This window comes from Panthera tigris, chromosome D3, assembly GCF_018350195.1.
Source record: "Panthera tigris isolate Pti1 chromosome D3, P.tigris_Pti1_mat1.1, whole genome shotgun sequence".
In the NCBI taxonomy this organism is placed as follows: domain Eukaryota; kingdom Metazoa; phylum Chordata; class Mammalia; order Carnivora; family Felidae; genus Panthera; species Panthera tigris.
In genome coordinates this window covers 77,045,896-77,188,703 of record NC_056671.1, presented here as the reverse complement: position 1 = coordinate 77,188,703, position 142,808 = coordinate 77,045,896, and the positions used below count along the sequence as shown (strand labels likewise).

The 142,808-nt window shown below is 48.5% G+C and overlaps 2 protein-coding genes and 1 long non-coding RNA gene across 5 annotated transcripts; all 3 read right to left on the bottom strand.

The window, feature by feature from the left end:
* Positions 1 to 10,743: 10,743 nt before the first annotated feature.
* On the bottom strand, positions 10,744 to 12,055 carry LOC122232601. The gene is made up of 3 exons (XR_006209957.1): positions 11,901 to 12,055; positions 11,073 to 11,191; positions 10,744 to 10,981 (listed from the first exon to the last, which is right to left on the bottom strand). It is a non-coding gene; the product is annotated as an uncharacterized LOC122232601 (long non-coding RNA).
* A 12,845-nt stretch (positions 12,056 to 24,900) lies between these two features.
* On the bottom strand, positions 24,901 to 65,897 carry SEC11C (SEC11 homolog C, signal peptidase complex subunit). Of its 3 annotated transcripts, none has more exons than XM_042962367.1 (7): positions 65,843 to 65,897; positions 50,929 to 51,050; positions 32,728 to 32,837; positions 29,604 to 29,753; positions 27,498 to 27,617; positions 25,737 to 25,794; positions 24,901 to 25,098 (listed from the first exon to the last, which is right to left on the bottom strand). In XM_042962367.1, the coding sequence occupies exons 3-7, from the start codon at positions 32,808 to 32,810 to the stop codon at positions 25,045 to 25,047; spliced, it is 465 nt and encodes a 154-aa protein (XP_042818301.1). In that variant the 5' UTR covers positions 32,811 to 32,837; positions 50,929 to 51,050; positions 65,843 to 65,897; the 3' UTR covers positions 24,901 to 25,044. The 3 variants fall into 3 exon arrangements, with proteins under 3 accessions (XP_042818301.1, XP_042818302.1, XP_007080526.2); XM_042962368.1 differs by lacking the exon at positions 65,843 to 65,897 and adding an exon at positions 52,384 to 52,479; XM_007080464.3 differs by lacking the exons at positions 50,929 to 51,050; positions 65,843 to 65,897 and adding an exon at positions 39,738 to 39,933.
* Positions 65,898 to 74,633: 8,736 nt separating this feature from the next.
* On the bottom strand, positions 74,634 to 137,113 carry LOC102960341 (O-acyltransferase like protein-like). The gene is made up of 15 exons (XM_042961576.1): positions 136,957 to 137,113; positions 118,831 to 118,970; positions 117,415 to 117,493; positions 109,514 to 109,655; positions 108,322 to 108,539; positions 104,318 to 104,497; positions 103,235 to 103,337; positions 99,144 to 99,245; positions 92,686 to 92,851; positions 91,195 to 91,274; positions 86,077 to 86,190; positions 84,407 to 84,539; positions 81,259 to 81,445; positions 75,356 to 75,498; positions 74,634 to 74,822 (listed from the first exon to the last, which is right to left on the bottom strand). Exons 1-15 carry the CDS (start codon positions 137,111 to 137,113, stop codon positions 74,697 to 74,699), a joined length of 2,070 nt encoding a protein of 689 aa, XP_042817510.1. The 3' UTR covers positions 74,634 to 74,696.
* Positions 137,114 to 142,808: the final 5,695 nt, after the last annotated feature.

The following is a 142,808-nucleotide window of genomic DNA, read 5'->3' as shown; positions in this document are numbered from 1 at the left end:
TTTTTAAAAATATAAACCAACTTTTTTTTTAACTTTGAGAGAGAGAGAGAGCACATGAGTGGGGGAAGGGGGCAGAGGGAGACAGAGAGAATATCTTAAGCAGTCTCCATGCTAAGCAAGAACCCAGAGGCGGGGCTCAATCCCAAGACGCTAGGACCATGACCTGAGCCGAAATCAAGAGTCAGACCCTCAACAAACTGAGCCACCCAGGTGCCCCTAGACCAACTTTACTGACGTATCATTGACATATTAAAAGGCACCTGTTTTAAGGATACACTTTGTTGAGTTTTGACAAGTGTGTACAACCACCCCGATCAAGAACTTTTCGGTCCCCTCCAAGCGTACCCCCAGCATCAGTAAATCACTGTTGCAGTTTCTGTTACCACAGATCAGTTTGTCTTCTCTAGAATTTCGAATCAATGGCATTCTACAGTCGATAATCTTTTGCATCTGGTATCTTTCATTTACCGTAATGCTTTTGAGATTTAGACACACGGTTGCATGTATTGGATGTTCGTCTCTCCTGATAAATAGTCTTTCATTTGTGGCTGTCTTTCCATTTGTTTCCTTATTCCTCAGCTGACGGATATTTGGATTGTTTCCAACGGGGCGGGGTGGGGGGTTGTTTTGTTTTGTTTTGCTCTGTTCTTTGTTTGTTTTTTTAACTATAATTAACAAAGCTGCTGTGAACACTTATATCTTTGTGTAGCAGGCATGTGTTCTCATGTCTCTGGGGTAAGTACCTGGGAGTGGAATTGCTTGGTCGTATGGTAACTAGGTAAGCATGTGTTTAAGGTTCTAAAAAACCGCCCACCATCATCTCCTGGTACAGAAGCCAATCCTCCCCGTTTAAGTGATCCGTCAAGTTATTCCTCTATGTTTGGAGGGCCTCTAATTCTATTTTATTTACTGCCCAGAAATAAATGCCTGCCAGACCTTTATTCCCGTGAACATTCAGACTTCTTCATGGATGTTTACCCCTGCAAAGGGATGGCTTTCCAGAAGCCATTTCTACAGATTTGTGACTTAAGTTCCTTCGAAAAACTCTACTGAAAGTGAACTATTGTGAACAGGCACGTCTTAGCTCCCTACTGACTCCCATTTTAGCTACAGCACGTCAGCTACTCAGATCAAGGCACTGCAGGAATCCGGTTGTTTGGCTGAAGGGAAGAGAGGAGACGAGGAGGCTGTTGTAGATCCATTGAGTCGCTTCCCAATGGCCATTTCCTTCTGTCTTGCTATCCCCAGCCTCCCGTGATGGAGCGTGGCCGCTTCAACTCAATCATGGCAGTCCTGCTTCCTACTTTCCTAGTCTCTCCGGGGGCAGGAATGGCTGTGTAACCGATTTTGGCCACTGGGACTTACGTGGAAGTCAGCTTGTGGCTGTAGGAAGTCTTCTGCCATCACGAGAAAGGGAATGGATACAGATAGCACCAACCTTCCACCTTCTTCCTGCCTCGTTCTACCCAGTTCTACCAGCCATCTTGCAACCACGGCAGAAAGGCCCAGAAAGAAACAGAGATGTCAGCCCCGACATGGCTGAAATGGGACATCATAACTAGCATCTGTCCACCTCCGTTTCCTTGTCACGTGTGACGAATAAACCCCTATCTGTTTAAGCCACTGTTAATAAGGTTTTTCCGGCCGCCAAACAAATCCCTCGGCAATACAGCCAGATTCTGAAAAACAAGATAGGAGCATATCAAAGGCAAATGTCATGTCTCTTTGACCACAGCCAACAAATAGAATTTACCTACAACTAGGATCACATTCTTTTCTCAAATTTACTGGGAATCTTCTAGCTTCTCTCACTGATTCCCTCCTGGTGCAGTTTGTTCCCCAAGGAATATGGGTTGTTAATCCTTTCTTCCCCATTTACATGTGACTTTGGCCAAAGCACTTATCTGCTCAGCATCTGTTTGCTCTTTCTTAAGGGTTGTTGTGAGCATTAAAAAAACAAAAACAAAAACAAAAACAAGCCAACTAAAAAAAAAAACCGACTTAAGCATTTTATTTTATTTTATTTTATTTTATTTTATGAAGCTTAATTAACATGCAGTGTTACAGGTGTACAACAGGTTCAGGGGTACAATACAATGATTGAACAATTCTATACATTTCTCCGTGCTCATCAAGATAAGTGTCCTCTACGACTTAAGTATTTTATTTTATTTTATTTTATTTTATTTTATAAAGCTTAATTAACATGCAGTGTTACAGGTGTACAACAGGTTCAGGGGTACAATACAATGATTGAACAATTCTATACATTTCTTCGTGCTCATCAAGATAAGTGTCCTCTACGACTTAAGCATTTTATTTTATTTTATTTTATTTTATTTTATTTTATTTTATAAAGCTTAATTAACATGCAGTGTTACAGGTGTACAACAGGTTCAGGGGTACAATATAATGATTGAACAATTCTATACATTTCTCCGTGGTCATCAAGATAAGTGTCCTCTATGACTTAAGCATTTTAAAGTGCCTTTTAGATTATTCAGCTATCAGGAAAAGAGAAATCTTTTCCATTATGCCAATCTTTAGCTTCCTGTCTCGTATGTTCTCTTGAGTGCTCTTTTCTTCAGTATGCCTGTGTTAAAGCACGTGTCAGAGTAGCAAATAGATGTTCACCAGCCTTTGTTACAGATTTTTGTAAAGCTAAATAAAGCTCTTCCAACGGAGTCTGGGCTGTCTGTAGGGACTCAGGAGGTGGTAGAATTGATGATGGTGATGATGGAGACAGAATGATGGTTTGCGGATCACCTTGTAGCCAGATGAGGGTCTGGACCTCACCAGAGTTCCATTTGCCTTTAGGAAAACTCTGCACCCCTGAGTGTGGATTGCGGGGATAGCAGGTTTGTATCTGCCATTCCCACGTCCTCTGCTGCAAAATCTCCTTAAATCACGATACACTAGGGGTGCCCGGGTGGCTCAGTAGGTTAAGCGTCCAACTTCTGCTCAGGTCATGATCTCGCGGTTTGTGAGTTCAAGCCCCGCGTCCGGGTCTGTGCTGACAGCTCGGAGCCTGGAGCCTGCTTCGGATTCTGTGTCTCCCTCTCTCTCTACCCCTCCCCCATCTGTCTCTCTCTGTCTCTCAAAACACAAACAAACCACAATATGCTGTTATGAAGCCAGCCTTCCAAGGTACCTTGGAGGAAAGCCAAGTGTCCCTTCAGCTTGTCCAGCATCGCCCCGACCCCTCCCTCGCGGGCGCTGATTACTCAGACCGTCAAATGTAATCAGGCCCCGCGGTGACATGCTTTCCCTTTTCTCATGCGCCGCCGTCTTATTTAGCTCTGACCAGCGTTCTCAAATGTCCAGTTCCTCTGGTAATTTTGACTTGAATGTATCTTTTGTACTTGCCATGACTGTCACTCATTTTGCATTATCTGCAAATTTAATCTAAATTGAAAGTCAGATTTCCTTTCTCCTCCTGGTTGTTAATGAGCCCGGTGTATTGGATAATACAGCTTCCTGTACGGAGGCGAATGGGACCCTTGACTCTTCAGTCACATTCAGATCTAATTTAAGATGCCACTGATTGTTACTTGCCCTGACCATTTGTCAGCAGGACTCAAGACCACGTTCCGTCAAAACTTCCAGGCTCTCCTTCTTTAATTGCTCGATGAATTGCCTGGGTCAGAGGTTTCCTATCAAATAAATATTTAAATGATTTCCACTGAATTCCCCTGCGGGGTTTCAAGGCCGTAATTGTGTTCAGAAATGGCTGTGCCGGTATTAGAATGATTTGAGGCTTTTGAATCCGCCTAGCTTGTTGCTCGTTCGATTCTCTTTCACCATGTGTGGACACATCAATTTTCTTATTAAATGTCTTAAATTCTTACTTGGAACAGCAAGCAGTGCATGAGAACATTCATTTCCTGAGTCATCATGTTGACGAATCTTCCTCTGCTTCTGGAGTTTGGAACCCTACCAGGTGCCAAGATCCCTGTTCTCCTCACAGTGGGTGCAATGGCTTTGAGTGCCCCCCAAAAGCCTGAAGTGTCCCCCACTTCCGTTTAAGCACCGGAGTTTAATTACCCCCTCTTTACCTGCTTAGTAGCCAGGCGTTACGTCATCTTCTAAGCCAGTGGTTCCGGACCTTGGCCAATTTTGCCCCCCACCCCCATCTCCAGCTTCCATCCCCCCCACCCCGAGATATTTGGCAATGTCTAGAGACTCTTTTAGTTGTCACAACTCAGAGGTAGGGGGCGGGGGGGGGGCAGTGCTACCATCATCACCTCCTATCGGAGGCCAGGGGTGTGGCTAATTATCTGAAATGCATAGAAAAGTCCACAGCAAAGAATTTTCTGGCCCCAAATGTCAATGGTGCTGAAGCTGAGAAACCTTGTGCTATCTAGGCTATTCTCAAAGTTGGCCCTCTCTTTCACCATCACCACCACCCACCTGACTGAGGAGTAAAGAGACCTCCTCCCCACTGGCTAGTCCCTTACCTGACTGGACCACGGCCCCTCGTCGTTCAGTTTAGGTGAGGGTGGGGATTAAATTAGAGATAGTGTATTTCTAAATCCCATTTCAGATTCCTTCCTTTATTCCTCCTTCCCTCCCCCCTCCTTCCTTTCTTCCTTTAAAAAAAATTTTTTTTAACATTTATTTATTTTCGAGAAACAGAGAGACACAGAGCATGAGCAGGGGAGGGGCAGAGAGAGAGAGGGAGACATAGAATCCAAAGCGGGCTCCAGGCTCTGAGCCATCAGCACAGAGCCTGATGCAGGGCTCGAACCCACATACTGTGAGATCATGACCTGAGCTGAAGTCGGACGCTTAACCGACTGAGCCACCCAGGCGCCCCTCCTTTCTTCCTTTTGTGAACAAATATTTACTGGGTGCCATCCATGGGCCCAGAGCTTTCTTAGACACTGTAGACAGATAGTTAACAAAAGAGACAAAACCCCTGTCCATTGGGAGCTGATGTTCTAGCTGGAGAGTCAGATCCTAGAGGTGACACTTCAGAGACCAGTAGGTTCTATGGAGAAAAGAAGGGAGGGTTCTGTGCTCTGTTCAATGGCCACCCCTGTTTCAGGGGCCTGAAACCCAGTTTTGGGGGAATAAGGCTGAACATTTTACTACAGAGATGTGTGTTGTTGCTCTCATTGTAGTAAGGCCATTTTTCGATGACGTGTACTAAGACCACCTTCCATGGAGAGAAGACTGTCTAGAATGAACAGGGAATTTAAGCTGTACCTCACATGCGTGCTCTCATGCTTTTTGTCTTAGCTGTGCAAAAGCTTACCGAGACAGGGGACACTGAGTTTGACAGCCGGGTTTGCTACTCGCCAGCTGTGTGACCTTGATCAAATTTCATAATCTTCCTGAGGGTTCGATTCCAAGAGAATAATGGCACCTACCTCATAAGGATTGCTCTGAGGGTTTCGCGAGATGCAGTATATTGAGAGCGGAGCACATTTCCTAGTACTTTGCAAAGTACTCAGGAAAGGAGCTTTTCAAATGTTCACACGGGGGGAGGAAAACTTTTGCACATTTCAGTTGGCTTTTGCATAGTGAGCCCTCACTACCTTCTTCTTCCTCCACGGTTTACTGGGAGGCAGAGATTCAGTAGATACCATTTGGGTAATTCCCAAGGCCTCCTTCCTCTGTGGTCGTGGCTTCCTGTTGGACCGTTCCCCCCCACCACCAGTGGTGTCAAAGAGACACAGAGGCAGACAGCTGCCAAAGGGAGTGCAGTAGGGGAGAGCCCTCGGTATAGAACTGAAATAGAAGGTGGGAGAATGTTTACGCTTGATCTTAGCCAAAAGCCCGAGAAACAAGCGGGAGAGTTTTTCAACACTGGGTTGTGCTAAAGGAAAAGTACTGAAGGACGTGCTCGCGGGGGTCAGTGTGCTCAGGCCATCTGTTTGCTATTGGGTGTTTATCCAGTGGAGAAACATGCTTTTCGCTTCTCGTATCTTTATGACCGGAGATAGTTTGCAAGTTGGAAGGCACCCACCAAAGTTGGGCTCCTACTCTCCCGCAAGACTGGGAGTCAAGGAAGGGGTATGGACGCCTGCATTTCGTGGAGGTGACTCCCAGATCCTTGAGGACACATTTCCGGGTGGCAGAAGACTTATATCTCAAAGGGGCAGAGAAGGGATTTATAATTGCAATGTTTCTAAAGTAACTGCTCCCAGAAAAGAAATGCCGGGGACCTATGGTCATGTTTTAGAGGGAACAAATAGTAAATTCTTTTGACAGCGTTGAGCTTTCTTAGATTGGCATTTTAAGAGAACTAGGGTCATCCTAGGGACATGGTTAGGGGCTGATAGAAATCTCCCAGAGTTTGGTCACTCCTCGAAGTGGGGGGAGGGGAGCAGGGGCTGGAGAGAGTCCTTTGTGCTGCGAATTTTGCGCTTTTCAATGGGCTTGGCTTCCCCCCCCCCCCCCCCACCCCGAGGACCAAGGCCTCTGTCACCTAGGAGCAGCTCAGAGTGTCTCCAGGTCCCGGATAAACATCTTCACCCTTTGTTAATCCTCAGTCAACTGAGTCTGTGGCAGGAGCTGTTGTCTGTTAATAGATGGCCTCTAGTTCAGAGGAAATGTTTTTAAAAGCCTGTTTAAGTGAAACATTTTAAAAAAAAAAAGGGGGAAGGGGGAGCGCCTGGGTGGCTCAGTCAGTTAAGCGTTTGACTTCAGCTCAGGTCATGATCTCGCGGTCCGTGAGTTCGGGCCCCACGTCGGGCTCTGTGCTGACAGCTCGGAGCCTGGAGCCCGCTTCAGATTGTGTCTCCCTCTCTCTATGCCCCTCCCCCGTTCATGCTCTGTCTCTGTCTCAAAAATAAACAAACATTAAAAAAAAATGAAAAGTCTGATTAAGCATTCTTACAAAGAATGTAAAACAGTCTGGAAGCTCACATAGTAACCATTTCAATCCCCCTTTTTTCCAAGTCTAGCTGCCCGGGGTTGCTCGTTACTAACAGTGTGATACTTTGAAAGCCTGTTGTGTGTTTAGGAAGCTGGCACTTTCATTATCCCCATTTTGCAGATGAGGAGACCAAGACCTCCTTCTCACGCTCGGGGTGACCGGCTGGTAAATAATGGAGCTGGGATTCGAGCCCGGGCAGTCTGCCTGCAGAGTGTATACTCTTACCCACCATGGTACACGTCAACGTATTCTCCTTTCTCGGGGATCACATTCTATTCTGAAGCTTGCTTTATTCACTAGTCACTCTGCCGAAGGTTTTTTTTCCCTGTCACTGCACAGAAACCTGCCTTCTCCTTTTGCAGGACTATTGCCCCTGCGTGTGAACGGACTGTCGCTTATTTAACCTACTGCCACTTGGTGGTTATTTACGTTACTGCCTTGGTGTCACCAACACCACTGTGATAAACATCCGAGAGCATGATCTTCGTCGGCATTGATGAACATTTCTGCGGGGCCCCGTCCTGACAGTGGAATTGCTGTATCTGAATATGTGCACATTGAGGATTTTCTGGTCATTTCCCAAATCCCAGAACCCGCCTGTATATAGTGCTGTGTCACTGGGACCTGGGACTGCCTCATCTGCTTAGCTTCTACCTGAAATATTGGGCCTCTCACCATTTAAGGACTTCTCAGGGACAACAGCTCGTTGCCGACTGTCAGGAAATTAGCGTGCTGGGTCCAGGGTGCCTGGGGAGGCTCTCTGGAATGCCTGCTTGTCCTGATTTTGAATTGAAATTAACCGTTAATCCTGATGAATGGAGGGGGGGGTTATAGACCCAGCTTCAGCTTGGCTGGAGGGGCTCCCAGGCACCTTCTATAATTTTTGAATCGAGGCACAAATGTAATCACAGCTCAGACTCTAAGTCTCCTTGGTGTTGAGCTTTCATTCTTCATCTGAGGCTTACATATCCTAAAGAAGCAGGTTGAATTAACAGTCGAGTTGGTTCATGAGGAAATTCTTTAATTGGAGCCAAAAAAATTCACGACCTCTTAACTTTCCTATAGTCTGAATAAACCAGATAAACCAGTTTCAGTTCAATTAAGAGTATGAATATCAAGGAATATCCACCCCCCCCCTCCCAGGTTGAAGGAAGATGCTTTACCGGTTTTGTTTTTGTTTTTTCCAACCTCAGGCAAAATGATCCAGGAGTGAGCTTGGGGACATCAATGGCTTTCATGCTGGCAATTTCATTGCTTTGCCATTAAAGTGGTATGTAGGGAGATGACAAAAACAAAAGATGAAAACTGCCACGTGTTTGTCATCATTCAACTTACAACATCGTAGCTACAGTGACTTCCAAAGGACGGGGATGATAGGAACTGAATATGGGTTAACGGACACAGTTGTCTATACCCGCTTGATTCAATGGAGGGAAAGAGCCACAAAATAGAGTCAGACAACATACCAGGTCAAAGTCTTTTTTTTTTCCTTGTGTAGACTTATTGTCTGATTTCCCAGAAGTTCGTGATCTTTATGGAGAGTTGATTGATGTATATATTAACATATAAATATGTATTATATATATATATTAAGTTTATTTACTTATTTTGAGAGACACTGCAAGTGGGGAAGAGGCAGAGATAGAGAGGGAGAGAGAGAATCCCAAGCATTCTCTGCACTGTCAGCGCAGAGCCCAACGTGGGGCTCAATCTCACGAACTGTGAGATCAGGACCTGAGCCGAAATCAAGAGTCAGATGCTTAACCGACTGAGCCACCCAGGTGCCTCCTTATCGTTGTTATTAGCTGTAGAATTTGTTCTCACTTTAAAGAGCAATCAGGAAACCTTCCACTGCACCTGGCCCTTCCCCACCTCCACCTTCCTTGACTCAAGTGCCACCTTTTCACCTGACAAGACCCCTGCCCCATCCTGCGTGCTCCCTAAGCGTGTCCTGTCCTTGTGTTTTCTGAGGTGGTACCTCGGCCCAGGGGGAACCCTGCTTTGATCTTCCTGTCCCTTCTATTCTCTCAGCTCCTTCCCCGCCCCTCAGGAAACCAGTGCGTCTCCCCCATACCCCCAGGAACCTGACTCTGAGCTGCCCCGTGCCAGAATCTTCGCTAGGTTCAGCTGGGACGGACGTGTCCCCAGCACCCTGAGACACAAGCAACTTCATCCGGGGGCAGGTCTCCCCACCATTGTTCAGACTCCCCCTTATTCTTGCTGTTCTGCCCGCAGGAATGCTCTTTCCATGTGCTCCGGTGGTACTGACCCTACTCTCCAAGGCTCAGCCAGAAATGCCACTCATCCTGGTGGCCTCCCGCTGTCCCAGCCACAGGGCCCCTGCTCCCAACGCAGGGGGCGAGAGTCCACTGCACCTTCCCAGTTCAACCTGCTGGTCTCCGTGTTCGGCTGGTACTTGACTTCCCCACTCTGACTGCATATGGCTTGAGGCCAGAGATCAAGTCTCAACCTGGGCTCTATTTAATTAGCAGTTGGCCTGGGAGTGAGTTTCCTTTACCCAAGTGAAAGATCCACGGAAAAGACTGGAAGCCGAGCCACCTGCTTCTGTGACTGACAACACGAAGATCCCTCACTGAGTGGCTCATGGGATCCAGACGTACCTCTGGGCAGGGCGGGGAACCCCACGCATCTCTGCCCTCTGTTGTCAGCCGTGGTCGTCTTTGCTAACTTCCCCTTCTTCTCCTCCCCCTTTGAGCCCCTCGGTGTTTTCTCACGCTCTCTTTGCTTGTCCTCTTATATAAATAGAGATCCTGTCATGTACCTGTCGATCAACGAACCTTTGCCAGTCAGTGGCATGGGCCAGCTGCCAACAATTGCCATGTGTCGGTGGCTGACCAATACGACCGCACCAAAAAGCACATTGGCTCCTTTAACCCCTACAGGAATCCCGTAAGGAAGGTGTACATTGGGGTCCCCCATCGGAGAAGATGAGGCTCAGGGAGTGACAGCAGTCACCTAGGAAGCGAACGGCCGAGCTGGGATGGATTCCAGGCCTCGCTGCAACCCAAAGCCTGTGCTTCTAAACCCCACGTGGGCTGTCCCTGCCGTGGCACCTGCTGTGTCTCAGGCCTTCTCGCAAATTATAGTGTAAAGATGTTTATCTTTGCCGCAGACATTTGAGGCGGTGACCAAAAGAGACATTGCCTTTGCACGGGGAAGGAGAGGGGGGCATCGAGGGGTTTCTGAAATTGTTACGGGGTGGGGGGGGCGCCTCAAACTCCCACGCGTTGCCAGGCCCTCTTACAGACAGGCCCCTGACCCACCAGGAAGCCTGTCTGCAGCTAGTAACGCCTCGTCCTGGGGTTATGGGGGGGCCTGTGTCCTTTTCCATGGTCTCTCAGCACCTGTGGCCCCCATGCCACCTCTACTCCCTACTCACTGCCACACCCCTCCGTTCAAACTCCCCCAGCAGCCGGTTCCGAAATCTCATCTCCGACCCAAACCTCCCTCCCAACCGCCCCCAAGACCCCCGGGTGGCGGAGGCGCCCCTGCACGTGTGTGTGATCCCACATCTACCGGCTATTCCTGTGGTTCCCAGCAGACGAACACAAACGCGCTGCCCGCCCCGCTCCCTCTCTGCCTCCCATCCTATTTCTTCCTTCGCCCAGGGCATCTCTCAGAGGGCAGGTCGCCCCGACAGCACAGCCGGCTCATCAGCCAAAGCTCGCTGGCCTTCCTCCTGGATCCCACAGCGACACGCAGAGACTACGGCTCAATAAATGCCTCCTCGCGGCGGGATGAACCACAGCTCAGGGCAAAGCCGGTCTCTGTTCGCTACTGGCTGCGAGGATATAAAACCTGCACACACACAGCCCTGAAGGCCAAAGAAGAGAAACCCGCAAGAAACACATGTGTTTACGCCCTTAGCCAGCTACAAACACAATAGGTTGTCATCGCGTCCCCCATGCATCCCGTCCCAGGCTTGGTGGGGGCTGGCGTCAGCCCTGAGCTCTTTTGGCGGCCACATCTGTGAAAGCCCCTCCTCTGGCGGCCACCTCCAGAGGGAGGGTTTCTGGGTATTGATTGCCAGCCTTGCAGCTGAAGAACTCCCATTCTTTCCCTGTCTATAAACACCATCTGTTGGGGAGAAATGGTACCAGGAAAAGGAGAGTGGGCTAAGCAGTTAGAGAAAGGCAGCTGTGGGTATGAGGGGGTCTACTGCCCTTACCAGGAGCCTCCAATGGGAGGGGCCCGGGGTGGGATTTTTCTAGACCAGAATCCCACAATGGGGCGAAGGTGGAGGAAAGCAGTGACATTGAATGACCTTCACTGGGACGTTGAGCAGGTCTGCAATAAATCAGAATGATTTCATGTTAGGATGAGACGGGGGGGGGGGTGTCTCCACCTGTGTCTGCTTCCCCCAAACCCATCAGTTTCGCCCCTCCCCCACTGCATAGAGGGACTATGTCCCCAGGGGACTGGTCTACCTTCCACCACACACCCGAAGCTGGCACCAGTGATGGTGTCACGGTGGCCTCCGAACACACATTGGTTTCCCTCTTCTGCAATCATGTTTCCTCCGGGCGCTGTGCTTGGAACCCACACCCTCGGGCTCAGTCCTTAGCCTTGTGTTTTCCCCCGTGGCCTCAACCAGTCTATGACCAAAACAGGTGCTTCTCAAGGGTGCTTGTCCCCTGGTGCTACCAGGAGTCGCTACTGCACCGGATGACACGGTGATCGTTCCAAAGGCCCTCCCAGGCTGGAGCTCAGGGTTGGGCTCAGTGGGGCGGAAGAGAGCGGGAGGTTCGCTAGGAGCGACGTAAACTCAATTGTCACAGTAGTATCTGTAAAACAGACAGAGATTTGGGGGACCGCTTGCTAACAGAACCACGCTCTCTCCTACCGTCACGTCGCTGCTAGAGAAGCGGAGACCATTTTGGGCCGTGTATGGACAGTTGTAATACTTGAATCCAGATTAACTAGGGTGGGACCAGTTCTTAATGCTGCTGAGATCCTGGATCATGGAGACGCATCTTGGCACCACGCAAAAACTCACCTTGAATGTGAAGATGTGGGTTTGCAATCCTAAATTTGCTACTCAAGTGTTGGTCGATGTCTTTGTGCCACCCATCTTGCTGAGCCTGTTTCCTGACCCACAGTTTTGATGCCTTTCTTGCATATTCAAAGGGCTGGAGAGACCACCGAGTAAGCTAAAACATCACAAAGGGCTATGAGCTCATTGTGTCGTATCTGGTTCTTGGTATCACATCTCAGGAGCTGCATGTTAGAGCAGGAGAAGGCGGGGAGGGCTGCAGTGTCCTCTGAGGGCCCCACGTCTCACAAACAGCCTGGTTAGTGAGCTTTGCTCCTTTTTTTTTTTTTTTTTTGCCTTGTGGTCTTAGGCCAACTTACTTAAATTCCCTGAGCCTCCGTTTCCCTATCTGTGATGTGGATAATCACGGGGAATTTGAAGAGTCTATAAAACCCTGGATATAAACCACTTGGCATATAAAACAGGTATTCAAGAATTGCCAGATTCTTTGCTTTCTGAAGGAATTGAGGGTGCATTACCAGGAGGAGGGAAATCTGAAGAGGGACCAGATTGTTGTTTTCAAACATTTGAAGGGTTGTCATGAGGACGCGAGTAAACTTTTTATGTGTTGTTTTTGAGGCTAAAGCAGTGGCTGAGAGTCACACGGGCTTCTGTTCAATAGGAGTTGAGCACTTTCTATGCTGTTCCACGGAACACTCTGCTTCAGGAAACAGTATCAGTCACCATTAGGTATAAAAGTAAGGCTTGATTCACTACCTGTCAGGGACGTTGTAAAACACCCCGCTGCCGTGGGAGAGAGGGGATGAACGGGAGTTTCCTTCCTACCTTAAAGTTCTATGATCCATAACATTATGTTCCTGTAATTCCCTCATATATGTTTTCACTCACAGAGATAAAACTTATAAAAGCCATCCCTTAGAGGGTTATGAACAGCTACCTCCACGTACATGTGGCTTTAGAAAACAAACTCCCTCAGCTCTACGTATAGGAGGATTGCCAGAGTCATCGGGGGACCTTCTTCTGTCACCTTCTCTATGGCAAGAATAACAGCCCTGATGTCTCTGATGAAAATCTGAAGAGCAGACCAAGAGCCAATGGCCAAAATCAGACTCTGCCATTAAAAATCTGGAGTAAGCTCAACCTGGGCAAACCGTGATCTAGGCAAAAGTATGTTTTAGCCCTCTCACCCTCAGTGTTTTAATTTACTTTTTTTAAACACATAGAAATGTACAGAATAATATAAAACACACTTTATGTATATATCATGCAGATTTACCATAACTTATGCCATATTTGCTTTGGATCATTTAAAAAAAAATAGCACTGATCCCTCTGAAGATTACTTTGGACTCCTTTCCAGCCCCATCTCCTTTTTTCTATCCCTAGAAGTATCGACTATCCTAAAATAGAAACCACAGGCATGCATGTTTCCCTCCGTTTTCATTACATATGTATGTATCTATAAGCAATGCGTATGCATTCCTTTTCCACTTCTGTGTAAGAAAGTGCCCTAAAACATAGAGGCTTAAAAGGACAATAGTCACTTATTTTCTCAAAATAAATTCCACAGGTTGGGAATTCAAGAAGAGCTTGATTTGGCCATTCTGGTTTGGGGTCTCTCTTAAGGTTGTAATCAGATGTTGGCTGGGGCTGCGATCATTTGGGGGCCGGAGGCTGAGGCTACAGGGTCCACTCCCCAGGTGGCTCGCTCACAGAATGAGAACGTTGTTAGTCATTGGCAGAAAACTTCAGTTCGTCTTTATAGGACCTCTCCACATGGCTACTTGAGTGTCTTTATGGCATGGGAGCTGGCTTCCCCAGACCAAGTGATGAAAGAGAGAGAGAGAGATGAAGGGACAGAGAGGGAGAGAGAGAAATTATATTCATTTTTCCCTTAAAGTCTAATAACATTATTTCCATTGTACTCCGTTGGCCAGGGCAGCTCCATGATTCAAGGGAGGAAACAGAGACCCCAACGCTTGATGAGATTAGTTCTGTTGCAGTGTGCTTAGGTGGGAATGTTGGACTGGATTTATCATGTGAAATCTGCACCCCCACTCACCCCCAACTACTTTCCACAGGAATGTCCAGAAGACCCTCTCAGCTGAGGCTTTGAGAAATACATAAGTGAGGGAAGAATCTGAACCCTTGAAAAGTATGTGGTTAGTCTCCTTGTAGAATAGGTATGGAAGCACTGGAAAACACCATTGAGTTGGGTTCTGTGACCTCAAGGGCGATAAAGGAACCCTAGAGTAGCAGCAAGGAGGTGGCTGCCTTTAACTACCAAAGTCAAAGTGGGCACATCTGTAAAGGGCAGCAGGGATGTACCAGTGATAAGAATGCCTTGGACTTCAAAGATCTTTAGTGGTGGTGAATTGATCCTGGTATCTCTAGGAAGACAATAGACAGCCCACTAGGGTATTGTCCTGGTTTATGTAACAAGAAAAACATAAACAAAAACAAATAACCCTCTAGGTCTGGTAGCCCAAAACCTGACTTGAGTAGCCAGTCATGATCATTCACAAAATTTCCAGATGATTTATAAATCAACGACCAGACCCAGAGTCCTTAGCTGTAGGGAAGCTGTGTCTCCTTGAGGAAGTACATAAATATACACATTATAAATGTACATAAAAGTACCTATTATAAATGTACAAATAATTGATATACATGTTAAAAATCTTCCTTAAAGCTTTCTGCAAAAGGATCTGAAACCATTTACTAGAGAGACGGTGCACTGGGGAAATGGAAGTATCTAGACTTAGATATTTTGGACCTTACTAGACCCTGGCTCTGAATTGACCTTGATGCCTGGAGACCTAAAGGTGACTGTTCTCACACATCAAAGTGAGGGCTTATAGTGGTCAAGTGAATGATTGGGTCTTAGCCCAAGTCTAAGCCCAATTCCACTCACAGTGGAATTAATTGGTCTACAGACTCAGGTTATTTCCCCAGTTCTTAGATGTATATTTAGAATGGATGTACTTGGCCCCTTCAGAATCTCCAACTACTCTCTGACATGTAGAGTAAGGGTCATTATGGTAGGAAGGGCTAGGTAGAGGCCTATAAACTCTCCCCTCCCTACCAAGATAGGGGAAGCATAGAGAGCAAGGCCATCATCAAAAGATTGAAAGAAATGGTGTGTGGGGGGGTGATATTTATCACCATTTAACTCACCTGTTTGGCCTGTGCAGAAGTTGGGTAGGTCTTGGAGAAAGTCTATAGACTATTGTAAGTTAAAGCAGGTGGTAATTCCAATTACAGCCCCTCGCCCAGATGTAGTATCTTTACTTGAACAAATCAACAGAGCCCTGGGACTTGGCACACATCTGTTGACCTAGATAATGCCTTTTCCTCCTTACCAACGTGCAAGGACCATCGAAAGCAATTTGCTTCTACCTGGCAGAGCGAACAGCACACTCTTACGGTCTTGCTTCAGGGCTTTGTCCATTGCCCCCCGCCATAATATGGTCCAGACAGATCTTGGTCATTTTGACAGTCCACACAGTGTCCCTGGGATACCCACATTGACATGCTGATTGAATCTGATGAGGAAGAAGTAGGGAGTGGCTTTAGATGCCCTTACTAAAGGCCCACGCACATCAGAGGGTGAGGATAAATCTCACGTGATTCAGGTGTCCCCCACTTAATTGATGATTCTGGGGGTTCGATGGCCTGGGACATGTCAAGCTTTTCCCTCTCTAGTAAGAGATTAATTGCTACACCTTGCATCTACTAGGAAAAAGGAGGCACGGTGTTTGATTAGCCTTTTGGATTTCAGAAGCAACATATACCACATATGAGTGTGTTACTTTGATCAACCCACAGAGTCTCCAGTTAGGCTGCTAGTTTTGAGTGGAGACCAGAGAAAAACTAACATTTTACAGCCTATTTGACTGTAATGCAGGCTCCCCTACCATATATATATATATATATATATATATATATATTGACCATATATATAATATGTTGACCTATCAATAATCCAAGAATTCTGAAACAGCCAACTGAAGCCTATCACACTGTTGCAAATTCCAAGGGACAAAGTTAACGGAGTTTCAAGCAGGCTTCAAATATGATTTCATAATCTGCAATTTACTGCTATGCTCTGGCCTCTAATACTTTTTATTAACGTGCCATTTTCCTCCTGGTACAGGAATTTCACTCTCGTTCTTAATTATTTCTGCTTTAGTTGGGGCTGTCAGGAGTTATTTCCTTGTGATTAGAGATGCAAATAGCCTCAGCCTTCCTCAGAAGTGGAATCGCCCCGGGGATCTCGCTGCCTTCCTGCTAATTCCTCTGCCCGGACGGGCTTACAGAAGAGACTCAGAACTCCCGGCTACATAAGCCAGTGTTTGGGGAAGAAATGACATCAAAGATACCCCCTTAGTGGCAGCTATCCTGGAGACGTGTGCGACAGGGGACCCTGCTTATTACTTCCTGTTAAATGACACCGCTGTGTCCCCGGTTCTTCTGAGATGTTGAGCGGAATATTCAAGCGAATTCATGTATTCACATTCCCCCAACAAATGTATTTATTGAGCAGCCACTCTCAGCTCAAGATTTTTATATACTTGTTTCCTCCCATCTCTCCTGGAGCGCTAAGGAAACACATAGGAACTGGCACTTGGGGGAAAGACAGGTGATGATGGCAGGTGATCACAGCACAAGCAGGTCAACGTGAGCTCAGACGGTAGTCTTACGTGGACAATCGCAGAGGGCACGGACAGGAGAGGGACTGTCCTTTCATGCTGCCTCGAGGTCATGGTTGGTTTTCTGTGGATAAGCCTCCCAGCCCGGCTACCTGGCTAGGAGAGGACACCCCCCCCACACCTGGGCTTTGGTCTCCGTGTAGCCTCAAGACCTTGCCTGAGTCAAATCAGTACAGTCACATCCTACCCTGCCCAAGCAAGGATCCCAGGTCCCCCTCGGGCCCGCTTCCCTCACCTCTGAAGCCACATAACAAAGTTGGCTCAAATTTAAACTCCAGAAACTTCCAAGGAAGGGGTGGGAGGGAAGTAGCTTCCTATGGCCTTGCTCTGCCAAGAGGCCCAATGACCAGCACCAGCAGCCGGTGTGTGTGTGTTAGGAATGCACGATCTCAGGCCCCACCCCAGTCCTCTGACTCAGAATCCATGTTCTTTTTTTTTCCTTCAATATAATTTATTGTCAGATTGGTTTCCACACAACACCCAGTGCTCATCCCAACAGGTGCCCTCTTCAATGCCCATCACCCACTTTCCCCTCTCCCCCTCCCCCATCAACCCTCGGTTTGTTCTCTGTATTTGAGAGTCTCTTATGGTTTGGCTCCTTCCCTCTCTGTAACTTCCCCCCCCCCTTTTCTCCTCCCCCCTGGTCTTCTGTTGAGTTTCTCAAGATCCACGTATGAGTGAAAACATATGGTATCTGTCTTTCTCTGCCTGACTTACTTCACTTAGCCTAACACTCTCCAGTTCCATCCGCATTGCTACAAATGGCCGGATTTCATTCTTTCTCATTGCCAAGTACTATTCCATTATATCTAGAACACACGCCTCTGCACTGCAAAGGAAACAATCAACAAAACTAAAGGGCAACCGACGGATTGGGAAAAGGTATTTGCAAGTGACATATCGGACAAAGGGCGAGTAACCAGAATCTATAAAGAACTCACCACACTCCACACTTGAAAAACAAATAATCCAGTGAAGAGATGGGCAGAAGACATGAATAGACACTTTTCCACTGAATCCGCAGCCTGACAAGACCCCCAGGTGATTCCTATGCACAGTCAAGGTTTGAAAGCTCCGACTTTGGGCCACCCATGCAGGCGGGGAGCGAAGTGCCCACCCCCTCTCCTCCCCAAGTCCCTTGTATACACACACCCCTTCTCAGATGCTGAACTACTGTGGATCTAGAGGGAGTTGGTCATAGTGCCCAAGGAGGCGAGTGAAGAAGCAGTTCTCCGGGAAAGGCATTTGCGCCATGGTAAAGGCCAGGTGGGTGGATCAGGTTCCAGAAATTCTGGTGAATTGAGAGGATGCAGGGCTCCCTTGGCCTGGAAATCCCTTCTGGAAGAGGAATTCCTGAGCTGCTTAATGGACACGCTTCCCACACAGGGGTGAGAAAGCTGCTCTCACGTCCGTGAGGAACAGCCCTGCCCGCCCGGTTACAGTCATCTGGGCGCTTCACAAAATGCAATGTCTGGTCCCGCCTGCAAAAATGGGTGGGAAGGTTCGGGGAGGGTGTCACATGTCAGGAGGGGATGGGCAGAAACTCGGTGTGCCCAGGAGATTCGAATGGGTGGCCGGGCCTGAAAACCGCTGATGATGGGAAACTTAGAAAATGAAATACAGAAACTCGAGTTTCTAGACCTACCCCAGCGGCCTCCTCCCCGCCACTGGCCTCTTGCCTCCTCTAACTCCCCACGTGGCCAAAGCTGGAAATGGCAAGAGATGGGGAGGGAGAGGAGGGGGTTCCACAGCGCGATGGGGGCTCGAAGACTTGGGTCCTAGTAGCCTAGTCCTGGTTGCAAGTGAGAGGCATTCTGATGGGAAAACCCATCACGGCCCTGGGGAGAGGATGGGGACAGTGTGGCTCTCCCTCCCAGACCTCCTTCCCAGACTGGAGCTGGGAAGAATTACAGGTGCTGTCTGGAGCTCCATTCCCAAACTGGTTCTTAACTTCTTTTTTTATCTGAGACTATTTGTTTTTCAAATTTCCCCTTAAAGCCCTTGATCTCCACTTTATATCTTACCTGTCAGAGTGCCCATTGGGATTCTTACTTTGCAAGCTCCTATCAGTTGCTTGAATGAGACAAATCTGTTATTTTAAAAAAATTATTATTATTATTATTATTATTATTATCTTACCAATTTTGACCACAGCTTTACACTGGCCAACCCATCAAAAACCACTTACAAGAGCACATGTTGTGAGGCGGGAGGTGGGGGAGGTGGGATGGCCTTTGCCAGTTGGGTCTACACCCACCGAAGGAGAAGTTGTGGGTGGGATCTTGGTGCAGGGCACTGGATAACAATCCCTGCTGCTTAATCAAAGCAAATGTGATTCCACAGCCCTAGGGAATTCACACTCCTCAACACCCCCAATTTTTCTACCTCACCTATCAAGGCATCTGCAGTGACCCCATTTGTATTAACTCTCTGGATATAGAAGGCTCTCTCGTCTAAAAGTTCTACCTCCAGGATCTCAGTCTGGGAGGTAGTCTAGAAATGTCTAGGAGAGACCTTCCTCATGGGAAGAATACGGTCACACCCATCATCTATGAAGCATGGAGTCAAGAGATTCTTTGAACATAAAATTCAAAACTACAGAGGAGAACATTTTCCATGGGAATATTTATTCCACTTAGTTTCTGAACAGGCAAGACTACTTACAAGGACCTTTAAGGTAGCAGCTGACCTCACTCCTGACTTGCCAGAGGGCAAGTGACAAGTAAGCACTTGGAGAACCCCAACTTTCTACACTCATGTAAGGAAGCTCTTTTATGGGTCTTTGCTTGGCTTTAAAATGTTTCACCGTGGTTCATTCACTTTGCCATTAAACATTGGAAAGTAGGAAATACAACACTGCAAGTATAAAAATGTGAAAAATGATCTTTTAATGCTATTTTCCATTTTGGGTTCCCATGTTTACTTGAAAAGGCATCTGGCTTATGTACAATGCGTGACGCGGGACCATGAAGCATAGCTTTGCACTCATAGGAATTAAATTACCCAGCTTAAGGATGATTTGTTAACTTCGAGAGTGAATCACCAGGCTCCCTTTGGGTCTCTCATCCACTACGGAGCTCCAGTCGAATGCCCCCAGTGCTACCAGGTAGGAGCTCTAAATGGCAGCCTGATTCCGTTAGGATGCGTTTTTTCCTTAGTGAGAAGTCAGAGTCAATCCATCTGCCTTTAAATCCACTGATCTAATCAAGAGCTCTTGAAATTGATAACCAAGAGGGAGGGGGAATATGTATGCAGCCACGGCAGATAAACCAGATGCTACGGAGGATATTAGGCATGTCACAGCAAAACAGAAAAATAACAAAGGAAGCTCCCAGCATATCTCGGGGGGAAGAAGAGGCTCAGATATTTCTATACCAATGCACAGATCGGGACAAAAATTAACTTGAGATTTAAAAGAAGGGAGGAATTCTTCATCGAGGGGGATGAGGAATGGAACTGACAAAGGAATACAGCAATGGAAGATTCTATGTTTTTTCCAAATATAAAATCCTGCAGTGTGGGTATTGACAAACTGATTCCCAACTTTCTTTTTTTTTTTTTTTTGATTTTTTTTTAATGTGTTTTTTTTTTTTTTTTTTTTTTTTGAGACAGAGAGAGAGCATGAACAGGGGAGGAGCAGAGAGAGAGGGAGACACAGAATCCGAAACAGGCTCCAGGCTCTGAGCTGTCAGCACAGAGCCCGACTCAGGGCTCGAACTCACAGACCGTGAGATCATGACCTGAGCCGAAGTCGGACGCTTAACCGACCGAGCCACCCAGGCGCCCCATGAATCCACTTAACGATCATCAGAATGGCCCAGCTCTGGAACACTGACAACACCGAATGGTGGCAGGGATGGGGAACAACGGGGACTTCATGTATCGCTGGTGAGAATGCAAAATTCTTCCCAAACTAAACACACTCTTAGTGTAAGACCCAGCAATCACACTGCTTGGTATTTACCCAGACCTGAAAACTTATGTCCACACAAAACCTGTATATGCTTGTTTACAACAACTTTGCTTATTGCCAAAACTTGGAGGCAAGCAAGATATTCTTTGGTAGGTAAATAAATACACCATACATCACTATATGGTGGTACATCCATACAATGAGATATTACTCTGTGATAAAAATAAATGAGTCATCAAGACAGATAAAGATACGGAGGAAACTTAAAAGCAAATGATTAAGTGAAAGAAACCAATCTGAAAAGGCTACATGTTGTGTGATTCCAACCACATGACATTCTGGAAAAGGCAAAATCATGGAAGCAATAAAAAAGATCAGTGGTGTGTGTGTGTGTGTGTGTGTGTGTGTGTGTGCCTGGGTGGCTCAATTCGTTAAACATCAGACTCTTGATTTGAGCTCAGGTCATGATCTCATGGTCATGGGACTGAGCTCCGAATTGGGCTCTGTGCTGGGTGTGGAGCCCGCTTAAGATTCTCTCTCTCCCTCTCCTTCTGCCCCTCCCTCACTTGTTGGCACACGCTCTCTTTCAAAAAAAAAAATCAGTGGTTTCTAGGGGTTGGGGGGGGAACGATGAAGAGGCAGAGCACAGGGGATTTTTGGCAGTGAACTTAATCCATATGGTATTATCATGACGGATGCATGTCATTATACATTTGTCCAAGCTCTTGAAACATACAACGCCGAGAGTAAACCCTGATGTAAACTATAGGCTTCGAGTGACAATGACGTGTTACTGTAGGCTCATCCATCGTTGACAAACGCCCTACTGTGCTGTAGATGTCCACGGCGGGAGGCTATGCGTTTGAGGGACAGGGACTATATGGGAACTCTGTACTTTCCACTCAAATTGCTGTAAACCTAACACTGCTCTAAAAAATGAAGTCCGTTAAAAGAAATTCCCGCTGTGTAGCGAAAGCTACACCCTGTGGGGAAAGCACGAAACCTGCCAAGAGGCTGCCGGTAGATGGCCTTGGGTGAGGACTGAGGGAAGCCTAGAGGAGACCCAACAGAGGCTGTGCCACAGAGGGCACGCGGAGGAGGCGTTCACGCCCACACTGTGTGGAACTGGCACAGAACGGGCACGGGGGTGAGATCAAAGGGGTTTCTGCTCTCCTCTTCTTCTGCTGCAAGTTCCCATGGCTAAAGCTGACGCTCCGAGGGAAAATATCCCTGCCGTGGGGTCCGTTTGCAACAACATAGGGACGCAAATGAAAAATTCAGAGAAACCGTAGCGAGAGTTCATGGCCAAAGATGAATGTTTGGAAAGAATGTTCCAGAAGGATCGGGAGGCAATCGATCAATTCTCGGTATTCAAACTCCAGCGATCTTGGAAAAGAGGGTAAAGTTCTATTGGACTAAGACGAGCGTCTAATAAGTGCTTGCCCTGCCTTGACAGTCATTCTCAAGAGGAGGAAGTGGAGTCTGGGTTCGTTACAGACTACATATCTAGAAAGTGGAGGCAGGGCTTAACCCTCCATGTGATTGCAAATCCCTCCTCTCACCGCACCCCGCCTCACCCCACACCAAGCCTCTTACTGGAAAGCCAGGGAACCTGCTGAATCCAGGATGCAGTGGCTGGATCGCTGCCCTGAATTTCTGGGTGACATCTGTCCGTAGCCCCGGGGCCGGGAGGCTGCTTCGTAAGAAGAGGTGCCTGAGCAGAAACCCAGAAACTGATGACCATTGCCGGCGGCGTTAGCATCAGACTGGGAAAGGGGGGCCGGAGGGTGGCCCATCCGTACGCTGCGTTTCTGGATTTTTCCATCATGCTATCTGAAAATGACTCCACGAAGGAAGACACGAACGATCACGCATCGTCATCACATTGCCTCCCAACCGATTTGTACCGATGCTTCTTCCCAGCGGTTCTCCACCCCGGCCGCATACACATCACCTGGGGAGTTTTTTAAAGCGGAGACATCCAGGATCACTTCCCCTAACTTGAAGGTTCTCATACCCCGCTCCCTTAAAACGGTCAGACTTCCTCCACCTCAGTGCGAGGCTTCGTTTGCTCAGCCTTGCTGGGGACGGTGGCAGGCCCCGAATTTTTATAGAGCGGTTTAAGGCCCCCAGTCTGGTTGCTGTGTGTGCGTGCGTGGCATCTGGGTAAGACTGGCGCATTCATCGTCAAAGGAGAAAGAGCTGGGCTGAGGCCCACGGGCTGGGAAACCAGAGGTTCTCCCGCTAACTTTTTAAAAAACCCGAAGCCTGCTCCCATAGCGGACACTTCCCAGTTTTTGATGGAAACATCGAGTGCTTTACACACAGTAGAGCAAACACCATTTAACTTCGGAAGTCCTCTCGGAGCTGAGACCCGCGGCTCAAGGAACTTCAGTCCAACACGAACTCACATCACTCGTGCTTCGTAAAGGCACCAACGGCATCGAAGGGGCCCCAAGGGCTGGTGCCTGCTAACGAACCACAACTGAATGGCACCGGTTGAGCCGCGGTAGGGTTCTCGGCTGTCTTTGTAAAGTTTACTTCAGGATCAGGTACGTGCAAAGAATTAGCGATAGGCTTAGCCATGTCAAGACTTTTTTCAAGCTTATACGAACCAGCAACAGAACCCCGGGAAGATGATAAAATAATAAAGCTTTGACCCAACATTTTTATATTTCATTCTTAGTTAAGGGAACAAAAATCTTTGAGAAAAGAATTTATTAATGGGCACAAGAGAATAATGGTTTCAGAAAGTATCCTGTAAACGTTTTTTCTTTCACTTTGTTGATTTCGACAGGACGAGAGGGCCATTGTTGCCACAGCCTATTTCCGCAGAGATAAAGGATTCCAGGGCGAGCTGCTCCCCCGGGGATCACTCCTGCTGGTCTTTCCCAGATCAGGAGCTCACTCAGAGAAGAGCAGGTGTGTGACGAGGCCCAGGTTGACGCTGAAAAGGACTTACGTAACAACGGGTACCGTTTATTGAGCGCGCACTATGCACATGTCGAGCACCCGTGCTGAGCATCCGGTGAGTTATGGGCACCTGTTCCTGGGGATGGCGGGGGGGGAGGGGGTGGGGGGTCAGGGGGGCAGAGAGTGGGGGGGGGCGGGGGGGGTGGGGGTAAGTGCAGCAGCTGCTGTCCTCCATCTGATGCTGTGCGAACTGAGCCTGTTCAAGGCCTATAGGTGGTTAAGTGGCTTTTAGGGATGCTCAACGCTTACCCCAGGTTTGGGCCGACCTCAAAGGAGGCAGACTTGTAAGTTCTCACTGAAAGGACGTCACCATCGCATTGTCCAGTGAAAAGGGAACATTTGTGTCAAAGTGAAGAGTGTACTTGAAAATGCCACTGGCCTCCTTTCTACTCCTCTAACACTGCTACGCGGGCCGTGGTCCGGGCACCAGCAGCTTCGCCAGCCCCGCGGAGCGGGAGCGAGTTAGGAATGCAGAGTCTCAGGCCCCGGCCCTCCCGGGTCAGAATCTGCATGTAACAACAGCCAGGTGCTCTGCGTGCTCGCGAAAGCTTGAGAACATCCTTCCCCTCTCCGGGGCCCCACGCTGGGCGGGAATGCTTTTCCCCAGGATTCCCCTGCCTCGTTTCTTAATTCTGCTCCGGGCCCTCTCCCCAGAGGCCTTCTCCGACCTCTACATGGAAACCCAGAATTCTCTCTCGCTATCAGCTTACCTTGTTTAATCTTCCCCAGGGCAACTGTCACTCCTGAAATCACTGTCAGTTTCTTATCTGTTCCTTCCCCACGCGGCAAACGCCATCCAGGCTAGGACTTCATGTCCCCGGCACGTAAGGCGGTGGCTGGGATAGAAGTGGCTGATAAATGTTTTAGCGAAGGGGCCACCTTATATGCCGGACTCTATGGGGCGCACATGTCACTCAAACAGCAGAGACCCCCTGAGAGGCCGCAGAAAGGGATGAGATCCTTTTACACGTCTGTACCTTTTGTAAGTTTTCAAAGGAGTCCGCACTGTTTTCATAATTTACGAAAAGCACCGTTCCAATAATTTATCCAACCATCTCAAGATAGATCGCACCACAAAACAAAGCAGGTCACCTCTTTCCTCTTAAAAAGGTTTTAGACTTTATTCCCTGATCGGAATATACTTTAGTAAACGAGAAATCACTTGCTTTTGAGGGCCTGTGTGTGTTTCCCTCGGAAATGTTACGTGATGTGAAGAATTTTACTTCCGAAACCCAGACATTACAACTACACCATGTGGCTTGTGCGCTGTCCCCACCAGCAGGTCCAGCAATGGCCCGCCTGACTCCTGAAGTGGCACAGACCCCCGTGCTTGGTTTAGAGTGACTACGACGAGGGCCACAGAGACTGGGCAGATTCAGACCAGAGCCCACAAAAGAAAACAGTCTTTCCTGATGAATCATTTATTTGGACAAGACAAAAATGTCTCCACATTGTTTCCTTTTATACAGAAAGTGGAACATTTCAAATATATTAGTTTTTCTCTTTTGCGACAGAATTCATTTCAATCTGGTGCCAGGAACTTCTCATCTTAGGATTCGCGTTTTAGTAACACGTATGCACCCATTACAGCCAAGAGAGCGTACTGGAAAGAAAACACAGGGGAAAATTACTGGGAGGTCTACAAGTAAGTTTGCTCTATAACTGTATTCAGCTGAAGTCCGCTCAATACTAGGCTGGGGACGGAATCAAAAGGTGACCTCTTCTCTCATGCCTGCCCTGCTATGGTTTAAAAAGCCCCCAGTATATTGATGGACCAAGGATCAAGCACCCAACAAACACAGCTAATCCACTGCTCACTCTTGCGCCCATGTCCTATTGTTCTTCGAGTGGCTGTTAAAAAAAAAACGTCGACACCATTTTTATTGAAGTAGGGAGATCAGCGTTACTGAGTCTATTGTATCGCTTTTTTTTTTTTTTTTTGGTATGTTTAAAGGTTTTCATGATAAAAAGCAATGAATATATAGGTGCCATTTTAGAATACACCACGAACATAAAAGATGAAAGTAATTATTTTAAATAACTAATTTAAATGTTGATAATTTAAATGGTTATGTCAATTTGTAGTTCAATACAAATACTCTGCAAAACACAATAACAAGGAAAACATTTTAAACAGACTGCATCTTTACAACTGCACGTGTAAAAGCGCCTATATACGTATATGTATATATATGTATATATACATATATATTTAATTCAGACATACACACAAATTCCTACCTTGAATTTTGGATAGTCATTCATTATTATGGTGACCATACCAACGTACGGTAAAAACCTAAATTGTGGGATGAAAAGCCAGAAATATAAAAACTGCTTGCAATACGATGACAGCAACATTTAAAAATACTCTAAATCAGCCTTAGGAAACAAATCTTCCTTGGAAATAGCACTGATTGGGGCTGTAAGATTAATAGTCACTCCTGCCTCAAAAGGCTTTATTAATCAAAAGCAACACAACTAACAGCCAGGACCATTTTTTAAGCAGGCACATGATTTCAACTAGAGATGCCACTTGTCTGTGCTTGCTACATTCACCGTAACAGAATTAAAATAATTAGTTAAGCTGCTTGTACAAATGGAACTGACAACTTTCATCAAGCTGGTTCTTAATTTTTTCAGGGGAGAAGTAACATTCAGATAGCCTATATAAAGACCGCTGTTAGAGAAAGCTTTCAAAGTACACGGAGAATCAGTCTGCAACGGAAAGAACATCATCATTTTCATTTCACAGGGCTTTTCAAATATAACAAACACGTTCGCTGGGCAGTGAACACAGATGTGAATCCCATAATTGATACCCACATGTGACTATGCTCCCAGACACCGAAGGTCCGGGGCATAAGCCAGCCAATGACTCTGCTGACAAAATTAATGTCAATATGTAATCAGTGTGACCCAAGTCTCCCCTCACTCATGGGATACGCGGTTAACACATGGGTACCCTCCAATCTTATGCAAGTCAGCAGCTCCAACCTCCCCTTTATACACAGCCTGTCCCCAGGACAGGACAAGTCGAGGACTGACCAGCTGGAAGTCACTCCCATCTCCCCACAGATACTCAAGGTGCAACGCAGCGGTGTAAGATAGTTAAAAGGTGAGCCGAGGGAGAAAAGGAGCAGAAAGAGACCTCAAATCACAATCTGATTAGTAGAGCTGAATCTTAGAAAAGGGGAACCAGTGTTCTCCAGCCTCCGACAGCTCATGGGATTTAGAGAAGATTAACAACAACAACAAAAAAAAGACACTTCTAACAAGGGTTAAACATAGAAAAGGGTCACCAAGAGAGGGGAAAAATTGCCTTTTTTGTTTTTTTAATAAGAGGATACACGCTCTGCTGTGTCAGAAGCAGAACTCACTGCTGGCGCAATTATGCAAGGATGAATATTACAAGATTTATCACCTAACTGTTTTGGGCAGTGAAAAACAGGAAATAACCTAAACGTGTCGCCCCAGGAAAGGACTGGGTACGTAAGCTGTGATTTTGTGATTCTCAGGGGAACAACGGTACGTAGCCATTTAAAACTACCTGGATGTAGATTTGACACAGCAACCAATTTCTAACTTCATGTTGGGTAAAGAAACATAATAAAATCCTCCTATGTAAAGTCACGTATTATATACGCACACGCATCTGTACGAGGTGCAGGGAACAGTGTTCCACAGTGGTTATCTCTGGGAGGGTCTCTTGTAGTTGCTATTTAAAACCACAAATACCTAACCTCTACGGGGCGATTGCTTTCAAAAACAGGATTAAACCGATGATGCAGACAATATACTTGAACTCAGTTTTAGATTTTCGGTCCTTAGTTCTGAGCTGTATTTACACCGTGGACCCCATACACGGAGCACAGCTCAGACTACTCCCAACTCTCCCGACAGACTGTTTGTAACGAGTGATTCTCTTTAGCCCGTACATTTAGTTTGTTTCTATTTTTCTGGTTCCCGAAGCCTTTATGTAACTTAAAGGTTAATGCTCACCCTCTGGCTCTTCCCACCACATCCTTCTTTTCGAGCCAGTTTTGGCCCTCTTTGTACAGGCCTCTGTCGTCAACTTCGTTATTATCTCCTTTAGTCAAAAATTTGATGTCTCCGTTATCTCTAGAAAGCAAAATAATGACTTTTCAAAAACGATTTTCAGCACGGCATCGTTAGAAAGCACTTAGTTTACCCGGCACTTGACGGTCTGCTGCAGGCATTCGGACGAGCATTCCGCGAGAACTTGATCTCTCTTGGTCTGAGGGGATGGCTTACAGAGAACCATCCGACTACAACCATCCGACTAAAGCACGAATCTACTGGCGTTTCTGCAGCCTCGAGTTCCAAAACGCCCAAGCTTTCCTGCCAACCAAAAAGCATGGCAAAGCGCAAGGGCCCCGGCAGGGCAACGATGAGCTTCCAGCAACTGCTTTCACTTTCTTAGTCCGCAAAGACCAGCGTGTCACCGCGGATTATATTCCGCTTCACTCTGGACACGAACTTGGTCCCGGATCACAGAGATTTGAGCGCAAGGTAATTCAAACCCCAGTGTGCCCTTACCCCTCCTCAAACTTACTTTTCCTCGCCAAATGTAGAATGTTAATGCATTATCTCCTTCACCACTGAGCAAAGTGGTATAAAATCTGGTTTGCAGAGAAACAGGAATCACAAATGGCATAAAACCAGCGTGTTAAAGAGACATGTGGGAATCATTTTAAACACTCCAAACCGATGCTTACACGGCCCTGTCACTAGAAACACAACATTATAGCATTACAGAGCTCTAAAGAGGGTCTTCTTCCAATAAAACAAATGAAAAAAATGCCCCATTATAATTAGATAAAATACTGAAAGCCCACAAAGATTTGAAGCCATGCCAAAGGCAGCAAGCTGATTTGCAGCTGTGGTGATAAAGGAAATCAAGAGGATAAAAATCCACGCGGCCTCTCTCACAACTCATGCAAATTCTAGAAAATCATCATTATTTCCTCCACTTTGAATAAGTTCTCTTTCAACTTCTTTATCAAGGTCTTCGGGGAACGCCTGGAAGCAGGGAGTGGCATAGGAACCTAATACCGGAAGCGTTCGGATAGTTGCACTAGCCGTGTGCACGTCCCCCCACATCCACGCGCGACGAGAAGATGAGAAAGGCTCTGTTCTTTTAAAACCACAAGCACACACATCTAAGTGCAATTCCATAACTCAGGCAGGTGGAAATGCTACACTAAGCTGCGTAAAGGTAAATGAGTAGCCGAGTATATAAAATGTAACGTTTCCACTAATACTCTCTATTCCCCTGATACTGTACTCTCCCGTGAGAACTTAGTACATTTGAGATAGAAGCTTCTAGTTTCCCAAGCGTGTCTTCAGAGGCCACCGCTGGCATGTCAAGGAAAGGAAGCGCATCCGTCGGGGGAGAACCGGCACAGGACACGCACTGCCCGCGCCACGGGATGAGCCGGAAAAGGCGTCTGCGTCCATCCAGGGCTAGGGTGACCGCTGAGAGAGTGCCACTCGGTCCAAAGTGGCACAGGGAAACAGGCGGCTCTCTGCGTGTCAGAAGACAGTCCTGTCAAGATCATCCTCGGCTGCGCTGGGATTGGATCCTCTCTGAGCCTCCTTCAAATAAGTGTTAGGCTACAGTAGGTTCACCTTACGTCACACAGCAGTTTAAGTTTCCGAGGCCTCAGGAGACACCTGTTCGTCTGGTTCTCATAATCCTCCCGTGAGTCACGGTGGGAAATGGTAATGTTATCAGCCCCATCCTACAGGCTGGGCGAGGTAGCAGGTCCAAAGTCACCCAATTAGTGAACGGCGGGTCTAGGAACATAATCCAGAGTTTCTGCCACTTCTAATCAGCCATTAAACCGGCTGCCAAAACTGAATTACTAAATTCTACACCTGAAACTAATATTACACTGTATGTTAACTAACAGGAATTTAAATAAAGACCTGGGGGGGGGGAACAAATGAAAAAACAAATAAATAAAAGTTTGATAACAATCAGTGCTAATGAAAAAATAAATAAAGATATATAAAAAAGAAAACAAATAAAACCGGCTACCAAAATTCACCAAACAACAGCAAAAAGAAGGAAAGCCTCCTTACTTTTCATGAACTTTGATTACTCTGTGAACTATTGGAATGTCTCGTCCTTCGACTTTAAAGACCACGATTTCACCAGCTCTAATAGGGTCTTCTCGGAAGTTTGTCAGGAATAGAAGGTCGCCCCTGTGAAAGGCTGGCTCCATGCTGCCACTGGGAAGAGACACAAAATCACGTCCAAATTAGCCTGGGCTCCCAAGGGGAACGTTTCAATTCACGAAGAATACAATAATAAACATAATCGGTGAGAGTCTCAACTTCCGTCGTCACGTATCTAGGACCTGTGAAACAAGTCACTGTGGTTTCCTTCTGACTGCTCGCGGTGATGACACGGAGTGAGAAAGGAAAGGATTTCTTCTTAGATTTAAGTATGAAAAGGATAGTAGCAGGCCCCTCTGTACTTTGTATTAGGTAGAGAAAAGAACCAAGTGTAATGTGAACTCTTTGAAGTAAAAGCTGCCAAGTTTTAGCCTTAAAAAACAGTCCTACATCCACAAAGACATTACTATTTTCATTCGGAACTGCAGACCCTGAAAGCTCGTTGATACTCTAGGGCGATTCTTGCATTTTGTGGTTCATCCGCAGCACCTAGGACATGGCATTGCCATTCAAGGAAGAGAAACCAACAAACGAATGTCTTAGGAGGGCGATCTATCCGAAAACCAAGCTGAGGGTTGGGACAGAATTCGAACCCAAGTCTTTGGGCTCCTGCAGGATCATCGTTTAGACCATACTCTATAGGGAGCCCAATTCTAACAAATGTTGACTGTTTCTGATGTGGAGGTCAATAAATAATCCCACATGGTACCGGTTTAAACCCATGCCAAAAATCGTCGATGGAGTCAAAGTAAATTGTAATCTAGCAGAAGCTGAAATCATCAAAACACAATTCATTTTACATATGCTCATGCTTTGTCTTCACACATGAGAAAATAAATAAGACATATTTATGTATGTAAATGGCCCAACATAGGGGCCATACAATCAAAAACCAGCGAGTCTGCTGAGGGCAGGATGGGACAGGAAGAGCCAGACTGGTGAAGAAATGGGGTGCTTTAAAGGAAAACGTGGGTTCATAACAGGTGCAGCTCAAGAAGTTGACCCTCCTGTCCCTCCCTGCACTGGAACACCTTAAGCTTGTCAATGAATGCAGATCAGCAAGGAGAGATGCAGCAGGGACCGGCCTGTCACTAAGTACCTGCTGATGTATTTATTTTTAAGTTAAACCAATGACAGCTGAGTATGGTAACAGATCTAACAGGAAATGAATAAAAAAACAGAGAGAGTGCTAGAAATATAAATGACTGAGAGGGAGAGAAAGAGAAAACAATTAAGAACTACAGCTAGAAAAACCTTCCGGACGAGTCTCAGAGGCAGCAAGAGTACCATTTGCCACCAAAAGCCGTTATCACGGCCCATGAGGAAAGCACTTCTTTGAAATGTTTCACTATTATCAACTACACTTGCTTTCCTCATGGGCCAGGGATTCGCCAAAGGTCAATGTTCCCCAAGGTCACACATTTCTCATGATGTCAGTAGTTTATGCTGACAAACCAGAGTGCTTTAGTACTATAAAGGAGGCTTTAAAAAGAAAAAAAAGTCCCCAGATACTGCAATGTTACAACAATTTCTTTGTACGACTGTGTCTGTGTGATTTAAGGAAAACCAGAACACCTGGGATCTAATTTTGGCTCTGCCAAGAGTAACTGTAAGACACAAGTGGCTTGGCCTCTGGTGGGCCTCAGGCTCTTTATCTGTTAAGTGAGAAGGCCCATCTAAATCTGAGGTTTTTTCATTTCTATTTAGGAAAAAAAAAAAAAAAAAAAAAAAAAGCCTTAAAACCCTTCCCTCAAACGAAATCTTACGAGGAAGCATCACCACCTACAATACATAAAAACGGAGCTGTCATGACTAAAGCAAGGCTGAGGTGTCTAGAATCCACACACTTGATCCCATTCTCCCTCCTAACCTATCCACTGGCCCCCCGGGGCAGTCCTAGAGCGCAGTGTGAAAACCAGTGAATTGGGATCCCGTTTGCTATCCGAAGACTCCTACATTTATGGAAGCAGTGTACCTCTAGAAGTAGGCCCCTTGGCCGGCCACACAGGGGCAGCCTGCTGAAGCCAGGGCCATGGCCGAAGCCCCACGACGTGGTAGCAGGTAGCAGGGGAGGGAAAGGGCGCTGGTCTGGAAGCCAAGAACCCTGTGTGCTGACCTTGGCTCTTGCACTGGCCGGTGGTGACCCCACTCATAAAACAAACGGGCTCCAGGGGCGCCTGGGTGGCTCAGTCGGTTAAGCGTCCGACTTCGGCTCAGGTCACGATCTCACGGTTCACGAGTCTGAGCCCCGTGTCAGGCTCTGTGATGACAGCTCAGAGCTTGGAGCCTGCCTTGGATTCTATGTCTCCCTCTCTCACTCGAGCTCTCTCTCTCTCAAACATAAATAAAACATTTACAAAAATTTTTAAAAAAATAACAGCCTCCATTTCCACCCACAGTAAGGCTCAATGGTCTAAGACACACGGACAGAGAGCATCTTGAGGTACCTAAGGACTCCCAAATATGGTTATTTAATTTCAAACTGATTAAATTTTCCCCCTTGCCTGACTTTACGGCTATACGAAGTGAATTAAAGTATTAACTTTTCTAAATTTAACCTCCTGGGCTTTATAAGAGTAATAGTCTCAAGAGAGTAGGCACCTACACCAGTATTGCAGAAGAGGCTTGAAAAAATACAGCATACTCCGCTAGGCACCGGGGATATACACTTCCCTGTCTGCTTGGTACAAAGAAAACCAAGTAATGGCTTTAAATTACTTATGTTTCAAAATCAATTAATGCATTAATATCATATGATTGTTATTTTAGGCAGATTAAAGCATTAAAATACAAAAGCAAATATATTGCACTGGAGCATTAGTATCAACACGATAAAAGCTCTAAAATGTCTGTTGAGAAAGACAAGATTTGTCACCAAAAGAGAGAAACAATGAAAAGAGGTATCAGCGGAAAATTCTAACACTTTATCCAACCAAAACCCCCAGTCTTGGTTGCCTTGCAGGCTTTCACTCAAGGCGACGCTGCTCCTCTGTGACAAGGCGGCAGCGTGACAGCCTGCAGAACCTACCTCAGCACCACCACGATCGGGCTCTCGCTGCCGGTGAGGACGATCAAGCCTTTCCAGATCATGAGCGCAGAAGACACGATCATGGCGAAGTTTAATACCTGGTAATAGAGCTGGAACGAAAAAGGCCAAACCCGAAGTGAAAACCAATGGAATTATATTCACTAGCCCTAAGCTGGGGATGAGCTGGTTTTTAAACAAACAAACAAACAAACGAAGCTGTGTTTATTTTAGGACATTAAACTAAGTCACGCAAACTACAAACTTAGGTAGCATTTCAACTTTTGTCCGTGGAATTAGCCTTCCATTTATTGTTTCTCTTTCAATGAGAGAAAAGAGAGAAAACAACAACAACAACAAACCAGAGCAATCCACGGGACCTACTTTGTTAAAGCCTCGGTAAGACTCAACTTACCTCTCTGGGATTTCCCAGAACCCTCAACCTTGAAGAGTCCCTTACTCAAATTCGCAACTACTTGGATGGAACTAGAGGGTATTATGCTAAGCGAAATTAAAGAAGGACAAATATCATATGACTTCACTCATAGGAGGACTTTAAGATACAAAACAGATGAACACAAGGGAAGGGAAGCAAAAATAATATAAAAACAGGGGGCGGAACAAAAACATAAGAGACTCTTAAATACGGAGAACAAACAGAGGGTTACTGGAGGGATTGTGGGTGGGGGGATGGGCTAAATGAGTGAGGGGCACTAAGGAATCTACTCCTGAAATCACTGATGCACTATATGCTACCTAACTTGGATGCAAATTAAAAAAAAAAAAGAGTCTGTTACTCAAGTTCTACCCCGAGGGCCTACCGCTCTGGCAGAGAGAGGGCACGTCTGATGTGAGAGCCTGGCACAGAGCCTAGAACCACCCCTTGGCGCCCTGGCCAAGGAGGCCCCACATGAGGCTTCAGAGTCCTCTAGCACTTAGCAATGAGGCTGTTCTGCATCTGAAATTACATTTCAAAGTGAACAAAAACTTTAAACACCTGGAAGTTTACATTTTCCATAAACGTTTTAAAAAGTAAATGATATCTGGTTAAGAACAGAGGCAGAAAGCCACTCAAGACAATACCGAGTTCGAAGCTGGCCTCGTCCCACCTTAGACCACTGAGTTAATATCCGCCCGGCTAGTCCTGCTGAAGCTCAAGGCTCTTCCTTGCTGACAGCCGCCTGCCACACCCACCAGCCCCTGGCGACGACAGGGGAAAAGCAACACCTGCCCACATCCCAACACCCTTCCGGCCGTAGCTGAATTGTTGGGCCAGACTTCTCCGGTCTTCCAAGAGGCTTTAAGGACAGAAGTCACTGTGCCTACTACTACTCCAAATGTAAGTCCTTCAGGGCATTTCCCTTCGGGGCCTCCAGGCTGGCTCCTTACTCCAGTGCCTGCCTCTATCTTCCTCCTCACGACCCCTGTCTTGGGTGACCCGACGAGCCACGTGGACGGCCTACCCAATACTCTAGGGTCTCAGTCCCTAGACATCCTCATTTCTAAAGACCTCCTTCCCCCACCTGAACCGACCACTTTTGGCAACACACGTGGAACTGAAACTGCTCAATCCCCACGTCTCTGATTCAATGACCACCCCCCCCCCCCACCTGCCCGCATACACCTGTGGAGTCACCTACGTGGCAGGACTCTTGTTCTTTCAGGGGCCACCCCCCACCGACCCACCCGTTCGCTCTACACATTCTACTTTCTAAATACTTCTGGACCCTGTTCCAATCTCTCGATTCCCACTGGCTGCGCTCTCATCCAAGTCACCAACGCCGCCCCCTGGGCAACTGCAAGAGCCTGCTGACCAGCCTCCCGACGTCCACGCACACCTCTTCCGGTGCCTTCTCCCTGTTACGGCCCGTACTCATTTTCAGAGGCGCCTCTGGCCATCTGGTCATCTCTATGCCCTGCTCCGACCGCATCCCTTGAACTGTGTGCCACTGCTCTGAGGATAAATACGGTCTCTTACGCCCTGTCTGGTACATCCCCGAATCCCTAGCTCCGGCTGGTGAAGCTCCCTGCACTGCGGGTGCTCTAGTGGCACCTGTCCGCGCTTCGGAGAGCACACGCTCCTATCCACTCCAGGACCTCACCTGGCTACTTCCTCTGGCCAGAGGCTCTCTCCCCAGACTCGTCAGCACACCTAATGCCTGCTCATCTTAAATCCTGCTTTCGACATCGGCTCCCCAGGGAAGCCTTTCCTGACCCACTAGGCTAGGAGTCGGCAAACTTTTTCTGCAAGTGGCCAGATAATAAGTGTTTCAGGTTTACAAGCCATAGGGTCTCTGTTGAAGTGACTCAGCTCTGCCACTGTAGTGAGAAAGAAACTAAAGACGATATGGAAAAGAATGAATATGGCCGCGTTCTAATAAAACTTTTACACAGTCTCACTGCATCCTGTACTTCTTTATGCCATCCATCACTATTGTAATTATACACATCATTTTTTTTTTTTTAGAAAGAGAGAGGGCACAAGTGAGGAGCAGAGAGAGAGAGAGAGAGAAAGAGAGAGAAGTGGGGTTCACCCGGGGCTTGTGTTTTTACCTGAAGCGGGCTTGTGTTCACCCAAAGTGGGGCTCAAGCTCACCCAGTGTGGGACTTAAACTCGTGAACTGTGAGATCATGACCTGAGCGGAAGTCAGATGTTTAACGACTGACCCACCCAGGCGCCCGATATACATATCATTTCTAATGTGTCTTTCACGTTAGACTGTAAGTTCCACAAACGCAAGGGTCATTTTGGACTTCTTCACAGCTGTATCTTGTTCAATACAGGTCTGGCAAAGAGTAAGTACTCAATGTGTTGAATAAAAAGTGAGAAAATAAATATCTTTAATACACAGTGGGTACAAACAAACTAGTAGTAAGAAAAACACTAAAATCCCAACAACAACAAAAAGAGGTAAAAGCTTAAGACCATTAATTTTCCAAAGAAGAAATACAGCAGTGAATAAACACTTGAAGTGTTCAAACCAAATGCTGCTTCCCCCCTCCCCTTTTTTTATGCCTAGAAAATTTCAAGTTTGGGTGGGTTTTTTTTTTGTTTTTAAATTTTTTTTAATGTTTATTATTTTGAGTCAGGGGGAGAGAGAGGGAGAGAGAGAGAGAGAGAGAGAGAGGACAAATGGGTGAGGGGCAGAGAGTGAGGGAGACACAGAATCCGAAGCAGCTTCCAGGCTCTGAGCTGTCAGCACAGAGCCCCATGTGGGGCTCGAACTCACGAACCGTGAGATCATGACCTGAGCCAAAGTCAGACACTTAACCGACTGAGCCACCCAGGGCACCCTGGTTTTTTTTTTTTTGTTCTTAATGCTAATACTCAGTGCTTGCCCAGGGTACACTGTGGCGCGATACGGACATGTGCGATGTGCATGTGGATACGATCATGGTGACAGCAATCTGGCATTAGTATCACAAGGTTACTTTCAGCCCAATAATCCTCCTTCTAGGAATTCAGTGTACAATAAAGGCAGATAGATACGCGTCACGGTCCCAGTTCTAGTAACAGAGAGAAGGAAATAAAGGAGCAACAGCAGAGAAACGATGGCGTAAATAAAGGCAAGCTACTGCACTATTTAAAACCAAAGTGTATGTGGGCTGCAGGAGAATCTCCACAAACTACAAGTTTGTCAGACAAACACAAGAAGACGCCCTCAAGTGCTAGCAGAGGCCATCTTAGCATGGTGGAATTCATGGCTGAATTTTCTTCTCTTAAACTCTTCTCTATGCTTTAAAATAGTGATGGGCCTGGAAGAATTCCAAAGTCTAGGGAAAATAAATGTTTCAAGGGATTTGACAGAATATTATATGGCCATTAAAATAATTACTTTGAAGAGCGTGACAAAACAGGAAAACCCAATCTCACATGGCAGTGGGTGGGAAAAGCCGAGTTCCTATTGTTATGAGTATATGTCTGTGAAGTTATGTCATTGCAGGTGGTTATGAAGGAAACAACTGAGAGTGGAAACGTAAAAATGGATGAAAATGACCATGAAGACGTTTTGATGTAACAGTCGAAAAGAAGGTAAATCGAATTCAAAATTAAAGTTACACACCATATTTAAAAAAAAAAAAAACAAAAACTCTTTGGCAGAGCACCTGGGTGGCTCAGTCGGTTAAGTGTCTGACTCTTGGTTTCCGCTCAGGTCATGATCTCATGGTTCATGGTTTTGAACCCTGCATCAGGCACTGCACTCTGAGCGCAGAGCCTGCTTGGGAATTCTCTCTCTCTCTCTCTCTCTCTCTCTCCCTCCCTCTCAAAATAAGTAAATAAAAACTTTGTATATATTTTTAAAAATCCTCTTTGTCTACTATGTCAATAGTAAATTATGAAACTCTCAGTAAATTCCCAGAAGTGCAAATAAGGAGACTGGACTGCCAAGCAGATATGGTTAAGGTGTCGGGCTGTAATACATTAAATTGTTGCTTCCAAAGTAAAATTGGCCTTGCAGGGCACCTTGGTCTCAAGCAGAAGTTGTTCACTGTAGCTCACATTCAGAAACTTCTCCACCCACTCTGCCTTGAAGGATTTGATAAGTAAATGTCGTTTCGTTATGAATTGCAGGTCTGCCCGGGAAAGCCACAAGCCACCATTTTAAACAGAAATTGTCATTTGTAGACCAGTTTTCAAACCATCAGTCTCCACCCTGATAAAAGCAAAGTGTAAATCCTCGCCACTTATGTTATAAAGACCCGGTACTAAGAATATCTTTTCCAGTATGATTTTCTGTGCTTGCAAAATTCATCATGGGGAAGTAAAATCAAATCCCCCCCCCCCGAAAAAAACTTCCTTTGAGCAAGACATCGATTTGCTAAAGAAACGACTGATTATACAAAAACCTAATAATCAAGCTGGTTGCAAAACCACAGATCATACTTCAACATCCTACTTTTAAGAGACTAGCTAATCCAAGTCTAGGATTGAAATCCTAGAATCTAGAGACACAATTTGGATTGAACTGCTGACAAACTGGGATCTAACAGAATCTGCCACCACGTTTCACTGGTGCCTATTAATTCACCTTCGCCTACCAATTTTATACGCTTGGCAATTCATAACCCCAGCAAAGTTTAGAACCAAGCCCACACTCAGTCTTTGTCAACCAAAAATGAAATAGCTAATGTCTGAGAGTTTTAAACAAACATTCCGGACCAGAGATTCTGGCCCACAAAGCAGCAGAAATGCCAGCCGCTGTATTTCTTCCTTCCTCTGTTCCTCACTGCAGAAACAAAGAATCCTTGTTTTTGCATGTGGCTCTTGCCTTACTTTAGAGCAAGCTGGGGCAGCAGAGAAAGGGGGTCCCACTTCCAAGATTGCTGGAGCATGCATGCCTGACAAGGTGTCAGAGAATGCCATTTTGGAGGGGAAAAGAAAAAGAAACAAAAGGACAAAGCTTAAAAGGAGAGGGGGAAAAAAAAGTACCACGAGGCAGCAGATTTGAGCCTCTGAATTTTAATGAGAAAACTAGCAAAACATAGACAATGCAAGAGCCAACAGGCCTAATCACTGAGAGAGGGAATATACAGATTTTTCAAAAAGCAAACTAGTTTAGGAATTGGTACATTTGTCAGAAGGCCTTCTCTGATCGTCTGCGATTATAGCCACCCGCAATCAGTACCAGTTTTAGAGACATTTAAAAACGCTAGCCAATTAAGTCTAGATTTTTAAATAAAGCTCCCTTTTCTGGAGGTTCTTGGGAACAGCATCGGTGCTCAGGGAATTAGCTGTTGGTTTTTCAAGCTGTTGACAATCACTGCCACAACTTCTCTTAATCACAGAAACTCCCAAGGGCTCATCAGCTAGGCACACCTAGAAACAACCAGGTTCTAGACACAGTTCATGAAGTTCAAGTCACCAAACTCTCCCGCCACCGCAGTAGTATGTAATTCTATTTGGGAAAAAACATAACAAACCATATGTCCACAGGAATACGTTGTGCCATGCCACAGGCATCGCCCGACTCCTCAATATAGTGGCAAAAATGACAGGATGTCTCAAAATCATGAGAATTTATACCATTTTCAAAGACAATCAAAATTACCAATAGGATGGTTCCATTTTTCTTAGCATAGTTTATTGTTAGTATCAATAGAAGAATTAGGATCCATTAGGCTCTAACGTGCCCTACAGGTCCCCTAAATTCTCTCTCTAGAAGCTTAGGCTGTGGCGTTTTTCCTGGCTGAGAGGGCCTCCTTTCCAGTCCCTCACTCTCGCCTTATATTGAAGACTCAAAGGCAGCGATGCTGGCCAAGGAGCTGACTCAGGAGAGAGCAAGAAGGAAGTTTTCCTCCGAGGTCACAGAAGAGCGAAAAGTCAACCCCAGCTGCCCAGGGGCCCCACGCTAACTGCCTCCTATATTCAAGGTGCAGCCAGATGACAGAGTCGGAGATTAGCGAAGAGTTCTGGAACACTGCATCAGTCTAAAATGATTGAGCACCACCAGTGAGATCGCCAGGCACAAGGAGCTTTGTTTAGTCCCGACGCACGGTGGGCAAAACACTTCCCAGAGTGCGAAGCAATTACTTCGGGAGGCAGCACTGGACAGTTCCCACTGCCAGAAAGTTCTTTCCTTTCTCCTGCCTTTCCGTCCCTTCTACCCTCGGGCAGCCTTCTTCTGGATGTCAGGCCTCGAGAGCCTCACAGAGAAGTCTATTCCCTCCTCCAGGGGGTGGCCCTTCAAACAACGTGCAGACAGCTGTCACTCACGGCCGAGTCATCTCTCGCTTTCTCCACCACATTTGACATCCACGGGACTAGATTTCTATCCTCTTCCCCTTCCTGGCCACACTCCCCTCACTGCGCTCGGGTCAGCGCAGGAAAGCGTACACCGGTGCCCACACGTAGGTTTGCGCGGACTTGAACCCAGGGCCTCTGAGAGCCGGGTGGGGGAGCCTGGGGGCGCGGGGCGCTGTCCTTGCCCGAGCCCTACCCAGGGAGCCCCGACTTCCCGCAGTCGCAGCCTTTTCTTGCTCCCGGGCGCGCCCCCAGCGCGGGTCTCCCTTACCTGGCGCTTGTTCATCTTCCTCAGGTCCCCGAAGATGTCCAAGCCGGAGGCCGGGAGATGCGTGCCCACGGCGCCCGCGCGCACCATGGCGGGCTCTCCAGGGGCCGACACGGCCCGCCAGCTCCGGGTGCCACAGACAGCTGCGGAGCACCGGCCCGGCCCCCGCCCACCAGCCCCTCGGCCTTGCGGGCCACGTGACTGGCGACTCGCTCGGGCGTCTGGGGGTGGTAGTCCCGCGCGTCTTAGCCAGCGGGCCGCCGGGAAGGAACTGGGAAGAAGAAAACTACCACTCCCAGAATGCCGCGGGGCGAGAGGCTCGTCCAGTGAAGGCCCAGAGCTCCTGGGGAGGGCAGCGATGGGACTCAGGAGCCTTGTCCGACCCTTCGGAGCGAACTTGGAAAAGAGAGTGATCCTGCATATCGCAGAGACAACTCGGGGAAGTGACTATTCAAGAGGAACTGAATTTCCCCAAGACTCTGGTCAGGCGCCAAAAGGACACCTAAAGCTCCCTGGCACTCACCTAACCGTGTACCTTAGCCATTGGGTGACTGCGCCGGGCGGAGGCGGGGCCTCTGCCCTGGCGGCCGGCAGTGCTGAATCGGGGAGGAGCCTAAAGAAAGGCCAGGCGAGTGGGCGGGGCTTGGAAGAGGCGGGATTTTTGAAACCTTGGAGTTCTGTGCTCTGTAAGAAGTGGTAGGATTCTGAATGCAAGGAAGCATCTTTGTATCCTTTTGACCGTAGTTGTGTTGCGCTAAATGTTACTTGAATGAGTAAATAACCACCTAATTTTGTACACGAGGAAACAGAGGCCCAGAAAGTCTATATGATAATGGGTCAGAGTCTGGATTAGAACTCAAATTTTACAATTTCCAAATCCTGGATTACTGCTGTCCCGATCCTAGATTAGCTAGATCATTCATTGACTCAATTATGCAGTATTTATTTCATTCGTTTATTCACAAATCTTTTTGAGGCATCAACTATGCACCTGGCCCTGTGCTAGGCACTTGAGAAACATCAGTGAACAAAACAAGCAAAGATCCCTGCCCTTATGAAGCTTACATTCTAGCAGAAGTCGATATAATAAATAAGTGAATTATATAGTATCTATGAATTGCTGTTGGTTTAGTCTTGTTTCTTTGCATTCCAATCTCCCCTCCACCATACTTCATGTTGGAAGGACAGGAGCATTTTGAGGATCCAGCTAAGGAGAAGTTGAGCTGGAAATATATTTAGTTTGTGTTTAGCAGATACATTTGTGTGGTTCACGGTCATTCCCTGCCACCCTGCTGTAGGAATGGCCTTAACACTAGGCTCTTAAAAACAGGGAAAGAGGCCCTTTGAAGAAGGAGATAAAGCAGAGGCTGTGACACCTGACCGGACATCCTGCCCAAGGGCAGGGTCCACGCTCAGCATCCACACATTCCCTCCGTGTGATATGGTTGTGACAAGTGTGATCTTGGAGATCCCTCGGGAATCAACTCCTGATGCTACTGGGCCCTCAGTTTTGTCTGTTTGTCTTGTTCTTACAAAGGAAGTCATTAAAGTAAGTGAGGTCTCGAAGTACCACTAAGCCGCCCCGAAGTCTCCAACCCCACCCCCTGACTGGGGCTTTTGTCGCTTTGTCTCTGTTCTCAGCTCTTCATTCTCTATCTCTGGCAGTTCTGTGATATCAAGTACAGAGTCTGAGCTCCCAGTAGCTTATTTCTTCCAAAGACCGAGGAAAAGGAGCAGAATTGAATTACCGTAAGCCCTGCTGCCAGTATCTGGGGAGATCTAGTTTCGTGCCAGAAATCAAGCATTCTTCTGCCTAGGTGTTGATTCTGGAGTTGCCTTGGATTTGCTGCATATCTTAAACCAAAATGTAATATTGCTTTCTTTTCCTTCTTCCATGGAGAAATAGGCATACTAATTTTCTGAATGAAATCACCTAAACACAGGCCGATCCCATACACCCTCCCTTCTATCATGTGGCATAATCAGAAAGAAACCTTTAAGAGATCGCCTATACGACAATCGGTTCACTCTCTTACCTACTGATTTGTCTGTTCCATTGAGCACTAGGAACCCAGAGGTGAGGAAGACACAGTTCTTAAATCCAGCCGAAGCTGTATATGTGCAGACATGATTATCATACGGAGTAAGAGGTGAACGATGTAGGACGTAATCAAAGGTATGCACTCTAGTTTAGAACCCTCTTAGCACATCTGGGTAGCTCTTGTGAGTGGGGGGAGGGGGGCAAAGAATTGCTACAGAGTCAATACCAGCTAACATTTTTTTTCCATATTTACTTTGTATCAGGTAAACACTTCTTTATACTTATTAGCAATTACCAAAACCGTGTTTTAGAGAAAATGGAAAACAGTCTCGGATATGATAAGCAGCTTTCCCAACAACATAGAGCTAAGAGAAGACAGAGCCAGGATTGGAATCCAGGTCTGCCCCGTCCAAACTCATTCTCTTGCTTCCTACACCACGGAGTCTCTGTTGCTTTCTGCCTTTTCAAGCCCCTGGGACTGATGAGCAGACACAGTTCCAGGTGGGAGTTTCGACTTTCAATTCCCAAGTCCAAGCTACCGCCTACAGACCGAAGGCATTGGAAACCGTCCCGAGCGCGGCAGAATCTCAGGGATCTTCATGTCGTTGGGCTGGAGGGAGAGAGGTAGGACTCGTTCTTAAGTGAAGACCAAGCAGGAAGACATCCGATGGATGACTTGGAATCTGGTCAGCCCTCGCGGGAACACTGGAGCTTGGCCGGCTGGGCAGGAATGAGTCGCTTCGTGTCACATCTGCATCAGCAGCACCTGGTTAACGGGGCCAGACACCACATTCTGAGTCGCCCTGTGCCCTTGCCACCTTTTGCATCCGTGGAAGGATACGCCTGGGAAGAGCCGCGCCCTCCCTCAGGGATGTCATCATCAGAGCGTGGAAACTTGGCTGCCTCTTCTCCTCAATCTATCTGCCACCTGCTGCCTAAGCGCTCTTGTCAGAATAAGCCACTTCTCCAGCTGCCACCTCTTCTGTCCCACCCAGCTCCTCTGATTACCTCCCTGTGCGTCACAGTTGCTACGGCCATCCATGAGGGGACTTTATGCTAAGTGTCAGGATGGGAAGGCAGAGAGGCAGACCACGTTCACTAATCAAAGATGCTCATTGCGTTGTATGTCCCACGCCACTTGGCTGTCACGTGACTGTCAAAAGCTTTTGAAACTTGGCTTCTTGGGGCGCCTGGGTGGCTCCGTCGGTTAAGCGTCTGACTCTTGACTTCGGCTCAGGTCATGACCTGGCGTTGGTGAGTTTGAGCCCCGCATTGGGCTCTGCGCTGACAGCACGGAATCTGTTTGGTGTTCTATCTCCCTCTCTCTCTGCCCCTCTCCTGCCTGCTCTCTCTCTCTCTCTCTCTTTCAAAATAAAAATAAACTTAAAAAAAACTTAGCTTCTCAGTTTATCTCTATTTGAAAAAGAGAAAAAGCTAGGCAGACATTTTCTTACATTTGCTCTGTCCACGAGGCTCGGTACTTTGTGCGAGAGTTTGACAGACACAGGACAATGCCCTGTGGTGCTGGGCACCCCGGAACAAGATCCAGGAGATCTGTGCTGTCCTCCTTGCTGTGCCCCTGTAGGGCAGTATCACCTCGAACCACCCATCTTTCTCCTTGGGCCTCCGTTTCCTCATCTGTAGAAACAAAGTTGTGGCCTCTAAGGTTCCGTGGCAAGTAAAATTTCACAGCCATGGCCTCCAGGGGGCAAAATGTAACTACCTTTTCCTATAGCCTGGAAAAGTTCTATTAAAGCCCCCTTCTGCCTCGTTTGCAGTAACTTAATATAATCACTTTCAGTTTTAAAACTGGGTCAATTTGAGAGTATTTAAATACTCGCTCCTACCCCCTCCTTTTCCTCCCCAGATGGCAACCGAGTTAAGGGAGGCATATCCTGACTTGCAGGGCCTGTAGTTTGCATCTGTTTCTCCTTGATCTGTTTCCCTCCTGTTCCAGAATCCTTGAAAATGTAGTTTGTCTTACCTGGTCCTTGGATGTGAGCTCTTCCCCTATGGAGTCACCTGCTTCTGTCCTTGCTGCCCCCATTGACGTGCCTGTCCTGGCCTCAGCCTTCATGTGCGCATGCTTCGCCTCAAGCCCCAGACTTACGGGATCTACCTGGTCTGCTTTTTGGGTCCTTTCTCAACTGTCTTCCCAAGTCTTTCTGATCCCGAAGTGGGTTTCGGTACATCACTCAGCGTCATTTGGCCTTAAAGCCCTGCGTCCCCTTCTCTCTGCTCTCTTACATCACTGGAGCTCAGGGGACACTGGCAAAATGCTCAGAGGCCCAGATGATGCATTTCCAGTCTGGAATGACCAATCTTTGAACAAAGCATGTATGGGCCGCCCGGGGGGCTCAGTCAGTTAAGCATCTGACTTCAGCTCAGGTCATGATCTCACAGTTCATGGGTTCGACCCCATATCGGGGTCGGGGCTGACAGCTCAGAGCCTGGAGCCTGCTTCAGGTTCTGTCTGTCTCTTTCTCTCTCTCTCTCTCTCTCTCTCTCTGTCCCTCTTCTGCTCGTGCTCTCTCTCAAAATAAATAAACATTAAAAAAAAAAAAAAGAACAACAACAACAAAGCATGTATCTTTAGACCTTGCTCGATCTTCAGGACTCAGCTGGAAGGGGGTGGAAGCAGACAGCCTGGTAATCTGTACCAGTTCTCCTCTAACTTTCCTCTCCATGCCTGACCTTAGAGGTTTCAAAGGGATTCAGAGAAAAATTGCTTATGCTAGAGAGCAGCCCCCTTCATATCCTTTTGCTTTTACATCTGAGTGGTGCCTTTGATCTTAGAAATCAAGAATTCATCACCTTAACCTGAGATTCTGAAATGATCCCTTCTGCCCCAAAGGGGGTAACTCCCCTTTGGCTGTCTGTGTTGGGGCAAAGACAGAATCTTGGGGTACAAAGGAAGGGATTACGAAGTAGGACATGGAGGGGCACGCGGGTAGCTCAGTCGGTTAAGCGTCCGACTCTTGATTTCGGCTCGGGCCGTGGTCTCACGGTTCATGAGCTCAAGCCCCACGTCGGGCTCTGCACTGAGAGCACGGGGCCTGCTTGGGATTCTCTCCCTCCCTCTCTTTCCGCCCCTCCCCTGCTCACACGTGCCCTCTCCCTGCCTCTCCCTCAGAAATAAACATTTAAAAACAAGAAGTGGGACATGGAAACGTGGAGCAAAACTATTAATAATATACATGACAATTCTGTGAAGGCATGGCCCGCCTCCGCTAAATGTGAATTCTAAGCTTAAAACTAACAGTCCGCTACTTTCGCAGAAACTCATTAAAATGAATTACATTTATTGAATCTTTACTGCTTACCTTGTCCCAGGACCCAGGTGCTTAGCAGTGCATAGTACTGACGGGGTTCCCGCTTGCATGAAGACGTAAACATAAACAATTAGGATAATTTTAGACATTTATAATGTTATGAGTGACTAGCGGAGGTCAGCCATGCCACCTAAATCGCGGGAAGATTCAGAATCTGGTTTTCTGTCAACCCTCTGGGGCAGGACAGCTGGAGAACGTGCAGTTCCTGGGACAGTACAGGGCAGCGTGGACGTAGATCAGTGTCCAAACCCTCAGCTTGGGGGTCAGCCTCTAAGAACAGGGTGTCAAGAGAGGCGGGAGGGCCAGGAGCCGCCCCCATGTTCCAACAGGATCCTGATCTCAGCCACGGGTCCTGGCACAGATTCCCGGTCACCATGGGCCGACCTCAGTGCCTGTCCCATTGTGGCCTCGGTGGTCCTGCCCAGGAATGGGCACCATACGCAACTGGCACAGAAAAGTCTTTCCCGCCGTGTCTGGGTCTCCGTGCGGTCGCGTTTCCTCCGGAACCACACAAGAAGAGACGACGTGTTTACAGAGAGAAGGAGAGGAGGACCCAGTGGGATGTTCCGGGCAAAACAGAGACGAGAGAAGAGGAGCCCCGACCACGTCCGAGTTCCATGTCCCGGAGGTCCCAGGCACGACCTGGGTTGCACGATGGCCCCGGTATTTTTATAATAAAGTCCCCTTTTGGTTTAACTTGGGGAAAACTAGGTTTCTGTCACGGGTTCCAATAGCCTTAACCAATACAGAACATTCTTACAACCGTGCAGGTGGACTCATGTGAAGAGGGAGAATGGGAAGGAGGCGGGCTGGCTTCCATAATAGAAGGAAACGAGGGGCTGTAAACATTCTTCCCTTCTGCCCTCCCTGACCCCTTCTCCCCACAGAGGCTCTCTGGAGCCAGAAGCGAGAAGCATCGTAGGCTGGGCCTCAGGATAGGCTCAAGGGCCAATCCACTCAGAAGCTGCTACACGGGTCACAGAACAGATGCTACGCGGCATGTCGCTTAACGTGGTCGGCGATTTTGTGTTTGCCCAAACAGGTTTTTGCCAGAAGTGCCAGCACATCAGGGTCGTGCGTTTGTTACAGTCGCACGCGGGCCCAGGGAGGCCCCGAGAGGGTCACAGGCCACCCGGCCGATTGTCCCCCCGATGCCCCACAGCGGGAGGAGCCCACGAGGCTGAGGCTTCCTGGGAGCCCGTGCGCCCCTCCCCGGCCCACCCCGAGCTAGGTCGGCCACAGTGATGGCTTGTCACGGATGACGGCCCAGCAGGCTCAACGGGGCCCCAATCTAACAGCCAGCAGCTGGGGGACGACACGAAGGAAAGACACAGACACAAAGGAAAGCAATCACTTAATTCTGGTGGGGAAATCATGGAGCACTCTAACTGGTTTGACATATAGGCCGTCCCCTGAGGCCATGGCTAACTGCAGCCCCTTCTAGATCCCTGTGATGGGGAGGTTACGGTGGGCGAGGGGCTGTTCTCTAAACACATATATTGTCCCCATGAGACGGAGCAGGTCCCGGGCAGAACCAGCAGACACAAAATGACTCTGTAGGAGCCTCTGCCTCTTACCGAGGGGCAGGCAGGGGCTGGGAGAGTAGGTGACCCGTCTGTGCTTATCGAACCAGCAATGAGCAGATTCCACATTAGGAACGCTTTCCAGCGTTCATCTGGGAACGCTGCTTCCTAGTTCGTTTCCAGTCCCCAAATGAAGGCAACCTTCTGACCAGTTCGACGACTTTGGGGGCAGAATCTTTGAAAGCAGGACCCTCTCGGAAATCTGACATTCCCCCCCCCCCACCCAAGAAGCGATTACTCCCCCCAACAGCGCTTCCCACAGGGCAGTTGCTCAGACGCATGGAATTTCACAACCTGCCTCTGTTCGATTTCTCCTTCTTCTTAATCTCTTTCTCTCCTCGCTAGAGTTTGCGAGGCCATGCGTGAGACAAGCGCAAGGCTCTGAGCTTCCTGGGAGCGCAATCAGGCCTGCAAGCCTGATCCCACAGCTCCTGGGGAGCTCAGTCCCACGGCTCCTAGGGCTCCCAGTCCCATGGCTCCTGGGGCTCCCACTCCCACGGCTCCTGGGGAGCTCAGTCCCATGGCTCCTAGAGCTCCCAGTCCCATGGCTTCTAGGGTGCTCAGTCCCACGGCTCCTGGGGAGCTCAGTCCCATGGCTCCTGGGGCGCTCAGTCCCACGGCTCCTAGGGCTCCCAGTCCCATAGCTTCTAGGGTGCTCAGTCCCACGGCTCTTGGGGCTCCCACTCCCATGGCTCCTGGGGAGCTCAGTCCCATGGCTCCTGGAGGGCTCAGTCCCATGGCTCCTAGAGCTCCCAGTCCCATGGCTTCTAGGGTGCTCAGTCCCACGGCTCCTGGGGCTCCCAGTCCCACAGCTCCTGAAGAGCTCAGTCCCACAGCTCCTGGGGCTCCCGGTCCCACGGCTCCTGGGGAGCTCAGTCCCATGGCTCCTGGGGCACTCAGTTCCACGGCTCCTGGGGTGCTCAGTCCCACAGCTCCTGGGGCTCCCGGTCCCACGGCTCCAGGGGAGCTCAGTCCCATGGCTCCTGGGGCTCCCGGTCCCATGGCTCCTGGGGAGCTCAGTCCCATGGCTCCTGGGGCTCCCAGTCCCACGGCTCCTGGGGTGCTCAGTCTGCCAGGCGCAGTCAGCCCCCACATCCTGAGGAGCAAGCAGAACCCTGAGGGAGTGAGCACCATGCACCAAACACCTTCTGTGCTGGGAAAACACCCAGGGCCGGTGCCTCCAGCCAGGGGACGGCAGGGACCGCCCTGCCCACTGCTCAGGAGGCTGCAGTTTTATTCCTGTTGCTGTTCAGCATGAGCCCCTCTTTACCCTTAGATAGCTCTGGTCGCATTGCAATCCTGAGCTTCACTACAGGGACTCCCTTGGGCATGGGTGTGGCCTTGCCCTCCTGCGGGGCTATCTTCCTTCCTTTGCTTCTTCCCTCATTCACCGCCTCTATGTTGCCCTCTGGCCACCCATACCCTCCCTCGGTACCAGGCCCGGGCTCAGAATGTACCCACCCTTCTCTTTCCTACCCCAGCCTTTCTCCCATCCTCCAGGGCCCCCCCAGGATGAAGCAGAAGTACAGAGGATGGGGAACCCAGAGAGCAAAGAGGCCTTTTCCTGGCCCAGAAAAGTCAGCATAATATAATGAGCATCTAACTGCTAACAAATCAGTGGGAAGCACTTCTATTTTGATCACTATGGCAGCCTAGATACTCAGACAGATCCCTTTCAATACAGCACAGCAAATTTGTTTTTTAAAAATTTTTTATGTTTATTCATTTTTGAGAGACAGAGAGAGACAGAGTGCGGGCCAGGGAGAGGCAGAGAGAGAGGGAGACACAGAATCCGAAGCGGGCTCCAAGCCCTGAGCTGTCAGCACAGAGCCCAACACGGGGCTTGAACCCACGAACGAACAGTGGGATCATGACCTAAGTGGAAGTCGGAGGCTCAACCGACTGAGCCACCCAGGCGCCCCTGAATTTGTTTTTTAATTTAATGAACAGTTGAGCTGTCAGGAAAATAGAGAAATTCCTCAGATAGTAGAAAGGACAAACAAGCTTGGACTCAGAGGGCAAGCAGTTCTACTGCGGGTATTTTTTTGGTCGCCGGTAGGCCTAGAGCTTGGACTTATTAGGCCACATGCACAGGGGATAGGAATATCCAAGTTAACTTTTCAAAATGTTTTTTAAAACACACATTCAAGGGGCACCTGGGTGGCTCAGTCAGTTAAGTTTCCGGCTCAGGTCGTGACCTCATGGTTCCTGAGTTCGAGCCCCACATTGGGCTCTCTGCTGTCGGTGTGGAGCCCGCTTCAGGTCCCCTGTCTCCCTCTCTCCCTGCCCCTCTCTTGCTCGCTTTCTCTATCAAAAATAAATAAACAAATAAACAAACAAACATTTTAAAAAACACACACATTCAGGGGTGCCTGGGTGGCTCAGTTGGTTAAGTGTCCGACTTTGGCTCAGGTCATGCTTTGGATTCTGTGTCTCCCTCTCTCTCTGCCCGTCCCCTGCTTGCACTCTGTCTGTCTCTCTCTCTCTCAAAAATAAATAAACATTAAAAACACACACATTTAAATACATAGGGAGCATATGTCAAAATTTCACTTCAGTCATTAATGAGAGAATCAGTAGAATGATAAAGCCAGTGTAAGGGGAGATACAAGAAATTCATGTGAGTGGAATAGACAGGTGATAGATATATAGAGGGATAGATAATAGACAGAGATAGATAAAATACTGGATTGTGATTTCTGAATTATACTTTTTTAATGGCTTAATATCCTACAGGGCAAAAAAATAAAAAATAAAACAGTCATAACTTGTAGAATTATCTTTTACCAGATAAAAATCTTCTGCATCTCAGCAGGTATTTTTTTTTAATTTTTTTTTTAACATTTATTTATTTTTGGAGAGACTGAGAGAGGCAGAGCACGAGCAGGGGAGGGGCAGAGAAAGAGGGAGGGACAGAATCCAAAGCAGGCTCCAGGCTCTGAGCTGTCAGCCCAGAGCCCGACGCGGGGCTCGAACCCACGGACCGCGAGATCATGACCTGAGCCGAAGTCGGACACTCAACCGACTGAGCCACCCAGGCGCCCCTCAGCAGGTATTTTTTATAAACATCTAAGTTTACAGAGTTGTAAGGTTTCTGGGTCCTAATCAATAGAAAATAGAGAAAGGAACAAAGCTATAATTCCCTATCCAGAGAGTCAGATGACCTTGAAGAAGCTTGTCAGACAATGCCCTAAAGTGTCAGTGACACGAGGCACTTTCACCGGTGGGTTTGTCATATCAGACGCAACGAGATGGGTTCTCTGATAGAACACTCCAGGCTTGACCCAGGTTGTACGATCAATTTGTCCAGTTACATTCTGGTTTAAAAGAAAAAAAGGAGGACATAGTTTTGTTCCACCCGTGTAGGTAAGTACATTGCCATGAAATGTAAAAAGAGTCCATAAATGTAAAAAAATAGTTGACTAAAAGGCATTTTTTAAAAGTGGCATTCACAGGGGCGCCTGGGTGGCTCCGTCGGTTAAGCATCTGACTTCAGCTCAGGTCATGATCTCACGGCTCCTGAGTTCAAGCCCCACGTCGGGGTCTGTGCTGACGGCTCAGAGCCTGGAGCCTGCTTCGGATTCTGTGTCTCCCTCTCTCTCTGTCCCTCCCTCACTCGCAACCCGTCTCTCTCTCTCTCTCAAATATACATAAACATTTAAAAAAATAAAAAAAAACAAAACCTTAAAAGAAAAAGTAAGTTGCAGTATGATTATGTTTCTATAACTTTCAAAACCAGGCAAATTGACGTAATGTTTGGCTCAGGGATATATACATTTGTGGGAAAACTCTAAAGTGAAGCAGGAGAGTAAGCAGCGAACAGTTGGGAGAATGGTAACCTCTGAACAAAACGTGGGGCTCCTGTGAGATTCAAAGGGCGTGGTAATATTTACTTCTTAAAATGGTCGGTGGACACATAGATGTTGATTTTATTTTCTTGAAACTCGAAAGGCACATTATGCGCTCTTTTGCAGGCACGACGTATGTCACGCACACAGACTTTAAGGTCAGTCGGTATGCAAATAAGCAAAGAAAGGCGGAGGGAGGTAGCAGGAGAGTTTCTTGGAAGCCCTTTAAATGATGCGGGGGGGCGGGGGGGAAACACTGCCTGAACACCTGCCATATGCCCGGAATGATGCGACAGATTTCCTGGCTCATCTTCCCCCCCGCCCTCTGGTGGACGCGAGAAAAGCCACTCATGTCCCGAGTCCCTGCTTCCTCCTGCTGTCTGTACTTACTACTCAGGCTGGAGACTTTTGCCACACTGGCTTGCTCTGTCCTTTGACTGTTTCTGCTTTGACTCTTTTCTCTCCCCAACGGTTTCCGTGGGTTGGGTCTGTGTCTTATGTTTCTTCAGGAACTAGAATGCATAAATAGACATGTCAATATTAATTAACTGGGTGAACACTTTCCTTATTTTTTCCCCCTGGAATCTATACAGGAATGTGATTTTGGAAAGAGTGGGTTCAGGCATATAGTTTATGGATTATTGATCATTAGTGTCATTAATGATGGTAGAAGTGTCGGGGCACCTGGGTGGCTCAGGTCGGTTAAGCGTCCAACTTGGGCTCAGGTCATGATCTCACAGTTTGTGAGTTCGAGCCCCGCATTGGGCTCTGTGGAGCCTGGAGACTGCTTTGGCTTCTGTGTCTCCCAATCTCTCTGCCCCTCTCCAGCTCTCTCTCTCTCTCTCTCAAATAAATAAATATTAAACAATTTTTTTAAAGAATGATGTGGGAGAATGTTGTTATTATTTTGGTTTGGGTTTGGTTTAGTTTTTACCAAGTGGCTAGTATAAAAAATTTGTGTATTTATTTTGAGAGAGACAGAGACAGCATGAGTGGGGGAGACGCAGGGAAAGAGGGAGAGAAAGAGATCCCAAGCAGGCTCCGTGCTGCCAGCTGCGGAGCCCAATGTGGGGCTCAAATTCAGGAACTGTCAGATCATGACCTGAGATCAAACCAAGAGTCGGTCACTTGACCGACTGAACCACCCAGGTGCCCAAATTGGGCTCTATATAAAAATAACCATGTATATCTTAAATTGTGCATGATGCCATTGACAAGGAATGGGGCAGAAGTCATCAGAAAATACTTTACTTTGGGGCGCCTGGGTGGTTCAGTTGGTTAAGCGCCCAACTTCGGCTCACGTCGTGATCTCACAGTTTGGGGGTTCGAGCCCCGCGTCGGGCTCTGTGCTGACAGCTCGGAGCCTGGAGCCTGCTTGGGATTCTGTGTCTCCCTCTCTCTCTGCCCTATCCCCACTCATGCTCTGTCTCTCTGTCTCTTTCTCTCTCTCTCTCAAAACTAAATAAACATAAAAAAAAATGATCTACACTTGGAACAAGGGTCTAAATCCACACATGCTCTCAGTATTTGAAGAGCAGATCATCTTTGGTGCCTTTAATCGGCGGAACTGTATTTGAATTTGTGAAACAGCGTATTTCCCATCACGTCAGTCGCCTTGCTGGCTAGGCGTCTTTACACTAGTATAGCCTTCCAACTAAGTATCTGGCAAAAAAGCAGATAAGGCATTTAGGTGCGTTTGTCTCCACGAAGCTGCTGAAGGGCTATTAGCAGAAGTGTTTTCCTGAATTGAAGCGAGGACCTGAAATTGCCAAGGACCAACCTTTGCAAACTGCAAATAAAGGCCAGCTGGTGAAGAGCAGGGACGAAACCATGGTTTGTAATTACCTGTTTGTCCAGAAATTGTGTGGAAGCGTCTGGGGAGCCCTTCATTTAGAGGGCCCTCCCCACGTGCCCGCTGCCCTTCTCGGCATCCATCGTCGAACTTGGCAACAACCGTTCATCTTCTCGCTGCCTGTGCCAGGAAAACAGAAGGCATGGGAAACAAAGTCTTGGGGGCTCAATTCAGCCAACACTGCCTCTCCTCTTCCCTAGTGGTTCTTCTAAAACACTCGGAAGTATATTTTTAATGTGTTGTTTAGGATTCCGTCTTTCGAGCTGGCTGATGGCACGCCTTGTCCTCACAGTCCAAAGCAGGGACATTGGAGCCCAGCCTGGATTTGCTGCCTGGTTCCACCCCGTGCCAGGTGTATTCATTGGCGAGAGCCACCATCCCAAAGGGTGACGATGGGGGGGGCTTAAGCAACAGAAATTTACTCTCTCAGAAGAAGACAGTTCTGGAGGCTGCAAGTCCAAGATCAAGGTGTTTCTAGCTGAAGGTTGTGAAGGAGGATCTGTTCCATGCCAATCTCTTCCCTTCTGGAGGTTTGCTGGCAATCTTGGGGTTTCTTCTGTCCCATCACCCCAATCTCTGCCTTCGTCTTCACAATGCATTCTCCCGTGGGCGTGGCCGTACCCCAATATCCCACTTTATAAGGACACCAGTCCCGTTGATTACAATTCCACCCTATTCCAGGATGGCCTCCTCTTAACTAATTACCTTCACAATGACTCTACTTCCAAATAGGGCCACATTCTGAAGTCTTGGGCTTCAGGCCCCATCACATGAATTTTAGGGAGATGTAGTTCATCTCGCAACACAAGGTGAGTAACCCGGACAAGTTTCTCAACCTCGTGCACCCTCGGTTTCTTGTCTCTAAAATTAGGAGACTCTGCCCATCTTGTGGGGAGCCGCGAGGAGTGAACTCGATAGTTTGGCACAGTACCTGGTTCCCAAAAGACAACTTAAGATCTCTTCAAATGATGGCACGTCTCCAAGCTGCTTACACCATAGCAGCTAGATCAGTTTGGCCCTTGGTTATTTTATTTACCAAAAAGAATTACTGTATTCACTGGGTTCCACTTCTGTCTAGAGAAAAAGTCGTGCTACTTTTGTCAAAACAAAACCCAAGCAAACTGATGGAAGAAAAGAGACACATTGTATGGTGAAGAGTCCTATGCTAGGACCAGAAGAAGAGGGTCCAACCCTACCCTAGTCGGGTGCCAACCCGCACGCAGGGTGACCCCCGAGCTTCAGCACCCTCGTGCATGAAATGGGATGGCCACCAGGCCTCCCTACTTTATGGAAGAATGAGCAGGATCATTTATGTAAAAGCCATCCATGAAACGTATGCTGTGCAAAAGAATATACTGTGCTGTCTAGCCATGCTCCGTGATCAGAAATATGAGAGGAATTAATTCCACATCCACATCAGTTGTCCCCTATTTGTCAACTCTGCGTTTTATTGATCCCACTCACCGGCACCTCCCTCGCTCGACGCTGATTTACAGGGGGAAGGGGGGACTCGTAATGCCTGTTTCGTTCATTATACCTCACACCGCCACAAAATCAATATAAGCGGTTCAGGAAAGATCAAAATTCTCCAGACTCTGGCCCACGCCCGTAAACTATGCAAAGTTCCGGAGACTGCCACTCGATCCAGTCGTAAGTAGCAGGAGAAGTGAGAACAGGAAGCCGAGTAGAAGAAAGGGAATAACCTCAAGAGAAGGTCAGCATCCCAAACACAAGGCTTTGGGACTCTGTTCCTCAGCACTGCGTTCTGGGGCTTGGTGGACTGTGGGATTTGTGACCCCCGATGATTCCATTTTTCCTGCCCAAAGCATCCATGTAACCCCAAAGACTCTCCAGGGAGAAGAACCCCTCCCTCCCCACCCCCCGCCCCGTTCTAACACAATTTAACTAAAATATTCCTTGGAGAAGGCCAAGCCAGTTGTGTAAATCAGATGCCTTTTCAACTACGACCAAGGTGAGCAGCCTTGGGAAGAAGGAACCAAGGCAGATCCGGTCTGTCTTCAGCAACCCATTGAATGGTCTTGAATTAGAGGCACGTGCTGATCAGAAGCCAGGCTTCAAATACGACCTGAGACCTTCAGAAACCACTGAACGTCAGCAGATGTCTCTCTACCTATTTCCTTCAGATTAAACACGTGTGGTTTCTTGCATACACCCACGCCAGCCCCAGCTCCCTCTTATCTTGGGTTTTTCTCAGATTTGAGATTTTCCCATTTCGGTTGAAAGAGAACCTAGAGAAGAACATGGATATTGGGGAGGGAGTCAGGACCATCAGGGATTGAAAAACAGTAGGAATCCGGGATGAGCAGGAGGCCAGCCAGACTTCCCTGAGGTCCAGGAGAAGCAGGTCGGGAAGTGGGGAGAAGTCTGGCCACAGCCCAAATGCAATATTGCACGCGCCGTTTTGAAGACAAACGACCCCGGAAGTGACAAACAAGAAGGCCTTGACCCTAAGGAAAACATTTAGCTCATTAGAGGAACTTCTAGAACTCTTTCTTGGGGAAGGGTCAAGACAACGGAGATAAGAGGTAGGTACGTGCACCTGCCTGGACTTGAAGACCGGTAGGGACACCAGACTCTCCCTTGGTCCCTTAGCACTCAGGCAGGCCACGTGGGTGGAGATGGAAACAGCCTCACGCACAAGACAGCCACAGCCTTATTCTGAGTGGGGGCTGTTGGCCACTCACCAGGTCCCAGCCAATTTCAGATCATCTCTTTGGGCCCCAACGGCACCATTGATTGGATTTTGAGGGAGGGGCGTTGCCAGCAAATGTCAGCAATGTTCCATCCCACAGGCCTGTTCTGCTGTAGCCGTGTTACGTTTTGGGGGACCATTCAAACAAAAGAGGGTGCCAGAAATCCTATGTCAGAAACACAGGAGAAGCTGTGCCCCCAGACAAGGATGACTCCCTTCTGCTCTCCTCCCTGCTGTGCTCTGCTCCAGCCCTCAGTAGATCTGAGTCAGAAGTGCTGGGGGGGGGGGGGTCCCTTACCTGCGGGGACAAGAGCAAAGCACCTCTGGGGGCGCCTGGGTGACTCCGTCAGTTAAGCGTCCAACTTTGGCTCAGGTCATGATCTCACGGCTTGTCGGTTCGAGCCCCGTGTCAGGCTCTGTGCTGACGGCTCAGAGCCTGGAGCCCGCTTGGGATTCTGTGTCTCCCCCCCCCCCCCCCGTCTCTCTGCCCCTCCCCCACTGGCGCTCTGTCCCTCTCCCTCTCAAAGATAAATAAACATTAAAAAAAAAAATAAATAAATAAAGGGATTGTCACCTCTTCCGGTACATGGTAGGTCCTCAATCCACGCTAACTCCTCAATAGGCTCACTCCCACAACCTGATGAAAATACCACCCTCCTCCTCTCCCCTCTGGGAAACACCCCCCACCCCACTTGGCTTAACTAAACCCACTCGCCCTGTTGGCAGCAGCAAGTGAAAGTTCTCCTTTTGCAATGGTGAACCAGAGCAGGCCGCCCTAGAAATTGATTAGATATTGGCCCCACTCTAGTGGGGGAATGAAAGGAAATCGTGTTCCCATCTTCCCACGCCTGAGGGCCAGGCGCAGGTCCCCGCCGGTCTACAGGTTGGAGACTTAGTGGATGCAGCGAGAGCATTTGTACGCTTTCACAAGACACGGCAGAGAAGTAATGTGAGAAAGCTAGACAGCCAGAGAAGCCCGGGGAAATCATAGCATTCTTTCCGAGTCGGCTTGTGTCTGGGTCGGGAGGAGTCCAGTCACTGCGAGGAGACAAATCCCTGTTGCTGAATCCACAAGCAGTCAGCTCATCTCTGTCCACACGGCCAGCTGCCAGGCCGCCTCTGCCTGGATTTGATAGGGCAAACGTGTCTGTCTCTACTTGTTGAGTCAGGAATACGAAATACGTATATTGGCACATTTAATAAACAAATAGGCACCAGTTCCTGGTAAGCGATATTAAGGGACGTTTTTGAGATACCAACTTTTTCTTATACGCATGCCATTACTGAGGGATTTTTTTTTTCTTTTTTATGTGAACCCCTAGGCATTTTTTTTTTCAAATACCAAAGGAAAAAATGTTCCTATATGTTTTTAGAGTTACCACTTGTAACATAAAAATCAACAATTGCAATGTGGATATATTAAGACACAAAGTGATAAAGTTACTCTGGAAGCCAATTTAAACAGACATTTAAATTTTGTAGAGGGAAAAGTGGATATGTACATAGAAACAAAATTCCTGGAAGTTTCCACCCCAAAATGTTAACAGTCATCTTTTTACAGCTTGGGGAAGTAGGATTGTGAGTGATTTATTGCTTCGTTTCATTTCTTTTCCTGTAGCCTCACTAGTCTAAGTTTTCTTTTCTTTTTTTAAGCAGGCTCCATGCCCGACATGGGGCTCAAACTCACAGCCCTGAGATTAAGAGTTGTGCGCTCTACCAACTAAGCCAGGCAGACGCCCCTCTCCAAGTTTTCTGAATTGAGAACACGTATGGCTTCTTTTTAAGGATGTTATGAGAGCAGTTTTAGACTCACGGCAACTCGTTGAGCACATGTTCAACCTCCCCCATTGTGAACATCCCACCAGAGTAGAACATTTGTTAGTTGATGAACCCACAGCAACACATCATTACTACCCAAAGTCCATAGTTTGCATTAGGGTTCACTCTTGGGGTTGTGCATTCTATGGGTTTAACAAACATGTAATGACATTTATCTACCATTGTGGTCTCATACAGAGTAGTTTTACTGCTCAAAAAATCCTCTGTGCTCTGCCTACTCATTCCTCCCTCTCCACTAACCCCTGGCAAACTGCTAATCTTTTTTACTGTTACTCCACAGTTTTGCCTTTTCTAGAATGTCATACAGTTGGACTCGTACAGTATGTAGGCTTTTCAAATTGGCTTCTTTCACTTAGTAACGTGCATTTAAGATGTCTTTTCATAGCTTGAGAGCTCATTTCTTTCTAGCACTGAATAATATTCCGTTGTCTGGATGTACCACAGTTTATTTATCCATTCATCCACTGAAGGACATCTTGCATGCTTCCAACTTTTGGCAATTATGAATAAAGCTGCTATAAACATCCATGCGCAGGTTTTGTGTGGGCCTAAGTTTTCAGCTCCTTTGGGTAAACACCAAGGAACACAATTGCTGGATCTTACGGTAAGAGTACGTTTAGTTTTGCAAGAAACTGCCAACGCATTGTAGTTGTACCGTTACACCATTTTGCATTCCCACCAACAATGAATGAGAGTTCCTGTTGCTCCAAATTCTCTCCAGTATTTGGTGTCGCCGGTGTTCCAGATTTTGGCCATTCTGGTAGGTATATAGTGGTGTCTCACGGTCGTTTCAATCTGCATTTCCCTGACGACGAATGCAGTGAAGCATCTTTTCAGATCCTTATTTGCTCTCTGGATATCTTCCTGGGTGAAGCGTCTCTGTGAAGGTCTCGGGCCTATTTTTTAACCATGTGGTTTGTTTTCTTCTTACTGAGTTTTAAGACTTCTTTGTATATTTTAAATAAGAGTCCTTTCTCAGACGTGTCTTTTGCAACTTTTTTCTCCCAGTCCATGGCTTGTCTCCTCGTTCTCTTGACAGCGTCTTTCGAAGAGCAGATACTTCTCATTTTAAGGAAGTCGAGTTTATCAACTATTTCTTTCACTGATGGTGGGTGCCTTTGGTGTTTTATCTAAAAAGTCATCACCAGGCTTAAGGTCATTCAGATTTTCTACTGCGTTATCTTCTAGGAGTTTTATAGTTTTGCGTTTTACATGTGGGTCTGTGACCCATTTTGAGTTAATTTTGGTGAGGGATGTAAGGTTCGTATCTGGAGTCATTTTTTGCCTGTGAAAGTCCAGATGTTTCGGCACCATTTGCAGAAGAGACCATCTTTGCTCAATTGTATTGCCTCTGCTCCTTTGTCAAACAATAGTCAACTATATTTATGTGGATCTATCTCTGGGCTTTCCATTCTGTTCCGATGGTTGCCAATACCACGGTCTTGATTCCTGCAGATTTATAGTGAGTCTTGAACTCAGGCAGTGTCAGTCCTCCAGCTTTGTTTTTCTTCTTCAGAAATGTGCTAGCTCTTCTGGGTCTTTTACCTCTCCATGTGAACTTTAGAACCAGTGTGTCAGTCACCTGTGGGAGAGGCTGGAAGTGGTAGTGATTCCTCAGCCCCCCAGGCCTCTGTGGGGTGATGGCCCCCAAACCACTGGCCTGGTGACTCCCCAGTCCAGGCAGAGGGGAAAGTCCAGGAAGGAGAGAGGTGACTTTGGCACAGGGTATGGACAGACCCAAAGCAAGTGGTCAGTAAATACGAGCTATCATTAACAGACTTCTTGTAGCATGGTGAAGTCAATAAGTAAATAGTCAAAAGCGCGCACACACACACACACACACACACACACAGAAGTCAGTGGGTTGCTATCCACAAAATAACTTTAACTTACTGGGATTTAAGTTACTAAGTTATTGTTAAGTGTTGAAGCTATAGATCAAGTTGGGGAGAACTGACACCTTGAAAATATTGAGTCTTCCTCAATAGGACATGGGCTACCTCTCCATTTATTTACTTCTTTGATTTCTTTCATCAGAGTCTTGTAGTTTTCCCCATATACATCTTGCACACACTGTGTTAGATTTATAACCTAAGTATTTCATTTTTCTGGATGCTAATGCACGTAGTATCGTGTTTTTAACTTCAAATTTCACTTGTCATTACCACTATATTGGAAACTGACTTAATTTTGTGTATTAACCTTCCATCGTGCAACTCCATTAGAATTGCTTATTAATTCCAGTGTGCCTTTTATAATTAGAAAAAAAAATATTTTTTAAGTTTATTTATTTATTTAGAGAGGGGCGGGCCAGAGAGAGGCGAGAGAGAGAGAATCCCAAGCAGGCTCCACACTGTCAGCATGGAGCCCGACGCAGGGCCTGATCTCAGGAACCGGGAGATCATGACCTGAGCTGAAATCAAGAGTCAGATAGTTAACTGAGCCACCCAGGCGCCCCAGAAGAAACTTATTTTTAACAGTTATCTGCGATTGATCTTCTGAGAGGGAGGCAATGAGGCTCATAGTCTCTCACTCCCGTTAACTAAGGTAAGGAGGGAGCTCCAGTGTTGATGTGATTGCCAAGAAGCCCCAAGCAGAGTTGGTTATAGAACCCTGCAGGTAGACGGAAGGTGAACATGGAAAAGAAAGAGCATGAAGCGGCAGGAAGACAAGACGAGGGGGAAATCCGTATTCACTGGGACTACGTAAGGCTGCTGTAGCGCAGAGACTCCGCCACAGAACGTGTTAAAGAACCGAAACTGGCTGCAGGAAGGCCCCCTTCTCTATCTCCCACGGCGCGGTCACCCCAAGGACGGTCAAGGACGGGTCTCCGCCAGGCGACTTCCAAGCCGCAGGAAGAAGGAGGCGCCCAGGAAGCAAGCACAGCGCATGTCACGCATGCCTCCTGCCCGCACGCACGCTTCCGCTCGTCTTCTATTGGTGGGAGCTCGGTCACGTGGCTACACCTGCAAGGGAGGCTGGGAAACGGCGTCCAGACCCGCCCCCGCGTGCCTGGCTGCGAAGCGTCGGCCCTTGTGCGCGGAGGAGAGAGTGTGTGTCTCCCTCACAACAAGGGACAACCGCGTGAGGATGGAAGGCGGGGTGTCCCCCTAGCCTGGAGAAAATCTGCCACATCCTTCCTTCCCTTTATGTGGGGCTTAGCTTTTTCAGAAGGTTCTCACGGACGCCCCGTCGTGTCCTTCTCGCAGCAAAACTGCAAGGCGGGAAGAGCCGGCGTTAGTGAGGAGAAGCGCTGGGGGCCCAGCCTGATTGCAATCCCAGCTCTGTCGTCTACCGGCCGTGTGACCTTGGGGCACTCGCTCAACTCCTCGGAACCTCACTTCCCTGAGCTGTAACACAGGGATGTTGACTGTCGACTTCACAGGGTCGTTTACTACCTGGTTGTGTGGATGAAAGGGGACGGTCCTGTCGGGCGTGTGTGGCGAGCACTTCACAGATGGGGAAACTGAGGCTCCACTCGCGTGGCTTGCCTAAAGATTCAAAATCCGGGCCTCTAACTTCCAGTGCCACTGTACCTCAAGGCAGAGCTCTTGCGGGGCGCACAAGATGGGCAAGTCGCTTGCCCGATTGAATGAAAATCAAGAGTGTGAAAAGAGCACGAACTATGTGGATTAGAGCAGGAAATCGAAGGTGGCTGTGCAGAGAAAGGAGCAAGGAGAGAAGAGAGAAGGAACAGGGATGGGCGGAAGGGGCATAGGGCTGTCGGAGGCACTAAGGCCCTGAAGTTCTCGTTGTCCAGAAAGGGAAACTGAGGCCTGAGGCAGTCACATGCACCTCCGGCAGCCAGAGAGCTGCCGAAGCCCGGAAGGAATCGCTTCCCCCTGGAGAACTTTCTCATTCTGGGGAGAAGTGCGAGCTAACCACCTGATCCGCTTCGGCGCCCCCCCATCCCCCACCCCGGGCTCATAGTGCTGTTTTCTGGAATGACTTCGGACTCTTCCCACTGGCTGCCCGCGCTGTGATGGGACAAGCGAGACTAGTTGAGGGAGGACAGAGCACCACGCGCATCACAATATGCCCTTCTCTCTTTTGTTTTATTGTAATCCCTCCAGGAACAGGCCCCAGATGACCTTTCAATAATCCGAAATCCCAATAAAGAGAAAGACTCTCTGACAAGTGCACAGTGTTTGGGAAGGCTTTAGTGTTTTGTAGCCTTTAAAGATTTTCATCAGCCCTCCGAGTTCTCTGTGTGCTTTGGAGGCCGTGAGGGGAGCAGTATTAGCTGGGTAAAAGGTCACTGCCACAAAGGTTGTCTTTGGCCAAACAAATCGGACACGCCAGAGTGGGAGGCTCCGGACAGATAGGAAGCTGTTGACAGTATCGCAAAGCAGGTGCAACTAGCATTTTCCACGTGCCCGTGCGGGCCGGGAGAAGCCCTTCCGTTCTGGGCTTGCTCCAAGACGCTTTTCTTCTGTTTTTCTTCTTTCTCTATATTCTCTCGTGTTTCCTCCACAACTTACGTCAGGCTTCACCTGGTTTGGCAGCCGTGAGCACTGCCACTGAGATACTGCTTTGCTGGCTCTCAGACTTGAGCGAGCATCAGAATTGTCTGGAGGCCCCGCGGAAGTACTACCTGCTGGGCCGCGTCCCCCTCTCCGGTGCAGCTGGTCTGGGACAGAGCCGGAGAATTTGCGTTTCTGACAAGTTCGCAGGTGCTGCCGCTGCTGGTCTGGGGGCGACGCTAGAGCAAAGGACTTAGATACACGTCCCTGGGCTCTGCCTCTGCCCCGGCCACCAAGTCCCTCGGCACGCAGACTCCCAAGGGGGTTCGGGCTCCAGGTTTGTCCTTAAGTTCGTGATATCTCAGAGCTGGCCCCACAGTCGGGTCAGATCACAGGTCCTGGAACCCCTAGATCAGCCTGGGGCTGAGCAGTTCTCCCAGCTGTCCTCTGACCCAGGGACACCAGCGCCCTCCACCAAGATTTCCATCACCAAGGAGCCAGCATTGTCCTTAGCTTAGGTGGGGGATGGGGAGGGGTGGAGGTGGAAAGGACACATCTGGGCATTTGTCTGATGCACCGGGTGTTAAAGATCCAGGAATTTGAGGTCAAGTGTGACAGGCTGTCCTCATCTTAACAACTGAAAACCAAATGAAGCATAATGTGCATTTCAACTTCCTCAGAAAAAAAAGGCAGTGGAAATCACTGAGAAGATTATAAGCTGTTTTCAGTTGAAAAGGACAAATTCGATTAGAAGTAAGAGATACATTTCCAAAAGGATTCGGTGGAAACCTTATTCCGGTCCTCATGATGTTCTGAGTTCCCTAGCAGGCTGCCCATTTAAGAGGACACCATGAATACTCTGACTCTTCTAATTAGCCCAGCAACAAGGCGACAGTTTTCCTAGGAAGCTTCTGGTGAGTTTCAACATGGCAAAGGGACCCTGCACTGGTCTTTCGGGTGCTGCCCTCTCGTGGCCGCCTGAGCACATGCAGCTAAAGCTTTCTTCTGGATTCTGTACATCTCTTTCTTCAAATCAAAGGGAGCAAGAGACCAGAACTGACTTCTCCCCTAAAAGGGGGGAAGGGGGTGGAAGCCTGCCACAAAACAGATGTTTCCCCGGCTCTGAAACTGTTGCTATGGCTGTTGCTTCATAGTGTCTTGTGCAAAAAGAGGTAAGAGAAATCGTCCAAGCAGGTCATACTGATTTCCCTAGACTTTGTGAATCCAGATTCTGAATCTACTTAAAACAAAACGGAAGAGAAACCCCTTCCCTTTGCTCCTTTCGGACGCCCGAGCTGCTGTCCTTTGCCTCTCCTTCGCCTTGCTTCCTTCCTGCTTCTCTTCCCGTATTTTCCAGCAAAGAACTCCTTATGCTGTCATTCTGGCTTATCTACGTGCCGCCCTCTTTCTGAGATTTTCCATATTATGTAAGGAGGTTTTCATTCTTCCTTTTGAGTCTCAGTCAAGGGTGTTCTGGCTGTCCGTCTCTGTCTTTTCTCTTCTCCTTTGCCCCGTCCCCTAAGACTTGGTGTGCCTCCTCCCATGTCCAGCATTGCTGTCAGAAGTTCCTGCTCAGAAGCTGTGGGTATCAGGCTACATCACGGAGCTCCTCTCTCACGCAGGCTAGACAACAGTCATTCAGTGCTCTAATTTGCATATCGATTTCGAGCACTGATTCTCAACGTGTAATTTGGGTACCCCCCCCCCTTATACCCCAAGGACCTGAGAGCCTTCCAGGGGACCCAGAAGGTCAAGGCTATTATCATAATACCAAGACATTATTTCCAGTTTTTACCCTCATTCCCTCATGAGTATACACTGGAGATTTCCAGAATGTCCCTGACGTGCGATATCGCAACACGCTGTCAGCAGGGGCAGATATAAGACGCCGATGTATCTTCTGTGAAGCTGGACGTGGCAGAGATTCCCCGACTGTAACGCAGTGACATTCCTCTTACTATTATTTTTGGTTTTGAAAATACAGGTATTTTCCATAAAAATATGTTCTGCTAGGATGTAGTAGACTTGCTGTTCGGTTTAAACGTGTTTATAAATGTTTAAATTTTTTCTCCGGTTTTAGTTTCCAACGCAGTGAGCCTCGATGGCGGCAACACACGTAATAAAGGCTCGTGGCTCCCAGACAATTTTGAGGGTGCAAAGGGGTCCTGAGACCAAAAACAGGGATCGTGATAGTATCCGCTTCAAAGAGACTGGAAGCCTCTGGAAGCTTCTGGAAGCTGACGTGGAGAAGCCAGGGGACGGTGGGGGTGTGCCAGAAGCTCGGTCGCTATGATACAGTGTGTAAGGAGAGGCTGAGGGTGGCTGCTTGTTCCCAAGGGTGGAGGAGGAAGGTTAGGGTCAACACTGCTAGCCAGAAGCATATTCTTAGATCGCACCAAACTTTCCCTGAGCCCAGGAAAACCGAGGCTGCTTTGCATTACCTCTGTGCTGAGCCCAAAGAGGCCGAGGCCCCCACTGGAGACGAAGCCACATGAGCCGCGCCCTGGTGGGGCAGCAGGGCTCCCTGGCTGAGGGTCGCTGACAGGGATCCTTAGCAGCTGCTGGCGACACAGAGGGGTTGGGCCCGGGTTATCCCTCTCAACCTCTAACCTCTCTTCTGTAGAGCCCAGGAAGCCAGACATGACCTCTCTTAGGTTCCTTTGCAGCTGGCGTAGTACTGTTAGGGGCTGAATTATGTTCCCGAGAATTTGGACGTTGCAGCCCTAACCCCTCTTGTGTGACTATATTGGGTGACAGGGCTTTAAAGAGGCAAGTAAGCTTAAATGGGGTCATCAGGGCGGGGCCCTCATCCAAGAGAATTACTTAGTGGCCTTACAAGAAGAGGGAGAGAGGCCGGAGATGTGTGCCCAGGGAAAGGCCACGTGGGAGCACAGCAAGGGGGCCTTGGACAAGCCACACTTCCCCCGCCTTCTCCCCTCGGCCACGATGTCAGTCACGGGGGGATCCCTGGGATTAGCTGACTAAGAAGAAGTTGAGTCCGGTCTTCGGAAGGTTCCACACAACAGTCTGAAATAAGGCAGCAGGCTGATACAGTGTCCTAACCCCCACCGCGGGGCAGGCCCTGTAAGGACAGAGGAACCCTTGCACTGAGCAGGACTCTGGGTTTCCTGAAAGCAGACGTGGTCAGACACGGCCCCTCACTAATTCCTGGGCAGCGACTAACCACTTGGCTGCATGGTTAGAAGCTTGGGAGGAGCGAGACCAGGGGAACCGTTGACGCGTCTGGGGCGGGGGCGGGGACAGGGAAGTTGTAGGCAAGATCCTCTCAGAGGGAGTCCCAGGCGCGACAACGATCGCACCCCGCGCGACCGTCACCAAAGAGTGACGGTGGAAGCATCAAGCTTTTGGTCGTGCTCTTGCTCTGGTAGCAGGCACCATTGGTGGAGGGATCTGTCTGGAACCCTCCCGGAGAGCAGCAGCTCGGCCACCGACAAGGCGGAGCCTTAAACCACAGAAGGGCCACACGAACTCGCGTCTGCTCCGCGTTCCTAGGAGAAGGGTTCACACCCCAGAACACAGTGGGCTGTGCCCCGACGGCATCCTGCTGACCGAGGAGGCGGGCAGCAGGAGACCAGAAGGCCGGAGATCACACACTCAGCAGCCACTCCCCACCCGGGAGACCCTCCGAGGGGACACGACTCCTACGCTCCCAGCTGGGACCCGGTTAGGGCCCATTGGCACGGCAGTAAGACCTGATGGAAAAGTCCTGCGGCACCCCTCCCCCTTCCATTGCGATTCGATCACGTATTAGGTTGTTCGGCAGATTCGGTCCAGTTTCCTACACTCTGGGGAAAGAGAAGCTCTCGCCGCAAATCCATTTCCCGAGTAGCCAAGGCGCCTTCCCGTTCCCTCCAGTCCCAGCCAGTTGCACGGCTTCCTGCAGCCACACGGGCCGACTCTGCCGCCGCCATGCCATTCCCATCTGGTCCCTCTGTCCCCACCTCCCCACCTGCTCCTCGATGAAACTCTGCCGCTATTTGCTTTTGCCTCGGTATGCCCGGCCTCTTTATCCTTTTCAGCGCAGCCGTTACAACCTGCTCAATTGCCTCGCCCCAAATAGTAACACACACACCAAATTCTGGAAACCGGGAATAGTGACTTCACCAACCAAACGTCTGTACCTCAGGCCCACGAGGGATGGAAAACAACCTTTTGGACTTTTAAAATGTAATTAGCATTCCTAATTAAGTTAAATGGTATTTCTCCAACATTCCCAAGAGCAGGCAATGAAGGATAGAATACCTGAACACTTCACCGGCTCCTGTCTCTTGTAAAATAGACCCTTATAAAATCCGTCCTAGAGGTTTCAGGGAGTGAGATCATGGGTTATGCTCGCCTTTCCAATGCAGAGACAGTCGTGGGGCATCTATTCAGAATAAGGGACGCTCCCTCATAAGACTTGGTTCGATTACTCACGTGGGACACTGATTTGCTGTGCGACTTGAGGCACATTTGTCTGAGGTCATGGTCTGTAACTGAAGACGTTTCCCAAGCAGGGGCTCCTCCGTGTCTCAGAAGGCTTTATGAGGTCATGGGCTTCATCTGATGCCGAAGGAAGAATTACCAGCTCTCTGTGCACATGTCCATCCCATTCCCAGCACAGATCCGGAAATCATGGTCTGCCAACCTCTGGAAAGGACTCGGTGGTTTCTGGCCCAGACCTGTGCAGTCCCTGAGCATGTCGGTAGAACCTGGAGGGCGCCAGGGGGCCTTCTGGGGAGATGCAGGGAGACTGAGCAAAGCTGCACAGAAGGACATTTGAAGGAACCCCGGGTTGCCAGGTCTGTTTGTGAGCTCTCCCTTAAACGTCCGTGGTCCTCATGTTCCTTCAAGTGCTGAGGAAACGCGGAAGTCCTCCCAGGATCCTCCACGACTGCGAACCTGCTGTCTTTCTATCCCCCAAGCCCCCCGTTACACTCCAGCTCCCAGCTGTCCCTCCCCTCCCCTCGCAGCCCACCTTCATGGGTAAATGAGGATGAGAACAGCATTTAGCTCAGAGTGCTGTGTTAGGATTAAATGCCTTGGTTTCCACAAAGTGCCTAGAACAGCATATGGCGTGTAATGGTCCTCGCTCAACACAGCTGTTATTATTGTCTTTCAAATCTCAGCTTAAGGCTCCTTTCTCAGAGATTCCTTCCACGGCCTCGCAGTGAGGGTCAGGCTTTCTTAATTCTCACCTAAGCTGTAATTAGGTATGTCTGGTGGTGTTTATTATTACCCCCACCTGGGATACTATCCATCAAAGGGAGCGGAAATTGCGTCTGTATTTGTCAACATTGTATTCCCAGTGCTTAGCACGGTGCCTGGCACGTGACAGGAGCAAATAAACATTTGTGGATCATACAGCCCCCGAAGGAATGGGTGAGTGAATCTGTGAGTGCCCATTTGCATCCAAATGTGAATGGAGGCTGCCTATGGAAGCCATCTTTGGCTGTGGAAGCCATCTTTGGCCAAGGGATACCTGGTGGCTTGATCAACTGACTATGACTCCCAGAGGGAGCCTTGTAGGGAGTCCCTTGGGACATGAGAAATGTCCCTCTGAGCCAAACACGGTGCATGTCTTAGAGAAGCTGCTGTTTGCACATGAGAGTCATTAATTCAGACTCTGTGACATAGAACGAATCCTGTCACTCTTTGGGTCCAGGGCCTCAAAAGCATGGTTAGCTACTTACTAGAATCCTTCGGGAATTTTCGAGAAAAGCGCACACTGCTGAGTCCCACCCCACCTGCAAATCCCCAGGAGTTTATCCTGGGAACCTGTACGTGTCAAAAGCTTTTCAGGTGATTCTGCTATAAGCAGACCGGCACTTGAGAATCCCTCAACTTGTCAAACTCTGTCATTTTATAAAGGAAGAAACAGGCACACTGACACCGTATCAAGATTGAGAGCATGACTTTTTTAATCAACAACGAAGTAAACATAATTTGCCCGGGACCAGAAAATACGCTGTGCCTTTTGAACCAGCACATAATACAAATAATGCACGTTAGGGTCCATTAGCATGGCAGTAAGACCTGATGGGAAAGTCCTGCAGCACCCCTCCCCCTTCTATTGTGATTCGAGCACGTATTAGGTTGTTTGGCAGATTCAGTCAAGTTTCCTGCAGTAGACTGACCACACTTGGCTGGAGTGTATTTGCCAAGTTCAACACAGAATGACCCAGTGCTGACGGCCCCAGACACGATGCCAAGTCCCTCCATGTGGGGCTCTGCACCTGAGGGTTCCTGGTTTCTGAGAACACAGCAAAGCGATCCTTCTAAACTCAGTTTCTCAACCTGGGCACTATTAAACTTATCAGAGAATTCTTAGATGGGGGCCGGGGTAGCTAGCCCATGCACTGTAGTCCTGAATAGCATCCCTGGCTTCTACCCACGAAAGAACAACAAAAATGTCAGCAGACATTGCCAAATCTCCCCTGGGAAGACAAAATCGTCCCCTCTCCCCCACTGAGCATTATTTATTTATTTAACCTTACAAATTTATTACGTTATTTTTTATTTTATTTTATTTTCATTTTTTTAATGCTTATTTATTTTTGAGAGACAGAGACAGAGTGCAAGCTGGAGAGGGGCAGAGAGAGAGGGAAACACAGAATCTGAAGCAGGCTCCAGGCTCTGAGCTGTCAGCACAGAGCCCGATGTGGGGCTGAAACTCACAAACTGTAAGATCATGACCTGAGTCGAAGTCGGACGCTTAACCGACTGAGCCACCCAGGCGCCCCTAAATTTATTACATTATTTATCCAACCTTACAAATCTACCTTACAAAGAAGCAAAGGACATTGTAGCAGGAGATCAGGAATTTTTACTGGAGCCTTTTGCCCTATGGAGAAAATTTTTAAAAAAATAATAAATATATATATTTCATGAATAAAGCCCCAAAAAGCACAAGTCGGAAGGAAAAGATTGGTAATTTTGCCTATATTAAAATGTAAAGCATGTATCCTATACAAAGTTGCCACAGATTGGGAGAAAGTATTTGCAACACAAATAATCAACAAGATTAGTCTTTGGGATAAATAAAGGACAGCTTAGAATCAATAATAAAAAGGCAAACACCCAAGAGAAGAATGGGCAAAGGATATGGTAGGCAGTCTCTGAAAGAGAAGCTCCATGGGGCCATTACACACATGGAAAACAAACATTCAACCCCATTGGTAGGCCAGGAAATGCAAATGGAAGTAATCAGATACCACCTTACATTCATCAGGGATTTAACAGTAAGTTAACAGGTTGATAGAACCACATGTTGGGGAGGGTCTTCACTGATGGTATCTACTCCCCTTCCTCCACTAGTGACGGTGAAAATTGGCAAAATCACTTTAGAAAACTGTATAGGATTATCAGCCAAGGTTGAATATACATATACCCTATAACCCTGTAATTACTCTCCTGACTATATACCCCGGGAAACATATCTCCATGAGGAAACACAAAGAGTTTTGTTACAACCATGTTTGCAACCATGAAAAACTGGAAACATACCAAATGTCTACCTACCAACTGGTGAATGGATAAATATTTAAGGAACACGTGCACTCAGTAAAACACTACGAACACTTAACAATGAATTGACTGGCTAGCCGAACTATGTTTAATGGGGATATCATATTTCGAAAGGATATTACAGCATGGGTCTAATTGTATAATGCTTAAACACAACATACTATATAACATTTATAGACATCTGCATGTTATTAAACATATAAAAACATGGTGGAAACTTGGATAAGAAGGGGGGAAGGCAATGAGATGCGGGCGGTCTACAATTGTGTTCGCAATGTTTTATTTTTTTTTATTATTTTTTTTGCAATGTTTTATTTATTTATTTTTTTTTAAATTTTTTTTTCAACGTTTTTTATTTATTTTTGGCACAGAGAGAGACAGAGCATGAACGGGGGAGGGGCAGAGAGAGAGAGGGAGACACAGAATCGGAAACAGGCTCCAGGCTCTGAGCCATCAGCCCAGAGCCTGACGCGGGGCTCGAACTCACGGACCGCGAGATCGTGACCTGGCTGAAGTCGGACGCTTAGCTGACTGCGCCACCCAGGCGCCCCGCAATGTTTTATTTTTAAACAAAAAGAAACACATCTGAAAAAAAATGCAAACTGGTAACCTGTGTTTCTTAGGGATGATGGACATGTGGGGTATCAGTGGCTTCATTTCTTTAGACTTGGACTGTCTGAAATATTTTACATTTGTAAATATTAAACATTCAAAAATAAATACATCTGGAAAAGGCAGAACTACAGGGATGAGAGACAGGTGCTAAGGGCTGGCGGTGAGTGCATGCATCCGTCAAAACTCACGAAAAGTGTACACTTTTAGAAAGGTGAATTTTTAGGGGCGCCTGGGTGGCTCAGTTGGTAGAGCATCGGACTTTGGCTCAGGGCATGATGTTGCGGCTCATGAGTTCAAGCCCCACGTTGGGCTCACTGCTGTCAGAGCTCAGCACAGAGCCCCCTTTGACTCCTCTGTCCCCCTCTGTCCCTGCCCCTCTCTTGCTCACGCTCTCTCTCAAAAAGAAATAAAACATTAAGGGGCACCTGGGTGGCTCAGTCGGTTGAGCCTCCGACTTCGGCTCAGGTCATGATCTCGTGGTTCGTGGGTTCGAGCCCCGCGTCGGGCTCTGTGCTGACAGCTCAGAGCCTGGAGCCTGCTTCGGATTCTGTGTCTCCCTCTCTCTCTGCCCCATCCCCACTCATGCTCTGTCTCTCTCTGTCTTAAAAATAAATAAAAAAACATTAAAATAAAAAAAAATAATAAGCAATAAAACATTAAAAAAAGAAAAAGGTAAATTTTATTGTATAGAAATTATACCCAATTAAAAAAAGGAAAGATAAAGAATTCATCTAATACACGTAGGACAAAAGGTGCAGCATTGGACCTTGTTTTATGAGCCTCTTATCTAGTAAAAATGAAATACTACATAAAATTAGTTACTTGAAAGAGTATATTAATGCATTCCTAGTCATCATCAACAAATTTTTAAAAGTCAACCGCCATTTTAAGTAATAATCATCTATCCGTACTGCACAATCTGCTGAGATACCCAGCACTTGGCCCCTTCCTTAGTCCAAAGCAACTCTGGGCCATTCCTGGCTGCTCTGGTCTCCCCAAGAGATTTCCGGAAGCTCCTTCACAACAGGATGCCTGACATTCGCATCAGTAGTCCTGGAGTCCTTGCCAATAGGTGGTCGTTAGAAACATTCGCTTCTTGACTGAACGACCGAACGAAAGAGGAGTCACTTCTTTGTCCCGGCATCTTCAGTGGAGGCAGCACCTTCTCTCACCTCTGCAAGGACAGTGGCGCGTCCCTGTCTGCCCACGACTGAGGGGCGTCGGGACGGGGGAGGGTTCGGTGCCCAAACCGACGAAGTCCCGGGCACATGGGGATGCGTTGGTCACCCTGCTTTGACCCTGTGATTCGAACCTGTCACCTCCGAGCTTCACCACAGGGCACCGGGTGAGGACGTTTTGGGGAGAGCCTTTTATGTCAATGGTTGTCGGGCTTTGGTCTTAGGCCCGTCAGAATCCCCAGAGAAGCGGCTTCCAATCTTCTGCCCGGAGAGTCGAGCCCTGAGAGCCTTCAGGATACAATGTCCAGACAGTCCCTTAATCGTTCTGGTTTCAGTATCGTGTCACCACCCTCACTCTGCCTGGCCTCCCTCAGTCCCTCTGTCAGCCTCCGCGTGCCAGCCTGGCCCGCCTCCATTTTCACAGGATGCGGCCACAACCGCAAACAGCACCACATCCTCACAAGGCTGAGGGACGCGACCACGAGAAGGACTTTCTCCTTGACGCTCCCCAACCCCGACCCGTTTCCGCGAGGACAGTCTTTCCCAGAAGTCCCCGGCACACGCCTCCTTAGGTCTCATTGGGCAGAGCTGGGTCACATGACCGCACTTGGGCCAATCACCGGCAAGAGCACCGAGGGAGACAAAATTGGCTTTTACGAAGTATGGGGCCTCCCCAGTGTTGACGCTGGAAGGTCAGAGTTGGTTTCGCGAGGGAGGACGGGACAGGCATGTGCGGTGGCCACCCAAAATGGCTGCCTCCGCGATATTAGCACAGCATTGTTTTCCATCCCGAGTGGGGTCTACGGACTCCAGTTCTAAAGGCTTCTCACCTTTTTAAAAGTACCTGGGAGCCTCTCAGCTTTGCCCTTCCCCGGAAGGGGGCCTGCTGGGGCCATTTGGGGATAAGAGTCTTACAAAACTGAACATATCTGACACCTGGTTGAGAGGTGCCTGCCTGTAGGCACGAGAAGCCTCCCGGAAAAGGAATCACCTAAAAAAAGAAGGGGTTCATTCCATCACTGCCTCAGCCGCCATTTATTGATCACCTACTGTGTGCCAGCCATGGTGATCAGGGCTAGTGGTGAACAGCACAAATGTAAAGGGCAAACAACTGTCACTCTCCGTCCCAGCGCCCATCGGCTCATGGGGCACCCAAGGGAGAACGACCTCTATTAGAATAAGGAAGATCTGCAAGAGCAGTTTCGGGAACAACACGCTGAGCACTTAGCAGCACTGCATCAAAGCCTCAATGAGGGAGCACAGGTGGCACAAGGCGGGGGCAGAGGGGACTTACCTGCTTGTGACATTTGTGGAGATCATTTGTGCTCTGGATGGACGCAGTAGGCTGAGCACGGAGCCGGGCGGGGTGGGGGAGGGGCAGCGGGGAGGGTCGAGGCGTTTACAAGACCAGCGAGACATCCCTGGACTCTCCCAACACCAGTCGGGAGGAACTTAAGGGCGGCCGGAGTTCCTTTAGATCTGCGGGGGTGACTGTACTGTCAATGTGACCTGTCCCCGGGTTGGTATGTGGGGACGAAACATGAATTTCAGAATTTAGGGAGAATTAGAGGAGTCACCCATCAATTCTCTACGCTGCTGTCGCCGCCTCTAGAAATTTGCTTCAGTTTATTATATACAAAAATAGAAGAAGAAAAAAAACAGTATAATGAGGTCCCACATACCCATCACCCAGCTTCAAAAAGTATCACGACATGGCCAATCTTGTTTCTGGTCTCCCTCGTGCTCCTGGTATTATTTTGAGGCAAATACCAGATTTTATCATTCTGTCCATAAATATTTCAGGATGCAGCTGAAAGATAAAGGCTCTTAAAAAAACCAAAACAAAAACATGACCGCAATACCACTATCACATTAAAACATCAGTGAGTCCTTAGTATCATCCAATATCCAGGCCGTGTTCAAATTTCCAGCTGTCTCGTAAATGTCATATGCTTTTTTACAGTTTGCTTCGGGATCGAAAGAAGTTCCACATACTCCATAAATCTTAAACCCCTCGGGAATTCCAGATCGAAACAAAAGCCGGAACAAAATTGGATTTCTCTATCCCTACTTTATATTTTGTGAAATTGCAATCGTGGAGAGGGTATTTCTTTTTCCTTATTAAAAAAAAAAACACAAAATAACTTTCAAAGGCAATGTCACTAGTCGTTATGAAAGCTATTTCCACGGCCCCAAGTTTCTAGCCTCATAACCAGAAGCACTTGGCAATTTGACTGCCCGTCAGTGTTGGCGGGGGAGTCATTCCCCACCAGCATCCATCCGGACTGTAGGGTTCCTCCTGTAACGGTCACACGCCCTCAAGATCTCCTCTGAGGCCTAATTAAGTCAGAGGTACCAAATCAGCCACCAGAGGGCTCCCAAAGAACTCCATGAACTCGGGGGTCACCCAAAAACCCCACTTGGTGCATTCTGATACAGACACTGAACATGCCGGGCAGGGACTTGTCTCCTGGCTCAGGCCAGATTCTGCCAGGAGAATAGACCAAGCCTCCGGGAGATGAGGCTCCCCAGGGTGGGGTGGAAAAGGACCAGGTTCGCTGCCGGTTGCCCTGGCAAAAGATTTGAGGCTCACAGCCCTCCCCACCCTCCAGTGGTGGTCTTAGCAGATCCGCTTGGAGAGACACAGTACAGAGATGGGGAGTCTTCTGTGCTAATTAGCTCCTCATAGCCCCGTGATTGCTAATAAACCCTTTATTTATTGAGTACACAAAGAGAGCGTTGTTTTAAGTGATGTTAAGCAAATGCAAGTAGGGATGGTCAACGTGAAATCACACACCCAGGAAGGAACACAAGCCTGAGAGCCTGGACACCCTGGCCTTATAAATCTCTCCATTTCCAGGCCTTGTTGCTGGAAACCGAAGAGGGGATGGGAGCCACTGATTGGATCTCGTCCTTCTCTGTTGGGAGTTTTGTTGAGGGACTGTATTCTTTGCTAGGGTTGCACAACGGGCTGATTTACAACAGTAAATCATCTCACTGTTCTGGAAGGCTGGAAGTCCTAACTCGAGGTGTCAGCAGGGCTCTGCTCTCTCTGAGACTCTAGGGGAGAGTCCTTCCTTGCCTTGTCTAGCTTCTGTGTCTGCCCGAAATTTTTGGTGTTCCTTGGCTTGTAGATGGCTGCCTCATTGCTGTCTGTTTTCACATCTTCCCCCCTCTGTGCATATCTGTCTCTATGTCCAGATTTCCCTGTTTTACAAGGACACCAGTCATACTGGATTAGAGCCACCTCCCCCCATGACCTCATTTTAACTTGATTACTTCTGTAAAAACACTACCTCCCCCCACAAACAGGTCACGTTCTAAGGTATGACGGGATTAGGACTTTGTATCTTTTTCGGTGGACACATTCAACCCATAACAGCGACCATGTTGTAAAATAGATAATGTTTGGAAGGCCTGTAACGACACACCCATGAACTGGGCACGCTAGTGGGTCACACAATCCTGAGGCTCCGAAATAAAGTTACAAGTCCTCAAAGGTACCATGATAACACAAAGATAACGATGATGTGAAAAACTACATACTGTGACTTTACCAAGAAACGTGATTATAACCCAAGTTGCATTAAACTCACTAGATTTGATGTTTTCCTATGATCATCGGTACAGAAAGTACATGCCGAACAAGATATCACAAATCTAGATTGTTTTTCTTTGGTTTTGTTTATTTGTTTGTTTGTTTTTTGTTTTTTTCTAAAAAGGTACATCAGAGAGTGATTATTGTGCTACCCAACAGGCTATCACAGAACTCTTTTATATAGTAAACAAACACTCAGAACTCTTTTATGCATTAAGCACAGAGAACTTGTATATCTTAAGCATTCACCAAATCAGAATTCACACCCCTTTTCGGGAACACAAGCGTCTGTTACATAAATGAGCCCCTGTCTACTTTAGCTCATTGCCAGCAGAAAAAAACCCAGTCATTCTCTAGGGTTTTACCAGAATGTTCATGGCCCAGCGGGCACTGGTCCCAACAGGTACCGCTTCAGCTCCTGACATGGTTTCTCAATGAACAGTGTCAGGGCCAGCCCAGTGATGAAGGTCAGCAAACAGTGTCCAGAGAAAAGGTAGAACTGGAGAGAAATAGGGGCAGAGTGAATGCAATCCTACTACCAGATTCGTACTGTGTTTGGTTTTAAAGGGCATCATCCCGGCCGTAAGATCTAGATCTGTAAGACCCCCAGCCCTGAACGTTAAAACTAAGGTAGGAGCGCCTGGGCGGCTCAGCCAGTTGAACATCCCACTCTTGACTTCGGCTCGGGTCACGATCTCATAGTTCGTGAGTTCGAGCCCCGCATCGAGCTCGGTGCTGACAGTGCAGAGCCTGCGGGGGATTCTCTCTCTCCTTCTCTCTCTGCTCCTCCCCCACTGGCTCTCTAACTGCCTCTCAAAACACATAAAAATAAACTTAAAATAAATCGGATGAATAAAATCGAAGAAAGATGTTATCCCAAAGCCCTCCCTCAAAGAAAGCAAAGGACAATAGGCTCCTAGCAGCCCCCACAACAAAGCGAGCTTCTCTCCCCGAGCCAGTGGGCTGCGTGGTGGCTCCAGCAGAGAAGGGACAGTGGAGCCACAAGAGAGCAGAGAGTGGGGACTCACTCACCATGTTGGTGTCGCTGTAGTGAATGAGCGTTTCTTGAAGCCCGTTGTAGAGCATGATGAGGATCGGATGAACCAGGTAGCAAGCGTAACTGATGCTGGCCAGGAAAGCCCAGATGTGGCAGGAGAGGAGCCTGTTCACCAGCCCTGGAGGGAACGGGCAGCCTGACTTAACGGAGCCATGACTCCGCCCGGTCCCTCTGGGTGCTGTGCACCTGTGTGCATGGACTTCTAAGAAGGCCTTTATTCTCCTGATTTTTAAGAGGAGGTGCCCCACACCAAACCAAACTTTGCAGGAATGTGAAAAAATAAGAGACGCTAATACAGCGTTTCCAGTCAGTTGACTTCCTCAGTACGACCTCAAGCCCTGAGCACCGACCGTTCTGCGTGGGAAACAAGGAACCAAGTCCTTCCACCAGCCTGGGTTCTGGCTCAAGACGCAGCACGGGAGCCGCTGGGCCCTGGGACGAGGTGGTTCGTGTCACCTGGCCTCAGGCTCGTCCTCTGTTACTGAGAGGCTTGCGTCTGGTCAACGTGTAGGTCTCTTTCGGGACAAATATTCTGTAACTCGGTATAACTTCTAGAACTGCGTTGTCCCACGCGTAGCCACGAATGTCCTTATAGAAGGCAGAAGAGGAGACACAGACACACAGGGGAGAGGCAGGGCGAGAAAGCCGTGTGAAGGCGAGGCAGAGACCATAGTGACGCACTTTCGGGCCGGGAACTCAGGGCTCGCTGGCAGCCATGGAACAGATGCCCCCTCGGGGCTTCCAGAAGGACCTTGCCAACACCTTGATATTGGGTTTCTAGTTTCCAGAACTATGAGAGGATTGATTTCTGTTGTTTCAAGCCATGAAAGAAAGGCAAGAAAGGACAGGAAGGAGGGAAGGAGGGAAGGAGGGAAGGGAGGAAGGAAGGAAGGAAGGAAGGAAGGAAGGAAGGAAAAAGAAAAAGAAGAAAAAAAACTTGTTTCTCCTTTGCACGAGGCTCATCTCAAGTGCTCAGTCATGCATCACTGTTGTATCAGTTGCTTAGGACAAAATCTTTGTCATCCCAAATTCGGTTCTTTCTCCCATATCCCACAGAGTGCTACCATCTGTCTTTAAAACTGTCTATCTCAAACTGGACCATTTCTTCCCATCTCCGCCACTAACCCCCGCATCAAACCCACCAGCTCCTACTCCCTGGACCTGTACAGTAGCTTCCTGATGGATCCATTGGTCTCTCTGCTGTCCTTCTTGCTGCCCTGCAGTCTCCATGCAACGTCCAGAGTGCTCTTTTAAATCACAGGTCAGATTACGTTACATGGCTTTTAAAATAAAATCCGGGGTGCCTCGGTGGCTCACTCGGTTGGGCGTCCGACTTCGGCTCAGGTCACGGTCTCGCGGTTTGTGAGTTCGAGCCCCGCGTCGGGCTCTGTGCTGGCGGCTCGGAGCCTGGAGCCTGTTTCGGAGGCTGTGTCTCCTCCTCTCTCTGCCCCTCCCCTGCTCATGCTCTGTCTCGCTCTGTCTCTCAATAATAAATAAATGTTAAAAAATTTAAAAGAAAATCCAGTCCTTCCCCTGGGCCTTGAAGACCCTGCATGACCTGGCTGCTACCTTCCTCTGTGTTCTCATTCCCATCTCTCTCCCACCTTGATCTTGATTCCTGTCTCACCGGTCTTCTTGCTGCTTCTCCCGCCCACTGAGCTCGTTCCAGTCTTGAGACCTCTGCCACACCATCCCTTTGCCTGCAAATATTTGCAAACTCACCCCTACTCCAGTTACCCTCCAATCCCGGCTTTATTTTTATTCCCTATATATATCCACGCTGGAATTATACACATATTTACTTAACCTGGCTCCAGATTTGTTTCCGATGGCTGCTGCAACAAATTGCACAAATATCGTGGCTCAAAACAACAATCGGGGCGCCTGGGTGGCTCAGTCGGTTAAGCGGCCGACTTCGGCTCAGGTCACGATCTCGCGGTCCGTGAGTTCGAGCCCCGCGTCAGGCTCTGTGCTGACAGCTCAGAGCCTGGAGCCTGCTTCAGATTCTGTGTCTCCCTCTCTCTGACCCTCCCCCGTTCATGCTCTGTCTCTCTCTGTCTCAAAAATAAATAAACGTTAAAAAAAATTTTTTTTAAAAACAACAACAATCTACTCTTGCGTGATTCTAGAGACAAGAAGCCCCAAACCAGTATGGCTGAAATCACGGTGTGGACAGGGCCACACTCCCTCTGGAGGCTCTAGGGGAGAATCCATTTCTGGTCTCCTCCGACCCCTCCCGGCTTCTGGCTCTCCTTGGCTCGTGGCCCCTCCCAACAACATCAGCGGTTTCAAATGTGTCCCCACTCCATCTTCGTGTCGCTGTCTCCTCTGCGAGTGTCCCTCTATCCTCCTCTTTGGAGGGTACACGTGACCGCATTTAGGGCCCATATAATCTCCCCGCCTCCCAATCTCGTGATCGCCGCCATCACATCTGCAAAGTCCCAGTTGGACCTGATCTACCAGGGGCCGTTATGCAGCTTACTGGAGTCTCCCGGGCTGTGTCCCCTACCCCCCTGTGATCTCCTACAACAGAGATTTTTTTTCTTGTCTACTGCTCCACATCCTGTGCAACTTGAACAGCGCTTGGCGTAAAGTGAGCATTCTGGAAGTATTTTATATGATTGAGAGAACAGAGATGGACTCGCCGGCCAAAGATACCTTTGCCCCAAGTGAATGTCAAGGGATAAGATCAACCAAGACATTTCTGGGGAGCAAACAATATAGTTATAGGAAAATTAAGGCAACGGAGAGCCCGTGTCACGCAGGTAAACGAAACACAAAAGAACATCCTTAAAGCAAGCAACCTCCTGGTCACGTCATGAGCCACAACTGGCTCCAGTCAACTGTTAATCACATTAAATTAGTGTTGTTAATTCAGACCCTGTTGGTTTTGTAGTTTTGTGGTTACTTTATTATTTTTTCTGAAGACTTTATTTTTAAGTATTCTCTACACCCGTCATGGGGCTCGAGCTTACAAACCCGAGCTCAAGGGTCGCATGCTCCACTGACTGAGCCAGGCAGACGCCCCCTTTTGATTAAATTTTTTAAATGTTTATTTATTTTTGAGAAAGAGTGAGAGCGTGAGCAGGGGGAGGGGCAGAGAGAGGGGGAGACACAGAATCTGAAGCGGGCTCTAGGCTCTGAGCGGTCAGCACAGAGCCCGGCACGGGGCTCCAACCCATGAACCGTGAGATCATGACCTGAGACAAAGTTGGATGCTTAACTGACTGAGCCACCCAGGTGCCCCATTTCTGTGGTTACTTTATAACCACATTTGTTTTGACTTTATAAATCTATGTATTATAAACATAAAAATTTATATCTAGATTTATGTATGCTCATGTTTAGGTAAAATTAGAATTAAAATAATTTAAGCCAATACTAAGGATCCCCAAAGACTTCTTGTTCCTTTGGAATGGGTCCATGTATTACTAAAGTTCAAGGACCCCTGAAGGAGAGACGGCACCACCGAAAGGTTTTAACTGGGGGAGTCACGTGGTCAGAAGATGACTCTGGCAACTCAGCACGGAACCAAACCCTCATGGTCTACACTGGCCCTGACTCAGACGATGGAAAGATGATTTGAGGCATCAGGACCCCCCTTCTCACCCTGAGAGTCTCGGTGACACACTTCCTCAAATGTTCCTTTACAGATATACTTTTCCAAAGGTCACCAGGTGGACACATATTTTCTAGGATTGAACCTCACCCGTCACCTCCTACCTTGACCTGCTAACCAATCTTGCTATCTTATGGCACCAGAGATGCAAACCTAGAACATCAGTCGCACCTGCAATTGTGATTGGCTAATGACAACACTCTTTGAAAACACGTATCACTCAAGAACGCATCAAAGGACTTGTCTGTCGTCTGGATTAACGGAGGCGTCGTCCATGCTCAGGCTAAGAATTGCTAGCATTTACTAACTCCACGGTAATGATAATGCTGCAAATCTGATTGATCTTTTAAAAAATATTTATTTATTTATTTTGAGAGAAAGAGAGAGCATGCGAGTGGGTGAGGGGCAGAGAGAGAGAGAGAGAGAGAGAGAGAGAGAGAGAGAGAATCCCAAGCAGGCTCTGCACTGTCGGTGCAGAGCCCCGCGTGGGCTTGAACTCACAAATGGTGAGATCACGACCTGAGCCAAAATCAAGAGTTGACACTTAACTGACAGAGCCATGCAGGTGCCCCAAATTTGATTAATCTTCTTTTTTTCTTTGTAATGTTTATTTGTTTTTGAGAGAGAGAGAGAGCTGGGGGGGGAGGGCAGAGAGAGAGAGAAAGAGAATCGATCCCAAGTAGGCTCTGCACCATCTGGGCAGAGCCCGATGCAGGGCTAGATCTCACCAACCATGAGATCATGACCTGAGCCAAAATCGAGAATCGGACGCTCAACCGCCTGAGCCACCCAAGTGCCCCCAATTTGATTAATCTTCTAACTTGACCTAAGACTCTCCCCCCAGCAAGTTATTCTTCATTTAGCACGACTTTTACAAGAGACAAGAATACTGTTATGCTACCACCATATCGTGGGCAGCCTGTGCCAGGCCAGGGAGAGGAGTTGCCTATGTTCTGAGGCTCTGGGGACAGCTCATGGTCATTGTCACCAGGTGGGAGCAGTGTTAGGGTGGGGTCCTGTGATTCAAACAGCTGCCCAGAAATGCAAATACATCCGTCAGCGAGAACGCGGCCCATTTCTTCTTTAACATCATGTCTCCATAGAAGGGAAAGCGTTTAAAATTAAAATATTAAAGAACAAATTCCTCACCCTTATATACTCATCAAACTCAGAAACAGTTCTACCAATCCAACATCTGAGAGGGGTCCTATTGCACAGAAACGACGGTCACGGGCTTTGGGCATCGGCTTTTCACTCGGTCCGGGGTTCGTTTTCTAGCTCAACCACTACCGAGCTGTGTGACCTTCAAGTGTTCTCTCTAGGCGCCATCTTTCTCACAGAGAAATAGCACGTTATAGCTGTACCCACAGCGGTGTGGCCGGCGTCACCCAGGATCACCTGGGTGAAATTCTCCATGAGACCTGGCGTAAGCCTGTGCCCCGTCAGCAAGAGTTGTTGTGATCAATTTATCATTTTCCTCCTTAACCCATGAATCCCAAACGCCTTTGCTGAGGCTAAGTGGGTTGGGTTCACAGGCCAAACTTTAAGCTCATCCTGATTATTTCCCTAGGGTATATAAACGTGTCATGACTCCACCTGGCTCTATTTCCAACCCTTCAGGGCTTCTGGCCAGTGCGGGGCCAGAACTTTTTCTGGATGATTCTTGCCAGTCTTTCTCCTGTCATTTTACGACACCCCAAGCATCCAGTCCCTATCTCATGCCAACTAGAAAAGAAAGGGAAAAAGACATCAGGTGACTTGGATAGCCATTTCTAATGTGAAGAAAACCCCTTTCTTGCCATTTAGGCCCCTTTTCTGCTTGACTTTCCACACATTGAGAGCCAGGCTCAATAGACAGTTCCCCAGCTTGTCACAGGGCTGAAGGGGATCTTGGGAACTATTCGGTCTCTACCCTCAGATAAGGAAACCGAGGCCCAGGGTGGGTGTGACCACCACTTTGGTCCCTGCCACTGGTATTTTGTTCTTACTGTAGGACCCTCTTTGTTCTCCTAAATGAAGCTTCTAAAGTAGCTTCATTGGAGAGGCTCAGAACCCACATTTGTACATAAACCAGTGTAGAAATTGAAAACAGAATATGGGGGGTTCCCCCAGGATATAAACAAATTGATGTCTTTGAGTCAATATCAGTCGTTCAACAACAAATAAAAAAGCCCGTCCGCGCACACTGTGTTTTCGCATTTGTCCCCTTTAAAGGGACACAGTGTGAACCTATAAGCAACCCCCCGTGCTGCGTTGTACCTCCATAGCCTTCCTGACATGCCAACAGGACCCAGCCCACGGCTGCCGCCCACAGGGTCCGGTGGAGGGCCTGGTACAGAGCAACGGCAGGTGAAGAGGTGACAGAAGTATCATCCACTGCATACGCCAGAGCGACCACTGCGAACAGGGTGGCCAGGGAGCAAGTCCACCCCAGCAGGGCTTGCGTCTACAGGGAAAGGAGAGACACGGGTCAAGCTCATTCTGGCCATTGTGTATTTACTTCCTTTTACACGAATTTACTTTTTGGTCACTTTCGGTATCTATTTGTAAACCTCGATCGGTGCCCAATATGTCGCTAACACAAAAGGTTCAGATTACTGGTTACGATGGGTTAGGTTTGGGGTGCAGTAGCGGGGAGTGAGGTGTGTGACCACGGAGAGATCTTGGTGGCGACAGCAAAGTTCTGCACCTTGCTTGTGGTGGCGGTCACACAAATCCCCACGTGATAAAATTGCACAAAATGGCCGTGAATCCCAAATAATTATTAAATGAAAGTTTAAGGGGGGAAAAAAAAGGGAGAAAGAGAAGATAATGTTGGAGCCCGCTCTTGACCTCCCATTCTGTTCCTTAACCTAGTAAGGCTCCTTGATTGGTTCTGTCCCCACCAACAACTCAAGGGCCTCTGGCACCCAATCCATACGTGGGCTGCACCCTAATCACTGGGGTCATAAAATGGCAGAAGGAGTGGGGGAATGGAGAGCTTTCTAGCTCAGAAAATAGCACCATGGGTTAAGTTCTATTCTGGGGCTCAGTTCAAGATCTTAGATTTTAGGTCATCTAACTTGACCTTTTTAGACCCAGATCTGTCTTCCAAGAGTCTCTCTTGCTTCTAAGCTTCAGTTCCCAGGTTGCTATGATAACGTCTCCATTGAACCAAACTAGCATCTTATCAGTCCACCACCTTGTCTCTAAAGGGAAGCTCTCCCCGCCCTGGGCCTCAGATTCCTGCGGTAGGCTCTGGCTACATGGAAGGAAAGGCATTTCCTCGGGGGCTCTCCACAAGCCCCCCTTTTTAGGCTAGGATCCCCTTCACCTTTTCACTCATAATGCACACCGCCCCATCTCATGCCCAGCATATAACACATGCCCCCCGCTGCTTCCAGCTTGGACACTGTGTCCTTATTTTCTGGCTTCTAGAGATTTGTGTTTGGTCTGCCCGTCCCTTCCACCTTGTTTCTCCAGCTCAGCTTGACTTGTGTTCTGGCTCTATGCTTCCTGGTCCTGACTCAGCCCTCGGAGTGGTTCACAAATACTCTGTCCTTGGGGCACCTGGGTGGCTCAGTCAGTTAAGTGTCTGCCTCTTGGTTTCAGATCAGGTCATGATCCCAGGGTCATGGGATCAAGTCCTACATTAGGTTCTGTGATGAGTGTGGAGCCTGCTTGAGATTCTCTCTCTCTCTCTCTCTCTCTCTCTCTCTCCTTCTGCCCCTCTCCCCTCCTTGCTCACTCTCACTCTCTCTCTAAAATAAAATAAAATGAGGGGTGCCTGGGTGGCTCAGTCGGTTGGGCATCCTGCTTTGGCTCAGCTCAAGATCTCACAGTTTGTGAGTTCAAGCCCCGCGTCAGGCTCTGAGCTGACAACTCAGATCCTGGAGTCTGCTTTGGATTCTGTGTCTCCTCCTGTCTCTGCCCCTCCCATGCTCATGCTCTGTCTCTCTGTCTCTCAATAATAAATAAGCATTAACAAATAAAATAAAATAAACAAATGTTCTCCCCGGATCTTAGATTTCACCTCTGCCACCAGAGGAACTTTTGCGCAGTTCAAGGGCAACACCAGCTAGTGTTTTAAATAGATTGCCCCAAGTGTAGATTTGAGATCAAGAGATGAGAAGAGCTTCACCAAAGTCAGCTGGACAAGCTAAGAGAGGACAGCAGAAGAAATGATCAGCAGGGATTCCCTGGAAGCATAGGGTTTCACCGGAAAAAATGCATATACAAGGACTACGTAACTTTTCCTATAGGCTCGAGTTATGATATTCCCCTGTAGATGCACGATTCACTTGTAGATCACAACAGAGTGCCATTAAAGAGGCGCTTCAGCAGGGATTGGTGGAAGATTGCATGGGAGGAGTGGTCAATGAGGAAGACGAACCCGGCTTTCCGGTTTGAGTCTCGAGGTTGGTTGGTGAATCAGAGTGATTACCCGCAAAGGAGCCAGGGAAGGAATTTTACCTGCAAGGTAAAGTAACAGCTTCTTCCCCCTTAGATACCACATGTCCTGATTCCCAGATGGAACCAATGAATCTGACCAAGAATCCTATCTGTAGAAACCAAGGAGCTTGTGCTATTAAAAAGTAACTATGGGGCAGGGGCACCTGTGTGGTTCAGTTGGTTAAGCATCGGACTCTTGATTCCGGCTCAGGTCATGATCTCACGGTTTGTGGATTGGAGCCCCGCGGTGGGCCCTGTGCTGACAGCGCAGAGCCTGCTTGGGATTCCCTCTCTTTCCCTCTGTCTCTGCCCTCCCATACTGCCCATGCTCTCTCTCGCCCTCTCCCTCTCAATAAATAAATAAGCATTTTTAAAAAGTTATAAGAAGTAACTATGGGAGCCTGGGTGGCTCAGTCAGTTGAGCGTCCAACTCTTGACTTCAACTCAAGTCATGATCTCATGGTTCATGGAATTGAGCCCCACATCGGGCTCTGGAGCCTACTTGGGATTCTCTTTTTCCCTCTCTCTTTGCCCCTCCTCAACTCTCTCTCAAAATAAATAAATAAACTTAAAAAAATTAATTATGAAAACAAACAAACAAACAAACAAACAAACAAACAAGTAACTATGTTCTTTCAGAAGAGGGCCTTGCCATTGCAATCTCATTGGGTGTGTTTTTCCCATGTCGGGGATTTCTCTGGATCTGTACCAAGGTTCCAACGGGTGGAACACCGCTGGGTTCCAATTCTGGAGCTTTCTTAAAGGAGCTCCGTGAAGAAAGCAGAGAACCAGGCTTTCGCGAGAAGACAAGGTCTCTCTTATTCTCTGGCACCAAGAGACATTGCTAACGCAACGCAACACGATAAAGTACTGAGCAGTCTGGTTCCTGCCCATGGCTTTGGAAGAGCCTGGCCGAATGGGCCACTCCAGTCCCAAACAGACGCGGCCCTGGCAGTGAAGTATGGGACAAACTTACCTTGGTTTTAAGAACGTTTGCCTGGCGGTTTGGGTGCATGAAAATGCTCAGAAAGAGCCCCACGAGGAATGGTCCGAATCTGCAGTAGGGCTTTGTATAGTACTCGGAGAAGTACAACACAGTCACGTTTTCACTGAAAAACAAAAGAACATGAGGCAGAAGGTCATGTTTGATCTAGACATGAAGAGAGGAATCTCTCAGATGTCCATCGGCACAATCGGCAAATCCAAAGGAAAATTTGGGGTGCTTCTGTTCATTTCCTCAGTCCGATCTACAGACGGCACCCTCAGGGTCCTGCCTTGTGCCACAGCTGGCCTGCTCAAGTTGCAAACGCCCCTGGGCCCCTCCACCCTGGACCCCAAGGAAATACGATGACCCAGTCCATTTTAAGGAGCTGTGCTGGCAGCTGGCACATCACGATAGCTCTAAAAACGTGGTTTTCAGAAGTGAACGTCTTCGTGGAACGTCTTCGTGGTTGCTTGGGCCACATCCCCGGAGATTGTGGTCTGAGATGGTGCTTGCTGGAAGCATCAGTGGGATTTAAAGTCTCCCCAGGTGATTCTCATGTGCTTCTAGAGTTGAGGACCTACTCTATTAGATTCGATGGGATTCGATGGGAATGAGCCTCTCCCTCAGTCACCTGGCAGGGCCCGCAGGGGCCAATGATATGACAGGAAGGGCATGGTGTTCCCCTAGTGAAAAAACCTGGGGTGTCTTCATTCATTCATTCATTCATTCCCCTCGCAAATACATTTGGAGCACAATGTGCGCGAGTCGCGGTGCCGGGCTATTTTGCATCGGGAGGTCAGCGAAGGCTGCTCTGAGAAAATGACGTTTGCACTGACACCTGCAGGACATGAAGAAGCGAGCCCTGCCAAGATCCGGACTTCAAAGGAAAAGCATCCTAGTGTGAGGGAACAGTGAGTGCAAAGGCCTGAGGGGAGAGCGTGCTTGGTGTGTGAAGCTTAGAAGGCTGGTGTGGCTGGTCCAGAGTCAGCACATAGGGGAGTGATGGAGGAGGTCAGACAGGGCTTCTACCGTGAGAGCAGTGGGCAGCCTTTGGAGGAATTTGAGCAGATGACCGACAGCATCTGACTCCCATTTGTATCACTCTGCCTGCTGCAATGAGAACAGATCAGCAGGAAATCGTGCCGCTGTTCCCTGCGTGATGCACAGAGTGGTGATAAGGAAAAATCGTGATATAAACCTCACTGGGGAAGCAAAATAGCATAGCGGGTAAGGTCCTCGGTTCCACTCACACCTATGCCGCTTACTAGCCGCGTGACCTTGAAGGGATAACCCCCACTTCCGTAAATTTCGGTCCCTCCAGCCAATAATTGAGCTTCCGAGCTGCAGGTCGGCGGCGGGAGGAGAAACCCAATACAGCCGCGTGGGGGCGCTCCTTTCCTCCGAGAAACATTTCAACGGGCAGCCACGCGTTCCTGGTACTTTCAGAGAAGACCCCCCAGCGCAAGTTGAAAGGGTCAGAAGTTTGGAAACAAAAACGCAATCAACTTTCCCATCCAGGCTGAACATTTCCCACCCAGTTTTTCCACGAGCCACCGCACACAGCGCAAACAGACTGGCACTCGCCGAGCAGCCTCCCTGGGAGGTCCTGGCCATTCCCGGGGCAGGCAAACAAGAGGGCCCGGCTGGGAACCGTGGGTTACCTTGCTTCTGACGGAGCTGCGACCGGAAGGGAGTAAGCCAGGGTGAGCAGAGCTGTGGCAGTGAAAGATGCCAAGAACAGCATGGCCCCGAGGAGGACAAGGACATGTTTACTTCTGCAAAGAGAGGACATTGACAGAAGCACTCTTCAGTTTCCTTCGCTGCAAAATTTGTGCCCACGAAAGACTTGAAAGCTTGGCAATCAGAGGCACTTCCTGCCAGGCCTGCCTTTGAGAGAGGCTGATGTGGGGGCAGCTGTGACTCAAGAGAACTGGCTTTGCCTTTAAATGTGACCATTTACTGGCTGTGCGACCCTAGGCAGGACCTTGAACTTGATTTTCCTCATCTTCACCCTGAAATGTACTGTGCGGCTGAAGATGTGACCTTGCTTGGGAATGTTCCTTGCCACCCACGAAGCATTACACGGACATAAATGGTGGTTGATTCCGGAGAGAAAGGACTGTCAGGCGCAGGGGGACGCAGGGACGGGGTTAGGGTAAGAGGCGGTCCAGGGATTCTCCCCCCACCCAGATGCAATCTGAGACAAACGTCTGGGTGCAGGGAGTTGATGTGGGGGTAGGAATGAGGGATGGCATGTAGAACAGGGAAGCAGGGAAAACTAACACAAGGATGTGCTGTCAAGGTGGCCAGTACTCAATTCTTCCAGAATGTTCTGTGGAAGATGCGCCTGAAAACTGTCGTGGAAGATGAAAGAAAGAGGCATTTTCCCAGTGTCTTTTATCCCCCATGAGCCAAGGGTGGCTCCACACTTTGGGACTCCACATGTATAAGGCCAAGAAAGATCCCGAAGGAGGCCCAGCTGTAGTATGTAGGAGGTTCTGGGGCAGGAAATGAGATTTAGGGACATAGGCTTTAGAGTTAGAGTAAGGCACTGGTTGCACCTCCTCAGAATCGTGAGGGTTGGGACAAAGACGATGTGCAGTAGTATAGAAGGAATGTCAAACACAGGCGTAAGACAAGACTATCCAGGCATAACCCTGCCCAGATGGTGCCTTTGACAATCCCGTTCCACTGCGTGACATTGCCACGGTTCTTCATGAGGAGGGGATAAGGGACCATTCGTTTATCACGAGTGAGGCAAATGGCAAATGATTTTCATCCAGAGTGCCAATTCTAGTTTAGTGTTAATGCTCGGAATGGAGGAGTGTTAGCTCAGTGGTGCTGTGATTGATTAGTAATGTCTGCTGTGAGAGTGGGCTGGGAAGGTATGACAACAATGCTGTCTATTTACTGTTCCTTTTGCCAGACCATTTAGTTCTGGCCTCCTTGGATTACTGGCATTCTATACAAGTGTGTTCTCTAAAGGAAAACAGCTCTACCTTTTACATACCTCCCACCATTTAGAAGCTAAACGTAGTTGCACGGCCACAAGCTTGTATAGTGCTGGTTTTTAGCTGAGGAACTGAAAATCTACCTTTCATGACAGCCTCTAGGAAAGATGCTGACATTGGGGACTCGGGGGTCTTAACTCACAAGGACACTCAAGTAGGTCCCCACCTACTACCTACTCTAGTAGGTCTAGAGTGAGGAGGTACTAAGAATTCATTGTCTTAGGTCAATGGTTAACCATCCAGTCAGGCCATCCAATAAAAACCTGCATGCACCCAAGTCAATATTTGTTTAACTCCCCGGGAGACTTGAGCCCAACCCATGGCACCTCCTCCCAGGAGTCAGACAAGTCTCCACAGGCTAACTGCCTCTATAATAAAACTAATAAAACCTCCTAATCTAGACTGTTATGGGCTGGATTTTGTCGTCCCCTCCCCCCCCCCCAAATTCTAACTTCCATCACTTCAGAATATGGCTCTATTTGGAGATAGGGTCTCTAAAGAGATAATGAAGGTGAAATGAGGTCATTGGGATGGGCCCTAATCCAATGTGACTGGTACCTTCATGAGAAGAGATGACAAGACCGACAACCACAGAGCAAAGACCGCGTCAAGAAGGCCACATGAAGATACAGCGAGAGGCCTCAGAAGAAACCAACCCTGTGCCAAAGGGTCCCCTCTGCCAGCTCGGGTCAGTGGTTGTATTGTCTGCCTGTTTGAGGGGACTCCTCCTACGACCGTGGGATTGAGAAAGGCCCAGAGCTTCAAGTGCCACCCACTATCCCCATTCTCTCTCAAGAGGGTTGGTGCCTCAGAAGGGCCCGTTCAGGGGCCATATAGCCCAAGAGGAGGAAGGAATGGCCTGAAAAGACCCTGGTATTCTTTGAAAGCCTGTCAGCCCCCAGCATCCTGGCCAGGATGCCCCACAGGATTTTTCTCGCCGTTTCTTCACAAATACCTGTACCAGCAATGAGCACATCCTGCTGGAATTGCCACCTCCGAGGAGACCTGTGGAGGCTCGCCCTTTCTCCTCTGCCAGGGCTGCCGGGCCTGCAGAGGCCTCACACCTGCCCCACCTGTTCCCCGCAGGCGCTTGCCAAGGTCTCCAGAGCTCTTGGAGCAGCCATAGTCCGTCACAGAGCCGAGGCCTGCGACAGCCCCAGAGAATTGGGCCAGGTGCTCCCCTGCCCCTGGAGCTCTGAGGGTTTGACGGCCTTGTGGGAGGGAGAGTCCACCCCCGTGGAGGCCCTGGGGGCCTGAACAGCTCCTGCTCAGGGAGCCCCTCTCCAGCAGCAGCAGGGATCAGCGACCCAGGAGTGTTCCAGGAATCCCCACCCTCTCTAAGGGGCTTGGGGAGGGAAGGGGAGGGGAAGGGAGGTCAGCATCCCAAAGCCATCTTGACCTACTCTCATCCTTCCTTGTCTGATCCACACTGAGGTGAGAGTGGGAGGGCACACTAATTCCTAATCCCCACCGTTCTCAGCGATTTCATCCTGGCAGGTGTGAGAATAAATCAAGGAGGCAGAGAGTGGTACGTCTTTCTACCAGAGGATGTTTGGAGCTATTTTTTTTAAAACCTTCATTTCCAAGATAGAAAGCAATGTGATTATTAGATCTCATTTCCATCTTATCGTCGGATTTTATTTCAATCTCATATGCTCTTATCAGTTCTATTATGCTATCCAAAATTGCCCTCTCCACCTCCCAGCCCCCACTCTGAGAAAATAAGCCATTTGATTCAGATGGTTTTGTTTCAGGAGACGGGGTAGGGAAGAACTTGCCACGTCTTCTGACTCAAACTCACTATACCAGCAAAACCGCCTCTGTGCTGAGTGGAATCCATGAAACATTTTTTTAATTTAGTAAAAAGACAAAAGACAAAAAACAAAAAACAGCTCCTGTACATTTAAAGTTAGAAAGCATTGTGTGTTTAAGATATGTGAAAAAGCAGATTTCCCTTTTTTTTTTTTTTTTTGGTGTTTAATTCTTAGATTAAATTAAAATCAAGATGGCTTGAACGCTTGCATTTGGCTAGAACAGGCAACCTCATGGGTCAGCCTGTGATTCAAAGTCTGTCCTACAAAGAGTAGTAACAGGTAACCACAATATAGAGCAGGTCAAGGCGTATTTAGAACTCCGCTTCACCCCTAGGAGTTAAAAACTTGCAAGTTAGATATGAAAAAATGACTATTTTCTTACATATCCAAATAGCAAGGTTTCTATTTTGTTTTGTGTTATTAGTAACATTCCATATTGGCAACCGTGTAATTGGTGGCCAGAGGACTGAACATTGATAGAAGCTTTAAGGAAAGCAATTTGTCATTATGCTTCAAGAGCCTAGAAGACATTCATGCTCTTTGACCTAGGGATTCCCCTTAAAGATATGCATTCTAAAGAAATATCAGAGTGGAGACTCTGATCTCCACGAAAATAGTTATCAGGCGATTATTCATGAAAGCAAGCACAAAATTGGAAATAATCCAAGTATCTAACACCAGGGGAAGGTGTAAGTAGATTACAGTTCATTCCATAGAATGAAACGTTACACATACATTAAAATTATGTTTACTTAAAGTAAATAAATAGGGGCGCCCGGGTGGCTCAGTCGGTTAAGTGACTGACTTTGGCTCAGGTCATGATCTCACGGTTCGTGGGTTTGAGCCCTGCGTCCGGCTCTATGCTGACAGCTCAGAATCTGGAGGCTGCTTCGGATTCTGTGTCTCCCCCTCTCTCTCTGCCCCTCCCCACTCATGCTCTGTCTCTCTCTCTCTCTCTTTCAAAAAATAAACATTAAAAGTTTTTTTTAATAAATAGATAAAATTGTGTCTCTTAGAAGTAGGCTTAGAAAACGCTTACGTCATGTAACTATTAAAAGAAAGATACTGATGTATATACACAGAAGCCTTTCATGTTTAAAAAGTGGTGCGGAAAAAGATCAGGAAGATAAACACAGAAATATTGACAGGGAATTCACCTCTTCTTGAGTGAGGAATGGGTCTAGGGTGATGGTTTTCCCCTCTATTCACCCTACTATCTTCCCATACCTCTTAAACTGAACGTGCATGTTAACAACAAAAAAAGGGAAAAATCTTTTAAGATATGGCATGGATATTCCACAAGCTATAAGTGTCCTCATGAATTATTGAGGCCTGAGAGCTTTTCTAGAAGTAATAAAAATTACGGTGATAAATATCTGATGGGGGGAACAGGTACACTGATGTATCGCTGGGGGCGCGGTCATTACTTCCCTCTTTCTGGAGAACAACCGCACACTATGTAACAAGCAGCAAGAAATCGTTCCTGCGCTTTGACCTAGTCATTCCACTTGGAAATGGGTCCCCAAGGAAATGAACAGGAGGAAAAAGTAGTACGTTCAAAGACAGTCACTGAGGTGCCGTCTGGAGTCATGAAACACTGGAAATGATGTAGATGCCCGACCATAACAATGGCATAGAAATCCTAAAACGGCTGAGTATGTGGATCGTGTCGCTACGCGGAAATGTTTACAAAGGCAGGTGAATGGAAAAGACTGAGACTAGAGATTACACACGCCCTGATTACGACCCTGCAAAAACGCAGAGGGGTGTGTGCAGGACGAAGCTGGGAGGAGAACGTGAAGAAAGATAAACAGAAAAGGATTCGGTGTCCACACTGCTCTGAAAAGTTCGTTTCCTGAATCGCAAAGGCTGCCCTGCCCAGAGCTGGAGCGCTCGCTGGGAGTGCCGTGGGAGAGGTCCCGTGGCCAGACCCGCCGGTCCCGGGCACACTCACTTTCTGTGGATGAGGACGATCGCCGGCGTGATGAGATGGCACTGAAAATCGTTGGCCAGGTACCACGTCCAGCCATTACACTGAAACGAGAGGAGCAGAGGTCACTCACCGGGGCCACTCGCTCACCTTCCTGGGGCTGGGGAGGTGTGGGGGGGTGGGGGGGGCGGTCCAAGGGAAGAGAAAGGAATTTGGGGCCACAGGATTTCACATACCTCATCTCACTTAATCCTGTAAGGAGCCTAGGTGCTGAGTATTGTTACTGCCAGGTTACAAAAGGGAAATGCAGAGCTTTCTCTCTTGAAAAAAAGCAGTAAAAGCTAAGCTCCCAGGGCAGTTGGAGGAACTCAACTCCACCCCGTTACACGAATGTAAGGGACAATTATCGTTTTGGTGCCCTCAGAGCCGGTAAGGGTCCCTGTTGTCCTCTCTTCCCTGCCTTGCCGGCCCTCCCCAGCCCCCGGGGAAGGAATGTGTTCATCTAGATTGGAAGCCTGGCTCCAGACGAGCTTGTGCCGGAGAGCCCAGAGTTCCCACGTGTGACGGACGTGCGGTCGTCTGGCCAAAGCCACATCTTTCCGCGGGCTGTCCGTGTTGGTGTGAAATGAGCCAGTTACCTGCCTCATTCTTCTTCAATGTGACGACGTTCCTGGGGGCAGCTCCCTCCAGGGCTCCGGAGGTAAAAGGCTCCTTGCTCCCTCCAGTCCCCAATCCGGTCCTCGAGAGCCCAGACTTATCCAGCACAAGCGACAGCTTTCCTTGTTCCGACTAAAGGGAAGTGCCCGAGGTGGGGGATCGGTGAGACCTCCAGGCCAGACGGCCCTCACACGTCCGCTTTCAAGGACCAAGGTGGGCTTGGCCTCAAACAGGTGGCTGGCTCGTGTCCTCGCCACTGATTCCCACGTGGGGCCCAGGCCGGTCCGCACCTGGCACACACGATTCAATTACCCCTATTTCACTTTCGTTGACTCCGATGTCATCGTGAGGATCCGAGGGCTTCGGGGGAAGCCCCAGCCAGTATAGACAGATGTTGTGGCTCTGTCTGATCTGGCTTGAGACCGAAAAACGACTCATTATGGCGCAGGTGACGTGCAATGTTCCATCCCAGTTACAGGCCGTCTGCGTGGAGGTAAGGCAAGTGTCCTTTCTCTGTGGGGTGTGACATGGAACCTTGACGGAGCAAGGCTGGCCGCTTCCGGACACGTACCTGCACGGTTGGCCCCTCAGTGCCCACTACCCTGCTCCCTCCCTCTGCTTTTCACGGCAACTGCCCCTGCCAAGGCTGGTTTGGTAACACTCACCCATCCCGAGAGGCTAGTCTCCCTGCCCCCAGCCACCCCCTTCCTATGGCTTCACCGTTACTCCAGAGAAAGTGCCAGAAGAAAGGGCATCAGACCCAGGCCGGCCCTTGGAAAGTTCACGAACCGCGTGAAGTGACACCCCGCGTTGGCCCGTGCCCATCTGCCTGTTCCCAGCCCATGACGCAGGACTCACCGCGTTTGGGACCCACAGGAAATTATTTAGCAACAGCAGATTCGTCCACCACGCTCGCCGGCAGTTATCCACGTGGAACTTGGGCACTTCCCAGACGGGTCCCCAGGGAACAAGAGAGAACAATCCAGCCAGCAAGCACACCGAATACATGTGAAGGGGCTGCAACCTGGCAGGAAAGAGCCAGAAGAGAGAAGGGGACTCTCCACCGTGGTTCCATTCAGTCCCCGGGGTGAGCGACAGAGACGCTCTGAAACGGATTGTGCTGGGTGGGCGACCAGCTGCCCACACCTCAAACGTTCCTACGCTCGTGGGTAAAAATTCTTGAGCTCCCACCCCAGGGCTCCGGTGATGCTGAGGCAAACATACGTCAGTCACTGAGCAGGTGGTGATGAACTCATGATTTGTGAGTTCGAGCCCCGCGTCGGGCTCTGTGCTGATGGCTCGGAGCCTGGAGCCTGCTTCTGATTCTGTGTCTCCCTCTCTCTCTCTGCCTCTCCCCTGCTTGTGCTCTCTCTCTCTTTCTCTCAAAAATAAATAAATAAACATTAAAAAAAAAAAAGAAAAGAAATACTCCTGTCAGGGGAAAAGTACCTCTATTTTACCGATGGGGAAATCACGGAAGTTTGGGTGACTTGGCCAAGGTGGCCCAACCACCCAGCGGCACTGAGGTCTGCCACCAGCTCACATCCTTCCCCCTGTGGCCACCCTGGATGACAATGCCTTTCCTCGCTCCTTCCCTCTTTTCCTTTCTCCCTCCTTGTTTTCTTTCTCCCTCCCTTCCTTCATACCCTACCTCCTTCCCAGCTACGAAGACGGTGGGGGAAAGGCACAGGTGTCCTTTAGAAACAGAACGCCAGCCCTATCTGCCACCTGCTTTAGACTCTCCAGCAGCCGCATTTGTCAGTCAAAAGAAATAGCCACAATGAAGTCCAATAATATACTTTACGTAGCCCAGCGTATCCCGAATGTTATCGACAGGTAATCGCTATAAAAAAAAAAACTAGCGAGCAGTTTTCCATCCTTCCTTCTTTGAGTCTTGAGAATCCCGCGTGCATTGTACGCTCCCGGCACACCTCAGCGGGCCACAGGTCTGGTGGCCACCTACTGGACATCGCTGGTGCAGAGGTTCGAAGCGAGGCCGTAGCAGGGGGGCGGACGCAATCCCGGCACGGATTCCGGGTGAGCTACGATCAACAGCCGTCTTTTAAAAGGACATATGTAGAAATTCCCAGTTGAGCACAGGGCCCAGCAGCACCTCCGGGCATCTCAGGCGGGGGTGGGGGGGAGGGGAGGGTGTCAGGGCCCCCGGGCTGGCTGCGACAGATGGGAAGGGCCGGACTGCTGGAGGTCCACACTCCAGCAGAGTCGTAGGGCAGCACCCAGCTGCCCCGTGGGCGCCGGGACCCAGACCTGTCGGCCTCCGGTGCTCCCCACGCTGATACATCCCTCATAGGCGTGCCTAGCAGACAGGAGGGCTGGGGGCATGCGGGGAGCAGCCTGGAATCGCAGATCACGGTCAGAGAGAAAGGGCTGCTGACTGGGCCAAAACGCATCTCCCCAGATCAGCTCAGACAACAGCCACAGAGCCCTGCCTGGGCCCGGGCCCGTCACATTAGCCATCTGACCAAGCTGTCCTACAGCTGCTCCCCCAGGCCTCGAGCTCCGCCTCCCAAGCCTTCCTTCCCACCATCTGTCGCCTCCCTGGGCAGAGTAAGTCACCCACCCCCCCTGCTCCCCTCTGAACGGAGTTCGGGTCAGATGCCCTCGGGGGGAGCACGGTACAGGCTGTGTCCTCCCCAGTTCGGCCTCTGAGTGGGGGGGCCCGTGGGGGCAGGGCAGAGGCTGGGCCTCACCTTGAGGAGCAGAGCTACGGATATGTGGCTTCTAGTTCTGTCGAAATGCTCCTACTGAGAAAATCATGTAACTTCTCTCTTTCCTCTTCTAGGGGGACAGGGTAGGGGGGGGATGATGATTCCTTAGATTCTTTTAAGGAGCATCATGATTCCTGCCTCCTAAGGGTTTTTGAAAATCAAAGGAGATCAATAGGAAAACAGCCGGCAACATGGAAAGAATCGCATAAATGTAAATTGTTCTTCATTTTTGTCCAAGCTGCTGGGAGATTGAAAGTCTAGGAGGGTTTTCAAAGATTAAAACGTGCAATATTGGCTGTCGTGCCAGGTACAAGAAGCAGGCATTCTCTTAGCCGGTGGGTGGGAAGGGAAAGTGGAAAATGTCCATCCAAATGTGAGATGCACTAAACCACCAGTTCTAGAAATTTACCCCCAAACATGTGCACAAAAGTGTACTGATACTGAATCCTTGTCTAAGATAGCAAAAGTTTGGGATTACCACCACACCCATTAACAGGGGCACGTTAGATTCACGACTGTCCACCCACACAGAGCCATCCCAGGCCACCTTTAAAATCAATGAGGTGCCGGGTGCCTGGGTGGCTCAGTCAGTTAAGCGTCCAACTCCTGGTTTCATCTCAGGTCATGATCTCACGGTTTGTGGGTCCAAGCCCCATGTCCGGCTCTGTAGTACAGTTTGGAGACCACTGGGGATTCTCTCTGCTCTCCCCTGCCCCTCTCCTACTCACTCTCTCTCAAAATAAATAAATAAACTTTAAAAAAATAAAATCAGTGAGGTGGGTCCTTGCATGCAACAGATTGATATGCCAACATAAAATCATTATGTGAAAAAAGCTACCTGTAAAATAGCACGGTTTATAGTATAATCATATTCTTGAGAAAGAAAGAAAGAAAGAAAGAAAGAAAGAAAGAAAGAAAGAAAGAAAGAAAGAAAGAAAGAAAGAAAAGAAGAGAAAGAAAGAAAGAGAAAGAAAGAAAGAAAGAAAGAAAGAAAGAAAGAAAGAAAGAAAGAAAGAAAGAAAGAAAGAAAGAAAACCCAGGGGCACGGGGGTGGCTCGGTCGGTTAAGTGTCCGACTTCAGCTCAGGTCATGATCTCACGATTTGTGAGTTTGAGCCCCACGTCCTGGCTCTGTGCTGACAGCTTGGAGCCTGGAGCCTGTTTCAGATTCTGTGTCTCCCTCTCTCTTCAACCCTCTCCTGCTCACGCTCTGTCTCTCCCTCTCAAAAATAAATAAACATTAAAAAAAGAAAAAACCCAGTGCCTGTAAGTATGTAAGTACATGGAAAGTATCTGCGAGAATTTACAAGAAACTGTTAACAAAGGTGCCCCGCGGGGGAGTGAGACTGCAGTGGGTACCCTTAATTTCAGTGTATAACCTTCTGTGATAGATATTTTTACCAGTAATGTTTTTATTGTAACAAAAACTCCCAATTTTTTTTTTTTTTTTTTTGAGAGAGAGAGAGAGAGAGAGAGTGCACGTGCGTGCAGAGAGAGACCCTAAGCAGGTTCTACACTCAGCACAGAGCTCAGCTCGGGCTCAGTCTCCCGACCATGAGATCATGACCTGAGCCAAAATCAAGAGTCAGAGGCATAACCGACTGAGCCACATAGGTGCCCCCAAACCCCTGATTTTTAACATGTACCTCCTAGTTGGAATAATCACACAGTCTTAAGGGTCTGAGACATTTACTCTCCTTATTTCCCGTTACATAATCTTTGTTCCGATTTACCCCGGGAAGCTGGCATTTTGCACTTTCTTATAGCTGCTGTAGCTCCCGGGTCCCCCATCTCCTGCCCCTGTCCTCTTACTGTCTATTCTCAGCGTGATTCTTGGAGAATGTGACTCGGCCCGTGCCACTCCCCTGCTGGAACCCTCCAAAGGCTTCTTGTGCCCCAGTAAAATAGAAGGTCCTTAAAGCAGCATACAGGCCCTCTACGATCCTGGCCACGGGGCCCCGCTCCACCTCTCTGACCTCGTCCCCTCCTGTTCTCCAAGCTGCTCTCTCCACTCCAGTGGGCTCTCTGCGGTCTCTCAAACATGCCAGCCACATTCCCTTCTCAGGACCTTAACACCTGTTCCCCACATGGGCCCTTCTTCCCCCACAGCACTCTCTTTGCTTAGAACATTCTTTTACTTCCTTTGACACAGGTCACTTTCCCTGACTACCCTTCCAGAAGAAGACCCCGTCTTGCCTCCTTCTCCAAATAAGCACTTTGTGCCACCTATGGTCCCTGACCTGCTAGAAATGCACTTGTATATTGCAACCTAATGTCGCATATTTATTCATGGATTATCTATCTCTACTCACTGGAACGTAATCTCCGGGCCAGAAGGCACTTGCGTGGTTATTAACTATTGGATCCCCAGGGCTTACAACAGTGCCTGGCACACAGTGGGCCCTTGATAAATACAGAAAGAGGGGCTCCTAGGTGGCTCAGTCGTTTGAGCGCCTTACTCTTGATTTCTGCTCAGGTCGTGATCTCACAATTCATGAGTTCAAGCCCCCTGTCAGGCTCTGCACTGACAGTGTGGAGGCTGTTTGGGGTTCTCTCTCTCTCTCTCTCTCTCTCTCTCTCTCTCTCTCTCTTTCTCTGTCCCTCCCCCCACTTGCATGTGCTTGCATGCACACATACTCTCTCTCCCAAAATAAATAAATAAACGTATAAAAAATACAGAATGAGTGAGTGAACAAATGATCTCATTTCCAGTCCTCTTGGAGATAAGTAGGCAAGTAATTGATCATAACTGAGTAAGAACAGTGGGTTTTGCTGACAAGAATGAGACCATCAAAGAGGCCGGGAGTGTGGCTGCTTTCGCACTGGGTTTCCCTTACGGAGTGAGTTCAAGCTGGCTTGGTGATGTTTCCCCCGATTTTTCAACAAAGTTACGTCCCGGGTTGGACTCTCTCTTCCTGGCTCCAATCTGCCACTTTCTCGGAGCTCCCTCCTCAAGAACATCACCACCATATGCCACGTTGTGCAGATTGGAAATTCTGAGTATCCTTGACTTGCCCTCACTCCGTTCCTACGGCCAATTGTCAGTCCAGATCTGCTATCCTCCCCAAATATTGCAATAGTTTCCTCACGGGGATCCTCACCACCATCTTGACCCATAAGATCTCTCACACACAGACACATACACACACACACACACACACACACACACACAATTACTGCTTTATCTGCCTGCTAAAACACTTCCTGTCCTTCAGTCCCCAGAACAGGACTTTTCTTCTGAAGTAGATTTCCCAGGCAGAACCCACCATGCCCTGGATTGGATGCCACCATTGGATTCCACGCCCCACCCCCTAACACCGTATCAGCATTTATCACTAAGAACCTGTGGCCTGAATGTCAATCGGTCCCTCTCCTCCAGAAGACCACAGGGCACAACATGCTAAACCCAGGGCCACGCACCCAAAAAAAGGAATAAGGAGTCTGTCAAGCATCCAGGACAAGGGCTAAATTCAATAGAGTTTGGAAGAAGCCACAAAGGCCATGGTGAAAAGAAATCAATAGAGGCCCATTCCATAGCCCATACTCATTCTTACCCTATTTTCCGGAAAAGTTAAAAGGTGTGAGTGGCGACCACAGTAACAACGACAGCTTCTACTTACGGAAGGCTTACTGTGTGTCACACGTGCCTCTGAGTTCTCAGCGCACATGCTCTCATTTAATCCTCGCAAGAGTCCCGTGGAGTGAGTGCCGTCATTCTTCCCATTTTTTGAGATGAGAAAACTCAAGCCCAGAAAGGGTGAGGCACTGCCTCCAGGTCACATAGCTGGTAGAGGACTGAGCCAGCATGAAAGATTTGACAAACCAGAGTCAGAACTTACCCACTCCATTTTCCTAGCCCACAAGATTGTTGCAACAGCCCCTTCCCGATCTGTGACAACGAAGCGTGACAAGAGAGGCAACGGCCATAAGTAATGACAGCCAGCTCTAGCTCAGTCGGCAACAAACCGTGATTTAGAGACTGTACAAAAGGAGGGGTGGGTTCCATGAGCTGAAGTTTCCTCTGCTTCCCAAGCTCCCTGTGTCTTTATGCATCACGGGTTCCATCCTCCGTCCCAGGACTCTATCTCCTCCTGCCCCAACCAACCACCCATTCGTAAGGAGGGCCACGTCTGCCCCCCGTCCCCCCTCAGCAGAACCACCATCACCCCAAGCTTCCACCAGCCCCTCTCTTTGCTGTATCTTATTTGATTTTTATCGTCACCATCGGTACTCTTATTTACAGGACACAATTACCACTAGTTCGTACAAGACATACACATTCTCCCGTTGAAGACACGTTCCGTGGAAATCAGACAGCACATTTCTGGAAATCTGCTGCCTGTCAGCGGAGGAATAAGGAGGTTTCTCCTGGATTCATATAGTTCAAATTCTATTAGGGCAAATATCACGAAAATTGGCATCTTCCACTGGCAAAAGCTGCTAGACAGCAAAAACCAACTTCATGAAGAAAACGATTTCTCTCAGTTTACTTTGCTTCGAACGTTCCTTCAGAAGAGGGTTAAAGACTAAAAAGCAATACGTTGTTACACAGCAATAATGGATTGAGACATTTTATAAACAGACCTACCTTGCAAGGCGGCTGAGGAAGTATCTGAGGATGACATTAAGGGTTGTTCCTTTGTCCGAATTCTGATGCATCCTTAGAAATGACCTTGCGCTTAGCCAACCACTGAGAGAAAGAGAAGAGCCCCAGGAATTACTTATCAATGATACAGTTCATCCGATGATTAATTTGGTTGTCTCCATCAGTAACAGTTTTTTTCTTGCTCGCGCGACAGGCCCACGGCCAGTCACCTTGACCTCAGCGTCTTCCAAACTAGGGGACCCAGGCTGAAGGAGCGGTCACTGTCTGAAAGGTCACTGGTGACCACGGCAGAGAAAAGAGCATTTTGGAGGGCTTCAAACCGGCAATTAAATGTCCTAGGCCAGAAGCGACATGTTTAAAGCTCTTAGCATCACCGCAACCCCAGGCACCCCTCCTTGGCCAGACCTGGATCCCACCTAACCACGACAGGTCCGGGAAGTTGACTGTTACCAAGTGCCCGGAAGGAAGAGAGCCAGAAATATTTGGTGAACACGCGTTGGCCTTTTGAAACAATAGTGTCAAAGCTTTCCACTTCTGTGGTGCCACACCGTTTTCAAAGTACCTTCACTAACAGTGTCGCTTGTCCTTCTCCAGTCATACCGGCCTACTTTGCAATAAATGTCGATGAGTGAGTGATCAGTAGAAGGGAAGATACTACAATTCCTGCACACCTACTAGGAAATCGAGGCTCAGAGGGTCAGTGGGTTGCCCAAGATTCTCAACCGACACATCCTGAAGACAAATTTGTTGCCCAGGATGTTCAGCTAAAGAAACAGGCTACATCTCTGAGTTACAACTTGATGATGAGCGAGTCTGTGAGTGAGCTTCCTGACCTTCCAACATTTATGCCAATGGGCCTCGTGGGTGTTTCTCTAAGGAACAAATGCATTTCCTATGGCCAAGAAAAAAAAGGCCGTGTGTGTGTGTTGGAAGGGATCAGGGAGGGTTAGAGAATGTCTTGATTCTCTGCCAGCGTGATTTTTTTTTTTTTTTTTTGAAACGCAGCAAGTTGGATTCACTATAATAGGAATGCAATTTATAGAGACATGTAGAAGGGAGTGTGGAGATGTGGAAGTAGGCCAGCCAATTCCGATTCCGGGCTCCTCTTAATTTCGGGAAAGAATGCATCAGGGTCTCCGTGTGTGGCCATGAAACACCCAGCCATTCAGCGCGGAGAGAGGACAAAGAGAAGGCTGGCAGGGAAACAGGCTGCCAGCAGGAGAACCTGCTGTAGGAAGCTGGAAAGATGCAGAGACCTGACCCCGCCGTGGGGAGCACAATCCCGCAACAGGAATGGGTGAAGTCAGCCAGAGAGGTAGAAGAAGGTTCCCGAGCCGTCACCAGGGATGGTCAGAAGTCTGGTTTCGCTACGTAAATGTGTGCGTGACATGGCGGTAAAGACCTGCGTTTGGCGTGAAACAAGCATTGTGTTCCCGTTGTCACTCGAACTTTCCTAGCTGGGGGGACTTGGGCAACTGATTTCATCTCTGCACATCAACTTTCTCATCTGTAAACACGAGCATGATGATACTGGCTCCAGCTTCCCGGGTTTAATGGGAGAATCGTCCGGAATAACAGGTTAAAAGCTGTTGGCACGATGGCGATACTAGGGGTCACTTAGTAAGATTGCCATTGTCCAAATGAAATGTTTCTGTAAAGAGAATCGGTGCATTTCTTTTTTTACGTGTACTTATTTATAAGTAATCTGTACACCCATAGTGGGGCTTGACGCTGTGACCCGCGAGATCAAGGGTCGCACGCTCTTCTGGCTGAGCCAGCCGGGAGCCCCGGTGCGCACTTTTTAAAGTAAACAAAATGGGGGCGCCTGGGTGGCTCGGTCGGTTGAGCGTCCGACTTTGGCTCAGGTCATGATCTCGCGGTCCGTGAGTTCGAGCCCCACGTCGGGCTCTGTGCTGACAGCGTGGAGCCCGGAGCCTGCTTCGGATTCTGTGTCTCCCGCTCTCTCTGCCCCTCCCCCGCTGGCACTCCGTCTCTCTCATTAACATTAACATAATGTTACATTAAATAAACAATCAATAAATAAACATTAACAAATTAAGAAAGGAAACAAAATGAACGTTGGACAGGAAGGAAACAGGAGTCCTGGCCTCTTAGCTGGGTGAGGCCCGGGGTGGGGCCTGAGAACCTGCATTTCTAACAGCCTTGCTGATGACGCGGGTACAGCCGGACTGGGACCATACTCTGAGAACCACTGATAAAAGGCCCGGCACTCCCCGGGCCCCAGAGCAAGCCAGGGGTCGGATATGTAGTCTTTTTACCAATAAAAGGGTGCAAGGTTGCAGTTTTCTTGGACTTCTGAAATTTCATAGCCTTGGCCTGGGGTTTTGGGGTATCTCAGGGCTGACCCAACGGCAGCTCTGGTGTCTCAGGGGTTTGCACTGATAGTCCAGGCATGACCAGTGGCTTTCCAGGCCCTCATTCTTCCCTCCTGGTGGCAACTCTCCAGCTTGAGTTTTTGGCTTTGATTCCAGCCATGCTGATCTGTCCTTGCCAGCCTCCCTCCCACGGCCTGGGGCTCTGCCAGCCAGTCCCATCTTTTTGGCCTTGTTCTTGCTAGGTCCTCTTGCAGGGAACAGAGTTCTGGACGTTGAGGGCCGACCCCTGGGCCGACCTCCCCACCCAGCGGGGGCCTGCCCCAGGTCTCTGCAGTCGGGTTTGCCTGCCTGGTTAGACCCAGCTATGCCCTCCTGGCAAGTCTGGTGCCCAGCGGTTCCCATTTCACCGCAGAAGTGGCCTCTGACCCTCGCCTGTCTGGGCCCCTTTTTGTCACCCTGGCCACCTGGTGATCAGGTCTCAGCTCATTCTGTACCCTCCTTTCTCTGCCTTACCCCCAAGAACCTGTCACACCAGAAGCTGGAGCTAAAACAACTAAGACATGATTTCGACAACTCCTTATTGGGCAGGGGCGGCGGAGGTCCTAGCATCTACCCCTGCCCTGTCCTTGCTTGCGCTCTCCTCCCCGCGAGATGCGGGCCAGCTCTGTGGCCTCCCTGCCGCCCGTAACCCAAGGCCCCCAAGTTCCCATCTCTGGCCTGGACATTTCCACCGAGCTCCCGGCACACGGAGCCCCTGCTGACTGAACACCACTACCTGGGTGTCTGGGTTATCTTCACCGGGTTGGCACCCTTTGATTCCAACAGAAGGCCTGGTTTTCCCGCCAAGACTCTCTTCTGCTCCAGGCTTTCTGCTCAGCGAATGCCAGCCACCCCCCACCCCTCCTCCTCCTCCTCCCACCCCCGCCCCGACACAGACCCCCCACCCACCCCCCCATCTCAGCTCCTGAGCCCAGCCGGAAGTCCTTCTGAAGTCCTCTCTTTCTCGCCCTTCACATCCAATCAACAGGTCCTGACAATTCCACATCTAAAGCCTATCTTGGACATGACCTTCTCACTCTATCCCCCCCACCGGCCATCCCCCCCCACCCCCCCGCCCCCGTCCAGGCCTCATCGTTTCTCATCGGAAGTATAGCAAAGGTCACCTGATGGATCTCCCTGCTTCTATCCCTGCCTGCCTTAGATCTGCCGCGAACACAGGAGCCAGAGTGATCATTTTTTAAAATGTCAGATGATATCGCTTTCAAACGAAAGCAATCCAACCTCTTCCCGTCCCACCAAGACTAAAGTCCAGGCTCCTGAGTCTTGCTACAAGGTCCTCTGTGGTCTGGCCCTGCCCGGCTCACTCCCTCTCTCCCCACCTTCACTATGCTTCCGCCTTCTTTCTGCTCCTTTAACAAGGATCTCTGTCTCTGTCTCTCTCTGTTTCTGTCTCTCTCTCTCTCTCTCCTTAGCTCTTCGGCACTGGTGGCTCCCTTTGCCTGAATCTTTCTTATCCAGAATTTTCCCAGGGCCAGCTCCTTCTAGCCACAGTAGTCCCTCATCAGACAAGCCTTTTCCAACAAGTCTACCCGCTCTCTCTCACAACCACTGTGCTCTTCTTTCCTAGTAGCTATTACTATCAGATTTTGTTCTTGTTTATTTGTTTGCTTATTGCTGGACACACACACACACACACACACAGCAATATGCACAACAGCAGACACAACACCACATTACCTGATCAGGAAGAATGTGTCAACCCCAAGATAGAATGGGCCACTCCGAGAATAAAGGTACAGTGGATTTTTAAGCACTCTGCTTTTCCACTCAAGCACATTATCTGCAACAAACATAAAAACAGCTGTCTTTCTGTTTCACAGAAGAAAGTCGTGTGATTTACGTTTTCAAAAAAAGCAAGAGGAGCACCTTCGACTTTCATAGTATCGAGGGGATTTCGGGGCGCCTGGGGGGCTCAGCCAGCGAAGCGTCCCACCTCGGCTCGGGTCGTGATCTCACGATTCATGAGTTCGAGCCCCGCGTCGGGCTCTGCGCTGACAGCTCGGAGCCTGGAGCCTACTTCGGATTCTGTGTCTCCCTCTCTCTCTCTGCCCCTTCCCCGCTCACTCTCTGTCTCTCTCTCTCTCTCTCAAAAATAAATAAACATTAAAAAAAAAAAAGAGGATTTTGTGTATCCCCACAACTTACTGAAGAGAACACAGATCGGAATAAGAAATGGTGACTGAGGCACCTGACAGTATCTGCCACGGAACCACCGTAACTCAGGCTTTGAACCGCTTCCTGTTCTCACGGTGCCCACAGCTCCTGGGGCGGGGGGGGCGGGGGCAGCAACATCCCCTTGACCTGGTGCACATCCCCCCCCCCCCCCCCCCCGCCCCGGAGCGGCTCCCGTGCTGCTTCTGGAGTGAGGCAGCAGGCCGAGAAACACAGCTTTAACACCGGTGCATAATATTTATCTGTTTATGCTTGACTATCTTTCCAGGAGAAAAAACATGTTAGTTTCTGGCTTCGTCGAGTAGGACAAGAGGGAATCCGGCTCTTTGGACGACGCATGTGTGATCCTCGGGTGTCGCTGTTCACCTGGTCATCAGGTGCCTGGTTTCCACCCACGAGGAGGGAGAGCAACTACGGGGCATCGGTTTGGGCCCTCCCAAAACTCACTTGTTGGGGGGGGGGGGTCACGGCTACGTGTCTAAAACAGAAGGAAGGCTGCAGGCTCGCGTCCCGGGCCCAACACGATCCCCTCGCGCGAAAGCGGCCCTCTTCCTCGACTGCTCGGAAAGACCCGTGAGTTCTCCTCACCCAAAGACAGCCAGGCAGTCATCTGACTGGTGTGCCCGGATATGATCCAGAGGAGGCTCAGAGCCCGGATGCCATTCAGCGCAGAGCACACGCCCCCTGGCGTCTCTGTGGTCCAGATGGCCGGCACGTTCTTCTGCCACGAAAAGCATTTCAGAGCGTGCTCCGTGGCTCCTAAAAATCCTGGACGAGAGCACAGGTGTTACCATCCACCCTGAAGTGCCTACGTTTCCCCAGCTACAAAACGGGAATCAAAGTCCATCTCATAACCTTAGGATTGTCATGAGGAGCAGAGGAGACACCATCACACCTGCCACACTCACTATTTGAAGCCCAATTGCTCTCGTCCCTTCTACGTCCCTTCTTCCGTTTCATGTTTACAAAATTTTTTTTTTTTAACGTTTATTTATTTTGGAGACAGAGAGAGACAGAGCATGAACAGGGGAGGGGCAGAGAGAGAGGGAGACACAGAATCCGAAACAGGCTCCAGGCCCCGAGCGGTCAGCCCAGAGCCCGACGCGGGGCTCGAACCCACGGACCGCGAGATCGTGACCTGAGCCGAAGTCGGACGCTTCACCGACCGAGCCACCCAGGCGCCCCTCATGTTTACAAAATTTTGACCGGACTCGTTGGGATGCATTCCAAACAGCCGGACCTGTGAACCAGGAACCTCCAAAGGAAGGCGCAAGCCGCTGCAAGAGACTCACGGTTTGTCTTGGTTGAAGCTTGGTGCTTAAACATCGCAGGCTCAAGAAGTCCCCGCAGAAATGAGACTTATTTACAAATGAGAGCTGGCGGATAACCAGGCTCTGCAAATTTCAAATCAGTTTCTGAAATGGGGGAATGTAATTGTCAAACCTTCGGAGGTCTCGGCCGTAAATAGGGGTTTTTCCATCGGAGTCGCTCTCCCGTGTGCCTGCCTGAAATCACAGAGCTCACCCTCTCCTCTAGGGGCATTTTCACCGACCGGCCCTTGGCACAGCACGGCCAGTCGTGTCCTGCACCCCGAGTCCCGGCTCCCTTCGGCTCCCCAGAAGCCACGTGCCACGAGAGAGAGAGACACACACACAGAACCCGGGCTCTGGACGGTTCTGCCCTCTCTTCAACCTCTCGGGACCTCTTCCCTCACTTTTAAACTGAGCACCCTTTTTGGCCGGGCTGCGGTGAGCATTTGAGCATATTTGCCAAACATCTGGCCTGACGCCTGCCCACCTTGGCAAGCGAGCCCTGAATGCATTTTGCTATCATTCGATTTTTTTTTTTTTTTTTGCATCTAAATTCTACTCGTGGCTCCACTTAACTAGTAGCAGCTTGTAACGGTGTCTGAAAATAACCGGTCTGTAGAGAAGACGGCCTCTCTGAGTCCCGTTCACTCGCTGGTAAGTGGAAAGGATAAACCAAGGGGGATGGGGAAGATCAGTTGAAAGGATGCATGTAGGTCAGAGGTTCTCAAAGTAGGGGGTCCCCAGTCCGGCAGCCCCAGTATCGCCCGGGGGGCCTGTTGGAAATGCACGGTCTCAGGCCCCACCCCAGACCCACCGACCCAGAACCTCTGAGGGCCGGGCCCCGCAAAGGTCCTCGTGCTGCGACAAGACCTCCAGGTGCTTCCGGAGTTTGAGAACCAGAGTTTGCGAACCACAAGGTGTCGTGGCGCTTTGAAAGACCTTGTGGCCCCTTTGGATTTTCTCAGCGATTATTACCGTGAGCCCGCTTGAAGCTGACAGACCACACAGTAAGGGCCCTGCCTTCCAGGGGCTAAAATCCATAGCCGTTTGCTTCGTGGAAACTTCCTCCAACACGTGCTGATATTTTTCCTCCTCTAAGTCGGGAAGGGCAGGCTCTTGTAACAGGAAACCTCTCTAAGCAAACGCAATGATTACTTGGAGGATAAAGACCCAGGAATCCGAAATACCCAATTTGGCTCTAAACTTCTAGGAGACACGGCAGTCTTATGTTGATTTGACTCGCTGGTGAGTGCAAATGTGGACACGGAAAAGATGCTGACCCTAGGGCTCTCTGCATCTCGATTTTTTGTTTCCAAACATTCAGGATGTGATCGTTTACTCTGATGGTATTAAATCCAAAAAAAAAGTTACAGCAAGAGGACACGGTCCCCCCACTTCTGCCATTTTGAGGCCACAGTTAAACATAACTGCTGAAAAAGTGAACATAACCTTCGTGTCCTGACCATAGAGAGTCCTGTCTTGGGCCGAAACCCTAATGTTTCGGTGGCTGGGTCCCGACACCGTATCAGGTGCATCTGCCTTAAAACGCCAGGCTCCGTGGCTTAGTCTTCTACCTAATGACAGGCAGCGGTGAATGTCGGTGACTGTAGGCTCACCCTCAGTCTGACAGCTAGAAGCCCGTGGCAGGTGCCTGGAACCCAGCTGACCTCAGCAAGGTCAGTGTTAGCGAGAGGTCTTGGGCAGTTAAAGCCACTATCCTTTCCTCCTTCTGGCTTAAGGGCAGCGAATGAGGAAAAAGGCAACGTAGCAGGAGGATGTAAGTTTCCATTACCTCATTTAATTCCTTCAACAAATCCCACTGTATGTCCCAGTTTTACACATGTGGAACCTGAGGTTCTTAGGGGTCAAACAACCCCACCAAGGGCAGAGTTAGAAACCCAGGCAGGATTGAGCGGAGGTCGCTAAGCATGTTCCACGCTCGTGGAACCTTCTCTACATGGCAGCTGGGGAGCCAAGTTCTTGAACAATGTCACATGAGGAGTGACTGAGGGGCTCTGAGACTATGACAGGAGAAGCCATCATAACTGTCCCCAGTATCTGATGAAACAAGAGAGTTAGTAGGAGGGCAAAACAAGGGCCCATCGGTAGAAATGACAGAGCAGGGACTGCTGGGTGGCCCAGTCGGTTAAGCATCCAACTCTTGGTTTTGGCTCAGGTCATGATCTCACGGTTCGTGAGTTCCAGCTCCAAGTCAGGCTTTGCACTGACAGCGTGGAGTCTGCTTAGGATTCTCTCTTTCCCTCTCTCTCTGCCCCTCCCCCCCCCATAATAAATAAATAAACATTAAAAAAATTAAGAAAAGAATTGTTGCTTGGGAGCTGCTTGGGAGCTCGTGTTGTTGGGAGCTCGTGGTAGTGTTACCACTAGCTTGTTGCTGGGAGCTCGTGGTAGTGTTACAGCAGTTTTTATTTTTGCCCGAAGATCCAAAGAGGGTCTGATAAAATCATCGCCGTGCCCTCCACAGTGGACATATCCCCCGAAGCTGCTTGATCACACATTCATAATCTTTTGGCCCATTCATTGATATGGTGTCTTATCTTTATCCCCCGAGTTGGAGTAAGGGAAGATCAATTAATTGTGTGCAGGTCCAGGGACTCTGCCAGAAACGATTCCCCATGTGCTAAATCTGTTTGCATGACGATGCGGCCCTTGTTTCAGGGTGTGTGTGTGTGTGTGTGTGGTCTTTGTCTTGCCATATGGGCAGGGGGAAATGAAGATAATGCTTTTGATTTTTAGCTGCAACACAACGCAACGTGACCAACTGCTAAGCGCCGTCCAGCTCGCCCTTCCCTAACTGGGTTATTTAGTTCTGGCTCGGATACGCTCAGCCAGGCTTTAACGTGTTGCACACTTACTCCCCTGGCTTCGATGTGGACGTCAATCCTTCACCTCAGTGATGCCAGCAAGGTTCTGCGAGCCATCTGCGTCGCTGTGACACCGAAAATAGACACTGTGGGCATGGAATTGTTTCTTAGAGGATGACTGCGGCGAAACCCAAGCCCTGCTCTGCCCTGGTCACGGGGTAGCACAAAACACACTGGATCATTGTACCCAAGAAAGAAAGCAGCATTTTTAGCGACTCGCCGTAACACTCCGACAGGAAACAAAGACGGAATTGTGAAGAACAGAGACCCAACCTCCACACTGGCATTTAGAAGCTGCTGGACGTTCCCCAGACCCCAGCACCGTCGGAATTATTTTCCAAATACGGCTCCTCTAAGCCACCTCTAGTGCGCGCTCTTAGTTTATCAAAATGCCTACTTTGTCCTCTGCTCGGGGTTCCTGAGAGTGAGAGGTGGGCCAGGCCACCCGCTCTGTTTCCTGGGTCACTCCTCTGTGTCTCTCTCAGAGGCAGGCTCCCGTCGGTGGCCGGTCGTGCCTGATGTGAGGGTGACTCCCTGTAGTCGGGCCCCCGCCTCCTGGCCGCCACATAGACAGTCCCAGCCAGGGGCAGGAGGAGGCCCAGCGAGGTGAGGCAGCTGCAGGGGGAAGACACATGTGACCAAGCCTTACGTCGCACCAAAGCCACCGTAAGAGGCAGAGAAAACAGCCCAGCGAGAAACCAACCACGCAAGCCCCCAACAAAAATACAGACAAGTATCGAACAGTTTAAAGGGGCGGGAGTGGCTTCGTAAGAATCGATAATGAAGGAAATGATTAATGAAGTAAAAGATTAATGGATTTCACTCGACTCCTTATTATAATTGCTAAAAAAAAAAAAAAAAAATCATAAACAGAAACACCCAAACCCTGAGGAGGATACTTGCAGCTGATTGGACTACGAACTCATATCTTTCATGTATATAAGATAGTTTAAAAAATCAGTAAGAACCCAGCTAACCCACGTACATGGAAACAGGAGCGAAAAGTATGGATAGCAGATAAACTTGACGGGGGAAAAAAACCTCCTCGTTACCAAGGTTTTAAGGTAAATTAAACCAGTGTATTGACTCCATCAGATTGGTAGTCGTTTTTACAAAGCTAGCCGGTGATACGGGTGACACCTACGGGGGGTAGTTAAATAAGTGAGGTTTTCAGGAAAGCCCCTCACCAATGATGCCAGCTACGCCCTGGCAATTCCACTTCTGCTAGTTTGTGTGCAGGATGCAAACAAAAAGTAACAGACAGGACGGCTAAGGTGTTTGAGGGAGAAGCCACACCTCAAATAAAAGAAATTAATCTTCAGGGGTCACGTGATAGGAACAGGACAATTTGGGATCAGGATACATTTCTCCGTGACTCTGAAACTCAATCACATTTGGGTGTGGCCAGCCTTCCTCTCGACCACTGCTGAATTTTCTTGTTTAAGGTATGTGGTGATCGTTCAGGGAACACTGGCCAGACATCATTCAAGAATGAAAATGAAATGGCTACGCGTAGGTGGTGAGTGGAAATCGATTACACAGTCCCGACGTATACATCCCGACCAGGTACCTCAGATGCCCATACTCACAGGCACACGGCCACAAAGGTGTCGAGGGGGAACGTTCCAGTAGCACATCTAGCCACGCCCGTGCCAGATGAGGAGGAAGAATTGATTGCAAAGAGAGAGAGAGAAGGGGCCAAAAACGAAGTATTTCTGAATCTGAAAATATCTACCAAGGGAAAGAAAAAAAAAAGATTGTATTAGTGATACTTTACTCCGCAACAAATATACTTTTCCAAGAGCTTTCATACCTATTATTTCAAAATAAAACTTTGATATGAAAAAGGGCAGCTGGCTTTCCTATATCTGATTTACAGATGGGGAAAATAGGGCACGAAGATGCTGAGACTCACAGAAGGAAGAACTCAGCCCAGTGCGAAGTGGACCGTAGTCTCTGGAATGCTTAGCCCGCCCAGACTCCCGAGGTCCCTCCTAGCACAGCGCTGGGAATGACAATCCTAAAAGGCACCATTAAATCTGCTTAAATCTGTTCGTAAACAGGTTCCCGCAAGGGACATAAATGCAATATGAGATGAAAAAAATACAATGAAAGCCCGCAGGCTGGAGAAAGGCGCTGTATCTAAAGGGGGCACCTGGGGGGCTCAGTCGGTTAAGCTTCCCACTTCGGCTCAGGTCACGATCTCGCGGTTGGTGGGTTCGAGCCCCGCGTCGGGGTCTGTGCTGACCGCTCGGAGCCTGGAGCCTGCTTCCGATTCTGTGTCTCCCTCTCTCTCTCTGCCCGCTCCCTTGCTCATGCTCTGTCTCTCTTTCTCAAAAATAAACATTAAAAGATAGTAAATAAATAAATAAAAGTGAAACACAGAAGCACCAACTCGGGGCGCACCTAATCAGTCACTGATTGTAGGGATCCCCGTAGTTTGTGGGGACATTAGTGGTAAGAGGAGGGCAGTGGTCTCAAACTTCAGTGTGTCCCAGGATTACCCGGAGGGCCTGCTCAATAGACCACTGCCTGCCTCCCCTCCCCTCCCAGCCAGGGCCGATGCAGCAGGTCTGGGGTGGGACCTGAGAATTTGCATTTCTAACAAGAAATCAGGTGCTCAGGCTACCTAGTAATCAGGGCACACACTTTGAGACCCACAGGACCCAGGATCTTCCAAAACATCAGCAAAGGAGGGGGGACACAGTGTAGTTTAATTAAATAGCAATGCCAATTATAAATAACAAAAAATAAAAATATAGATATTAAGCACCCATTAGATATGAGACGTGTTTTGATCACTGTCTCTAATCCATCATTTCTTTTTTTTTTTTTTTTTGAGAGAGAGAGAGAGAGAGAGAGGGTGTCCTGGACAGAGAGAGAGAGACAGACAGGGTTCCCCTGATGCGGGACTCCCAGCTCACGAACCTGAGCCAAAGTCAGATGCTTTTAACGACTGAGCCACCCAGGCGCCCATTATTTATCTTATTTTACAGACAAGGAAAATTCTCCTTGGATAAGTTCATGAACCTAAGCATGGTGGCTAAGAATGCAGGTTCTGGGGGCGCCTGGGTGGCTCAGTCGGCTGGGCATCCGACTTCGGCTCAGGTCACGATCTCGCGGTCCGTGAGTTCGAGCCCCGCGTCAGGCTCTGTGCTGACCGCTCGGAGCCTGGAGCCTGTTTCAGATTCTGTGTCTCCTTCTCTCTCTGACCCTCCCCCGTTCATGCTCTGTCTCCCTCTGTCTCAAAAATAAATAAACGTTAAAAAAAAAAATTTAAAGAATGCAGGCTCTGCACTGAGAGCCCGCATCTACCCTTTATGACCGTGGACACGTTACTTCCCGGTTCCGTGCCTCGGTTTCCCCCTTGGTGAAATGAAAACAATCACCCCTCATAGGGTTGTTGCGAGGGGTGCAGCACTAACTAGAAAGCACTCAGCAAGTTCCTGGAAGGGTAAGCGTTCAGTAAATGTTGGTTGTCTCTATGTTGCTGCTAAGGGGCAGGGACAATCTCACTCGGGTCGGCGTGAACCTGAAGAGTGTGGCCTTTTTGCGTCCTCCTGCTACCCCATTGTAGCACAACGTATTGGCTAGATTTGCATGCAGGAGGCTTGGGTTTCAGCCAGCTTGCTGTGGGACCCTGGGCAAGTTACTTCACCTCTCTGGGTCTCATTTCCTCCTCTGGGTAATGAGGAAGGCTGGGTTGGACACAGTGGAGTCTCACGTCTGGCCTACCTCCAACACTTTTCTCTCCCCCCACCTCTTCCCTGTTCCTACACCACCAAGTGCCTTAGCTGTGGGGTGTGGATAACCTAAGCTCCACCTCCCTAGCCCTCCCCCATACCCCCCCCTTGGAGGGGGGCCGGGAGCCAGAGGGGCAGGGAATTCTAGACACTCAGTGTGACTGGAAGAGAAGGGGAAGGTGGGCATGTCCCGTGACCCTACAGACATCCCACGAGGAGGCCCAGCCGGAGGCCTGGTCTCTAAAGCAGGGCGCCGAGGACAGGGTCCTTCTTACCTAGGTCTAAGGGCTACACTGCAGCTACCGCTCCCCTCCTCCAAGGTGCCCACCCTCTTTGCAGGTGATCACAGGAAAGCCTCAGGGGCAGGAGAGGAAGAGAATGAGTAGAAAAGAATTGAGCCCCGGAGGTCCCAAAATCAAGTTCAAAGGGCTCTGAAAGAGATGCCTAGAGACAACCGTGTCCCCTCTAAATTCGTATGTTGAAGCCAGGACCTCAGAATGTGACGATATTTAGAGGCAGGGCCTTTAGGGAGAGGTGATTAAATGACAACGGAGCCATCACACTATCTCATCCAACCGGTGTCCTTAAATGAAAGGGAGTTTGGACACCCGTAGGTGAGCTCACAGTGAGCGAGAAGGTGGCCGTCTGCAAGCCCAGGAAAGAGCCCTCAGAAGAAACCGGCCCTCCTGACGCCTTGATCCTGGACTTCCAGTCGCCAGAACCATGAGAAAGAAATCTCGTTGTTAAGCCCCGGAGTCTGTGGTATTTGAAAAGGCGGCCCCAGCCAGCTCTCACAGAGACTCGCCAGATCGCTGCCCTTGATGAGATAGCACTCGGTGGGGGGACCAGGCCAAGACTCTCGAATGGGGGGCTGCCTGCGGACAGTTGGGTTTCCTGGGCTCGTCCTCCCTCACCAAGTGACCAGAGTCAATGTCCTCGGTCCTAGCAGCACTGAGGAGAATCCCCACTCCCCGTGCTAAATCCCGCCAGTTGATTACACCAATCGGCAGCCTGTGCAGAAGGGTCTACACCGTGTCAGATTCTAGGCCTCTAGAGGGGAATAGGGAACCTTTGTTTGATCTGTTTCCCACCAATGTCTCGCCACATACCATCAGCACCCCCTTCACTGACACAGGCAGCTCAAGCCCACGCTACAAAGGTCCCCTTTCACCCTATCCCAGGTGGCTCTTTCCCCCTCAACCCTGCGGGCCCCCCCCAAAGTTCCTCTGCACGGCTACCTGTCCCTAGCAGTTGGCATGAGCTCCAATGTGTATTTCCCGACAGGGGTTCACGTCGGGCACGCACACTCCCCTCACTAACTAAATTATAGGGTTCTCAAAATGAGAACTCCCAATTCTTTTGATTCTCCCCCCTCGGCACACGCACGCGATGGCACACAGAGGCCAGATGTAAGAGTCCTCAGGACATGTTTTCTGCATTGAACCGAGAACACAAAATGGTATCCTGTGAAATGGTTTGGATTCCTTGTGATCCTCAGGACTGATCCTCAGTCCTTCCGAGGCGCTTCTGTGGGTAGTTGAGGGAGTTATTCATTAAAATAGCTCCATTTGCTCAATCAGGGCTCCGGGACTTCCCGTGAGATCGTGGGGGGAGGGGGAAGAAGTCACTCCTTGAAGTGCCAGGCCCCTGGTTCCGTGGAGGCCTCATAATCCTAATTGTAATAGGCAAGTGGAGATGAAATTAGCCTAACAGAGCATAAGAAAGAGGACGGATATAAGGGATGGTTCCACATTGACTGTGAACAGCCCAGTTCTCGCTGCTTTCGGCCACTGCCAGGAGAGACGCTGTGGCCACCATACGATGTCATGAAATTTCCATAAGGACAGGAGGCAGGCTGAGAGTGAGTTCCTAAGAATGGAAATTCTTCATGGGGCGCCTGGGTGGCTCAGTCAGTTGGGCGTCCGACTTCAGCTCAGATCATGATCTCATGGTCGGTTAAGTTCGAGCCCTGCATTGGGCTCTGTGCTGATGGCTCAGAGCCTGAAGCCTGCTTCGAATTCTCTGTCTCCCTCTCTCTCTCTGCCCCTCCGCTGCTCACGCTCTCTCTCAAGAATAAATAAATGTTAAAAAAAAAAAAAAAAAAAAGAAGGGAAATTCTTCATAGTTGAGTCTGGGTAAAATTGGCTACCTCAGCATTAACAGACCCTTAACCCAAGCCCCTTCTTTCTCAGCTCCGTGCTGTCCCTGTGACCAGGTAATTATTTGCCTCTCCATTAAACTCCAGTCAGATTTGCCTGACGTTTACTGTTGCATTGTGGGTGAGAAGGCAAGCTGGTGCAGCCACTCTGGAAAAGGTTCCTCCAAAAATTGAAAATAGAGAACTACCCAGCAATTGCACGACTAGGCATTGATCCACGGGATACAGGTGTGCTGTTTCGAAGGGGCACGTGCACCCCCATGTTTATAGCAGCACGATTGACAATAGCCAAATTCTGGAAAGAGCCCAAATGTCCATCGATGGATAAATGGATAAAGAAGATGTGGTATATATATATATACAGGGGAGTATTACTCGGTAACACACCCTGACCTGCCCAGAATCTTTTCCCCTCTGTCTGCAATCTTGTGCTCTTTTCTTCCTGGCTTGTCTGCTACGGTCGCCACGTGTTAAGTCCTTGCACAAACAGCTTCCACCCGCTATTGCCGAGCTGTCTGCCCCCACATCTGTAGAGGAAATACTGGCAACTCCATCAAAAATCTTTGGGGAACAGCCGGGGCACCTGGGTGGCTCAGCCGGTTGAGCGCCCGACTTCGGCTCAAGTCTTGATCTCTCGATTCGTGCGTTCAAGCCCCACCTCGGGCTTTGCGGGAAGCCTGCTCCCAGGATTCTGGCTCCCTCTGTCTCTGCCCCTCCCCTGCTCAGGCTCTCTCTCAAAAAATAAATATAAACATTTTTTTTCAAAAGGGTTAAAAAAAAAAAAGCTTTGGGGAATAGCTGACAAATCCTTTCCGGATGGAGACCTTTTCTCCTAGGCAAAGAAGCTCCCGCTTCTCCGTGCAGAAGCTGGAGAACGAAGCTTCTCTGATATACCAACCCTATCAGTCAGCCCTACCCTCCCTAAGCAGGACCCTTCCTTTTTCCGGTTCCTCAATGACACTCATCAGAATATCTTTGTATCCACAATAGCATGGAACCTTCCACTTTATTCTAATGTCCACTCTGGCTAACGAGCTTAGCATTGGCCAGAAAAACCAGGCTAGCTGATAAATCTCTTAAATAATAATGAACGTTAACTCAGACTTAGGGAGCCATTTATTCACTCGAACTGCTAATTTAATAACGACTCCACGCATTTATCTTTGTTGCTAGGCTATTTATGGCCTATCCAGCAAGAACTGAAATTGAAATTTAACTTATAACAATTGGCTTTCTTTTCAACAGCACATAAAATATTTGGCTGGGTAGATAGACCCTGTATCTGAAGCTATAGCGGGGATCATAAAGTCAGAGGACAATTTAAGCTTATTGAAAACTAACTGCAACATCGACACTTGAAAGATTTTAAATATGTGTGTGAGGTTGTGATATAATAAGAAATCTAAAGTTGGTCTTCATCCCGGGTTCCTGGCACAGAGCTCATAAAGCCCTTGGAATTTCCTGAGTGACACGGGTAGGAGGAGTGTTTGTTCTCATTCATAATAAGCCCCTTTCAAGCAGACTTGAGTTGATGCCTAATAAAATGACTCTGGGGGGCACCAGTCGGGACTAGAAGATTGGAGCCTTCAGCCCATCCCCCACCTCTGGAGGGAGAGAGGGACCGGATTGAGTCAATCACCAATGGTCTGTGATTTCATCAATTGTGCCTACCCGTTGGGGTGCCTGGGTGGCTCAGTCGGTTGAGCGTCCGACTGTGGCTTGGGTCATGATCTCACAGTTCGTGAGTTGTTTTTTTTTGTTTTTTTTTTTAATTTTTTTTTTTCAACGTTTTTTATTTATTTTTGGGACAGAGAGAGACAGAGCATGAACGGGGGAGGGTCAGAGAGAGAGGGAGACACAGAATCTGAAGCAGGCTCCAGGCTCTGAGCCATCAGCCCAGAGCCCGACGCAGGGCTCGAACTCACGGACCGCGAGATCGTGACCTGGCTGAAGTCGGACGCTTAACCAACTGCGCCACCCAGGCGCCCCTCACAGTTCGTGAGTTTGAGCCCCATGGGGCTCTCTGCTGTCAGCGCGGAGCCCGCTTCGGATCCTCTGTCCCCCTCTCTCTCTGCCCCTCCCCCACTTGTGCGTGCGCGCTCTCTCTCTCTCCCTCTCTCAAAAATAAATATTAAAAAAAAAATTGTGCCTACGTAATGGAACCTCCATAAAAGTCCTAAACAAAGCGGTTCAGAGAGCTTCTGGGCTGAGGAATACAAGGTGCCGGGATGGGGGTGCACCCTGAGAGGGCAGGGAAGCTCGACGCCCCTTCCCACATTCCGTGCCCTGTGCCACTCTTCCATTCGGCTGTTCCCGAGTTTTGTCCTTTATAACAAGCCAGTCATAAGTAACAGTAAAGTGTTTCTCCGTGTTCTGTGAGCCAGGACAGCAAATGCGCAAACCTAAGGAGGGTACGGTGGGGACCCCTGACTGGCCGCTCCATCAGACCGAAGTGTGGGCAACCTCGGGACCCACTACTTGGGACTGGTGTCTGAAGTGGGGGATGGTCTTGTGGGCATGAGCCTTTGACCTGTGGGGTCAGCACGGCCTCCAGGTAGTTCGTGTCAGAACCGTACAACGTGAGGGGGACACCCACGCACGTGGTGTCCGAAGTGTCCTGCGGGTAGAGAAATAGTGTCTTCCTTTTAACGTGCCGTGTTAGTTCTCATTTGGACAACCGGAATAAATACAAGAGATGCTAGTGGTTAAACTTCGGGGCTTCAAAACTCTTCCTTTGAAAATTCGGAAAGAGAGGAAATCAACCCAGCGTCTATGAGGTCTCAAATGTATTCACTCTGCGAGGCGAAGGTCAGAAGCGACCGCAAGAACGCGGGGAGCTGGAGTCACGTGAAACTTCGTTGTCCACCCCTCTCCCTGCAGAGGAAGGGATCGAGGCACGGGGAGTTGGAGCGATTTGCCCAGGATCGCACAGCTGGGAGGTGACGACTCGGAAAAAACGCGGGGGTCCCAGCCCTGAACCCTCGTAACCCATCGGCGTCACACGATCCCAGTTCAGAATGGCCTTCTGGATTTGGCAGCTGCCAGACTTCCACACATGGGCCACAGCAGAGAACACTCACAATATGGAACCGGATACCGCCCCCCTCCTTTCTTCAGGCCGAACCAGGCCACTGTGGGTGAGGGAAGATTGTTGAAATTTAAAATTTTATGGTGCAGGGGGCGCCTGGGTGGCTCCGTCAGTGGAGCGTCCAACTTCGGCTCAGGTCATGATCTCGCGGTCTGTGAGTTCGAGCCCCGCGTCGGGCTCCGTGCTGATGGCTCGGAGCCTGGAGCCTGCTTCGGATTCTGTGTCTCCCCCTCTCTCTGTGCCCCTCCCCCACTCACATTCTGTCTCTCTCTCTCTTTCTCTCTCTCTCTCAATCCTACCTCCATCCTCCATCCTACCTACTCCTTGCCTATTCCGACACCTCCATTGCCAAATCCCCAAAACCCCATTATTCTCACTCAGTTTGTTGGCCTTAATCAGGATGAAAGGTTAGTTCGTTCCTGAAAGAATGGCCTTTCTCGGCTCCAAGGAGTTGGGGGTCTTCAAACGTTACGCGGAGACAACAGTCTCACTAGGACCTACCCAACTGAGACATCACGGTCACGTCCTCTTCGGTGCAAGAATCAGGGACACACATTCCCACGCTGTATGCAGCTCCATCCTGAAAAACACGAAGTCACAACGTTCTTTCATGTTGGTGCTCATGACACATGCACACGATCATTTCTAAGGCTGCTGTTGTGCTGCCCAAGAATTAAGATTAGGACGAGGGGGGTGGGGAGAGACAGGTATCGAAAGACGTGTGCTGACATCTTTGGAGATGGCTTCCCCATCACAGGGTGGTTCAAGTAAACCTACAGAAGGTCAGATGCACTTGTATTTACATCAAAGTACGCAGCTGATTAGTTTAAAAGCCGCCACCCGTGCGGGGTAATCCGCCCCCCGTTCACCTCTCTCCCACAGGGCAAACTGTCCTAGGGGTCAATGGTCCTTAGGATTTTCAACAGAATTGCCACGTTGCCATCTCTTTGTAACAGGACACAGCATATCACATAAAGATTTTATTCATAAATCAAGCCCATGATGAGAATGCCTGTCCCAATGAAGGAAAGATCAAATTATAAATAAAAATTTCCGGCATGCTGCTTCTAAACATGCAATTTACATGATTGCATGGGCCTGGCCTTTGGCTCTGATATCAAAACCATTAATCTGCTTCGAAAATAGGATGTGACATTTATACACACTGATTAAACCCTCAAGCAATCATTGTCACAGCCCTCCGGGGGACAAGTGGGTGAGAATCTCTCGATGGCCAGTGGTCAACCATCGCAAGACCGTTTTATAGCATTAATATCAGAAAGCGTGGATTTCTTACTGCTATTTTATATGACTGTTTTTAGCCAACGTGTAATGTATTTTCTTCTAGTGTCGTACAACATCATCAAGCCTATTTTTGTATCGAATAAGAGGCTGTGCTGTCCCTGGTTTTATTTTCCAGCAGCAGAAGAATTAACATGCCTTGCAGGGAGTGAGCCCTGTGACCTCAGTCAACTGATGTAGTGATGTGTTCGCAGAAGTCCGGGCCCGTCTCAAACACATGTCTCAGAGCTCTGTTTCTGGGACAGGATTATGGGTAATGGGAAGTCTCCCCTCCCTTTGGTATTCTCCAAACAGATGGTGAGTCAGGAGTTGATGCCCAGAAACATCGGCTGGGGCTTGACCCTGGATTCCTCATGAAGGTCGTCCAGAAGTCTTGCCCCCATACAATATGGCGGGAGGAACATCTGAAGGTCTGTGTGGAATGCGGACAACTGCCCTCCTATAGTGTCGCACACTCAGAACATGCAAGTGTGATTTAGGTGTAACTTTTTGCGAAACATCGTAATAGATTTGGGGGGTGTTTTGTTAAGAAAAGCAATCGACGGAGCTGTCTGGGGTTCCCGGTCACGAAGTTCAGTTGTCCTTGGAGAGCACGAGGGCAGATCCCGCACTCACCTGCAGGATCTGAAACTTGCAGTACTGTCCTTGGAAGCGCCCCGAGGGAGCCCGGGCGGAGAGGCACTCGCTGTACGATCCCAGCCTGTCCACGTTTCCGTTAAGAATATTGCTCCCAAGCTTCCCGACCGAGTCATACACTGAATTTCAGAGCAAAAGAAGTAGGCAAGGTTAGCTTCTTCGTGTCACTTTCAAATGAATTTACAGGCACTCAGCTCCACCTTCCGGAACCATCAATCTGAGATGACAGGGGGTGGGGAGGGGAGTGGGGGGGGGGTGGGGAGGGAGTGGGGGGGGGCGTGGGGGGTGGCAAGAGAGAAGATGAATTCAGAGGCCACTCTTTGAGCCTGCGTTTTGTGCCCACAGCCCCGTCTTCACCGAGGGAGAAGAATGATACAGGTTCTCATGTGGGTTGCCTGGTCTGCTGCTGAAAAAAAATTAAGAATTTGAATTCTTTTAAATAATAGATGCTTTGGGGCGCCCGGGTGGCCCAGTGGGTTGGGCATCCGACTTCAGCTCAGGTCACGATCTCATGGTTTGTGCGGACAGCTCGGAGCCTGGAGCCTGCTTCGGATTCTGTGTCTCCCTCTCTCTCTGCCCCCTCCCCGGCTTGTGCTCTGTCTCTCTCTCTCTCTCTCTCTCTCAAAAATAAACATTAAAAATTAAAAAATAAAAATAAATAAATAAATAAATAAATAAATAAATAAATAATACATGCTTTGAGGGAGTAAAAAGACATGGCTAAAAATCAGTAGCTTTTCTTTCTCCCTCCCCCCCCCATACAGCCAAGAGACAATATTCAGTCTTTAAAATTTTTTATCCAGTTTTGTGGGACCTTAGACAGTTCATTTTGTTGGTTTGTTTGTTTTTACCCTCAAGAGCAGAACGGTGCAGTCATCAGCCGCACAGTTAATGATACTCTTCACCCTGGTCCTGCAAAGCACTTCTTTCATTTAAATTGTTTACGTTCATGTACGTCCTTGTGGGTCCTCGTGTCCTTCATTTTAAATAATCCACTTCCTTTCATTTTTTCCCTCTCTCCCTTCCCCGTTACCCCTACCCCCGTACGCTTGATGTCTGTGCTTTTATTCGTAGGTGTCCTCATTTTGTGCAAATGTATTTGTAATTTATATACGTGACTTTGTGCTTCAGATCTGTTTCTACACGGGTCGTGCTGTGCTACGTTTGAGGTGTTTCTTGTTCTCCTTATGGCGTTACTGCGCTCACCTAGTCCAGACCTCCTCACCACCCGTAATAATTCATCAACATCTCACACTTAGCTGTTCCCTGGGTGATGGACACAGACGGCCTCCGACCCACAGAGGCACCCAGAGCGTCCCCATACCGACCTACGTGAGGCTTTAGCTCACATACACGCACCTGTGAGTGGGGTTGCTGGGTCACAAGGTAAACCCATACTGGTAATTCCCACCAGCCTGTGCTCCAGAGTGGCTGCCCCAGGACACCCTCCGGGTGGATGCTGATTCCTGCTTCGTTGCCTGCGCTAGCTTTCTCATTTTTGGCAATTAATGGACATAAAATGCCACCCGATTGTTGCACCTTTCATTTCTCTGATTGCAAATCAGTTGGGATGTTTTTGTTGGTCAGCCGGCCATTTAAGTTTTCTCTTCTGTTTTCCGCTTGCAACCCTTTGCCCGTTTTTAACGGATTCGCTCTTTGCTTTGCAAGAGTTCCTGGTTATTCTCTATATCGGTCCTCATCTACCTGAGTCATTGAAGGCATTTAGTTTCAGTTATCTGTCAGTTCCTTATCCCTGGTGTCCTTTGTCGGACAGAAATCCATTCTTTGGAGCCCGTACTTTCTGTCCTGGTCTTTGAAACGTCTTTGTTCCCGTTGAGACGGGCCACATGGTTGGCAAGGCTAATGCAAAACGAAGTGCAGGGTTCTTGCTTAAAAATTATTAAGAATTTCGAGGGGCGCCTGGGTGGCTCAGTCGGTTAAGCGGTCGACTTCGGCTCAGGTCATGATCTCGCGGTCCGTGAGTTCGAGCCCCGCGTCGGGCTCTGTGCTGACAGCTCAGAGCCTGGAGCCTGTTTCGGATTCTGTGTCTCCCTCTCTCTGACCCTCCCCCGTTCATGCTCTGTCTCTCTCTGTCTCAAAAATAAATAAACGTTAAAAAAATTTAAAAAAAAATTATTAAGAATTTCGAGACAGTGACAGCAAATCGCACTGAAAGCAAGCATGGGGCCCACTTAAGTGGGGGTCCTATGTGACTGCAGAGGTCACAAGCCTATGCAGCCAATAATAAATAAATAAATAATAACCATGTGGTTTTTATTATTATGGATTTGTAGTATTTTGAGTATTCCGCCTTTCATTTTCTTTTCAAAGTTGAACTAGTTAATTTGCACACCGTTAAGCATTCATACAAATTTCAGAAAGCTTGTATTCAGAAAAAATTCAGGAAACGTTTATTGAGCCCCTTGAAACATCCAACTAGAATAGTGACTGAAATTGCTTCAAATTCATTGATATATGGGGGAAGTTAACATCATTTTTTTCTTTTAAATGTTTATTTTTGAGAGAGAGAATGAGTGGGGGAGGGGCAAAGAGAAAGGGGGACAGAGGATCTGAAGCGGGCTCTGCGCTGACAGCAGAGAGCCTGATGTGGGGCTCGAACCCATGAACCGTGACATCAAGACCTGAGCCGAAATCGGACGCTTAACTGACTGAGCCACCCAGGTGCCCGGACATCATTTTTGTGTTAAGCCATCATTGGATGTCAGACAATTTACCCCAGCTCTTTTGCGTCCTTACTTAAAATTTTACATTTTTTCCTTGGTCATCTGAAAACAGATTATATAAACAATTCCCAGATAGTGTAGAGTTGGCTATTTTTCTTGGTGTTTTATTTTCAAATATATTTTCCAATTGATTGTTGCAGGTGTGGAAAAATGCTACAGATTTTTATAACTGGTTCTGGTCTCTGGCCCATATGCTGAGCGTTCTGATTAGTTTCTCAGTCGTATTTCTTCCTCATCAATTCTTAGGCCACATTTTTTTTTTTGGTCCTTTTCTCGTCTTGGAATCAAAGCTATGATCGAATTTATAAAGCGTGGTACACAACTTTCGTCCTTTTTATTTTCTGGAACAACCATAATTAATACTGGTTGCCAGGGGTCGGTGACAGCGGAGGGAGGGGTTGTGCACACCCGTAAGGTGGCAACACGAAGCAGATCTTGGTGGTGATGGAAAGTTCTGGGTCTTGACCGTGATGTGGGTTACGAAATCTACACATCGCTAAAATGGCATAGAGCTATACACACGCATTGTACCAATGGTGATTTTTTTTTTTTTATAGTGTACTAGGATTATGTTCGATGCAACCATCTGGGAGAAGTGAATGGAAGATAGGGGACCCCTCTTATTCTGTGTTCGTAGATTCTGGGTTTTTTCATTTGGCATCCCTTCATCATGGGGCCAATATCTGTATTAACTATATTTTCCTTTCTTCTATATTTGTGATGCTCTGACATTTATGGCCTCCCTGGCCATTTCTAGGGCTAGCCTATTCTCAGAGACAGCAAATGCTTCCCCATGTGGCCCCCGCAGCGTGGCAGGCCCCCATCACGGGAAACGTAATACAAATCTTTCAAGGGCATTGACCTCTCAATGTTGGCACTCAGTCACCTCCGTAAATTAAAACCTGCAGGTACAATTGATACACTTTGTGCCATCTGAGCAACTTTCTGTAAATCCATCATTATTTTTTTTTTAAAAAAGGTGTTTTAAAAAGTAAGCGTTGGGCAGCTTTTACATCTTTTGAATTTTTGATTCTGACAGCTGGTGCTCTCATTGTCATCCAGAGTTTTAAGTGCTTTGTGAGTGTTTGCTGTTAACCTTCCATTATTGTGTCTTTTTGTCACTAAGGATTCTCCAGTAAATGTTACTGGGTTTCCATTCACGTAGGATTTCTCTGTTAGTTCTGCTTTTGTCCGGTGTCTGACTATCTTTCTTTCTGGAAATGTTTCCAGTTTCCTCGTTGTTTTTCATGTTCTTAGTTTTGGGTCTGTCCTGACCTGTATTGTAGTCCGATGCGAATTTTCTTCATCAGTCTGGTTTGGTGTTCTATAAACCACGCCAATCTGACCTCTTCTCTTTTCTTCATTCTGGAGAAAATACCACTACCATTTGCTCGATATCCCCTTCCTTCTGCTTGTTTTGTTGTATTTCTCCTTCTGACGGCACTTCTGGCCTCAAAAATCTCTTACCGTTTTCTTTCCCAGCTCTTTATCCTTTCCGGCTACGCTTGGAGAGAGAGTTCTCTTAAATGGATCTATCCAGCCCCTCGTGTTCCTCGGCCCCCACCTACCTTACTATTTACCCCATCCACTGTGCTGTTCATCCAGTTCAACTCTTTTTCCTCCACCAATCTCTCTTGACTGTACGATTTCTTATTCATACTTGGTATTACCAGCATTTTCCGCTAGCTCTCGGACTGTATTCATTGTGTTTAGTTTCAACCTTTGATGACCCAGCCATTCCAATAATTCAGCTTCACGTAGTACGCAAATTTGTTCAATTCGCTGTCAGTAGCTTCAAGAATATAGTAAACAGGATACAGCTGGGTTTTCTTTTCAGTGTGATTAATACGGTCCGGTTGATCCCGTTCCCTTAAAACCTCCTGGCATGACCTACGCGGCCAAAACCACGCAGTGTGCTGACAAGACCAACAGGGGGAGTCTATTACGTGCCAGGCGCTGCTGTGAGTGCTTTCTGTCCACTGTCTCACATACCCCTCGCACAATCCTACGGGATTACGAATAACTGTTTTAATCTCCATTTTACAGATTCGACACCTGAGGCACAGACGTGGTAAATAACGGAAACAGCAACATACATCTACCCCCTTTGAATCGCTCACGAGAAGCAGAGCCGGGCGCTTCAACCGGCTAGTAAGGAGCAGGGCTACGTATTCAAATCCATCCTGACCGGAACCCATCGCACGCAGAAATACCCTGGGTTTTTTGGTCAGTTTGGTCTATACGTTCTCATATACAACTGAAGGCAGCGACATTCTTTGGAACGAGCAGGGAGAAAAGTCCACAAACGGGTTGGCAAATGACCCATCTCTTCTGGCATTTTGGTCTTTGTCTTCACTCATAATGGGATTCCTGCGAGTTAACCTAAAAATCGGGGGGAAGAAACTGCATTGTGCTTACATGTATGCTTTTTTTTTTTTTTTTTTTAATGATATGTCATTTTGAAAACCTCCTGGCCATAACTGGGCAAACAGTCCTTGATGAGCAATCCGGGGGAACCTGACTTCCGCCGCAAACTCCTGACTCTTCTGGGCAGGTCTGTCGCTCAGGCCGCTTGGGCTCAGCCGGCAGGTGTCTGTTTCACTGGCCTCTTTTATTCTTTTTTAATCTTTTTTTTTAATGTTTATTTATTTTTGAGAGAGAGACAGAGTGCAAGTGGGGGAGGGGCAGAGAGAGAGGGAGACACAGAATCCGAAGCAGGCTCCAGGCTCCGGGCTCTCAGCACAGAGCCCGACGTGGGGCTCGAAACCATGAACCGTAAAATCATGACCCGAGCTGAAATCGGACACTTAACCGACTGAGCCACCCAGGCGCCCCTTACTGGCCTCTTTTAAATGGTGCTAAGGATTCCAGGCTGTTGCCTCTTCTGGGGGCGACTCTATCTCTGACCACACTCAGAACCTTACAGCTGGCGATCCACTCGGCCATTTGTAGCCAGTAACCATCTTTTAAGCTAAACTGCCTGAATGACAAGACTGACCATGTCCCTCCCCTCCCTGTAATTGTTCCCAGGCACTACAGGGGCACCTGGGTAGCTAGGTCGGTTAGGTGGCCGACTTCGGCTCAGATCATGATGTCACGGTTCGTGAGTTCGAGCCCCACATCGGGTTCTGTGTGGACAGCTCAGAGCCTGGAGCCTGCTTCGGATTCTGTGTCTCCCTCTCTCTCTGCCCCTTCCCTGCTTGCTCTCTGTCTCTGTCTCTCTCTCTCTCTCTCAAATAATAAACACTAAAAAGAAAATTGTTCCCAGGCACTATGAACAAAGTTAAAAGGTAACTCTCAGAGAAGGACATATTTACTGGATCAATAACTTGGACAAAGGATGTTTTCAGATTATATAGAGAACCCTTATAAATCAGTAATTTTTTAAAAGTCAAAGAAACTAATTTATAATTTGCAAAGGATATAAACAGGCAAGTCTTAGAGAAGGAAATCCAAGTAACCGATAAATATGCGAAAGTTGTTTAGTCTCACCAGTAAGCCACAATTAGACCTCGTTCTTTTCTACCCATGGAATGGCTATGAAATGATGAGGTTGATATAATTACTGTTAGTGAGAATGTGAAGAAATAGGTCTCTCAATTTGGCCTCTTAAAAGCTATTCTCCCTCCTAACAGCACCTGGACGTGGGAGAATTACCACTCCCCAACCTAATGCAGTCCTGACAGAAAACCAAGGTGCTTTCTCCTGTCACTACAGAGGCTGACGGGGTCCTTGGAAGCTGCTATCACTCTGCCCTCCCACTCTCTGTGACAGGAGGTCAACCCTCTCCCAGGACTCGTGCAGAGTGAGTGAGTCAAGGCCCAGATCAAAGCTTGGGCCTCGTTCATCTACTGGTAGTGGGCTGGGGGGCTGCAGAATGGGCACCGACCGCCATGGAGACTGGACCTGACTGCTCTAGAGACCAGTTCTGGGCCCAGCAGGTGGCTGGCCCCCTTCTCCACCCTGTGAGCTGCCCCGTAGTCGGCCAGTAAACTCCCCTCTCTGCGGAAGCTTGCCAGAGTTGGTGTTTGTGGTTTAACCAAAGACTCCTTCCTAACTGATCTCCCCAGGGACCCAGCAATTCAACGTCTCAGAATCTGCCCCGGGGAAACATACGTGAACACGCGATTGCAAGATGGTTGTAGCAGTAAGGCCTCTCGAGGCAAAAAAGTAGACACAAACTATTAGGGGGAGCCACGAGAAAATGCCATCGCATGGGACAAAAAGAGTTTAATGTCAGCAATGCCAAGTAGTTCAACCTCTATCGGGAGAAGGTTGTATGAGCTACGGTACTTTCATATTCTGTAATGCTCTGCGACGACTAAGATGAGGTAGATCTGTATTTGTTGCTATGGGAAACGCCCCAAGACATACTATTCCGTGGGGGGGGAAAGTTGAAGGTGGCTCAGTCGGTTTAGCGTCCGCCTCTTGATTTCAGCTCACGTCATGGTCTCGTGGTTCGTGAGTTCAAGCCCCAAGTCAGACTCTGTGCTGATAGTGCAGAGCCTGTTTGGCATTCTCTCTCTTCCTCTCTGTCTGCCCCGCCCCTGCGCAGGCTCTCTCTTCCTCTCAAAATAAATGAATAAACCCGATTTTAAAAAAAGGTTCAAAAAAGGTTCAAAATTAAAAAAAATAATAATAAAAAGTTCAAGAACAACAAATATATTTTTCAATTTTATAAAACAAAACAACATCTCTGCAGGCTTACATACACAAAACTGCAAGGAGAAAGTTCTGGAGAGTTCTAGAAGGATATACATTCATTGCTAAGAGCTATCATCCAGGAAGGGGACTAAGAATTAAAGGAGGGAACAAAAAAATAATGAAGCTCCGTATTATTTCGATTCCTTTACAGGAAGAATAGATTCATATATTATTTAGGAAATACAGTATATGTAAACAAAGTTTTAAAATCAATATATTTGTTTAAAAAATTCTTCAGTGGTATTTATTTCATCGTCTGGAGTAGGAGTTGGCACTCTGTGGCCCTGTTTTTGTACGTAAAATTTTATAGGAATACAGCCACCTCATTCGCTTACGTGTTGTTAATGCTGCCTTCTAGATACAGAGTTCAGCAGTTGCAACAGAGGCTATGTGGCCCACAAACCTGAAATATTCGCCATCTGGTCCTTTAGAGGGAAAACGGCAGACCTCTTATCTACAGCTGTGATTCCCAACCCTGGGCCGACATGAGAATCCCCTGGGGCATCTTTAAAAAATAATAAGACCCAGGTTCTACCCTCGCAAAGAGTGGCTTAACTGGTCAGGGTGGATCTTGGGCATTGGTTGTTTTTAAAGCTTTCCCAGGTGATGCTCTGTGCAGGCAGGCTCCACTGCTCTGATCTTTAGGATTAATTCCCGACTCCTGAGGGTGGCTTAAAAGGCCCTTCGTGACCGGACCTGCCTCTCCGGGCTCACCCTCCCACGCCCACACCCATTTCCGCTGCTCCTTTATACAGAATGCACCAGGCCTGCACTTGTCTGTTTTTCTGCCTGGAATGTCCTTCCTTCCTGTCTGCCTGGCAAATGCTGAATCATCCCTTGCGTCTCAGCGGGAGGATGGTCTCCCCCCAGGAAGCAGTCCAGACTCCTGCTTAGTGTATCACACCAAAAGGCGTTTAATGGTTCACCTGTCTGTCCCCGCTGTGTGGGAGGGGTCATGTTGCCATTAATGGATATCTCAGAGGAGCAGTTCGATAAACATTTGCTGGATTGAATTAAGCGTTGAAAAAATTAAATTCGAATGCCCAAAATCCAGCTCCATGAATGAACGTATTTTGAAGTCCTCCGTGTGTCAAGAAAACCAACGACCATTTAAAAAACCAGATGTATTTATTATAGATAAGCTAGCTGATTCCCCAATCCCCTTCTCTATCACTGAGCATCCCAAATGCTGCGGCCTGAAGTTTAAGGATCTGGAACTAAAAGGGTCAGAGGAGATAAAAACAAGAGAGGTGTCGATACTGAGCCTGACTTTACCCAGATAAGACTCTAAAGGACAAATGTAGAGGTATACCCAATTAATCCGCTTGAGAAGATTCAATTCCACTTTCTTTTGTTTTTTTTCCAGTTGGTGTTCTGCCTTGTAAACTGATTGGATTTATGGCTTTCCGGCCAAGGTTATTTTGTATGCTATGCAAAGTTTCAGTTGCATTTGCTTCCTTTCTGATTATGAACTCAAATGGACAATTTGCCCTCTAACTGCTTAATCGGTTTTTGTCAGGAACCAGAGACGCTGGGCCTTTGGTCCCATCCAAATAAAAAAAATACATCGTGATTGTCTCGGGAGGGAGGGATAGAATAAACTAACGATTAATCCCACCTGCTACTTCAAATCGCACGGTAGCCGTGCCATGGTTTCATTTCCCAAAGATGAAAAACAACTCGTTTCAATTCTGCTGGACCAACCGGCAGACAAATTTGCCTTCTCACGTGGTGGTGATGCTATGTGGACGTCAAAATGCAGAGCTGATTCATTTCTGGGTTTGAACAGAGGAAAGACAGACCCTGGTCAGTGGTCTTATATTTTAAAATATGGCTGCACTTATACCATGAAGCTGAAGGCGGCAGAAGATTCTAGAATGCTAAGCCACAAATAAACCTTGAAAGCAATCGTCATCTACCGCTTTAACAGCAAATATTTATGAAGCACCTACCAGATTGCTGCGTTACGTTGGAGAATTTTAAAAACCAGAATCGAATAGCCCTTGCACTGTGGCTAACGATACAGGGCATACACATAAAATGCTAGCTCTCTGTTGCCAGGATCTCCTTGTTAATGAGAAAGAGATCTGAACGTGCTACCGATCTGATATCCAAAGTTCCTAAAGCAGCTGTTTACAAACACCTTCTGGAAGTCCCCCTTGCGTCTGGTCAGCTATTCATCTTGGAGAACAAGAATAGCAGGTGTATTAGCTTCCTGTGACTGCTATTACAAATGCCCACAAACTTGGTGGCTTAAAACCACAGATATTTGTTCTCTCACAGCTTGGGAGGCCAGAAGTCCAAAATCAGTATCCCTGGGCAGAATTCAAGATGTCAGCAGGGCCACACTCCTTCCGGAGGCTCCAGGAGAGAATCTCTTCTTTCCCCTTCCAGCTTCTAATGGCTGCTGGCAGCCCTTGGCTTATGGCCACATCACCCCGATGTCTGCCTCTATGGTCACATCACCTCCTCCTCTGCGCTCTGTCCCCCACTTCTAAGAGCACACGTGAGTGCATTTAGGGCCCATCTGGATAATCCAGGATAATCTCCCCATCTCAAGTGGGCAAGGACCAGTTTCTAACATTCACGGGTCCCAGGGACTAGAACGTCGATGTCCTTGGGGGTGCCCGCGTTTCAGTCTGCCCCAGCATGGATGTGTCTGAAACCCAGCTACCCTAGAGATCTCAGTGAAACCCGCCGTGTCACCCTTTTTCTAAGATTTTCTTTGTTTCGGCATCTTTCCTGTCCCTGGCTCTAGCACCGGTGGAGGGGCTGACCGTGAGTAAAATGCCCTCCGCACCGACAGGCGGATGAGACGACAGGCCACGTCTGAGAACCCAAATCACGTGGACGGTCAGTCCCCCCATGATGACAAGAGAACAGAGGCTCAGCTCGAGCCAGTGACCGGCTAGCCCAGTGAGTGCCTCCCTACAGACTGCCTCCTGGAACTGGGTGTGAACCCCGAGCCTTGCCTTCCAGGAGAGAAGACGAGACACACGGAGGAGACGTGAAATAACCGCTCCAAGAGGAAAAAGATGAAGCCAAAGGGAGTCAGCGGTCAGGGGAAGAAGCCCAGGGACCCCGCCAGCAGGGTGGCCTGAGAAGCGTGACACAGGGACCAGGGAGAAGGGACTTGAAGGGTTAAACATGGCTAAAGCACAAGCAGCTGCTTGTGGACGATTTCAAGGATGTTATGAGATGAGAGAAAACAGGAAATGAAAAGCCCTGCAGACTGCTTGGGAGCCAGAGGCCCCCCCTCCCTGACTCTGTCCCTGAGGGATAAAGTGCAGGAACACGCAGACATCACGTGAACCCAGGAGGGTCTCCATATGCCGAACACAGTTTGGATTCCGTAGAAATAGCTCCCCGCCAAGGGCCTCTGCCGCAGACGGTGTTACAAATGGTCCGGGTGGATTGAATGAAACGGCCGTGGGTCGGCCCGGTACATGTCAAAGAAAATGAGTTCCAGGATCTACCTGAGACAGCTTGTTTTGTTTGTTTTGTTTTTCATCTCAGAAATAGATGCATGCTTTTTTTTTTTTTTTTATCCTGGAGGGTGTGTTTGGGGGCCCATCGCTTTCTGTGTTCGTATCCTGGTGCCGTCCTAATTTCCACCAACTGGGTGACTTATACCCAGAGAAATGTATTGTGCACCGTTCCGGAGACCAGAAGTCTGGAGTCAAGGGGTCAGCAGGGTTGGTTCCTTTTGGAGACTCTGAGGGAGAATCTGTTCCTGCCTCTCTCCCAACTTCTGGCGGTTGCTGGCAATCTTTAGTGTTCCTTGGTTTGTAGATGCGTCCATCACTCCGATCTCTGCCTCTGTCATTCGGCAATTGTCCCTGTGGCTCTCTGTGTGTGAATTTCTCTCTCACAAGGACACCAGCCGTTATCTTAGGGCGCTCCCTGACCCAGCATGATCTCGTTCTAAGTTGATCCCACCTACAAAGACCCTATTTCCAAATAGGATCACATTCACAGGTACCAGGGGTGAGGATATCAACAGGTCTTCTTGGAGGACACAGTTCGACCCACAACACTCCCCAAGTGGGTATTCTAATCCAAGCCAAAGATGCTTGTGTGACCTGGCAGGGGACGCCGTGGGCCTGGGGAGCAGCCGTGCGTTCGGGGAAGGTGTGAAAAGTTTACAAAGAGATGGGATCCCATCTCCTTATATGGAGAATCAGACAACCTGCTGGGCCATGGCAAAAGACCTGTGGAAATAGCCAACCAGGTGTCTACTAGGACCAAAGAACCAGAATATGACTTCAATATCTCCTTTTAATAGAGCTTCCATTATGTATTCTGGTCATCTTTTCATTAAATTATACACGTATATAACAAGCGCCTATATAAAAGGGCGTAAACCACAGGCCTTTGCTTCCAGGCGCCCTTCCTCCAGAGAAAAGACAGGACAGGACAAGATATTCAGACAAGAGACATGAAATCACTATTCTAGAACATATATAAAGCCAAAAGAAGTCCCCGAGTAGAACAACCCAAAGGGATATATGGATATGTAGATATAGCTCTAAATAAATTAATGCTAAATTAGTAGGGATCACATATTCACTAAATTCTATAAATGCACCATTCCATACTATGGTCCAATATTTAAAACACAGCAAGAAAAACAAGGAGGTATGGGGGGCATAGAACAGAAAGTGGTGACCGAGCTGTGTGGCCAAACCAGTGACAGTGAGCTTCCTGCACATTTGTATGAGTTTCCTACAGCTGCTGTAACACATTACCAGAACTTTGTGGCTTCAAACAACATAAGTGTATTATCCGACAGTTCTGGAGTTTGGAAGTCCAAAATGGGCTTTACAGAGCTTTATGGGTTGAACTGTGTTTCCCCTAGTATTCATTTATTACTGCCCTAAGCCTCAGTATCTCAGCCTGTGACTATCCTTGGAGATAGGGCCTTTTAAAAAGGTGATTAATGGGGCGCCTGGGTGGCTCGGTCGGTTAAGCGTCCGACTTCGGCTCAGGTCATGATCTCGCGGTCTGTGAGTTCTAGCCCCGCGTCGGGCTCTGTGCTGACCGCTCAGAGCCTGGAGCCTGTTTCGGATTCTGCGTCTCCCTCTCTCTCTGCCCCTCCCCTGCTCATGCTCTGTCTCTCTCTGTCTCAAAAATAAATAAATGTTAAAAAAAAAAAAAAAGTGATTAAGGGCTGCCTGGGTGGCTCAGCTGGTTAAGCATCTGACTCTTGGTCCCAGCTCAAGTCACGAACTCCAGGCTCGTGAGTTCAAGCCCCACGTCAGGCTCTGCACGGTCGGTGTCCATATAAAAGGATATTTGGACCCACAGAGTGACACCAGAGAGAAGGTGTCATCAGCCATCTGCCAGGCAAGGACAGAAGTCTCCGAGGAAACCAACCCTACCGGTACCTTGATCCTGAACTTGCAGCCTCCAGAACTGTGAGAAAATTAATTTCTCTTGTCTAGGCCCCCCAGTTTGCGGTACTTCGTTACAGCAGCCCTCACAAACTAATCTGGGGGTGGGGGTGGGGGGTTGGTTTTGGTGTCTACTTTTGGGAACTTGTCTGACTTAAGTTTTTGCCAGTAATTACCGGTAAAATTGACATCCCGATTTTCAGCCAGTCATCACAACTATCAGAATCACACAAGAAGCTTCTTTGAAATTTAGATTCTTAGGTCCAGCTCCTAGAGGCTCAGCTAGCAGTGGGGTAGGGGCTCCAGCAGCGGTGGTAGATGTCTCATAAAGGGCTGTCTACCCCAAATGAGAATGTGTCTGTATATCATATAGAGAGATTGTTATAAGTTATGCCGAGAGAAAAGATGTGTGGCACACTGTATTAATTTGCTCTGGCTGCCATGACAAAGTCCTACAGGTGAGGTGGCTTAAACAATGGAAATGGATTTCCTCACAGCCCTGGAGTCAGAAGTTCAAGATCAAGGTCTCCACAGGGTTGGTTTCTTCTAAGGTCTCTCACCTTGACTTGTAGAGGGCTGTCTTCTCCCTAAAATCTTCACTTGGCCCTTCTGGGGGGGGGGGTCTGTGTTTTCAGCTCCTCCTTACATAAGGGAAACAGTCAGATGGGATTAGAGCCCACTCTCATCACCTCATTTCACCTCATCTATGGCCTCCTTAAAGACCTACCTCCAAATAGAGTCACATTCTAAAGTTTAGTTACTTATTGAGAGGTGGGCGGAGAGGGGCAGACAGAGAGGGAGAGAGAGAATCCCAAGCAGGCTCCACGCTTTCAGCACAGAGCCCCACGCAGGGCTTGATCTCCCGACCGTGAGATCATGACCTGAGCTGAAATCGAGAGGGGGATGCTTAACCGACTGAGCCACCCAGGTTCCCCTAGAGTCACATTTAAAAACAAAGTACTGGGGTTAGGACTTCACCACATGAATTTGGGGGGTTCAGCCCATAACACACCAAATAACTCCAAATTATTGGAATTCCAATAATTCCAAATAAAGTCCAAATAACAATGAAATCAACAATACGCCTTATTATTAATTCCACATACAGCCCATTGACTCTCACTGATGTTTGCCAAACTCTAGTACCTGTAGCCAACCTGTGGTTTCCGTTGACCAATGAGTGTAGTCCGGACATGAATATTGGGTGATCTTTTTGTCCACACGAATGAGTAATACGGATGTGAAACCAGAACGATGTATGTCAGAACTTCACTCCATTGTCAATGACGTGAGCAGTGTTTTTGCTGCATCGGGTGACAGTTTTCAAGTGCTATTTACAACGTGACGGCACAGACATGACACGTTTTTAAGTTGAACGTGCACTTGTGACCTTATCTCCACCAATTTCTTAAGCCCAGACGGTCAACAAAAACGCTAGAGCAAGCCCTGACTTGACTTCTGGACAAGTCTGCCAACTTCTGGAGGGAATATACTTCAGCCACAGTTGACTAGCCCCCAGCCTGAAGCTCCTGAACGTGAGTTTGGCAGACGATGGGCCTTAGCGTAGCAGCGCGTTCCCGCCACACGAGCACAGCAGGTGCAAGCATCTTCAAGAGCGAGGATAATTGTGAAGTGTAGTAAGGCAATCAGGAAGCGGTGAACTTTGAGTACGCGTTACTTTTGTTCTTAACGTAATTCATTTACTTGGCACCTGAAGTGACTCAACCCTTAAAAGTAACCGCGTCTAACAACCGGCTCGAAAATTTCACAAATGGCTCTTGGAAGCCAGTGCAGACTGGGGGTGGGAATCAAAACATTTTTAAAGCTGCTGCCGATTGCCAGAGTTTGGGACACACAGCCTCTCCATGTCACAGGTGAGGACAGTCTAGTCTGGCACAGTGGGGGGCGCCTGGGTGGTTCAGTGGGTTGAGCGTCCGACTTCAACTCAGGTCGTGAGCGCTTGGTTCATGGGTCCCAGTCCGCACCAGGCTTTCTGCTGTCAGCGCAGAGCCTGCTTTAGATCCTCTGTCCCCCTCTCTCTCTGCCCCTCTCCCTCTCCCCCTTCCCCTCCTCTCTCTCAAAAATAAATAAACCGTGAAAAAAAATAGCAAAGTAACGTCGCTTGGGCGAGACTAAGCACACGGCTGGTTACTGGCCTCCACAGACGAGAGCTCAGATGTCAGGACCGCCAGCTTAGCACAATGTCTGTGGGCCAACGGCCTGTCTCTAAAATGTGCCTCATGTACCCCCAGAGTACGATGAGGGAAGGCACAAATGGAAAGATGCACGTGGTCAGGTAGAGAGAGAAAGGGGAAGAGAGAGGGGAGTGATCACCGTGGAGGTAGGGCATCCCAGACAGGGGACCGTCTCGGAATTAGAAACAGATGCGTTTAAGGAGGAAGGCAGATAATGCCCTAGTGCTCGAGGAGAAAGACAACTGAGAGGAAAAAACCGATTAACCCGGAGGAGGAGGCCAGCGATCTCTTCGGGTGCGGTGTCTGTATGGGAATGAACGCAGGCAGTGGGTTACGGAGTTTAAAAACAAGACGAGAGCGGGGCCTGGGTGCTCCGTCGGTTAAGCACGCAACTCTTTTTTCTTTTTTAAGTTTATTTATTTATTTCGAGAGACACGGAGAGAGCGTGCGCGGGGGCGGGACAGAGAGAGAGGTGAGAGAGAATCCCAAGCAGGCTCCGTGCTGTCAGTGCAAGCCCGATGCGAAGCGCGACCCCACGAACCATGAGATCGTGACCTGAGCCGAAACCAAGGGTCTGTGAAGCATCCAACTCTTGATTTCGGCTCAGGTCATGACGTGACGGTGCATCCACACCCTTCAATGCATCCTTCCCTCTGCATCCGGCTCTAACGTCAGCCTCTCCCCTGCTCGGACCAGGAACGACTCCGGCTCTCCTCTGCAAGATCAACATCCCTGCCCGAGAGTTTCGTGAACCCTCTCTCCCCCACTTTACTCCTCAGACCCCCGCCCATTTTCCGAGATCCTGCCACTGTCATCTCCATGCTTTGGGTTGGGGAGGGGGACTTAAAACATTACTATGTGACATTTAATACGTTCAAAGGGCATAAAGAAAATAAAAAACACCAGTGTTCCCACTGCCCAGCTTGCAGAGTGAACCGTGACCCATTTGAAATCTGATGGGAGCCCAGTCGCATCCCCAGCCGGACCGGCTCCCACTCCGAGGCAACGTCCAACTCAATTTGGAGATTATCGTTCTTCCCTATCCCTTTCCACCGCCCTACATACACCTGTCTCCCCGAGCAACACAGCACCTTAACCGGCATGTTCGACACCTTTTCATACCACATACATTCTACAACTTTCATTCTTTTTCACTATTTTTTTTTTTCTTGTCTCTCTCATTGCTTATCTTAGGCAGTGATTGAAAGCACAAGCTTGGGCATCGGATAACGCGGGCTCAAATTCTATCTCTACCACTTACTTTGGGCAAGATACGTTACGTCTCTGTGGCTCGGTTTTCTTTTATGAGACAGAGGCAACGCCCTGCTCACGGCCGGGGCCGCCCGGACTCAGTAAGACATCCCTCGCCCAGGCTGGGAACCGTCCTCCATGGAAAAGTGCTCTCTAAGTATTGACTCATCATTTTTCCATCCACATGACTGTCAGGAAAACCATGCTGAGAAGGAAGGCCCGAACCACAACCGGTGCCCAGAACTGTCGGGCAAAAGGTCAAAGCCATGACATCCAGTGTTTTCTGTGTGCGTTACAACGAAAATCAGTTAAAACAACCGCAGGTAGCATCCGTCTATTAAATTAAGGCGTGGTTATCTATTATCTATCCCATTTATATAAATCATTTGATTCTTTCTTGGGCCATTCACCTTTGGGAGACTTTTTTTTTTTTTAAGTTTATTTATTTATTTATTTACTTATTTATTTATTTCTTAGTAATCTCTACACACAACTTGGGGCTCAAACTCACGACCCTGAGATCAAGAGTCTCATGCTCTTTTAACTGAGCCAGCGGGCATCCCTCAGGGAAACTTATTTTACCTAAAAAAAAAAAAAAAGATTTTCAATTTTCAGACCCCTACGGACAGAACATTGTTGGTACGTGACCAGAGTGACTTCCAAGGCAAATAAAGGGTTAACGAGGCTGTGATTAATGATGACGCCACATGCCATCACCTCATCACCAGTAATCTCAGCCAGTCCCTGTCTGTGCCTTCTGGATTTTCTTGGCCGGCGGACTTGGCCCGGGTTGGTCAGAATGTTCCCTGTCGATTTCAGCAAGTGTGGGAGCAAAACATAATCAATTCCAAAAGGGGATTTGAAGATGGCCATTGAATTAGCTGGACTGATATTTTTTCCAACGTCTCCTTAGATATCGGGACACACAATCCAGCGTAAAATGCCAATCGCTTCCGATCGGGTGCTATTTTGAATTGCCCAGTATTAGATCAAAACTTTTGTTTATCTTTATGATGTGTATTTGCTACTGTTTTCCAATACCAAATAAATTAGTCATGCGTTCAAAGGGAAATGGAAATTGCCATGGTAGTTTTTCTGGCTTTGGAAAGAGTGAGTTTTTAACTTTTCTTCTTGTTAGTGGTTTCCATCAGCATCACAAATGAATCATTCTCTAGGAGAGGTTACCCCAGTGAGAAAGAATCTGATTTCCTGCCCCTTTCTGGCGGGAGGGTAATGGGTCCCTTAACTGTGAGAGTAATTTTGGGAAACTAACAGACAATAAATCATGGCAGCCTGAAGTCTGTCCGTATCACATGCAAAGCAGCTTGGCTATAGTCAAGCTTTTTCCAGCTCGGGCCAGTGCCTTCACCAACACACTCCGCAAAATTTATCGTCAAGTACATAATGGGTCCAACTTGTTCCCTAAATACTGTAATGAAGTAATTCATTATCAAAACCAGACTCAACATCTAGAAAAAGAAATAAAGTTATCTCCTGTGACAGTAAAACGCTACCAACTTCAGTAATGGTGACAGCATAGCATCTTACAACTTGTAAACAATTCTCATCTTACTAAGAAGCTGGTCCTCATGAGATCCCTTCTGGCTAGAATTAAATACCACTTCCTCTATGGCCTTGTGCAATAAAAATTCCTCCTCCCTCCTTGATTCCTGGAGCGATCTGTAAATTGAGGCTCGTCCTGTCCTCCCTATTTGGTTCTGTTTTTAATTATCAAGAGGTTTTCTAGATTCCTCCCCGCACAAACCTCAGATTGCCCTGTGTGTTCACCTACCCAACACGACAGAAAAACCTACTTACTTCTCAGAGCGTATTCTTTGGGCTCCACTGAATTCAAGTCGGAAAGGAATTCATCGGTGTCTTGCATGCATTTGAGAGAAACGTTTCCTGCGGGAAGCGCAAAAGGTAATTGCAGTTGAAAAGACAGAAAACAAAAGAACAAAGTCAGGACCATCATTGTCCCTTAACCTGTCAGGATAAAACTCCCCTCTTAGACAAGGAGGCTTGTATTTATGAAACACTCGTCTATAATATGTTGGGGGGGAAATGTGACATTGCTCCGTCCTTAACACGCAGAGACAAGTTGTGTGTCCTCAGCCACCTGCAAAGCAGCGGAGATGAGCAAACCATGGAAACCGATTTATACACAACTTGTTATTGTTCACTAAACTCGCACTGGGGGCCGCTGAGCACCTGGCTTCCTTTAGCTACGCAGATTAACATTGCCAGCTACCACGGATATGCTAGATATTCCCTGGCTAGATGGTCTTGTGTGTTTCTCTGGGTTTAAAAAATTTACTGAGGATGTTAAGTGGCGGTATGTGGTTTTTTTCCAAGAACGATGGTGAACCCAACCTATAAAACACTCGGATCAATCAGAAGCCAGGAAGGGCTTCCTCGTGATGGTCTGGACACCCTATGTGTCCGGGGATGGGTCTGCCGGACTTGAAAGCGATGTGAGAGGGGGAGTGATGACCTCCCCCGCGGAAAGAGACGGCGTTACAGGGGGACGAATAAGTTCCTGCACCCTCATGCGGGGGCTTAGAGCACACATCCTGGGAAGGACGCTATGCCGACAGGAGACCACGGTAGCCCTACTCACCTACTTGAAGAACGCGTCAAATGCGTGGCCCTGGATTTCTCGTGGTGTAAATATCCTCTTTCCGGAGAGCCTTTCTTTAGATAGTAATCTCCCGAACTGCATTTCAAACGTGAAGCAAACCTCATTTCACACCTGTGGGTGCCTGTGACTTGCTTGTACTTCCTGCTCAGTGGCCCCACGGAAGCCTCTAGCATCTCAGAGCTCTACCCTTCGTCTGAGTCCACTGGAGCTGCTGTAACAAAACACCACGGACTGGGTGAACGACAGAAATCTCACCCTTCCGCAGGCTGGGAAGTCCAAGATCGAGACCCCAACGTGGTCGCATTCCAGCGAAGGCCCCTTCCAGGGCGGTCGCCCCCAGAGCCTTCTCCCTGCGCCCTCGCATCTCTTCTATAAAGATGCGAATTCCATTCGTGAAGGCTCCATCCTCAATCACCTCCAGAAAGCCCAGCTCCCAAGCACCATCATCTCTGGGGGTCAGGATTTCAACATACGGATTTGGGGGTGGACACAAACATTCGGACCGGAGCGCCCGTCCTTACGTACGTTCCTGCGCTCAATGCTGTGCCCTGTCCCCGGTGCCCGACTCCAAGCCCAGCTCCTCTTAGGCATTACCTTCCTACCGAGTAGGTTCTTCTAGTCCATCCTCCTGGGCTTTCCCTCAGGTGAGGGGAGGTGCCTGTTCTCTGTGTTCCATCAGGGTCTCTCCAGACTCTCCTCACCTCCCCACGCTGAGGACTGCTGACCTCCGTGTCTCTCTCTCCTCCAGCCTGGAAGCTCCATGAGGGCAGCCGCTCTGCCCTTTTCATGCTTTTCCGAGAGGCGATTTACACACTAGCCGAGAGCAAAGTTGACCCTTACCTACTGGGTGACCCCAGCAGTCTCTCTGCCCAGTTACCTCATCTGGAAACTTGGGATAATGGTCCTGACCTCTTGGAGGTATTTTGAGATTTAAATAATACATTTAAAGTACTAGGAGAGGGGCTCCTGGGTGGCTCAGTCGGTTAAGCGGCTGGCTCTTGATTTCAGTCCAGGTCATGATCTCACGGTTTGTGGGTTCAAGCCCCGTGAACCCGTGTCAGGCTCTGTGCTGATACCAAGGAGCCTGTTTGGGATTCTCTCTCTCCCTCTCTCTCTCTCTCTCTGCCCCTCCCTGACTCATGAGCATGCTTTTTCTCTCTCAAAATAAATACACTTTAAAATAAAATCTTTTTAAAAATTTGTTTCTTGAAAAAACAGATCACATTACCAAGGGACAGTCTTAAGACAATAAAAAAGAACTTTCTAGTAGACCAACCTCTCCAAAGATGAACGGGGCTCTTTTCTACAGTATAGATGGTCTCCAACCTTGGAAACGGTCAAGTACTGGATGAACCCCGGATGAGGGTGTTAGAGAAGAGGTCCAGCATCCCATGGGGCTTATACCAATGACCTTGAAGGTCATCTCTGACCTTGAAGGTCTTCTCTGACCTTGAAACCTTCCGAGTCTTCCTTCAAAATTATTGTCTGCCGTCAAGGCGTTGGTTTGTTACTACGCACGTCTGAAGTTGTTCTTAAATTGAAGTAGAAAGTTCAATGCAAAATAAATGACAGATAACAGCCAACCCGGAGTGACACAGAACAGCAACTTCTACTTAAAAAGGGGACCTAATCTGGCACCAGAAACAAGGGGTCAGGGATTAACTGCTTCAGTTTCCCCATCTGTGAAGTTGTAAAATCATGGCTCAAGCAGTTGTTTTCTAGGATTAAATGGGAGGCCCTGAGTCACGAATAATGTGAGTTAGTAGTTATTAGAGCTCTCCGTTCCAAACGTATCTCCCACACTTAACTATCTTCCTACATTTCAAAATAAGGGTGGTGGAGGAGGCTGGATGACACTAGAGGTTTAGGTCATTTGGAAATTTAAGAATGAATAAACAGAGGGGCGCCTGGGTGGCTCAGTCGGTTAAGCGTCCGACTTCGGCTCGGGTCATGATCTTATGGTTCGTGGGTTCGAGCCCCGCGTCAGGCTCTGTGCTGACAGCCCGGAGCCTGGAGCCTGCTTCCGAGTCTGTGTCTCCCTCTCTCTCTGCCCCTCCCCCTGCTCACGCTCTGTCTCACTCTGTCTCTCAAAAATAAATAAATGTAATAATAATGATAATAATAAAAAGAATGACTAAACAGGAAAATCTCTGACACCAGAATTGATTTCCACCTTGTTGTCCATGGTCTAGTCACTCAAACTAGGAGCGGTTCTGCTCTTCGGAGTGTGTTAAATACTCCAGCTTTCATCAACTGGGGGAAATATAATGAGCAGAACCCACGGCCACATTTTTTTAAATGTTTATTTTTGGAAGAGAGAGTGAGAAAGCAGAGGAGCAGCAGAGAGAGAGGGAGACAGAGGACCTGAAGCGGGTTCTGCGCTGACAGCAGAGAGCCCAATGCAGGGCTTGAATCCACAAACTGTGAGATCGTAACCTGAGTCGAAGCCAGAAGCTTAACCGATTAAGCCACCTAGACACCCCCACGCATCCACATTTTAATCATTAACAATAAAAACCATCCGAAATGACTTTAAGGGGCACCTGGATGGCTCAGTCATTTGAGCCTCTGACTTCAGCTCAGGTCACGATCTCGCGGTTCATGAGTTCGAGTCCCACATCAGATTGTCTGCTGTTGGCGCAAAACCTGCTTCAGATCCTCTGTCCCCCTCTGTCTCGGCACCCCCTCCTGCCCCGCTTGCACGTTCTCTCTCTCAAAATATAAACATTAAAAAAAAAAAAAAGATCTTAAAATCCCACGTATGTAAAAAGGAAAAAGAGGCTCTTACTTGTGGGTAATAGCTCAGGACTCTTCTAATGTCTGTCCCAATCTCTGAGAAATAAAATTATGACTGATCGAGGCTCCAGGGGATGTGGTTGTTTTCGGATGACCTTGTAGGCGCCTGTTTCACGCAAGGCGATGTGTTGGGCGTAAACATGGAACCTGAACAGAAAGAACGCCTTCCCTTCCTGAAAGCAGGTCTTTATCCTTTCCTGCGACCGTGGCAATCAGCTGACAACACCATTAATGCCACCGTCATCTCGTTCAAGTAACTAGCTCTCCGGGAAAGGGCATTCGGCCGCCTTCATCTGGCACTGGCTTTGAGAAAACGAGGATTTGTCTTTGCCGACAAGAATAAGGATCAACCTGATGGAGAAAACAGAACCGGTGCCTGCTGCTCTCAGGCTGCAAAATGGAAAACGCCTCTTCTGAGGAAAGGATACGTAGCCACAGATTACAAAGCAGGCAGGGTTCGCGCAAAACCTCCAGAGGACGACAGACAGTTGACAAGTAAGATGTGATGTCAGGGGTGCTAAGTGCCGGGAGGAGAGATACCGCTGGGTAAAGAAGCAGAGAGAGGGGCCCCGGGGTGGCTCAGTCGGTTAAGTATCCGATGTTGGCTCAGGTCACGATCTCACGGTCTGTGGGTTCGAGCCCCATGTCGGGCTCTGGGCTGACAGCTCGGAGCCTGGAGCCCGTTTTGGATTCTGTGTCTCCCTCTCTCTCTCTGCCCTTCCCCGCTTGTGCTGTCTCTCCCTCCTTAAAAAATAAACGTTAAAAAATTTAAAAATAAATTAAAAAAGAAAAAGAAGGAGAGAGAGGCCAGTGGGTGTGCGCTGTTGGGTCATAGCAAGGTGACCTGGAAAGGCTCTCTGAGGAAGTGACTTTTGAACAAACCAGAGAGAAAGGAAAAGGCCCTCGTGGAAATAATAACCGAGGGAAGGGCATGCCAAGCAGAGGGAACAGCCAGTGGCAGGCCTTGGGAAAGGCATGCGAACAGGGCGCCACAGGAACTGGGGGGCAAGGGAAATGAGGCAGGACACGAGGCTGGTGAGGTGACAGGAATGTGGGGAGGGAAGGTCTGCTGGGGTCTCACGGCTATCGACACGCACACCCTTCTGTTCACCTTGGCCAAGTCTCTTCTAATACAACTGATACTGTCATGTTGCTTCGACGGTGTCTTATTCAGAGGGAAGCGAGAGCCCGGGCTTTGAAAATGTCCCACCGTGATGACAGCACTGCCCGGATCCCAAACAAGTCAGCGGCTCCTTGAAGGCAGACCAGCTCCCCGCTAAGAAGAGATGCCGAGGAATGTCACTGTCACCATGCCACCAGAATGACTACGTGGCACGTGTCCCTGCTTCTTGGCGACTTTGACCCAATAGTCAAAGCAGAAGCGTCGTTTTGGCCAAGTAGCGGCCATTCTGTGCCTGCCGTTTGGCTGCTGGGGGTCAGGGAGGGGGACCTTCAGGCTTCCAGAGTAAGGAGCAAAGACCCATCTCTGGCTGAGACCCGAGCCACGGCAGCCTCCCCCACCCTGGAAAGAGGTCAGATGGCGAACCGACAAAGCCAAGATAAATGCCCATTATCCCGACTTAGAGACCCATCTTCTACCCTTTCCAAGGTATGGTCATTCCCTTTGTCATATGTGGTTCCGCTTCCTCCTGACTTGTCAGTATCAGGCCACCCTCTCCAGCCAGCAGATCTGTGTTTGCCCTGTTCTTAAGGAAAAAAAAAAAAAGAGAGAAAACAATTGATGTTTATTATCCAGAAACACCCAATCGGATCAAACTTGGCTTAACCTGACCTGGAGGTCAGAAAGTTACTCTTGGACTAACCCCACACTTTCTGGAACCGAGTTGGAGGTGTGATACAGTGGACTGGAATTCTAGAGCTCCCCTAGAGGAGTACGTCGTCTTGCGACGGACTGTGTTTAGAAACAGAACTGCTATGGTAGTCTAATTTACGATCCTAACTATAAGAAGAGCTCCAGAATAAGCAGCTTGTGATAAAACAGCAAAGCAAATTGAATAATCAGTTGCTTTAAATACCGTGACACATTATAAACGGTGCTGTTTTAGGAGTCAGAACTAACCGCGTAAATTGAATTTGGAAGGTAGCAAAGAATATGTTCTGGGAAACGCTATTCTGTTTCCTTAGGCAAAAATAACCACGAAGGAAAGGGTATAATTCCAGGATAAACCTGGAGAAGTAATTAGAAAGAAAAAGTAAATGTGGAATCCAAAGT

Excerpts from the sequence above, each read along its gene's own strand:
- SEC11C (XM_007080464.3), bottom strand. The coding sequence starts at position 39,824 with ATGGTGCGCGCGGGCGCCGTGGGCACGCATCTCCCGGCCTCCGGCTTG. Across the intron at positions 32,838-39,737 it reads GGAAGATGAACAAGCGCCAG|CTCTATTACCAGGTATTAAA; the intron begins GTAAGGGAGACC and ends TTTTCGTTCCAG. Across the intron at positions 29,754-32,727 it reads CCGATCGTGGTGGTGCTGAG|TGGCAGCATGGAGCCAGCCT; the intron begins GTAGGTTCTGCA and ends GTCTCTTCCCAG.
- LOC102960341 (XM_042961576.1), bottom strand. The coding sequence starts at position 137,113 with ATGATGGTCCTGACTTTGTTCTTTTGTTTTCTGTCTTTTCAACTGCAA. Across the intron at positions 92,852-99,143 it reads TTCCTCAGCCGCCTTGCAAG|GTTGCAGCCCCTTCACATGT; the intron begins GTAGGTCTGTTT and ends CTTTCCTGCCAG. Across the intron at positions 75,499-81,258 it reads ATGTCAGGAAGGCTATGGAG|GGCTGGTGAACAGGCTCCTC; the intron begins GTACAACGCAGC and ends CGTTCCCTCCAG.